This window comes from Rhodamnia argentea, chromosome 10 (assembly GCF_020921035.1).
Source record: "Rhodamnia argentea isolate NSW1041297 chromosome 10, ASM2092103v1, whole genome shotgun sequence".
NCBI lineage: Eukaryota > Viridiplantae > Streptophyta > Magnoliopsida > Myrtales > Myrtaceae > Rhodamnia > Rhodamnia argentea.
Window position 1 is genome coordinate 20969490 of NC_063159.1, and position 143335 is coordinate 21112824.

General features: G+C 39.0%; 8 protein-coding genes and 1 pseudogene across 14 annotated transcripts in view; 8 read left to right on the plus strand and 1 right to left on the minus strand.

Annotated features, from left to right (window-relative positions):
• The first annotated feature begins 10109 nt into the window (after window positions 1-10109).
• Window positions 10110-15575, plus strand: LOC115742306 (protein kinase G11A). Of its 2 annotated transcripts, none has more exons than XM_030676522.2 (3): window positions 10110-10282; window positions 10977-13153; window positions 13848-15575. In XM_030676522.2, exons 2-3 carry the CDS (start codon window positions 11145-11147, stop codon window positions 14689-14691), a joined length of 2853 nt encoding a protein of 950 aa, XP_030532382.1. In that variant the 5' UTR covers window positions 10110-10282; window positions 10977-11144; the 3' UTR covers window positions 14692-15575. The 2 variants fall into 2 exon arrangements, with proteins under 2 accessions (XP_030532382.1, XP_030532383.1); XM_030676523.2 differs by lacking the exon at window positions 10110-10282 and adding an exon at window positions 10789-10831.
• Window positions 15576-19661: 4086 nt separating this feature from the next.
• LOC115742309 (protein BUD31 homolog 2) lies at window positions 19662-22880 on the plus strand. Of its 2 annotated transcripts, none has more exons than XM_030676529.2 (4): window positions 19662-19795; window positions 21341-21442; window positions 21651-21838; window positions 22420-22880. In XM_030676529.2, exons 2-4 carry the CDS (start codon window positions 21349-21351, stop codon window positions 22573-22575), a joined length of 438 nt encoding a protein of 145 aa, XP_030532389.1. In that variant the 5' UTR covers window positions 19662-19795; window positions 21341-21348; the 3' UTR covers window positions 22576-22880. The 2 variants fall into 2 exon arrangements, with proteins under 2 accessions (XP_030532389.1, XP_048142026.1); XM_048286069.1 differs by lacking the exon at window positions 19662-19795 and adding an exon at window positions 19957-19981.
• Window positions 22881-33684: 10804 nt separating this feature from the next.
• LOC115742304 (pleiotropic drug resistance protein 2) lies at window positions 33685-41634 on the plus strand. Its single transcript, XM_030676521.2, has 20 exons — window positions 33685-34528; window positions 34623-34743; window positions 35032-35120; window positions 35320-35404; window positions 35498-35788; window positions 35879-35969; window positions 36099-36999; window positions 37135-37295; window positions 37420-37523; window positions 37620-37785; window positions 37879-37965; window positions 38187-38323; window positions 38574-38906; window positions 39041-39331; window positions 39421-39504; window positions 39611-39744; window positions 39851-40078; window positions 40238-40409; window positions 40527-40781; window positions 41129-41634. Exons 1-20 carry the CDS (start codon window positions 34149-34151, stop codon window positions 41396-41398), a joined length of 4380 nt encoding a protein of 1459 aa, XP_030532381.1. The 5' UTR covers window positions 33685-34148; the 3' UTR covers window positions 41399-41634.
• Window positions 41635-44434: 2800 nt separating this feature from the next.
• Window positions 44435-48780, plus strand: LOC115742344 (tyrosine-protein phosphatase RLPH2-like). Its single transcript, XM_030676572.2, has 5 exons — window positions 44435-44458; window positions 46156-46798; window positions 47377-47444; window positions 47590-47769; window positions 47989-48780. Exons 1-5 carry the CDS (start codon window positions 44435-44437, stop codon window positions 48160-48162), a joined length of 1089 nt encoding a protein of 362 aa, XP_030532432.2. The 3' UTR covers window positions 48163-48780.
• Window positions 48781-49863: 1083 nt separating this feature from the next.
• On the plus strand, window positions 49864-51977 carry LOC115742190 (annotated as a pseudogene).
• A 3518-nt stretch (window positions 51978-55495) lies between these two features.
• Window positions 55496-76824, plus strand: LOC115742277 (1,4-alpha-glucan-branching enzyme 1, chloroplastic/amyloplastic-like). Of its 3 annotated transcripts, none has more exons than XM_048270981.1 (22): window positions 55496-55768; window positions 56997-57094; window positions 59002-59258; window positions 60207-60305; window positions 60655-60697; window positions 61222-61281; window positions 62011-62091; window positions 62980-63096; window positions 65211-65294; window positions 65818-65939; window positions 66087-66206; window positions 66850-66979; window positions 67190-67300; window positions 68943-69071; window positions 70369-70472; window positions 72815-72959; window positions 73393-73540; window positions 73661-73728; window positions 74824-74901; window positions 75749-75904; window positions 76210-76284; window positions 76410-76824. In XM_048270981.1, exons 1-22 carry the CDS (start codon window positions 55636-55638, stop codon window positions 76527-76529), a joined length of 2478 nt encoding a protein of 825 aa, XP_048126938.1. In that variant the 5' UTR covers window positions 55496-55635; the 3' UTR covers window positions 76530-76824. The 3 variants fall into 3 exon arrangements, with proteins under 3 accessions (XP_048126938.1, XP_030532328.1, XP_048126939.1); XM_030676468.2 differs by having other exon boundaries at window positions 55498-55768; window positions 56940-57094; XM_048270982.1 differs by having other exon boundaries at window positions 55630-55768; window positions 56945-57094.
• A 668-nt stretch (window positions 76825-77492) lies between these two features.
• LOC115742278 (growth-regulating factor 3) lies at window positions 77493-80065 on the minus strand. Its single transcript, XM_030676469.2, has 4 exons — window positions 79466-80065; window positions 79021-79215; window positions 78566-78908; window positions 77493-78157 (listed from the first exon to the last, which is right to left on the minus strand). Exons 1-4 carry the CDS (start codon window positions 79755-79757, stop codon window positions 77683-77685), a joined length of 1305 nt encoding a protein of 434 aa, XP_030532329.1. The 5' UTR covers window positions 79758-80065; the 3' UTR covers window positions 77493-77682.
• Window positions 80066-88478: 8413 nt separating this feature from the next.
• On the plus strand, window positions 88479-112121 carry LOC115742340 (probable DNA double-strand break repair Rad50 ATPase). Of its 2 annotated transcripts, XM_048271689.1 has the most exons (5): window positions 88479-88516; window positions 110314-110680; window positions 111358-111468; window positions 111574-111654; window positions 111771-112121. In XM_048271689.1, exons 2-5 carry the CDS (start codon window positions 110423-110425, stop codon window positions 111852-111854), a joined length of 534 nt encoding a protein of 177 aa, XP_048127646.1. In that variant the 5' UTR covers window positions 88479-88516; window positions 110314-110422; the 3' UTR covers window positions 111855-112121. The 2 variants fall into 2 exon arrangements, with proteins under 2 accessions (XP_048127646.1, XP_030532429.1); XM_030676569.2 differs by lacking the exon at window positions 88479-88516 and having other exon boundaries at window positions 110200-110680; window positions 111780-112121.
• Window positions 112122-140829: 28708 nt separating this feature from the next.
• LOC115742345 overlaps window positions 140830-143335 on the plus strand; it is a 4347-nt gene continuing 1841 nt past the window's right edge. The window contains exons 1-3 of one of the 2 annotated variants that reach the window (XM_030676573.2): window positions 140830-141027; window positions 141067-141839; window positions 142732-142936. In XM_030676573.2, coding sequence (XP_030532433.1) covers window positions 140862-141027; window positions 141067-141839; window positions 142732-142936 — 1144 coding nt within the window. In that variant the 5' untranslated portion in view covers window positions 140830-140861. Of the gene's footprint in view, window positions 141840-142731; window positions 142937-143335 lie in introns of both variants that reach the window. The other variant, XM_030676574.2, reaches the window with a different exon arrangement.

Below are 143335 nucleotides of genomic sequence, written 5' to 3' on the forward strand. Positions count from 1 at the left end.
CGAGACTTGTTATAGGACGGACTAAAGCGAATAATACTTCGAATGAGTTAAATCTAGGGCGTTACAATTTCTTTGCGACAATACCGAGATCGAGTTTTGCCATGTAAATTCCTAAGCCCGTCTTGTCGTGTGCCGGTCCCTACATGTGGAAAATGACGGTCCTCTCTGAAAAACAGATGCTTCCAAATGTGGCCTAATGCTGTTGAGCAGCGCAGGCATACAGAATCTGTGGATCCCGAGCACAGATTCGGACAACCTAGTGTTGGGAAGACGACACGGTTCTCGCGGGCGCGCGCGACAGAATCACGGGCAGCATTCGGGACTCGGGGCCATATTACTTTCCTAATTCATGCCAAAGAGAAGATCAAAAACGATACATAGTCCCTCCCCCGACCGGGAAAGAAGTCGCGAAAACCGCTTCTTTTTTCGGTGACTCGGGGTCGCATCGGGCTTTTCGACCGCCTCGTCTAGTCCCCCACCGGACCGCGGAGGGGACGGGGACTTCGTCGCGGAGGATGCAGGAGAAGAATCCAAGAAGAGAGGAACGGACGGATGGATGGATGGATGGATGGTAGGGGCGTGGGGTGTGTCGGAGTGTAGAGATGCATTGGGGGGGGATGGGCCCGACGGGGCGTAAGCAAATTCGGCGGCCGTCGAAGCGTCCAAACCAAGGGACAGAGGCCATAATAGCCAGACGAGGGGACACATTTCAAAATTATTGATGAGGATGAGTTCGATCTTGAATGAGCCTCGGGAAAGAATCGGAAGCTTTGCGATGGTGTTTTTTTAGCTTTCGATTCATATTTTGCCGAACCTCTTCTCTTCATATTTTTGCTCAACTTCCCTAGTTCCTTCCCTTTGACTTTTTACGTTTACGTTATCGTGTTATCGTTCCTATTCACCTCTCCCCTCTTGGTTGCTTTACTGGCATTTAAATCCAATGGGAATAATTGTCGAACGAACAACCAATTTAACCCTAAACATTTTGACAATTTATCATTTTAATCATAAACCAACCTTTAAATTATGTTAATTTAGTCTTAAAACTTTTTAAATTTGAACAATTTAGTCATTATGTTTTTTTTTTTTGTCTATCATATCTCTAACTATCCTCCTTATAACTTTTATTTTGCCTCTTTACAGAAGGCGGGAGTCGAACCCCGCATCTCTGATACTAGGGTCCCCACTCCCAATTCATTTACCAACAAGGCCGCATATCTATTTTTTTTTTTTTTTTACATGACTATGATGATTAATTCTTAAATATTTACTCATTTTCAGCAAAAAAAAAGAAGAAGAAAAAGACAAGTCTATACACGATCAAAGTTTTAGGCTCCGAGAGAGACCTTAAAGTACAACTGACAGTTTGGTCCCGTCCGATATTGAGGAATGGAACTCATAAAACTTCATTGGTAACGAGGGGGAGAGAAAATTCTATGGTCCAGTTCGCTGATCTACGGACCGATTCCACGTGTAATTTGGATTGTTGGACCAAAAAAAAAAAAAAAAATCAACCGTCGTATGATTTTAAAGCACAGTAGGTCACCAGCCTCTTTGGAAAGTTACTGACTAGTTATTATAAGACTGTCAATATTACCATGGATCGCAAAAAAAAAAAAAAAAAAATTATGGCATGTGAGAGTAATTACTCACTAATAAGGCCATCAGGTCTGCGAATTCCGAGGATTCGTCCTTTTCATGAAAAATTGAACGATTTAAAAAATATTTTTTTTAAATATAATCACTTGTATCTCTTATAAAAATGAATAAATGAGAAGCATTTCTTTTGTTCGCGAAAATATTTGAATACAAATTGTTGTTATCAAGAAAATTATTTTTTTCATCGACAAACGTGAATATTTTGCTCAAATTGTTCGATTTTCGCGAAGCAAATAGAGTCCAAAGTTAGGAACATCGAGATAAGTAAATTATATATCACCTCTAAGTGAGACTAACCTCACGATAGTTTTAGTAGGTTTTTTTTTTTTTTTTGTGGTCGAAACGGTAGTTTTAGTTAAATTACATTAAACTTAAGAAAATAACTGCTAAAGAATCTCTTCTTCTTTTTTTGTAACTTTTTTTGCCTGCCGGACCTTTGAAGGATCTAACGAGGGGAAGTGGGCTTGGAAGGTGAGAAATTGGGTGTGATTTTGATGCTTCGAGGCCACGAAACAATCTTTCTGCGGGTCACGTCACTACTTCTAAGAAGAAACCGGGACAATTCATGCCGATCCCTAATCAGATTTGCCTCGTCTATTATGCCCACAAGGACTGCATTTCCTCTTTCAGCACACTGTGCAACGGGAGCGAGCAAAAGAATCGGACGAGATCGGGAAATCGGCCGATTATGAACGGTTCTCGTTATGGCCGGTCCAGTTTTCGATTTTCATGTGCGAATCCACCCATTAGGACCACCCAAATCAAACCCGTTATAAACTCCTACATTTCCAAATCCTGATTACCATATGCGTTTTTTCTAGTTTCTTCATCGCTCAAGCAAATGTCCTGCAATTTCAACTTGGTTAAGTGAGTCATCACCTCCTGCACCGAGCTTCCAAGTTGGGCACCTTCCAACCTTCGCCCGGTAGTTCAGGTGACGATTTGCAGTCTCCAACGCCTCTGTACTAGCACTGTCTCGCCACCGTAGCACTCGAGCTCTTTTTTTTTAGTAAAGCTCAATAAGATTTGAACTCAAGAACTCCTACTCTGATATTATGTGAAATTTTATATGGCTGCTTTCAATTGTTTTAAAGGCTTAAGTTGTTAGGTGAAGGCACGGTTTGATATTCAATTATTCTATCTTTTTTTTTTAAGATTCTAATGTGAACCGAATGCAATAATTTTGTATTTTAAATTTACGGCATAAAGATAGCTTTAAGTGTCAATATTTGTATGCAATGCTCACTTTGGTGTAGTTTTTTTTATCACTAAGGTGTCAAATAAAAGAAAAAAATGATCATTTCAAGGCCAACAGCAAGAAATTTCGACGACCTCGCTTAAATAATCATTTTAACAAAAATGGACATTTAAGTGATCCGAAAAATAATTACTTTAGTGTAAAATCGGAGAAAAAAAGATCACTTTAATGCCAATGACAAGAAATTCTACCAACTTCACCGGAGTCGACACTTAAATGATCATTTTTTCAAAAAAAATTGGCACTTAAATTATCCAAAAAAACTGGCACCAAAGTAAGCATCTACACAAATATTCATTTTGTCTTAAATGTACATATTTATACATCATTCGCAGCTATATTTTCTAAATCTACTCCTACACTTAAGGTAGCAAAAGATTAAATAGACACCTTATGAGATAAACATGCCATGATGGCATATGATCACGTTAAGATCATGCTAAGACTCCTCCTTAAGTTGGCGTGCGTAGGTTACGAACTCCCAATTTGGAAAGTAACCGCATGCACTAATGTCGACCTAGTAATTTGAACTTATGACTTCCTACTCTGATACCATATATTGAAAGTACGCAGCAGAAATTTGATACTTTTGTTTGGGAAGATCGTCGAGAGAGAACCTAAATTCAAGTCCGTCAATATATCTAGCTGACCCACTTTCACTTAAATGTTCAATTCAACTGTTCTAAAAATTTAAACCGATGAGTTAAACGAAGATGTGATTTGACATTAAATTATTCTGTCAAAATCGAGTCGTTTTATCACTCGGTTATGTCCTCGGGTCGTGAAAAAGCATAGCGTTATTAGGTAAGGCGGGTGCACAGGTTGATTTACAAAATGACCGGCGAAATGACGTGGCGAAATTCTAGATAGAAATATCTCTCACTTCAATTGATTTTCTTCTTTGCCAAAACGAATTTTCGTCCAACTTAAAGCGTCGACATGCACCACGAAAATATCTGAATCACGTGACATCGCCTGTCGCCACCACCGACGTCTCCCCAGGTCGGGCACGTGGCAGAAGCTTCAATAATCGAAGCCTTCACGTTTCAAAATCGACACATCAACATCCCCTCCAAAGTTCAGGTCAATCCACGACCCGTATCCGTATCCGTATCCGTATCCGTTGCCGTCGTCAGAGTCGGTCCGAAACCATATTATATTAGACGGAAGGAAGGTCAGCCCAAAAAAACAATAAAAATTGACGAGGTATGGTCGCACGACTCCCCATTCCCCCCCAATCCACGTCCCGCGACTAGAATCGCCTTGCATCTGGGCCCCCGGGCAATTTATAATTTATGTTTTGGCCCCCGCACTTTTGAGCCATTTGATTGCATTTTAGGCATATGAACTGTCGAATTCTCTCTTTTGTTGGGGTCCTCCCTGATTTTTTATTTATTTATATGGCCGCCCCTTTTCGTGATTTTTTTTTTAAAACGAAGTCAAATTTGGGGTACGTGATCGCTGGCCCATCAATTGGACAAATTTTTTTTTTTTTGAAAGGGTACAAGGTTGGGTCCTTGATGGTGGTTCCCCATGATGGCCACGTTCTTTATGATGACAACGTGAAGTGCCAAAAAGCAAGGGAAAATTCCAGGGGGGGACCGCCGCGTTCTCGACGACCCTCCCACCTCATCGCTGGCGATGCAAAAGACCTTCAAGCGCCACCTCACGGCCGCCGCGTGCTCGTTTTTGTACCATTAATGTGGGGTACTTTTGGTGCTTCTAATCAGGAGCTACAAGCTCGAGGGTGGGCGGAACATGGCGGTCCAATCTAGAAGTCGGTTGACTTGAGATGAATGCTGCTCTTCAGCTCTTTTGAGAAAACGCGTCGAGTTTGCAATGCATTCTCAAATTTTCTTTAAAATCCACACTTTTCCAGTTTCGTAAATAGACGGAATTTGATTATTACTCCTCGGGAAAAATATTTTTTTTCTATTTTTTTGGTTGGGGCCCAAAGTCGCTAAAATGGACGGTAGTCACAGGGCAAATCCAATTTCTTCTAATACAATCAACATTCAACTGATGCAGTTGAGGATGGGTGGGGTTTGGTAAATGTGTCATGATGCTGGGCAGCAAATGCTTGTCACCTTCTCCATTCTCTGACTTTTTCGTACGAAGTTAAAGTGAGGTCCAATGCATTTTCCATAGACACTGTTGCTTGTGAATTCAATGCATTTTCATGGCAATTTTCTGCTTGATGGAAAGTTTCCCTTTTGTGTCTATAGTTAATTATAGGGTTAATACTATGAAAAACTTCATATTTATACATTTATAATAAATTTGCTTTTAACTATTTTTTTATCACGAAAAATCCTCAATTGGTAAAGTTATGATAAATTTAGCCCAAATTATTTTTTTGATCACGTAAAACTCTAAATTGGTACATACGTGACAAATTTACTCTAAACTATTTTTTTAACCATCAGAAACCCTAAACTGGTATACCTCTGACAAATTTACCTCAAATTGATACACTTGTGACAAATTTCTTGTTCGTTAGTTTCTGTTAAACTAAGTTAATATCACGAAAAAACCCCAAATTTGAAACACATGTGATAAACAAAGAGTAAAAACCCCAAATGAGTACACCCGTCAACTGTCGTGTGTCATCTAATCTAGCAATTTGATATTAAAATTTAATGGAAACTAACGAAAGGTAAATTTGTCATAAATGTCCAAATTTTTCATGGTAGGCCTTACTTTTATTCTCCCATGAGTGAAAAGCAAGTTTAGCTCCATTTTTTTATATTCCGTAGAAGCGTTGTTCGTCTCCAGAAGATGAAATCCATCTGATTCACATGTTATTCTCTAGAAACATTTTTATGATCAATCTGGTTGGTTGCGGTTTATAAATTGATCTGGCATTGCGCAAGTTGCTTGTTGTCGATTCTTGCTGTGCTTTTTTGGGGGCCCACCATACTTTTTTTTGTGTCTGGATACCCTAGTTTTTTTTTTTTTTTTTTTTATCGAGTGGATTACTAGGATACATCTAGTTTATTAGATGTCTGCACTCACAATCCTTTTTTTTAACCCAAAAAAAAAAAAGCCTTTTTCAATGGAAAAATTGACCAAAAAATTCTAAACTTTTTAATTTTCCCAACTAAGTCGTAAACATTTTCATGATTTGCCAATGTAGTCATTCCAACCAATTTTGACAAAAAATCATTGACTTGAAATTTTCTTTTTTTTTTCCATATTTTATTTTATTCTTTCTTTTCTTTTCTTCCTTTACCAAATATTCTGCCAGCAGGGTTGCCAATGCCTTGGCGATGGTCAACGAGGGTTGTTGAGTAGCCGAGAATTCAACGAAAAAGGAAATAAAGAATGAAAGAATTTTTAAAAAAAAATTAATATAAAAGAAAAGGCTATGTACGTCAGCATCGGTCTTGCCATGTAAGACAACTGGTGCCGATTGGGTATCCACATAAGTAATTTCCGAGCGAAATTGGTCAAGGGAACTACTTTGGCAAATTGTCAAAATGTCTAGTGCTAAATTGAGAAAATGTGAAAGTGTAAGTGTGAATTGGCCATCGTATATTAGACTCTCGACTCTCTCGACAGTTATCCAATTTCCAAACACAGTAAAATAAATAAGTTCGACTCAATTATCTTCTCGTCACGTCCAACCTTCTTTTATAATCGAAGTTGTTACGTGGGCAAAGTCTTACCTACTTTTAGTTGATCTAGCGTGGTGCTGTTCCCTCGAAATCCATTCCTTTTAGCCATTAATTCAAAATATGATAATTAGCCACGATTCTCTGTTAGGTTGGCCGTGATAGTTACTCTATAGCTAATAGTAGCACTAAATTAAGCCTAATACCCTAAAAATCATTCCACTTTAACTTTAGTATTTAAACTTTAACCAATGAGAGGATAGCATTATACATTTTTTTTAATTATGTCTAAATCGAACCTGTACCAAAAATTCAGAGACCACGCATTAAACAAGTTAAAAGTGACAGGAACGACATTGCACATCGGGCTAAAATTCAGAGACGATATTGCGGATCACATTTTTTGAGTTTTGATAGGTTAATTTTATCCTTCCATGAGTAAAAATCAAGTTTAGCTCGATTCTTATCCTCCGTAAAAGTGTTGTTGATCTTCAAAAGATGAATCTATCTGATTCACATGTCATAGCCTGTAAACATCTCATGATCAATCTGGTTTCGATTTACAGAATTGATCTCGCCTTGCGCAAACTTTTTTTTTTTCTTTGTCGATTCTTGTTGTACTTATTTGGGGTCCGTCACAATTGAGCTATCGAACTAGGATATGTCGAGTGGGTTAAGATGTATGCAATTTCAGTCCCCTTTTCAAAAGGAAAAAAATTGACACAGAAATCATTTTCACACACAGCCAATTTTGATTTCAAATTAGCGACATGATTTTCATTTTTATTTTTCCCTCATTTTCTTTCTTTTCTTTCTTTCTTCATTTATTTTTTTTATTTTTTTCCTTTATCAAATATCCGGTCTGCGAGGTCGTCGGGGCCTTGACGATAGCTCGTGAGGTGAGATTCGCCGGTCGGCTGAAAATCGAACCCCCAAAAAAAAAAAGAGAAAGAAAGAAAGAAAGAAAGAAAACAGCGAAAATAAAATAAGAAAAAGGAATTATCCACGTTATCGCCGAAAAGACTAAATTGGTAAAACTGGAAAGCATAAGAATGAATTAGCCGTTATACACTAGACTTAAATATTTTCTAAATAATTTTTCAATTTTCAAAACATAGCAAGATAAATACGTTCCGACTCAATTATCTTCGCATTGAACCTTCTCTTATGGGAGGACAAACATCCCTCCCACGGGGAGAAAAGAATGCGACATGCCACGCTTATTAAATTAAGCCCGTATTGGACCAAAAAAAAAAAAACTTAACCCTGAGATTTTTTATTTTTATAATTGAAGTTGTTACGTAGGCAAAGTCTTACCTACTTGTCGTCGATCTAGTGTGGTGCCCACCCCATATTTACAAAAAAAAAAAAATATATCTTGATTTTTCCGTGCTATTATTTCGTTGAAATCCATAACTTTTGCCCATTAATGCAAGACATGATAATTAGGCGGCGATTCTCTGTTCGGTTGGCTGTGATCGTTACACTATCATTGCAATTTGCAATCGCAAAGGGGTGATAGTAGCTAATAGGAGCAAATAAGTCTCGTACCCTAAAAAACTTGGATTAATATTGCAAAAAATTCTAAATTAATATACCAGCAATGAGTTTATTCCAAAAAAAAAAAAAATTATCGCAAAAAATCTTAAACTGATTCACCAGTGACAAATTTGCCTTGAACTATTTTTTCGGCTACCAAAAACTCCAGACCGGTACATTTTGTTACAAATTTACCCTCAAACTAATTATTTCGACCATCAAAAATCCAAAATTGATACACATGTGACAAATAGAACCTTCCGTTAGTTTCCGTGGAATTGGATTAAAGCCACGAAAAATCTCAAATTGATACACATTTGACAAATAGAAGGTAAAAAAACTTAAACGTGTACATCCGACGATCATTACGTGTCAACTAACTCAACAATTTGACGATAAAATTTAAGGTAAATTAACGGATTGTAAATTTGTCACATACGTACCGGTTTAGGATAAATTTATCCCATATGTACAGGTTTAGCGTTTTTGGTTGTCGAAAAATAATTTTGAGTAAATTTGTCACAAGTGTATCGACTTGAAGTTTTTAATGGTATTAATTCAAAAAAAAAAATAATTTGAGATCCGATCTCTAAACTTAAATTAATGAAATGACAATATTTTTATATTTTTATTAAAAATGTATACTCGTTACAAAAAAAATTCGGAGGCCGCATTGAATAAATTAAAAATTTCAGGGGCGACATTGCACATTGAGCTAAAGTCACATTGAACAAATTAAAAGCTTCAAGGGCGACATTATATATTGAGCTAAAGTTTACACATCGAATAAAATTCAAAATTCCGTGATCACGAGTTGACGGATTATTTGTGTTATTTTTCCTTTTTCAAATAATTAACCCCCCCGCAGACTCAATTTCAAGAGCGTGAAAGAAAGGAAGAAAGAAATCGAGTAAAGTAGCTAAGGCGGGTAATATTAGGCGAGCGGTTGTCGCTAGCGTGCGCCTAAGTTTGGACACATTTAAATAATTAAGCAATAATGACTGGGATTTGACTCAAATTATGAGCACCACATCACCTCACCTCCGTCTAGAACGGCGATTTCTGATGGTAACATCTTAAAAAAAAATAAAAGATGCTTCCTTCATTTACCATCCATCCATCAGTCAGTCATATCAAAAAATATTATTTAAAAAAAATAAAAGAAATTTCACTTTCAAAAAGATTCGTCTCATCGTACGACGCGAGATCCAAAATACCTCCAATTTCCGATAAAATATAAAGTGGTCGCAGATGAAATGCCCATCGGGAGCCCTAAAGCAAATTAAGAATTCCATAAATAAAATAAAAAAATATAAATTACTTTTCACCAAAATTTTAATTTTCTTCCACACCCAAAAAAAAAAAAAAAGGGAAAAAAAAATTGCCTCGAAAAGTAATGAAGATTGTCAATTCGATTTATGCTTTTATTTTCGAAGAGAAGCATCGATCGAACGAAAATATCGAGATCATTTCAACAGAGAAAGGAGAAATTACGACGCTTGTTTTCATTGCCGAGGTCGTTACTATTAAAAAAAAGAGAGAAGAAGAAATTACGACGCTCGCTTCCTTAACTCCAAAATAAGGCTCGAGATCCCGGGGAATTACTCAATTCTCTCGGTCGCGAAAATAAAAACCCGGCCGGGGGCCGGGGGAGCTTGAAAATTGAAAAAGGGGGTTGTTTGATGGTCACTTTCAGTCTCGTCGCGTACCGCAACTTTCGGAAAATATTTAAAAAAAAACGGAAAAAAAAACTTAAAAATGTATTTATTTATTTTTTTAAATTTTTTTTTGATACCCATCTTAGTCGCTGTCGTTTATTTATTATTAAATTTCCCAGTCAGGGGGTTGTTTTTATTTTTAAAAGCTTCTCTATCCTGTCCTGACCTTTTTCGCAGACGCGGTGGGCCCCGCCACCTTCAAAATAATCAGAGCCCCAACTCCCCCCCCAAGTCATGGCAGAAAAAGCAGAGAGAGAGACACACACACACCCAACTCTCTCTCTCTCTCTCTCATTTCTTCTTCTTCTTCTTGGCAAGCCCCACCGACCTCGTCCGCCTAGGGTTTTCGGCTCCTCGCTTCTCTCCTCGGCTTTTCCGGCAATGCGGCTCCCCGTCGCCGACTCCCTCAGGCGCGGCCTCGATCCGATCTCGGCGCTCCCGGTGTGCTCCAGCGTACGCGTTCTCTGACTTCGGGCTCGTCGCGGGGACTCGCGGTACACAGCTCTTTCCAAGTTTTGTTTTGTTTCAGCTCCTCCTCTTTTTTTTTTTTTTTTTCCTTCTTCTTCGTGTTCTTCTTCTTCCCTTTCTGGTCTGTCGTCGTTGAGCTGATCCTGCCTGCATGTTAGAAATCTGCGACTCGATTGCTTTCGCCTTCCATTTTCTCCTTCATTTTTCCTCTGTTTTTCTTTTTTTTTTTTTGCCTTTTTTTAGTAGTTGCGTTTGGGTATCTCCCAAGGCTTGATCTTTGACTCGGTATCAGTGAGTCGCGCCTTGCTGGTCTTTGCTTCTCTCGGCGTCGCAGAATTTTTTTTTCTCTTTTTTTTTTTGGGTTGGAATTTCCGGGCTTCACCTTTTAAGCTGGATATGACAGCTCTCTTCTGCTTCTGATGCGGTAGAGCGTCGTACGGTTAAGTTTTATGCCGTAAAGCACGAATCTTTCCTTATGGGGATGCGTAGTGTGATAGCCGAACAACGAATCGGGGGCTCGTTACCATCTTGCTTGCAAATCGAACTACACAAATGGCAGATTTGTGAAATTTCAAGTGTTACAAGTCCGCATGGGCTCCCTAGTTCTTGATTCCCCGTTTGCTTTAATTCAGTAGCTATAGGTTGGGCGATTAAATTTTTTTTTGCCTACTCGTGTTATTCAATTTTGGTTGTCTCAATGTTGGGGATTGTGTGTTGCAGGGGTTTGAAATCTTGAAGAGGAAAAGAAGGCTGTGAAACCCTCTGACATTTCTTCTGTTAAAAGCTTTGCATTTCAAGGGAACTTCATCGGAAAGACTGCCAAAGTTGTCCGTGATTGACCTTCTGGGTCTACTGAGAGGATTCAGTTCCATAAGAGTATCCTTCGAGATGGGTTCGCTTTCCAGGACTTGCGAAATTTCTGAGGTAATGGATGAGCCAACTTCTGTTCGGCATTCTAGAGGAACTTCTGGATTTAGTAGGGATGATAAAAATGGGAAACTGGCCATGCTCGAACTAGGATCCAGGGATTCTCTAGAAGATGATATTAATCAGCTCTTCGAATCATTTAATCTTAGAAGTTCCTCACGGTGTATGAGTCCTGCAAACGAGCTGGGCTCAAGTCCTCTTAGGAAGAATGCTTTGAAAAAGCCTATCACCGTAGGAGTGCCTCGGTCACCTGGATTTGGTCATTCTGAGCCTGTGTCGATAAAGCAAGCTTTGAGAGATGTTTGTTTGTCAAAGGCATCAGAAATGGCTGCCATGAAACGATTGTCAAAGCGTCCATCAACTTCAGGAGTCTCTGAGGCTGGAAGGATTAAGACATTATACAATACCAAAATTGTCGAAGTCGGTGACTTGGGACCTTCCTCACAGGAAAGGAAGGGGAGCATGGTGGAAATATCTTGGGTGCCCGAAGAGGGCAGCTCAAACTATTATGGAAAGGTGTCTCAGCATGTTTGGATGCCCGAAACATCAAATCGCAATGCTCAATCTTCACTCCAACATGTGGTTGGTGTAATTCCTCATGGCATTGGCAGTATGGAGCCTATACTAAGTACAAACGAGGTACTTTCCGGAACAAAGAGAAATGAAAATCAATCTCGAATTGCTGAATCCGTGGATACATATGGTCATTCGGCGTCAGCTTCTTTCACAAGCTCTTTAAAGGATGTATCCAGGGATGTTCAAGTGCCCACGTTAAAATCGTCCAATCAGACACCTCATTCCCCTCAATCAATTGCTCCAACATTGCCTAAAGGTTCTGCTAGTAATCTAATGCAAAGGGATGCTGTCAGTAGGTCAAATAAGGTTGGAACTGAAATATTGAAGGTGGAGGCGTCCCATGAGGAGGAGTGCACGCTGGAATCAACATCTTCTCAAAATTCTCCTGCTCCAGGGGGTCGAAATTTTGAGCTACAGGATGATGTCGCCATCTCAGCCAAAGAAGGTAACAAAGCTTCACCATCAAAACCGGGACGTAAAGGAAGAGTTCAGATTTCGCCTTCATCATCTGGTTCAGTTAATGGAAAGAGAGTTGGCAGATTAGCTAGGAGTACACCTCGCGCTGGCAAACCTGTCATAAGAAGTAAAAGCATTGCCAAAAGGAAGTCTAAGTTGGGTGGTTCTGCTGTTGGCAACACCGAAACACAGGCCGAAACCAACAAACACACAGTTCCCAGTACAGATCACCTAATTTGTCAGAGATGTCAGTGTTCTTTGGTGGGTTCAAATAATGAATCTTATCAAACTCATGCATCCGCCGAGGGCCCCAATTCAAGATCTGGAGCAACTATAACAAACATTGCACTGAGTGTGAGCAGGCCAGAATTCATTCCTGGCATTCCCAATGGCAGCAAAACAGATGTGTTAAAAGAAAAAAAGACCCTGAGGCTGAGAGATAAGGGCGAGTTTTCTCAAAGTTCAAAAAGCAGCATGGGTGACTTAAGCAGCAGTACCACAAGCACGAGTGATGAGAGCAATCTCAGCAGGTCTAGTTGCAGCAACAGGCCTCACATGTCAAAGGATGTCAGATGGGAAGCCATCCGTCATGTACGTAGACAACATGGAGCCTTGGGGTTGAAGCATTTCAATCTTTTAAAGAAGCTTGGTTGTGGAGACATTGGCACTGTTTATCTGGCAGAATTAATTGGTACGAGTTGCTTGTTCGCCATAAAGGTGATGGATAATGAGTTTCTGGCAAGAAGGAAAAAAATGCCTAGGGCTCAAACGGAGAGAGAAATATTGAGAATCCTGGATCACCCATTTCTTCCAACTTTATACACTCAATTCACATCAGATAATTTATCATGTCTAGTTATGGAGTATTGTCCAGGTGGAGATTTGCATGTCCTTAGGCAAAAACAGCCAGGAAGGCATTTTCTTGAACCAGCAGCTAGGTGGGTATCTCTTGAAGCATTTATGATTGCTCTACCAATTTACTTCGCTTGAATTATTTTCCCTACTCTTTGTCTACAAATAGCACACATCGTCAATTTTTCATTTATTCTAAAGTGGACATACACAATATTTACTGACTTCAAGTTGTGAATGACCTTCTGTTTCTTTGGATAGTTATAAATATGTCACTAGTTCTATTTACATTGACAATAGTCTGTCTAGATGACTACCCGCATTCCTTTGAATTGAGTCATATCCTAACTAGGATGTACCTGTTTTAATTTTCTCATTAATATGCATTGTGGTGGCCAGTGTCTCGATCTTGATCTTCATCTGTGAATTCAACCTGCTACCACTGATTTGATGCCTAGTGGCCAATTCCTGTCTTATATTTGCAGTAATTGTTTTCCCACGTGCATAGATAGCTCCAAATAAAATTGACTCCTTATTGAGATTTGTATTCCTGTTTTATGCCAAATCACTTTTGAAGAGGTTTAATATATAACTAAGCCTCACCTATCTGTGGGAGCTGCATTATTAGCTACCATTTCTTTCCCCCTTGAATTGATTTATGAGGTCACGTTGTCCATCCCATTGATAAGAGATGGCATTGGATAGGATGCATACCCCACATCAGTCTTATATTTTGCTTAATTATTGAGCATGTGTTTCCGTCTTTTCTGGGATTCGCAGGTTCTACGTTGCTGAAGTCCTTCTAGCCTTGGAGTATCTGCACATGCTTGGAATTGTGTACCGTGACTTGAAACCAGAGAATATTCTTGTCCGTGAAGATGGCCATATTATGCTTACGGATTTCGACTTGTCCCTTAGATGCACTGTCAGTCCAACTCTCCTTCAATCATCCTCCATTGCTGAACCTGCTAAGGTTTCTGGTCCATGTACAGCATCAAGTTGCATTGAGCCTTTCTGTGTGGAACCGGCTTGTCGAGTTCCTTGCTTCAGCCCAAGGATCTCACCTGCTACGGCTAAGACACGGAGGGCAAAAGCTGACATTGAAAGCCATGTTAGATCATTGCCACAGCTCGTAGCTGAGCCTACTGACGCAAGATCCAATTCTTTTGTCGGGACCCACGAGTACTTGGCCCCGGAAATCATCAAAGGGGAGGGTCATGGAGCTGCAGTGGATTGGTGGACGTTTGGAATTTTTCTCTACGAGCTTCTTTATGGTAAAACACCCTTCAAAGGTCCGGCGAATGAAGAAACCCTAGCAAACGTGGTTTTACAGAGCCTCAAGTTCCCAGAAATCCCATTTGTGAGCTTCCAAGCTCAAGACCTCATGAAAGGATTGTTGGTAAAGGAGCCCGAGAATCGTTTGGGATCGGAGAAGGGGGCTGCTGAAATTAAGCAGCATCCCTTTTTCGAGGGCTTGAATTGGGCTCTAATTCGTTGTGCTGTTCCACCAGAATTACCGGAGTCATTTGAATATGGAGTTAAAGATATGGGGGCTCAGGAGATGAAGAGCAAGTACCTAGATTGTAAAGCTACGGCAGAGCATTTGGAGTTCGAGTTGTTTTAGTGCTAAAAACTCTGGTCTGGGTTAGGCAGAGCATTCAAACTCCTTTTGAACTTCCTGCTCCCAAAAGCTCGAGCTTTCTTCAGCTCTTGTAACTAATGTGTAGCAGATGACGTAAATTGGGTCACAGATGTTGGAATGATGTAAGCTTTAAAGCGTGGAATCTCGAGGAGAGTTTAGTCGATAATTGCTCTTATTCCTTTGGTGTAAAATATTTCGGGAAGCAGCTATCCTCCCTGCTTGGTGGGGTGTTTCTGCGCTTACAGTTCGCTCGTCTTATGGCTTTTTACCCCCTGGACTCCATCTAGTGGCTTTCCATCCAAGCTTTTGGTCATTTAGAAATGCAGAGACAAGCAGAGTTCAACACATGACAGGGAAGGGAAAGTTCAAAATAGGCACAAACCCATGCTATTTGCTTTTGGTCCTACTCCATCTTGTTCAAGCCAAGATTGCTAAGTGGACATTGCTGGAGTTGCACAAATCATTCTTCTTGCTGTCATCCTTTTCTTGCCAACTGCCCATCAGTAGGTGCACTGGTTGGTTTCTCCACAGGCATGTGGGACTTCACACCAAGTCATTATCACTGTCCAAGCACAGTTCACCCCTTCGACTCATAGCTCGTGGTTTGGCTTGCCCAGTCTTTCTTGTAAATCCACAAATCCCGAAGCTATCGTCTCGTCCGATCAAAACCTACAGCTCCGGGGGTGTTTATTGAGTGTCCGGATCGCAGTACCTTTCGCTTTTTCCTGCTAATGACAGTACTCTTGGGCGATAATACCGATTGCATTGCTACAATTATGTAGTAGTAGAGGAAATGTGCAACTTAATTAACTTTTTTTCCAGTGCAATCTACTGAATCTAGGCTGTTTGGATTGGCCATTTCTGGATTGGGACTTTGACATAAGCACCATTCGTATGCGAAGTTACCGAGTCAAAAGTCTTCCCTTCCCTAGGCTAGGATGCATTGCTAAAATTCAAATCTTGAACCGTTGCAGGAGTTGGCACCAAACATTTCTTAGGTAGACTGGAAACCTAAAATTTTAAGTGTTAGGGAAGAATCAATGGATCAAATCACCTGGAGATCAAATGGTCTAGTGGAACCAAAAATCTAGGTTCGGGAATTCGGTTATGCATGGAGAATGGTTAAAACTTCTGTGTTGCTTTTTCGTCAATCAAATAGTCTTTGAAGAAATATGCAATGCATACACAAAAGTTCAAACAAACAACGGAACAAATTCAATCCATGTCACCCGAGCATTCAAGTGACGAGCATGGGACTGCCACACGTGGCTTGCTGCAGTAACTTGAGCAGGCACCACGTGGAGTCATGTGGAGTTTTTGTTTGTGAAGAATGGTATATATTTGGGTTAATATAACGAAAAGCTCCAAATTGATACGCATGTAATAAATTTACTGCAAACTATTTTTTTATCACAAAAACCCACAAATTGGCATGTCTATAATCAATTTACCACATATTATTTTTTTTACTACAATAAACTCCAAACTGGTACACATGTGACAAATTTACCGCAAACTATTTTTTTACCACAAAAACCCTCAAAATGATCGCCTATAACAAATTTACCGAATTTTTTTTATTACAATAAACTCCAAACAAGTATACAAGTGATAAATTTATCCTAAACTATTTCTTTGCCACGGAAAATCTCAAACTAATATACCTGTGACAAATTTACTTCAAACTAAATTTTTTTTACTACCAAAAACTCCAAACTCGTACACATGTAACAAATTTACCCTTAGTTAGGGAAGAATCAATGGATCGAATTAGCTGGAGATCAAATGGTCTAGCGAAACTAAAAATCTAGGTTCGAGAATTCAGTAATGCGTGGAGAAGGGTTACACCTCACGTGTCGTCTTTCATCATCACATAGTCTTTTAAGAAATATGCAATGCATACACAAAAATTCAAACAAACAACAAAATGAATCTAATCCATGTCAATCGAGCCTTCAAGTAATGGGCATGGGACTACCACACGTGGCTTGCCGCAATAACTTGAGCGGGCGCCATGTGAAGTCATGTGCATTTTTATTTGTGAAGAATCATACATATTTGGGTTAATATCACGAAAAATTCCAAACGAGTACACATGCGACAAATTTATCCAAACTATTTTTTTATAACAAAAATCTCAAACGGTATGTTTGTAATAAATTTACCTCAAATGATTTTTTCATCACAATAAACTCAAAACTAACGCATGCAACAAATTTACCCCAAATTATTTTTTTGATTACAAAAAATCTCAAATTGGTACGCTTGTGACAAATTTATCTCAAACTAATTTTTGACTACAATAAACTCCAAACAGGTACACATGCGATAAATTTACCCAAAACTATCTTTTTTATCATAAAAAATCCCTAACTGGTATACTTGTGACAAATTTACTCCAAACCAAATTTTGTTGACCACCAAAAACTCCAAACCGACACACATATGACAAATATACCCTATGTTAGGGAAGAATCAATGGATCTAATCACCTGAAGATCAAATGGTCTAGTAGAACCAAAAATCTGGGTTTGTGAATTCGGTTATGCGTGGAGAAGGGTTAAAACTCCCCGTGTCGCCTTTTCATCATGAAATAGTCTTTTAAGAAATATGCAATGCATACACAAAAATTCAAACAAACAGCAGAACGAATCCAATCCATGTCAACTAAGCATTCAAGTGACAAGCATGGGATTGCCACGTGTGGCTTGCCGCAGTAACTTGAGCGGGCGCCACGTGAAGTCATGTGTATTTTTTGTTTGTGAAGAATGATATATATTTGGATTAATATCATGAAAACTCCAAACCGGTACATATATGACAAATTTATTCCAAACTATTTTATGATCACAAAAAACTCCCAAATTAGTATGCATGTGACAAATTTTCCCAAACCTATTTTTTTTTTATCACAATAAACTCCAAATTGGTATACATGCGATAAATTTATCCCAAACTATTTTTTTGACCACAAAAAACCCAATTGGTACTTGTGATAAATTTACTCCAAATTATTTTTTTGACAACAATAAACTCCAAACAGGCACTCGTGCAATAAATTTACCCAAAATTATTTTTTTACCACAAAAATTCCAAACTAGTACACTTATGACAAATTTACCCTAAACTAAATTTTTTGACCACCAAAAACTCAAAATCGGTATACATGTGATAAATTTAACATTCGCTAGGGAAGAGTCAATGGATCAAATCTTCCAGAGATCAAATGGTCTAGTGGAACCAAAAATCTAGGTTCGAGAATTCCGTTATGCATGGAGAAGGGCTAAAACTCCCGTGTCGCCTTTTCGTCATCAACTAGTCTTTTAAGAAATATGCAATGCATACACAAAAATTCAAACAAATAATGTAACGAATCCAATCCATGTCAACCAAGCATTCAAGTGACGGGGATGGAACTACCACATGTGGCTTGCTATAGTAACTCGAGCGGGCGCCACGGGGAGTCATGTGAATTTTTTGTTTGTGAAAAATGATATATATGTGGGTTAATACTATGAAAAACTCCAAACTAGTATACATGTGATAAATTTACTCCAAACTATTTTTTTTCAACAAATTCTAAACTGGTATACTTGTGACAAATTTAACTCAAACTATTTTTTTTATCACAATAAACTCTAAACCGGTACACATGCGACAACTTTACCCAAACTATTTTTTTAACCACAAAAAAATCCCAAACTGGAATGCCCGTGATAAATTTATTTGAAATTATTTTTTTGATTACAATAAACTCCAAACAGGTACACATGCGATAAATTTACTCTAAACTATTTTTTTACCACGAAAAATCCCAAACTGGTATACTTGTGATAAATTTATCATATACTAAATTTTTTGTCTACCAAAAATTTCAAATTGGTACACATATGAAAAATTTACCATTCGGTAGTTTCCATTAAATCAGATTAATACCACGAAAATCCCCGGATCGATACAGCTGCGACAAACGAAGGATAAAAACTCCAAACTAGCATATTCGTCAACTATTACGTGTCATCCCACTCAATAATTCGATGATAAAATTTAATGAAAAGCTAACATATGGTAAATTTATCACAAGTGTATTAGTTTGGGGTAAATTTGTTACATGTGTACAAGTTTGGAGTTTATTATGATAAAAAATTTTTTTTTTGGGACTTTATCCAAAAAAAAAAAAATATAGTTTGCAGTTTTTTAAGTTTTGACCGAACTCTCTCATATGAGATGTAACCGACTTTGAGTCTTGTGTTCATGGTGGAAAGCCCACAACATGAACTTTACAAATATGTGGTTCGGTTTCACGAAGGGTGTTGGCATCGCGGATTTTCGCGAAATGGGCTAAGCAAATGGTCGAGGTAAAGAGCTGCGTTATCTTTTCTTTTGAGAAAATTTCGATTGAAGTGATTCATGAAGTATTGGAAAGTTTAGGACTAAACCCATATAACCTTATCACCTAATCTATGAAAGTCGCATTTTGCCCAACGCTCGTTGAGATCGGGCAACCGCCGTAAAAAGCCATGATATCGACCGATCCAATTTAGGCGAATCAGGTATTGTTGGAAAGCTCTCATAGAACACGACTCAATCGTATCCCTCCATCATGATTCGAACTGTCCCGATTCCCGATCAAAATTCAGCGCAACTTTGGTACCAAATTGGGTGTGTAATGACACAGCATACAGGTAAAAATCAAATTATTTCGGGGCCACATTGGCGGGATCTTTTCTTGCAATGCTAACACCACCATTTTTCCTCCTGATGAAATACTTTCCAAAAGTTCTTAATATTTTTTTTTTTTTTGGTCGAACCAAAAGTTAAACTGAGCGACATATAAAGCATCATAGGAGAGAGGAGGAGGGGGTAAAAAGGAAAAAATGCAATTCCGCACGTGCGCGAGTGGCCGCTTGTTTTATAAAACCGAGAGCCGAGATATAAAGGAGTTAGGAAGGAGAAACTCGAACTTTCAACGCTTCTCCTACCTCTCGCTCCAGTAAAAGCAGTTTCTCTTCTCTTCCTCTCCCCGCACTTTGCCCCCTCGCCGGCTGCAAATCTCCTTCCGGCTGCAAATCTCTCTCTTAACGAGGTACCCTCTCTCTCTCTCTCTCTCTCTCTCTCTCTCGCTCGCGGCTGGTGTATCTGGCTCGCCGACGAGCTTTTGCCGGGAAGTTTCCTTCTCGATTTGCTCTTTAGATGAGGTTCCCATCTGCTCGTTCACGCATTTTCTGGTCGTACAGTTGACGTCCCACTTTTTCCCCCCCCTCGACTTGGGGTAGAACGTAGAAGTCGCGCTTCTGCGGCTATCTTATCGCTAGGGTTTTTTTTCTCTCTCCTTTTTGTTCTATGTGGTTTAGGGCTTGTATGCGGCCCCGCGGAAAATTGGGTTATTTGACCTCGATTCGTCGCATCGCTCGATTTCTAAGTGGCGATTGTCGGTGGTGAAAGAAGCAATTATGGGATTCGGTTCTTTATGGATAGATGATGCGTCGACGTGCTGATGCTGCTGATTTCTTGATTCTGTGTTGAGAGTGTTCCGTATTCGGTCTCTGTTGGTTGTTTGTCTTTGGACGCGATGTTGTCTCTTCGGAGTCCTTTAGCAGCGTCTTTTGGAGGACCGCTTTGGTCCATGTGGTGGTGGAAATTGGGTTGAAGCGTCAATGATGGAGAATTCTCTGCTGTTCCTTTCGCTGGGCTCCATTTATTCTCGTGCATCGCTTGCAATGTGCTTTAGCCATTTATGCTCATCGAGATTTCCAGTTTAATCAGCAAAACCAATATTTGGTTTCAATAGTTGATGGAATCGTGATAGTAGTAAAGTAAAGGACAACCCCATCTATGTAATCAGATGTGCTTTTGCCAGTTGAAGGGCCGCAAGGTGCAAATGGGGAACAGTTTCAATGACTATCATCAATAGAGCTCCAATTTTTTTGTCCCCGGATGATACGCTTTTAGACCGCAGCTTTCACAATCTAATTTCAGTGCTATTCCTTTACTTACTGGATGCATCCTAGGATCTTTTTTCTTTGCTTTTTTTGCTTTGCCCATAAAAAGATGTATGCCGCGTTGCTTACAGTTTGAATGGAAAATAAATTCTGCTAGAGGAGGATTGCAATGGAAATTACTGTAAACACATCCACTTTAGCTGTCTGCTCATTCTTCGTGCTGCTATCATTGTCCTTGCGGTTTTCTGAAATGCTTTAGTATGAATGCTTTCACAAAATCTTCCCCAGAAGACAATTCATTTCAGTGTTTTGAAAATAGGCATGTTAAAGAAGAGTTTTGAGGAAATTGCTAGTTAAAAAGACAACACCTCTTCTGCTGTGTTACATCTCTCTCTCTCTCTCTCTCGTGCCACATATGGATAGACGCACATGATCATGCACAGAACCCAAATTTGAGAGAAAAAATGTTGGGATTGCTTTGAACTTGATAATTGTTGATTGTGATGTTGCTCCTACGATCTTTTCATTCAGTACACAGTGGAAAGAATGTGGAATGAGTTCAGTTTTTCCTACATAAAGGACTGATATGTGGAAGCTCCTAGGAACTTTGTGTTAGTCAATCTAGGTGTGACACAGAAGGAAGTTGAGAGGATGAATCCACTAATCTTTTACTTTTGCATTTGATGCAGGTATCAGTATGCCCAAAGTGAAGACCAACCGTGTCAAATACCCAGAAGGATGGGAACTGATAGAACCTACACTTCGTGAATTACAAGCAAAGATGAGAGAAGGTTTGTTGTTCTTTATTTCTCTTGGTCTCCTTTATATTACTCATAAGAGAAGGTTGGTAATTTTAAGTCAATGACAGAGAATGTTGATATTTCTATTGCAACTTAAGTTATTTGATGTTGTGATCTTCACTTCTTCTCTCTTTGACGGTAGTCTTGTATGGTTTCTTGTGAAGCTGATATGTTTATGCTGATTTATGTGTCATGGCAGCTGAAAATGACCCTCATGATGGAAAGAGAAAATGCGAGGCTCTGTGGCCTATTTTCAAGATTGCTCATCAGAAAAGCCGATACATATACGATCTGTATTATCGGAGGAAAGAAATCTCAAAGGAACTGTACGAGTTCTGCTTGGACCAAGGTTACGCAGATAAAAACCTGATTGCTAAATGGAAGAAGGTTGGTCTTTCTTCATCTCATGCTGATGTGGTTGGTGTTTTCTGGTCGTGATTTTTTGGTTTGAAGTGTGTAGTCATTTGTTGAACATTCTCTTTTGTCAAGTCTTTTGTTGCATGCATTTGGTGATTGTTGAGGACCTGGTTTATATGTTTAGAAACTGATAGCTTAGTCTTATGTATCTGCAAATGATGAATTACTAATTATAGGCGATGAGCTTGCGATGTGCCTTGAGATGATATGATTGGGAAAACAGTGTCATGAAAGAAAGAGGTGAACAGGAGATAAGAGAGAAATTTCAACTAAATATCAGAATAATCTTTCTTTCCTGTATTGCTCTCTATCGCATTTGCTTATTTGGGAAATGCGTCAATTGTATTCCATGGTGAAGGAAGCATTCTGGATTTAAACATTGTCCCATCTCATAAATTGTTTCTTAACAGAAATATATGGCGTCCTCTTCTCTTTCTTCTGGAGTTCCCGTAATTGAGTGCATTCCACATGATGATGTGCATTATTCTCATGTCAATCACTCAATTTTCTGTTTATATCTCTTAATTCCATATCCTTTAATTGCTGTGCAGCCTGGTTATGAGCGGCTCTGCTGCTTACGGTGCATCCAGCCTCGGGACCACAATTTTGCCACCACATGCGTGTGTCGAGTGCCCAAGCATTTGAGGGAGGAGAAGGTGATAGAGTGCGGCCATTGCGGTTGCAGGGGTTGCGCGAGTGGAGATTGATTACTCACCTCTAATGTGCGCAATACATATCGAATTTGTTTCTGCATGCTCTTGGGGGACAGGCTGGGAGTCATTAGGCTTTCCAGAGTTTTATGTTTATCTCCGGGAAGCTCTCCGGTGAATGGAGTGTTGTATGTTTAGCATTTGACAGGGAAGACTGATCGACGGACCTGAGATAAACTCAATTGACTTTGTCCTGCTTATCTACTCCCTCCTTCCAATTCGCAGAATATCAATTCTTCTAGGAAGTGTTTTTTTATAAGAAAGCAATGAAATCTATATTGTAATCTTGCTTGCGATTGGTTTTTTTTTTTTTTTTGGGGGGGAGAGGGGGGTGGGATTCAAACTCGCGATTGGTTCACTTTGTTCATTTCTTCCCGACGAGTTAATTGAGCTTCTTAACCGGAAGAAATGAATAAAGTGAAGGGCATAACTTGGGAATTCAGCCGAGACTATCTCCAGGCCCAGGAGTGCGTACCCATGAAGCTTTTAGCATTTGCTTTCGGCTTATATTTTCCTTCATCTTTGGTCGAAGTCGTTAAATTACTCCTGAGTGATTGGCTACAGATTAAATGTAGATGATGTTTATGTTCATACGCCGCTAATCCAGAAATTTATTGGGGAGTTTCCTTCATCCCTTTTGGTTCTTCAGCCAAGCATGAAGGATTAATCGATTGAAGGTAAACACATGGCCTCCTTCCAAGTATGGCTGGTTTGTGTTGATTCCTTAGCGTTGGGCCAGAAGCCTGTTTCGCAAGTGCTTTTATGCCACAAGCGGAGGAAAGTCACTTGTTTTGCTGGTGCTAACATACGTTGGTTGGGACCTCTCAGGACACGCTATTAATTCAATCAGGTCTCTTTAGTTTTGCGGTCGTCTTTTCGCCGTGCCAAGAGGCCTTTGGGTTCCCTAGGAAAACCGCCCTCATCCGGACTAAGAACTCACGTCCCGTGAATCTGCAGCCGAGGCTGCGATTTCGTCCCGCGCCTTCCCTTTTCGTCCCTCCACGACAGGAGAAAGCACATCCCCAATTCCCTTAGACAGTGATGCAACAAGTCAAAAGGGTATTGCTACTAAGTAAAAGCATGAAGTCCAAAATGAAGTCCACGGCACAGGGAAACTACCACTAGAAGAAAGTCCTGAATCGGAGACGAAACTGATCCAGTTGGAAAGGAGAAATCAACTCTGGAAAACAACACCCTTTCGTTCTCCGTCTTGTGGAGAACAGAAAGAAGCGCGAAGAAGACAAAGGAGAAAGTACGAGGAAAGTTTCCTGGCCTCCTCCACTCAACTTCATCATCTTCATCCCCCGCAAGCACCCAAGGAACAGACCGAAAGAGACCCCCATTTCCACAACTTGACTCGCGCTCAGAGTCAGCACTCCACTAGCTGCAATTTGAGTATTTTCTCTTCTTTTTCCTTTTGAAGCTTCATTATGTCGAATCAATCGTTGACTTCTATGCAGCTGAATTCCCAGAACAGATATTAGTTATAAAGGGATTCACTTTTTCTTTTGCCCAAACCCGATCACAACGTGAATAATGGGGAGGTTCAAGTTCCAACTAGGTAAACCACTTTGTTTTTTCTTTCTTTCCTTGTAACTTCCTTGGCCTACTCTCCAACTTGGCCATTACCATTTTTATTTTATTCTATGTCTGTACATATACATGGGCGGCGGACTCCACATATGCATTTCTTATTTTAACGTGCTGGTGCTCCAACGCATGCACTTCTAATTACCAATCGTATCTTTTTCTTCTTCGATGGCAATGAATACCCTCTATTGTCCATTTTGCTTTACGTCTAAGAGATCTCGAGATTCGGACGAGATCTCGAGATTCGGACGAGATCTCGGATGAAGCAGTTTAAGAACTTATTTAGTTCCTCTTGGTCATTGCTTGACACGCTAAAAGTTTGGTATTGATTTTGAGTTGTCACCTCTCTTTTCTGTTTTCAGATTGTGCAATGCTTCTTTTTTTCGGTCGAAATGTAATGCTTCATGTCAGGCTGTTCTATGGCACAGTGTAAAATCAGGAAATAAACTGTTCACCTTATTCGTGTGCCATGGTCGGTGTGACAGAAGATTTTACTGTAAATTAAGTGATGAATCTTAGATTACAACCTATTACAACCACAACAGAGTAATAGGAAAATTGTCCAATAAGTCGTGAACCTATTGTATTTTGACCAATTCGGTTCTAAATCTTTCAATTTTGTCAATTGAGTCCTAAACCTTTTGACACTTTGCCAATTGAGTTTATTCGGCCAATTTTAGCCGAAAATCACTTATGCAGACTCTAGATGCCTTACTTGGCACAAGTGGCGCCGACTTAGACATAATATATATATTCAAATTTGTGAGTTTTCTTTTTGTTTTTCCCTTGTTTTTTTTCTTTTCTTTGTTTCTTTCCCCTTTTTTCTACCTAGCCCGACGAGGGCTTCATGGCTCTCGTTTGTGGTCGGCGAGGGTGGGCAATAGAAAAAATGAAAAAGAAAAAAGAAAAGAAAAAATTCAATTTTTCTAAAAAAATTATCCACGATAGTACCGACCTTCATACGTGGCACCATCGGCATCCAAATTATCGATTTCTGGTTAAAATTGGCCCGATAGACTCTCAATTGATAAAGTGTCAAAAGGTTTATAATCAAATTGGCACAATTGAAAAGTTTAAAACTAAATTGACCAAAGTGCAATAGATTTATGACTTCTTGGACAATTTTTCCACCGAATAACTCGAATACTCTCGGTATTTTTTAGGCTCCAATTACACCCGATAATCTCACGTTATATAGCCCCACAATTTCTTGCAAGATAATATTTTGATCTCTCGAAAGAATATACGATTGCTACCACAATAATTTCTCGAATTGAACACAAACTTTATGGACGTGATTCATTGAAAAATTCTCCACTTTGCACGAAACTGGAAGCCTTGCCCATCAACCACGGGGCACCTGCAGCACATCGAAATATGTCAGCAGCCCGAGAGGCATTCCAAAAAATCTGAAATTCTCACTTTCGCCCGATCACGGCTTCCTCCCATGTATGATTCGGATCAAATTTCATTCACAGGCTCAAATCCGAGACGTAATTTTTGAATACGAAAGGCAAACCCTTTTGAGTTTGTATCGAGTAAGCCTTATTAAGGGGAAAACCCGAATTTCCATACAGCGATCAAGCGATAATTCGGATTTAACTTTCTCAAAATCGTTGGGAAGGCGAAGATTTGAATTTAGCATACGCCTTAAGTTTTTCGCCGCCATATCGGTTTAAATATAAAATAAATCCGAATTGAGTCAACGGCTATCTTTGTCACCTTTGCTGGATGAAATAATGAGTAGTTGGTGTAAAGTGCTGGCCGCCAAACTCTGTGCACATAACATATCCTCGATTTCCATGTTCATCTTAGCTGGTTTTTCAAAGATGGATGGCCGCAGATAAATTTTTTTATATTCAAGACGTGAATACTTTAGCCAAAATGCGAAATATTTTTTTATTCCCAAAAATACTTTTAGGGATTAATTAATTAATTAATTAATTTATTTATGTAACATATATATATATATATATATATATATATATATATATATATATATATATATATATATCTCGCAGACAAACGTGGTCCCTAGCCACCATTCATTAACACTAGCGGTGGAAAGGATTCTGAAATGGAGTCAATCTGTGGCGGACCCTTGTCTCGAGTCCCACTCCCTGTCGAACCAAATTGCGGACATCACTTGATTAATTAACGGAAGCATTATTAGCTAACACTCGTGGGTGGTGGACCAGATTTTCAAACAGGGGTCAAGTTTTGACTCCCCCACAAAAAAAAAAAAAAAACAGGGATCAAGTTAATCAGGCAATTAAATTCCCTCTCTCTCTCTCTCTCTCATTGAGTTTGTCCGTCTGAGACTAGATTGTCTCGGCCAAACTCCACTTAGTTCGGGGGCAACCCCATTAGATAAGCTCGTTCGGCCGTCCTGTCTGTGGCGAAGGGGAAAAATTATCCGAAAAGTCCTAAATCTATTGTACGATGGTCAATTCAGTCTTAAAACCTTTCGATTGTGTCAATTTAATCTTAAATTTTTTGACGATTTGCTAATTTAGTCCCGAAACTTCTAATTGTGTCAATTTAGTACTAAATCTTTTAAAATTTGGGCTAATTTAGTCCTAAATATTTTGAAATTTTGTCAATTTAGTCCTAAAACTATATTGATAGAAATGACTACATTGGCAAATTGTCAAAAAATTTATGACTAAGTCGATAAATCGTCAAAATATTTTGGACTAAATTGACACAATTGGAAGGTTTATGACCGAATTAGCAAATGTCCAAATTTTTTTACGACTACATTTGCACAATTGAAAGATTTAAGACTGAATTGACCGCCGTACGATAAGTTTAGGAATTTTTTAGACAATCATCTCATGCGTGACGCGATAAGCTAAGTCTATCAAAATATCGGACCCACGATTTCCTTTCCTAATCCACGATTTCCTTTCCTAATCAAGGATCAATGGCATTGTTTTCTCTTACTAAGATCCGAATTTTTCGACTGTCGACATTCGAAATTCAAATCTTATGGCATTATTATGTATATGGTTAAAAATTTTGGATGGGAGCGAGGGAGTTTAAAAAGTGGCTGGTGGAGACAGGGCGTTTGTTAATAAGTTCGCTCTCGTAAATTGTCGAAACGTGGATCGCGCTCGTCCCTTCCTTTGGCTTTCTTGGTACCCACGTCAAGAAACAGTAACGATCGGCCCCACCACCAGAGCATCAACGATCGTTGAAATCTGAAAGCGGGATTCGCGATTGGTCGGGTTCGAAGGTCCCCTCCTCCCACATTCCTTTCTTTTACCTTACTTTTCTCGAACGCTTTGGCTGTCCATTTGCTTCTAGAAAGAACAAAAGAATCCGCAAGTAAAACGGGTTCACAGAAAGAAAAAAAAACAAAAAAGCATCGGACAAACCTGCCTTTCGATGCACATGCCGGAGTTGGAGGCCTCCCCGTTACATTACGATAGGCAAATGGTATCTGGTTGGATCCATAGTACCTCATCAGTATGTCACGTGTTGTACGCGTTATATAGAAGATCTTTGAAGCCGATAAGCTGGGTTAAGTACATGGTACTGTTGTTGTCCGACCCAACAAGGCCTCATCGGGTAGCTAGATTCGAGGGTCCGAAAGCTTCCTGGCTTAGGACGAGCCCACATGACGCTTCATGAGCCGGAACACGAGGCCATTCTTCCCTCGGTTGGTAGTTTCCAAAGGCATTATGGCAAATTGCGTCCCTTTAATCAAACACCGCACTCATGTTGGCTTAGACGTCCAATTCCTAGAACAAGGTATGTAGATAACTTTGGTACAACTACTGTTCTTATGGAGAGGGAGGCGGCTCGACTGGATCTACTATTATGGATAGGGAAATGCGTACACAAGTAGGTATACATCTCTGTTGTTTCTTGACATTTATCGAACAATGAAAAGGATATTAGGAATCATATCTTATATTTATTCTATCCGATTTTATCATATCCAATAAAAATATATAGACGGTCAAACGCCAACAAAGACCGGATATGAAATGACGTTCTTCCAATCTAAAACGATGGACTCCTTCAACAAATCGAAAAGACCAGACACGAAACTCCTAGTTCTATATACGAAGAGTACACGCCTAATGAAGTTCTAGATGAAGACGAGCTCGCTGAATTCTAGATGATTGATGATCTCAGAACCTTTGAACTAATGGCCCTTGTAAGATTTTCTATCAATCCCTGTCAGAAGAAGCATCATTGGCAAGCCCCAACGAAAGCGCCGTACCATGTTATGCTGACCCGGACATGTTAACGCATAAAGATCCGCCAAAACGAATCGTAGAGATACATAATCATCGGGAAACGCGTGAACGGCACTAGCACGTCTCGACACATCGCGTGTACATGATCGAGTTGACGAAAACGAGAAGAGGGATTCGGGAGAAGAAAGCGACCCTGTCTTGCCAATTGCGCCTACACATGAAGAGAGACTGCACTTGTGTCTTGGAAGTCAGTGTTCGAGGATGTCATCAGTTTGTAGGAACATCAAACAATAATTTCTGCCTGGATATTATAGGCGTTGCTTAATATGGTAACACACACTACTGTCATTTATTCTTGACTATGGTTATTAATTAATCACCAGTGTGAGGAATATACTTCTCCCAACGGTTTATCTCCTTCTTTCGAGAAATTTTCTCATTTTTCAAACACCTTGATCCCACGCCATATTAAAGATGACTGGTGACTCGATTGAAATGAACCAAAAAAGCGATCCACATTCAAATGCACAACACATAAACGTCTCTTTTGAGGGGCTCGACTACGTAGAATAGGTGGATGCTACTAGAACAGGGCACCGGCCGGAAGCATGGTAGCGAATTAGTGTCGCAATGGACTAAGTGCTATATTATGGAAGGCACTCTCTTTGACTAATTTGGACAATGCGAGACATAGTCAAAGCCACACATAGCAAAGTGCAGAGGATTCGTTGTATCAATTGTCGCGACCTGCTTTTCCCTTTTTCAAAAGGTCCAGTGGATTTAGAGGTATTGTCATCGGTCCATGGCGCGGACTCTCCCAAGTCTTACCTTGCGTGATATTGAATTGCGTTTTCATGATTAGCGACCTAAATCATTACTAAGAGTCGTCGCCAGCAACTTGGGGTCGGCTAGAAATCAATCAAGACTTGGGAATGTCGTCTCGATTCCTACGCAACTTGAGCATATGAGTTCGGGGACTTGTTTACGCTAATTATCTAACCAACGCACTTTCGGTACTTAACCGATCGATCTTTTTTAAGGTGACCACATATTCTACTTATCATTCAAATCCTACAAGTGTTTAACCAATGCTAGATGATCCATCCATAATGCTTTTCTGTAATTTTTGGGCAATTACCAGCTTAATCCTTAACCTAACACTAGGAAAGCGATTAACAAAAATTTTATCGAAATGTAGTAGCGTAAATAAACAATCAAGGCATGGAAAGTAGCTAACTAGTTATTGAAATGTAGACATGCAAGCCAATCAATATTAGATACAATCCCCAATAATCGAAACCGAGACATGATCACGTGTACATAAATAAGACTGGGCTAGACATCAGTCGATCACCATCGCCAAACAAGGAGCCTAATAATGCTGATTAGGCTAAAAAGGCATTAAAAATTATTTTCCAATTTTTCTATTTTTTGGAATTTTTTAGAATTTTTTATTTTTAAAATATTTTTTTTTATTTTAAATAAAACAAAGCCATGCCGTTTCTGGCCTGCTACACTGAACCAAAATGATATCGCACTAGGGGGCCCAAAAGGACGCTACATCACAGCAATTGTGAGCACTAAAAGCTGTGTGAATTATTAGGCGTAATTAGGGGATGAGAAAGACATGAAACATTTGAATGACTCGAGTGTAGTTATCATTTGAGCTACAGTGGAATTGTAATGACCCTAGGACATTTCCCCTTATCACCCTATTTATTTATTTTTTTAAATGTTTTCCTTATTTTCTGCCAACTTTTATTTCTAATGATGGGCGTATTGAAATAGCAGAGATAACAACCTTCATACAACACACATTATCTTATATATGCATCAATATATCTTACAATCATTGTATAACCTCCCATTTATTACTCTATAAATAAAATACGAAAGAGGTTAACTACTTACTGTCATACTCTATCTCTCTTAGCTACTATCATCCACATCTCAAGACTCCATATCGATAACTTCACTATGTTACATATGTATATAGGTGGACTGGCCAAACAAAAGAGCTTGTGGTGGGTCAATCAATTTCCTAAAAAAATAAAGGGATGAGCGAGCAGCCCAGTAAATGAAATTACTAGGCCTAAGGCGGGAATGTCGACTTTATACTTAACAAAACTATCTCGTGATCTATTGCAAACATAAACATGAACCTTTATTTGTAAATCATTAAATGCGTGGAATCCACCATATAACTTTTGTTCAAATGCCATGAACATATCAATCCATGCAAGTCACATCAAACAGTCATTCCTGGCTTGCCAAATTTATTTTATGCCTATCCAGGCCATAAAAATTTGCCTATCCAGGGCCATAGTTAGTAAGTCGTATTCCGAGAACCCTCACTTGTGGGTTCAATGTCACCAAAAGGTGAACGTCTCGCATAATCACCTTCATGAGAATGACGGCTCAATATACCCACAATACGAACACTTAAGACTTTAAGGGAACGTTTGCATATCCGGGCCATAATAATTGCCTATCCAAGCCATACGTCGTTCCTCGGATGATCTGCATAAACACATTCTTGCATGCACATGCATGAAATCATTTTAATGCAAGAAAATATTTTCGTGGCTTAATGCAATAATACACTTATCGCACACAAAATGCACACAATTCATGTCAATCTAATGCAATACTTCGTTTAAGTAATAAACGGACGTTACTGCATTAGTTCTAGTAATCTCATTTACCTTTCACCGGATTATCGTATTTCACTGCGATTAACGAACGAAACCCAAACTAAGCCAAAGGAAGAGGCGGCGGCGGCGTGATGGTGGCGTGACAGCTTGAGGCGAAGGTGTCTTGAGGCGACCGTATCGGTGGCATGAGGTGAGGGAGAGAGAGAGAGAGTCGGCGGTAAAGAGAGAGAAAAGAAGTGGAAAATAATGGGTTTTTGTTGTTCTAAAATGGGCGATCATCATCCTTTTTATAGCCTAAAGTTTTTATTTTTTATGCCATTAATACACATGCTTCTTGTTCGATTCTTATTGGACCACCTAGAAAGCCTATTATTCAATATGTCATCATATTTTTAGAGTAGCCACTTATCTCCATTTTATTGGACCACCTTGCATCTTATAGGTCATCCTAGTATAGATTAGCCATTTATCGAAATCCTATTAGTCCATCTTAAACCTTAGGTATCTTAGATTAGTCACTTATCGGTATTCTATTGGTCCACTTGTTTAAGCTATTAATCCTGGGTTTCCGGAGTAGCTATGTATCTTCATTTGATTGGTCCATTTGTATGGTTATTGTTGAACCTTATCTTAACATTTAATGCTTGAAAATGACATTGATCTTATTCTTTCATTAAATACTTGAAAATGACATTGATCTTATCGTATTATTAAATGCTTGAAAATGACATTGATCCTATATTTTAGAAAATTGACTTACCATTGACTTAATATCAATTCAAGAACTATTTCTTCATATTATATTTTGTAATACAATTTTTTGGAAAATTTTCCAAATAAGTTAAATAATAGCTTTCTTAAGAATTTTGTAAATAACTTTCTTGAGAAGTTATGGAGTAACCACTTATAAAAAATTCCTTAAATAACGATCGAGAGAATTTCTTTTACTCTCTAATTATTTCTAATGTAGGGAAAATTCGGGATGTTATAGGAATTTTATGCTACTCTTCCCGTGGATGCATGTCACATCGACCGAATCGTTATTATCCGATCGCCTGTTTCCGCAGTAGTCCACGAAAATAATTTATTGTCAATAATGAAAATATTTTTGATTGATTATTTCAAGTTATATGAGTTATATTTTCATGAAAATCATTCATTTCTGGTGAAACAAACGGAATCTGAGGTTGGAGTAGTGTGAAAACGGCCTATGCCCAGTGACACGCGGCAAAGACCCCCAAAAAAAAAGGAGGAGATTAATTTTTTTGGTCCTTAGGTGATCAGAAATATCTTAGGCCAAAGATGACGTCACACCTTGGTGCCGACCCCAAGTAAATGGAGATGTCCCGCCGCACCGCAATTCCTGTTGGCCGTGAGCTTCTAGAAGGAGGCAAAGTACAGCTGGGATTGGGATCCCCTGCGACTCAACGTAGGGCGCCACCCAACCAAATCACCCTCCCTTTTTCCAGGTGTCCAATTATTTTCCATCGTTTACCAAGCTCAAATGGAAAAAGCATCTAATTGCAATCAACCGCATAGATCAATCTTTATCGTCCCAAAAAAAAAAAAAAATACAAGAGTTTGGTAATTGACTTATGAGGAAATCGCGAAATTCATTGTCGAGAATTTCTCTGGCATTATCGCGTCTCGTCTAGATTGATGTCATTTCCATAAGATGGACGATACGTATGATTAATGTTTCTAAACAAGAAAAATCGGTACATTCAAGCAAAAAGTCACTTGCGACTTTGAGTGCATCCGACTCAATCAGCAAACATGGATTAAAGCAACTTTATCATATTCCCTCCACATATCCTCAGATCAATACCGCTAATCCGCATCATAGGCTTACTTTATAAAAAACCTAAATGACGAACCCAATTTATTTTTCCTTCTTTTTCTTGGTTTTGAATGAGGAAAAGGGACAAAATCCGAGTGTTGTAATTATCCGTAAAAACTCGATCCGACACAATCTCCGATCACAATTTACATCGCGGAATTAAGAGACCCGATTCGATAATCAATCTGCAAAAATGGAATCATTTCTATAAAAGTAAGGAAACAAATTTGATGGTTGGAACATAGTAATCCAATTGTTGTCCCATTTGAGAAAAAACGAGGACGTCACACACAACACACGTCGTTAATTAATTACCAAACCGGATCGACAAACACAATCGAAAGATGGAAACGGACAAGACGCACGTGGTTCCGAGTTTGCCCCGAGCTCGTTGTTTATTGAGAGGGCAAAGAGCAATCATCCAGTGAAGATTGAAGCTTCACGGTTCAAAACTCTGACATGCCGACCACCACACACACCACCATCACCTCGCTCAGCTCCAAGAAATTGACCTGATGCTCCGTGATTTGTCAGGAAAAACAAAGCGTGCAGATCACTCTCGATTTCTCACTCTCTGTCCACCCAATTTATACTTTATCTTCACCCTCTCTCCTCCACTTCCTCAACTACCATCGCTCCCTCGTCAGCAGAATTTCCTCCCCTGACAAGCTCTGCGCAAGGTGCTCTGAGTTAGTTCTCGTTGCGACCTGCGTGTGTTTGCTCGAAAAGGGTCTTCCCAGAAAGCATGAATTTAGTCGCTTGAGAGGAGTTCGCATTGTTGTCGACACTCTCGTTCACTTCCTGAACCACCATCTCTCCCTCGTCAGCAGAATTTTCTCCCCTGGCGAGCTCTGCGCAAGGTGCTCTGAGTTAGTTCTCGTTGCGACCTGCGTCTGTTTTGCTCGAAAAGGCTCTTCCCAGAAAGCATGAATTTAGTCGCTTGAGAGGAGTTCGCATTGTTGTCGACACTCTCGGATCAAGACTCGATGCTCTGCGGAGCGTTCTGGATACGTGATACAGCGAGGAAGATAGAGGGGCTTGGAGAGGTTTGGACTCTTCGTTCAGAGAAGGATCAGCGAAAGCTGTCGAGCTTCAATAAACGTATAGTTTTTACTGAATCATAGATAAAAGAAAGAAAGATCCGTCACCCACAGCACAAGCAAAGTTGATAATTTTTGTGCATCTTCTTCATTCACTTGGCCATTTGTCCGTGGATCAGTTAGGCGGCTTCGGCGATTCCTGGTTTTGCGTCGGTGAGTTTTTCGTGATCCGGCCATGGCGTCGGCGCTGGCGGGCGATGATCTGGCTAGATCCACGAGCAGCCGGCGTAGCTGGGCCTCTGGCAGCCACCGGAGCTGGGCCTCCACGAGCTTCCGGGAGGCGTGGAACGCCCCGCACGATGTGTTCGCGCGGAGCGGCAGGCAGGATGACGAGGAGGAGCTCCGGTGGGCCGCCCTCGAGCGGCTGCCAACGTATGACCGCCTCCGGAAAGGCATGCTGAGGCAAGTACTCGACACTGGGAGGGTGGTCCAGCATGAAGTGGATGTGACCAACCTTGGAATGCAGGACAAGAAGCAGTTGATGGAGAGCATACTCAAGGTCGCCGAAGATGACAATGAGAGGTTCTTGAGGAGATTGAGAGACAGGACTGATAGGTCAGCTAATTGTTTTTTCGGGTTGATCACATATGAATTTTACTCGGTGTTGTTCTGTTCGTGCGTTTCGGGATTTGATTCGGGGATGACACAGGGTCGGGATCGAGATTCCGAAGATCGAAGTTCGGTACGAGCATTTATCTGTGGAAGGAGATGTGTACGTTGGAAGCAGAGCCCTTCCTAGCCTTCTCAATGCCACTCTGAACACAATAGAGGTACTCAGCTTTAATCAATCTACAAGTTTCAAATTTTGTGATTTCATGATCTGGTGGTAGTTGATGGAGTTGGCAATGATTTCACATAGAGATGGCTTCTGGAACTTTTGAAGTTAACCTTGTGCATTTGCTCCTGATACTTCAGCATCTTCAGGATGAGTTTTTACATTCGACTGAACTGTCGTTTGCCTGGTTTAGTGCTGTAGTCATCATGTGCTGATTAGAGATATTCGATTAGATATATTCGAACTAACCGATAACTCTTTCGCATCTTGTGTGTGGCAACAGAGTGTTCTCGGACTTATTCAGCTAGCCCCGTCAAAGAAGAGGAAAATTCAGATACTTAAGGACGTGAATGGATTAGTCAGGCCTTCGAGGTATTTTCATCTTAAATGGTCTCTTGGGTCCAGGAACTGGTTGAATATGCCTCAAGTCTACACTAACTAGAATACGAAATTCTGTGTTCTTTTCTTATTCGGTCATTAGGTAAATCATGTTATGTCTTGGCTCATTCTTTTGTCCTGTTTCGATTTCAATGCCTTGCGATCGATCCTCAATTGACGATGCTAATCGCAGGATGACCCTACTTTTGGGTCCACCAGGAGCCGGGAAGACAACATTGCTGCTGGCACTTGCTGGGAAACTAGACAGCGATCTGAGGGTGCCATTTCTGATTTCTGTCCCATACGGTTAGCGTAGGATTCCAACAAATACTATCCTTTTTGTGATATCCATTTGTTTAAACTTTTGACAGGTAACTGGAAAAGTCACCTACTGTGGTCACGAGCTGAGCGAATTCGTGCCTCAGAGGACGTGCGCTTATATCAGCCAACATGATCTTCACTATGGAGAAATGACAGTTAGAGAGACGTTGGACTTCTCCGGTCGCTGTTTGGGTGTGGGGACAAGGTACGAGATGCTTGCAGAACTCTCCAGACGAGAAAGGGAAGCCGGAATCAAACCCGATCCCGAAATCGACGCTTTTATGAAGGCCACAGCTGTGTCGGGTCAAGAGACAAGCTTGGTCACTGATTATGTACTCAAGGTTGGTTCTCTCGAAGTCTCTTTTCATAGTTGATTCCTTCTTTGTAGGAGTTGCTTCATGAAAACCAACCTCGCAAGCTACATCTTGCAGATTCTTGGATTGGATATCTGTGCAGACATTATGGTCGGAGATGAGATGCGAAGGGGCATTTCAGGTGGACAGAAAAAGCGTCTTACGACCGGTATGACCTGGGAGCTTCTGTCCCATTTTATAGAACAGTTCTCCGTTTATCAAGTTTCTGTAGGACTTGTTAGTTTAAGCTGGTGATTAATAACCTTTGAGGTTCATATTAGGCTTTGATTACTTGCAGGAGAGATGTTAGTAGGACCAGCGAAGGCACTTTTCATGGACGAAATATCCACAGGGTTGGACAGTTCCACTACTTTTCAAATTTGCAAATTCATGAGGCAGATGGTTCATATAATGGATGTCACCATGATCATCTCACTGCTTCAGCCGGCACCTGAGACTTACGATCTCTTCGACGACATTATCCTTCTCTCGGAGGGTCAAGTCGTCTACCAAGGTCCCCGAGAGAACGTCCTCGAGTTTTCTGAGTACATGGGATTCAAGTGCCCGGAAAGGAAAGGAGTTGCCGACTTCTTGCAAGAAGTGACATCTAAGAAAGATCAAGAACAGTATTGGTTCAAGAAGAACCAACCTTACCGATATGTTTCTGTAGATGATTTCGTGCATGGGTTCAATTCTTTTCGCATTGGCCAACAACTCTCATCCGATCTTGGAGTTCCTTATGACAAATCAAAAACTCACCCAGCTGCACTAGTCAAACAAAAGTATGGGATTTCAAATATGGAGCTGTTCAAGGCATGCTTTGCTAGAGAATGGCTACTAATGAAGCGAAACTCCTTTGTTTACATATTCAAGACCACCCAGATCACTATCATGTCGCTTATTGCTCTGACGGTGTTCCTTAGGACTGAAATGCCGGTAGGGACCGTGGAAGATGGAGGGAAGTTTTTCGGGGCACTTTTCTTCAGCTTGATCAATGTCATGTTCAATGGAATGGCGGAACTTGCAATGACCGTTTTCAGGCTTCCTGTGTTCTATAAGCAGAGGGATTTCTTATTTTACCCTTCTTGGGCTTTCGGCTTGCCTATCTGGGTCCTCCGAATTCCATTGTCATTCATGGAATCGGGGATATGGATCATCTTAACATACTACACCATCGGTTTCGCTCCTAGTGCCAGCAGGTACGTGGAAATTCGTTATTGGGTTCTCCATTGTACATAGACTAATGTTTCTCGGAATATCTAGTCATAATTTTTGGGCACTGTGCTTGATAAGAAGGAAAAGTCTAGGAAACTCATCAATCTCACTCTTATCAGGTTCTTCAAGCAATTCTTGGCATTCTTTGGCATCCATCAGATGGCACTGTCCCTCTTCCGGTTCATTGCTGCACTTGGGCGAACCCAGGTTGTCGCAAGTACCCTGGGAACTTTCACCTTGCTGATGGTTTTCGTTCTTGGGGGGTTTATTGTTTCCAAAAGTAAGTACAAGTTGCGTCATACTTTTGCCGACCACGTCTACTTGTTGGTGGAAGCATTTGTTTCAGGGCTGCTACAGTAATGTTCGATTTGATGAGGACATGTTTCTTTTTCTTGCATGTACAGACGACATCGAGCCATGGATGATATGGGGATATTACATTTCTCCTATGATGTATGGGCAGAATGCTATAGTGATGAATGAATTCCTCGACAAAAGATGGAGCAAGGTAAACTCTGTTTTTTTCTTTCGCCATTCAGCTGTCCTTCATAATACACAGTCAATGCATTATGTTGAAACCTGATTGCCGCGGTACGAACTGCAGCCTAACTTGGATCGTAGAATTAATGAGCCCACGGTTGGAAGAGTGCTTCTGAAGTCTCGAGGCTTCTTTGTGGAAGAGTATTGGTATTGGATCTGCGTCGGAGCCCTGTTTGGGTTTTCACTCCTCTTCAACATCTTGTTTATTGCAGCATTGACTTGGTTAAATCGTAAGTCGGATAAATTAGAACATCAGTGCTAATCAGAGTCTAATACACAAGTAATATAGTATCTTGACACTCCCCGCATGGAATCGCTTGCAGCTTTGGGAGATGCAAAAGCAGTTGTCCTGGATGAACAGGCAGATAAGAAGAAAAGGAAGTCATTGTCTTCTCAACTTGCCAAAGACGGTTTGCAACATTTTCAAGTTTCATTAGTTGCTCAATGCTTTTCTTCTTTAGGCTGATAAACTTGCTAGACTCTCTGGTCACGATCGTATAGCTGATGGAGCGATTTCCCGAGAAAACTAGGGGCCAGGGATTTTCTTCAATTGACTGCCAAAATAAGTTGCCTGACTAGTTGTCGAGAAAAAGAGTTTCCTGATCTCTGACATTTGCCATGAAAATCCCAGGAATCGACTTGCAAGTCAGAAGTTCTTCAGAAATCGTTATCACTTCGGAGAATATACAGAGAAGAGGGATGGTTCTGCCATTCCAACCCCTTTCTCTTGCATTCAACCATGTGAACTACTATGTGGATATGCCTGCGGTGAGTCCCTTAATCCTGAACAATCTATTCTTTTCTTGGAAGCAGTAACTTCTTCCTAAAAGTAACCATGATCTCGTGCGAATCCGTTGTACTACAAATGATCGTTCATTGTGGTTTTTTTTTTCTTTTGTCTGGTGTTGCTCTTGTCCGATTTTACTTAACCTGCGATTTTGCTGGACTGAACTTTTGTGTTCTTAACAGCATAAGGCAAAAGAGTAGGGATAATAGCTAATACGTTTCGTGATACCAGGAAATGAAGAGTCGAGGAGTCGAGGAAGACCGTCTCCAACTGTTGAGAGATGTCAGTGGCGCTTTCAGGCCAGGGGTACTCACAGCACTGGTCGGGGTTAGTGGTGCTGGAAAGACAACCCTCATGGATGTCCTAGCCGGAAGGAAGACGGGTGGTTACACAGAAGGAAGTATTAGCATCTCTGGATACCCTAAAAACCAATCGACGTTTGCTCGGGTCAGTGGTTACTGTGAACAGAACGACATTCACTCGCCTAATGTCACTGTCTACGAATCCCTCCTATACTCAGCCTGGCTTCGACTTTCTTCCGACATTAAGAATAAAACTCGCAAGGTAGGGAACATTTGTCTCTCGACCTGCCCAACCTTTGTTGGGGCCTAGTTCACATTCTCTCCTGTGGAAAAACTGGAAATCAGATGGTTTAGTGATCTCTCTGTTTTGGTCTTGTGCTTCTAATTTCATAACAGATGTTTGTGGAAGAAGTTATGGATTTGGTTGAGCTCAACCCCATCAGGGACGCGCTTGTCGGGCTTCCTGGCATTGATGGCCTTTCGACTGAGCAAAGAAAGAGGCTGACAATAGCTGTAGAGTTGGTGGCCAATCCATCTATTATCTTCATGGACGAACCAACCTCCGGCCTCGATGCTAGAGCAGCTGCCATCGTGATGCGTACAGTCAGGAACACGGTGGATACAGGGAGGACTGTTGTTTGCACGATTCACCAGCCGAGCATCGACATTTTTGAAGCTTTTGATGAGGTTTGATTGCTTATCCTTCGATGTTATTATCTCTGTTGTTTGAAATGCCTTGCTCTTGAGCAATTGAATCAGAAATGTGACTATTGCAGTTGCTACTGATGAAAAGAGGCGGGCGGGTCATTTATGCTGGACCTCTTGGTCGCCTTTCCCACAAGCTCATAGAATACTTTGAGGTGAGCTTTTCTTGTTTCCAAAACACCTAGCATCTACCTGGTCGCCACTTTCCCTCGGAATCTGGAGGTTATTCTTGAATTCTGCTAAACATGTGCATTACACCAGGCTGTCCCAGGGGTCCCGAAGATCAGGGATGGTTACAATCCGGCCACTTGGATGCTTGAAGTGAGTGCTCCAACAGTTGAGGCTCAGCTTGATGTCGACTTCGCAGATATTTACGCAAACACTGATCTTTATAAGTAAGTTCCTTGAAGATTTAAGTTTCAAACGAGTAATTGAAAATGGTGTTGCTCGCTAAGGCCAGCGTCAATTTAACAATTGTGTTTTCTTTTGCATCAATTCCAGGAGGAACCAAGAACTGATCAAAGAGCTTAGTACCCCGGCTCCGGGCTCTAAAAACCTCCATTTCCCGACCAAGTACTCACAACCTTTCCTCACTCAGTGCAAGGCTTGTTTCTGGAAACAGCACTGGTCTTACTGGAGAAATCCTCAGTACAACGCCATCCGGTTCTTCATGACCATAGTCATCGGCATTTTGTTTGGGTTGATATTCTGGAATAAAGGAGAGCAGACGTATGTTCGGAGTTCTCTCATCTTATGTGTTTTGCTAAGTAAAAAATTCTTCAAAGTGATACGAACAGAAATACATATCACATCATTAGATGATAGAAATGCAGGTCAATTCATTATACGGGCATTTTCAAACTTTGGCTGAGACTAATCTCTTGACAGGACCAAGCAACAAGACCTGATGAATCTTTTGGGAGCCATGTATGCAGCTGTGCTTTTCCTTGGGGCCACGAATGCTTCTGCTGTGCAGTCCATTGTCGCCATTGAGAGGACGGTCTTCTACCGTGAACGAGCAGCCGGAATGTACTCTCCACTGCCATACGCATTTGCTCAGGTACGAACACAGCAATTAGCATGGCCAAGTCCTCATTGAAGCATAAAAGGGTGGAAGAATACAATTACCACCCCAATGATGTGAAGGCTGAAGAATATAAGATGATTTTTTTTGCAGGTGGCCATTGAGACAATTTATGTAGCGATTCAGACATTTGTCTACACTCTTCTCCTTTACTCGATGATTGGGTTCGAGTGGAAGGCGGGGAAGTTCTTGTGGTTCTATTACTACATACTGATGTGCTTCATCTACTTCACAATGTATGGGATGATGGTTGTAGCGTTGACGCCCGGCCACCAGATTGCTGCCATCGTGATGTCCTTCTTCCTGAGCTTCTGGAACTTGTTCTCTGGCTTCCTTATCCCTAGGACGGTATGTCATCTTCCACTCAGTAATTTGGCGCATTGCATATGTCCTTAAGGCATTTTCAGTAGCTCGCTTTCGTTAAGTTCTACCTTGTCAAATTAAAGTACAAAGTTTTTGTACAAAACATATTTGTTCTTGGTCTTGATGGCATAATCAATCCTGTCAAACGACAGCAGCTTTCGGAACAAAACATCACAATCTGAAGCTTATTCCACATTCAAGCTTTCTTTCTCTGCTGTAGAATCTTTGGCACATGGAAAGAGAAACACACTTTAGACTTCAGTAATCAATATCATCAGCTACATGAGAATTGTGTGTTGATCAATCTTTCTGTTCCATTTTGACGGATGCAGCAAATTCCAATATGGTGGAGGTGGTATTACTGGGCTTCACCAGTGGCGTGGACGCTGTATGGTCTTGTCACCTCCCAAGTGGGCGACAAGAGTGGCAATCTCGAAATACCAGGCGGCGTTGACATGCCACTGAAGCAGTTCCTGAAGCAAGGACTGGGATTCGACTACGACTTCCTCCCCGCCGTCGCGGTTGCTCACATCGGCTGGGTCCTGCTCTTCTTCTTTGTCTTCGCATACGGCATCAAGTTCCTCAATTTCCAGAGGAGATAAACCGACGGCAACTGTCCGGCTAGTTTTTGAAACATTACACGTAGGTCCATCATGTAAATTAAGGATGATAGGTGACTAAAGAGTTTGCCTCCTCCTGGTTTCTTCACTTTTTGGTTAAGTTTTGCTCCTGTAACATCAACCATTCTTTGTTGCCGCTGCTACATAACGTCTGTTCTTGTAAAATTGCAAGAGACAAATAGTTTGTTTGAAATGCAAAGGAGCGGTGTGGTTCTCTTACTTCACATTCCTTGCATCATGAAATTTTGCAGACCAAGCAATGTAGATGGCGAGGCATCGCAGCTTGTACGAATCGAGGGACTCGTACCTAGGACGACACTTAGCGCCATAACAAAGGTCGAAGAGGCCTTTCGACGAAGTACATCCAAAATGTCCGATCGAGAATCAAACTGGAGAGAGGTTAAGTATCGGCCGATGGACATGCTTTTGGCCAAAAATAAAAAATAAAAAGAGAGCAACGTGATCTAATGACTCCTGCTTGAGATCTCATTCAACGAGGAAACTTGTGTTTGCCAAACAGAGAAGCTATCTAGCAAATCTCTGCAATTAGCAAAGCCATCAGGAAAGATATTATAGAGTCAAAGCTCAAAAAAAAAAAAAAAAACATTGTCATAAATAATCTACCTACAATTATTTTTTTAACTTACTAACGTGTCAGCGAAATAAGTGAACTTAATTTGATAACCATTATGCTTATCTGGTTTTCTATTTTTCTTTTCCCCGGAATACGATTGGAAAATAAATCCGATTGGTAAAATAATTTTTATTTTGCTATTTTTGGGTCAAATTTTTTGTCCGTAATTAGATTTGGAATAGAAATGAGAAGTAGAAATTTTTCACTTTTCTATTTCTAAAACAGAAGCAGAAATAAGAATTTTTCTCATCCTCACTCCTTTTCCACCTGCGGTCTCCTTTACTCTCGCATCCCCTGTTCACGGGCCTCGCATGCGGTCTCCCTCTCTCTCACGTCCTTAGCCATTGGTTGCCGGTCTAAGCCCGACGGACGGCCACCGTAGAAATTTCATGATGTTATCAAACGAATTTCTATTTCGAGAACGGAAATTTTGTATCGTTATCAAATGCGTTTTCTCGCTCAGAAACTCGTCCAGGGGATAAAAATAGAAAGAGTATATATTTATGGTCAGAAATAGCTCACGGGAACAAAATGATTATCATTGGCGCCCTCTTTACCAACCAAATTTAGTTTAGCAAGTAATAGTTGACTGACTTAGCAACTTTTATTTGATTATATCAACATCATTTACTGTTGCCATAATTTAAACTTTTGTCGTCGGAGCTTACCAATGTGTAAAAGCTACTAACTTATATACAGATTTACCAATTGTAGTTTGACTATTTTACCAACTTATCTCCGATTGAGTCTTAACTTCAGTTGTACAAATCTTATTCGAGTTTCTTACCGACTTGTATTTGTCAATTTTTCTAAGAAATTATCGACTCTTTCCGAAATTACCTACTATTCCAATAATTTGCCAACATGTATTCGTAGAGTCTAAGTGAATGATTCTTATATGAAATTACCAACCCTTATTTGATTCGGCTACCGACGCTTATTTGATTGTTTCGACATTACAAACATTTACTATAATTACCAGCATTTGTTTGTACAGCTTATCGATTTGTTAAAGCCATAAAATGTTTTATATGAAATCGTCAACCTTTTCTTTTTGAATCCACGTACCAGTTTTTGATATATGTAATTCAAAAGTGCAACTATTTCAGTAATTTTCGCATTATTATCTGCGGAGCTTAACAAATGGGTTAATGTGACCAACTTTTATATGCAGATAGCAACATTTTTTGAATTATCGACAATCTTAATAATGTATCAACATTTTTTCGTAGAGCTTAAGTTGCCAAATCTTTTATCTGATTGTATACTTTTATTTGGGATTATTATCATAAAAAGTACCCCAAATCGATACACTTATAATAAATTTAAATCAAACTAATTTTTTTACTATCAAGCACCTCAAACTGGTGCATCTTTGACAAATTTACCATTCCTTAGTTTTCGTTAAATTTCTGCCATCAAATTACGGAGTTAGATGACACGTGACCGTTGACGGGTGTATCGGTTTGGAGTTTTTATCCTCCATTTGTCACATGTGTATCGGTTTGAGGATTTTCGTAGTATTAACCAAATTTAACCAAAACTAATAGAGAGGAAATTTGTCATATGTTTATCAGTTTATGATTTTTAGTGGTAAAAAAATTAGTTTGAAATAGATTTGTCACAAGTATACCAGTTAGTTACCACTTTTCAATAATTTGCTAAATTGTATATGCACAGTCTACCAGTATGTTCAAGTAGCCAAATATTATGTGAATTACCATCACTTCTTTGAGCCCAAGTACTATACTTTATTAGATTATTTCAAAAGTACCAACTGTCCCAATAGTTTACAGACAAATAATTTGTAGAGCTTACTAGCGAATAGAAGTGACTAACTTCCACACGAAATTTCTAACAAGTTCCATAATTAACGATTAATCTAATATAACCGATTGAGATTCATTTGTGGAGTTCAAGTAAACATCTCTTTTATCAAATTATAATCTTTTATTTGAGTCGGTTATCAAGATATATTAGATTATTTCCAAATTACCATTGTATTTTACCAACACTTTTGTTTGTGCAGCTTACCTACTAATAAAGCTACTAACTCTTATACGAAATTAATGACTCTTGTTTGATTTCACTTGCCAACATTCCGCTTATCTTACCAACATTGTTTGGGATCTTATAAATTGAGAAGAGGTGACAGAAAAATGTCATATTTTGTTCATTAACAAGTGAAAGGTATGTTTATAGACTTTACATGATCACTATATAAAGTAACAAAATCTTAAGTACAATCAATCACGACCAATCAAGAAAAATATATAGAATCACAAACTATCCTCTCTCTCTCTCTCATATATATATAAACATCCAAGGAAATATATAAAATCGCAAAATATTCCAAATATATCTCTAACAATGATTATTCCGCTATGAGGACGCACTCCCATGTTCCGGTAGCTACCGCAACCATAATGACTCCAATCTCGTATTAGCAAGAGAGAATTGAGAAATTTCTGTATATTTTGATGTGTATGTAGAGAAGAGTACATGAACCTATTTATATGTTTACATTCTTATTTACTGAAATCAAATTACATATGTATAGTCAAAGAGATATCGAAAATCAAAGGGAATATCTCTTTCATCCCCTCAAACTCAAAGTGCATAGAAAATGTCAACTTGAGTTTGAATACAAGTCTGAACAGCATCTAGACCTAGCAGATGAGGCAATGTTTGACGGTTGCTTATGGCAAGACTTTCAAATCTAGCTGATCTGAGGGCGATGAGTCTTGTGGTAGTGTTGACTTCTCAAAACGATACACAGAATTTTGAGAATCGGAGGGGAAACAACAATTGGCCGATGTTGCTAGCTCGCGAAATAGTAATTGAGTGATACAGTCTATACGATCGGGGTTGTAGCATCTAACGGTTTATAGACTGGCTTGGGAAAATAATTACTAAGCGATGCGGTCTATGTGGCTAGCATCAAAATGAAAGCCACCTCCGTGAAAAAGGTTCAAATCGGTGACATGATCAATGTGGTCAGCGTCGAAACATGATCATGGTGCAATGGATTCGAATAAGTGCTTCCTCATATGAGACTTGTGCGCACTAAGTGAACACTGTCGAGCGACGAGGATGGGTTTATTTGGGTGTGCCCTGGGGTATAATGTGCACCCGGGGCACTTGAGTTTCCCTAGGAACGATGGCTCTACACTAAATGGCAATACGATGTTGATTAACAAGTCAACATAATCTTTCCCCTATGATTATTAATCAAATTCTAAAATGCACGTTATTATTGTGCCAAAATAAATGCGAACATGGTACTCCACGTAAAAAAAATTACATGTGACGTGGCGATATCCCTTATTATTGCCCCTTTGAATATTAGTCAAATTCTAAGGTACCCTCTTCTTATTATTTTTTAATATAACGAAAAATTCCAAACTAGTATATCTATGACAAATTTATCCCAAACTATTTTTGTAATCGCCAAAACCCCAAATTAGTATACATGTGACAAATTTATGCCAAACTATTTTTTTGGCCATCAAAAATTATAAACCGATATATCTATAACAAATTTACCCCAAATTGGTATATATACGATAAATTTACCCTCCTTTCCATCAATTTGTTAATTTAGATGGCATGCGACAGTTGACGGGTACGCCAATTTGGGGCTTTTACCCTCTATTTGTCATAGATGTATCAATTTGAGATTTTTCATGGTATTCACCCGATTTAACAGAAACCAAAAAATGTTAAATTTGTCACATGTATATTAATTTGTGATTTTTTATGATAAAAAATTTAGTTTTGGATAAATTTATCATATGTGTATCGGTTTGAGATTTTTTGTGGTAAAAAAATAATTTGGAGTAAATTTATCACATATGTAGTTTGAAAGTTTTTGTAGCCAAAAAAATAATTTGATATGAATTTATTATAAATGTATTAGTTTGGAAATTTTCGTGATATTAATTTTTTTTCCAACTCTTCTTATTTCAAAAGAGCCCTACATTTTGTGTGGTGTATCACTGTATCGTACTTGAAATTTCCGAAAAAAGACAAAAGTGCTTCCTAACGGGATTTCGTAACCGCCAACAAACCCAACCCCGCACACCACCCCCCCCCGTTTCACAAGGTGTCTCCATCTCTCTCGTCGTCGCCAAATTCAGTTTTGCAATCTGCTTCTGCTGCTGCTGCCTGCCACTCAACCGAGTCCTCGATCGCCAGCGGAAACCTGAACACAATGAGCACTCCCGACCCGAACCCGAGCCCGGCCGCGGCCTCGCCGCGAACCGTCATCTGCGTCGGCGACGTCCACGGCTACTACACCAAGCTCCGCGCCCTCTGGGCCAACCTCGAGTCCTCCATCCCGCCCCACGACTTCCGCACCGCCCTCGTCGTCTTCCTGGGCGACTACTGCGACCGCGGCCCGGACGCCCGCCGCGTCATCGACTTCCTCCTCTCCCTCCCCTCCGCCTACCCCAACCAGACCCACGTCTTCCTCGCGGGCAACCACGACTTCGCCTTCGCCGCCTTCGTCGGCGCCGTCCACGGCGACGCCGAGGCGTTCAGGGAAGGGTGGAAGGTGTTCGAGTCGTACGAGGAGAGCGAGGGATGGTACAGAGGCGAGGGGTACGAGAAGATGCACTTGCAGGCGAGGAGGTGGGCCGGGAAGATCAAGGCCAGGTTCAACGAGGCCAAGGGGTTGGAGTACAAGGGCTCCGTCTTTGACGCCGTCCCGACTTTCGAATCGTATGGCGTGGCTCATGGATCTGCAGGTATGAGTTCAGGGTGTCGGGATGGGGATTGGGATTGTGATTTTCGATGTGGACTATCAGTCATGCTTGATTCATGCTGAAAATGGATATCTTGTCCGGTTCATTTGATTCGGTATGCAGCTGGTTGTCTTTGTTGGGTTTATTGAATCGTTAAAATAGATGGATTCGAGATGCTTTAGTTGGATTGCTGGAGTGATTTGTGCTTCTTGACTGCTGCTGGTTGGGAAATGGACCTAATGGTGTTCGCTGTTTGATTTGTAAATAAATGCTTGTTGCCGTTCAAATGCTGAAAGAGAAAGTTGTTTGGGCTTCTTGTATCGTGATTGTGAAACTCAGGTGTTGCTCGATTCAGTTCTTAGTAGTTCATATCAGTTAGAATCAGTATGCAGCTGGCCATGGATGTTGTGTTTAGTGCATTATTAAGGTAGACCAATTTCAGTTGCTTTATTTGCACTCTGTGTCCTGGTTTTGCGGTTAGGGACTAGCAAGGGTGATCTGTGTTGCTTCATGGTAATGAGGCCATGGTTTTCTTCATTTGATTGTTAGAATACCAACGACTAAGTTGGTTTTCTTGGCAGATTTGGTTAAGGCAGTTCCAGAAGAACATAAAAAGTTTCTTGCTGATATGGTTTTGGTCCATGAAGAGGTCTGGATCAATCTATTCTGTTTTCTCTGCTTCTGTAGAACTACTAGGACTAATAACTGGGTTTTCCTTTTCCTTGTCACGAGTTTCTTACTGTGCAAAATATTAGTGTTGAAAACCAAAATTTAAGTGCTCTTTCTTCGGACAGGATGATGTTTGTATAACAACTCCGGAAGGAACTAAGCACTGTAGATTAATCGCTGTCCATGCTGGGCTAGAGAAAGGAAAAGATGTTGGAGAGCAACTGAGATCGCTGAAAGCCAAGGACACTTGGATGGCAAAGATAGAGGCTATCGCTGGAAGGAAAAATGTCTTGGACATTCCAGAGGTGATGAATTTTATTACATATGATAAAGCATTCTAGCAGATCATTCTGGGTTAAAGAAGTAGAACTCTAGCAAGCCTTGTCATTTGGAAATTTTGTTCCTTAAGATGCATTTTCTTCAGAGTGCAGAGTAGAAATTTGCTTTCACTGGCTGAAGGTTGTTTGAGGTTGATAAAAGTGGTGTGTCATTTTGTCTGAAGCTTGGTTTGTAATCTTCTTTAGGAGCTAATCGAACCTCCAACGATTGTGGTGAGTGGTCATCATGGAAAGCTTCACATTCAAGGTCTTAGACTAATAATCGACGAAGGCGGTGGGTATCCGGATAAACCTGTGGCGGCTGTTGTGCTCCCTTCACTGAAGATCATACGCGACACTGACGTTCTTCCAACGGAGTAATGGAATTTACAATAAATGGTTTGCATAATTATTGAGGATGATTAGGTATAGCAAGTAATATATAAACAATAAATCTCTTCTTGAAGATGAGCACGAGATGGTATCTTTCTTTGATTGTAATCTTTTACATCTATTTTGTAACTAGTCACACTTGGGACAGCTTAAATCTTTTATTGCGTTAATCTCTATTCTAGTGAATAGCATCGATGCTTCCACAGATTCTTCTTATTTAGAAGATGAACTGACTTAGGAGGACAAAATTCCAGAATTTTCTGCGATGTTCGCGCACATTCGGGTCTTTCAGTCAGCTAGGTAGCCGAGGAGGTGCTACTTTTACTTTCAGTACATAAAACCAATATCCAAGTAGAACAAGGTGGTGCTTTCAGCGATAAATCTAGGATCTGACTTCATATGGGGTGTTGCTGTGCTTCTCTTTAAGCAAATAGTAGTACCATTTGACTGTTCCTTCTCAGTTCGGTAGTTTTGGTATATGATGGCTACTGACTTGGATTTGGTTCCTCTGGCGGCACTTGGTAGTACTGCATTCGGGACGGGTTTTTGTTCCATTCTGAGGCAAAATAAGGTTGATATGGAATTTCCCTGCCACTACTCATCTAATTCATGGCGCACTTTCTTCCATGAATCTTGCTATTGATCCAAGTTAACGAGCTGACTGTAGAGCGCGTGGGGCGTGTGTCGGCGTTTGTTAATAAGACATAGCATATTTTCCTTTCTATTTGGGTCATGTGATCAAGACCTTGTGACCATAACAGTTATTTTGAGTTTGGCGTTGATGAATTCTAGTGATGCTACTCATTTTGTTTTATGATTATGAAGTAGCAAATGGATTCTTTTAATAACCGTTCATGAAAGGGGGAATTGTTGCCCATTTAGGGCCCTATCCGCTGCATTCAAATGGCTTTTGTGTTGGGAGTCCCCCTAGAAGGGTTAGAATGGCAATTCCAATTCAATCTCCTCTAAAAGATAAAATAAAAAGTCGATCCCCTTAGGTATTGAGCAGCGCAACATAGGTCATGGAAAGGTTTAAATCCCATCTTCGCAGCATTTCTCTGACAAAAGAAAAATGGGTCTGGCTGTCCGGGACTTGAACTCAAAACTAGTCGGATGCGAATTTACTGATCAATAAGAATGATGCCAGTCATTTGGTGGAAGCTGCGGGTTCGAGCCTCCTCAGTTCAATCAGTTGGTAGAAAGACCCGAGCAACGGTCTACTTCGACAAAAAGGCACCTGTGCCCGAAAGCCGTTTCAACTTGCGACGAAGCACATCTCGCCTGAAGTTGCTAAATCAGGTAGACACGCGGTCAAATTGATGTGAGCTTTCACCAATGCCCGTATCCTGATCACCATACATCATCATTTATATAGGCATAATACCATCTCTATCTCCGTTCTTGCCCCCGCTGGCTTCTTCGCACCGTCTTCAACCCGTGACGACGGAATCAGACAACTAAGCTGTAGCTGCGTTGCATTTGACAATGGCAATGGCGCACGATATGACTGCAAAGAGCTATGTTTATTCAAAGACTCTCATGCAAAGACTACGACGAAAACCATCTCGCGGGCTTGCGTTGAATATTATTGACATCGAAGTGGGAGTTGGACCGTGCATCTCGCTTAATACTATCTAAAGTTGAAAATCATGGTGCAGCAGTCGTGCTGGTCGACGGCAAACCCCAAAAACAATGAACACTCCCGACCCGAAGCCGGCCACGGCCTCGCTACGAACCGTCATATGCGCCAGCGACGTCACGGCTACTTCACCGAGCTCCGCGCCCTCTGGGCCATCCTCGAGTCCTCCGTCCCCGCCCCGCGACTTCGGCACTGCCCTCGTCGTCTTCCTAGGCGACTACTGCGACCACGGCACTGACACCCACCGTGTCATCGACTTCCTCCTTTCCCTCCCCTCTGCCTACCCCCACCAGACCCACGTCTTCCTCGCCTGCAACAACGACATCGGCTTCGCCGCCTTCGTCGAGGCCGTCCCTGGCAATGCCGAGGCGTTCAGGGAAGGGTGGAAGGCCTACGAGTCGCGCGAGGAGAGCGAGGGCTGGTACGGAGGCGAGGGGGTTACGAGAACATGCACTTGCGGGGGAGGAGGTGGGGGGGAAGATGAAGGACAGGTTCAACAAGGCCAAAGCGAAGGAGTACAAGGGCTCGATCTTTAACGCCACCCCGACTTTCGAATCGTATGGCGTGGCTTGTGGATCTGCAGGTGGTGATTAGAGTGTGGAGTTTCAGTGACGCTTGGTTCAGGCTGAAAATCTTATATTTTGTGCTGTTCATTTGATTCAGTATGTAACTGGGTTGTCTCTGTTGTGTTCAAAGCATCTTTTAGAATCACTTGATTTCAGTTGTTTTAGCTTGGATTCCATGTGGGGATCGGTTGGCTTTCTCGACAGATTTGGTTAAGGCGGTTCCGGAGGAGCATAAACAGTTTCTTGCTGGTATGGTTTTGGTTCATGAAGAGGTCAGGATCGATCGATTTCGTTTGCTCTGCTTCTGCAGAATTGCAAGGATATATAATCGCTGTGTTCTGCTTACTGTACTTAACATTAGCATCAAGAACCGAAATTGAGGTGCTCTTTCTTCGGACAGGATGATGTCTGCATAGCTACTCCGGAAGGAATCAAACGCTGTAGACTGATTGCTGTCCATGCCAGGTTAGAGAGTGGAAAAGACATCGGAGAGCAACTGCGATCGCTCAAGGCCAAGGACCCTCGGATCGCGTATATACAGGCTATCCGCGGAAAGAAAAATGTCCAGGACATTCCCGAGGTGGTGATGAATTCTTCCAAGCGGCCTTTTCGTTAAGAAATTCCGTCCTGAAGATGCATGTTCTTCAAATTTCTGAGTAGAAATTTGGTTTGACAGGCTGCCGAAGTGTGTTTGAGGTTGCTGTAAGTGGGTCTGATGCTTGGTTTGTGATCTTGTTCAGGAGCTAATCGGAACTCCGATGATGGTGGTGAGTGGTCATCATGGAGAGCTTCACATTCAAGGTCTTAGATTGATAATCGAAGAAGGTGACGGGTCTCTGGATAAACCCATGGCGGCCATTGCGCTCCCTTCGCTGAAGATCATATGCGATACTAACTTTTTTTCCGACAGAGCAATGAAAATGACTGTAATATCAATAATTCTGGCCAAAAGGAAGAATTTTCAAATGATTAGCTTCGAGAGTATCCCTTCAATCTTTTAGAAAGTTCTGGAGATGGGACAAATTCGTGTCTTCTTGGTGAAATTGTATGGTATCGTACTGGGATCGTGTTAAATTCAGGTCCGATTCGAACATGACGGGTCCATTATTCCTATAACTATGGCGAAACCCATAAGTGTTTAACACATTTAATATAGGAATTCTTTAAGTACGACTCTGCAGAATGTGTTTAACCATGTGTAAACACGTCTAAATGCATCAACACTGACGTGTTGAGCCGACACGATAACATGTCGATCTCTGTAAATAGACAGTGCTGCAAAAATGTGTTTTAGATTCGTATTAGTATGTCTAAACGTTTATACAATATGTTTTCGCCATTCGAGTGTAAAAGGAACGGCCCATTTAGGATAATTTCACATCGTTAGTGCCCCTGAGAAAAGAACGGGTCTAATTTTGTCGGTGGGGTCTATTGTCGGTCGCGTCGTGTCGGGCTAGAAAGATGTCTCGGTTGGGGATGGGCCCCGGCCACTGGAGAGGGAGGAAAATATCTTTTGTCTTTGATATTTTCAGGCTGAGGGCTCCGCCATTCGTTGCTGTCGTTTCGTCCTTGTTCTTGTCCAGGTCCAACGCCTTTAGGGATCTTTTTCAGTCGTGGGAGCATATTCCTGGATGCTGATTAGTGCGCAAGCAAATGAAATTTAGGAGGAAACAGAGCATCTCCAGTTTGTTTTCTTTTTGGCTGTCAGAAAAGGAAATTTGAATGACGGCGGAAATAATTTCTTCTGAACATAAAAAAAAAACTCTCCTTAAAATAATTAAAGGGACCGTTAAAAAAAAATGTCTCCATCGTGAAAAGTTTAAGACGTCTACTTTTTTATTTTTTATCAGTAAAAATAGAGAAAGAAAAGCAACTAGCGATAGCTAGTGTTCTTCTCCGAAATTTACTTTGAAATAATGACTTCTGCTACGGAATGTTTGAATTGAGGCACGTCTATTTTGCCCGTGACTCGAAAATTTGAGGTTGGCAAACTTGTTCCATTGATTTTGTCTCTCTCTATGTCCGGTCTCATTCTTGTAATTTGTGCCCAATTTTTAGGAGGTTTGATCAAACTTGTCCAGTTTTTATGATGGATAAAACAAAATTGTAGAGTATGTTAGTCTTTTCTCGACGGTAAGGCTAGTGATTGAACATGATTAACCTTTGTCATGTAACGTGATTTAGTCTTCCCTATCCACTTGTTAAAGGGCAGTGCCTTTTTACTTAAGCAAGAGCTCTGGCCATACATGAATTTTCCTTTGCTATGTTAAAAAGTCCTAGTTGTAATGTTGGAAAAGACCTCTCTATGATTAAATCCTAACTTCCAAAAAATCTATCCACGAGGCATATTGAGATTAGGCTACATAACATGAGCCCGTTTGGAGGTTCGCGCCTCTTAAATCGGACTCTCAACCTCTTTACCATAAGGCCTACTACCTTGGTAGTCTCAAAGGTGATTATTTGAAAGATTGTTGTTTTATGGTCTGAGTTTATGCACGTTTTAGCTCAAAACAAACTAAAATTTGCACTAAGCACAAATAGGAAAATGAACATTCGTCTTAACCAAAAATTGGGATCGGTCTTTAACAAGTCCTTGTCAAGAACTCATAAGTAGATTAGCTCTATACAGCCACACGATTAGGAGAATCACGAATAGAATGACGATAGTCACGTGGGAGTCTGCAATTAAGCTTGTTCTACTATTGATCTAGGCCTCAAAAACTTATCGAGAGCGCGTTTGTTTCGTGAAAAAATTTTAAAAAAAATTGGAAAACCGTTTCTTAAAAGTAGCCTCTCGCATTGTTTACAAAATAAATGAATAAAAAGTATTTCAACTGTCTCCGAAAGTGTTTAGACGCAAATTATTCTTAATAATACTCTTCACCGACTAATTATTGTAAGCGGCACAAGCGTTTATTTTCGAAAAAAGTATTTTTTTTAAATAACTTGTTTTTCCAAAACGGAGGTTAATTCACTTCAGGCTAACCGTCTCTCGTGTATTATTATTATTACAAACTCCAGATTTGGACAAAGTTTCTTCTATTGAGGTGGCCAGGCGGTGGCGCTGATGATGTTGAGATCCCACTATCATTGTTCCAGTCAGCCACCCCAAAAAAAGAAGGTGGGGGGCCCTTTTCCATTTCCTCCATGTCAACTTGCGTTATACGTGAAACGACAGGATAAGGGAAAAAGGCGGGTTTTTTTTCAATTTAATTTTTTTTAAAATAAATATTTACAAAATTATTTTTTAAAAAAAAGTATTTACGAATTTGGGCCTCACTCGGCAGTTAGGTTGCCGAGCAGGGCCTTTTTTTTTTTAATTTCATTTTTTTAAGTGTTTTAATTATTTATATTTATAATATTTAGTTTATTTCGTATTTTTTTAACATGTTTATATTTATTTTATTTATAATTTTTTTCTTGTGAAGCTTATCTTTATAACATAATTAGCAATAATTAATGTGAAAATTTATTAAGATCTATAATTAATAAATAATGTTGTAATTATGTAATTAATTTAAAATATTCATAAAATAAAATGTAATATAGCTATGGGAATATATTGGAAACCGCAGTAATAGATAGATGGGAAACCGCAGCAAAAGAATTAAAAGCTGCATGGAAAGATTAAAAACCGCAGCAAAAGAGTGAGAACGAGTAAAGAAAGGGGAAAACTTTGGAAGAGCATATCTCATCGCTCGGGCGTCCGTTTGGGATGAATTTTTTTTTTATTTCACGTAATTTTTTGAGACGAATCCATTGCAATTGCTGTAGGTGGTTTGGCCAGGTTTTTTTTCCCAAAAAACGCCGTTTTCCTTGTCAATTTTGCATTTTCTCCATCCGGTGCCACTTCTCGATATCAAACGAACCCCCATTTCCCTCTTTCCCCAAACAATTGTCAAGAGTATTTTGTGGGGGTTTTTTCCAAAATTTCAGCCGACCGAATTTGTTTGGGGAAAGAGGGAAATGGGGGTTCGTTCGATATCGAGAAGTGGCACCGGAGGGAGAAAAAGCAAAATTGAAAGGGAAAACGGCGTTTTTTGGGGAAAAAAACCTGGCCAAACCGCCTACGGCTGTTTGCAATGGATTCGTCTTGAAAAATTACGTGAAATCAAAAAAAAAAAAAAATCGTCCCAAACGGACGCCCGAACGATGAGATATGTTCTTCCAAAGTTTTCCCATTTCTTTACTCGTTCCCACTTTTTTGTCGCGGTTTTTAATCTTTCAATGCGGTTTTTAATTCTTTTGTTGCGGTTTCCCATTTATCTATTAATGTGGTTTCCAACATATTCCCTAGCCTATATTACATTTTATTTTATGAATATTTTAAATTAATTACATAATTACAACATTATTTATTAATTATAGATCTTAATAAATTTATAAATAAAATAACTATAAACATGTTAAAAAATACGAAATAAACTAAATATTATAAATATAAATAATTAAAACATTTAAAAAAATAAAATTATAAATAAAAAAAAGAAGCCCCGCTTGGCGGTTGGTCTGCTAAGCGGGCCTTGCTCGGCAACCCAACCGTCGAGCGAGGCCCAAATCCGTAAATATTTTTTTTTTAAAAATAATTTTGTAAATATTTATTTTAAAAAAATTAAATTGGAAAAAAACCCGAAAAAGGCAGCCCAAAAGTGAAAAGTCTCAGGGAAAAAAAGTCCTAATATAAATGAAATTGAAAAATGCGAAAAAGATGGAAATTCCGTCTCGGAATGTCAACCACACATGGGGACTCCACGCCACCCCGACCCTGATCCCCTCGCCACGTGGCGCCTCGCCCTCGCTAGCATCCTCATCGGCGAGACCGGAAAGAAAAATAGATCGGGAAAGATCAACGGTGCAGAGAGATCCTTGACCCCGCGGGTGGGTCCCAATCACCGCCATCCCCCGTGCTCTTCCTTAATTTAAAAAAAAAACGTAGGATTAGTCCCATATTGATGACGAGATTAAGGGCACCAATCTCCATGCAGCACCCGACTGCACACGTATTTCTGCTTCTGCTCTTTGCTACTTCTCTCCTCCTTGTCGCTTAGCCATTCTCAGTCTCTCTGGTAAAAACGAATAAAAATCGTCTCTTTTCCCGTTTTCTTTTTCTTGGGTGTTCGCGTCTCGCTGGAGTCTTCTCTAAGCTCTATCTCTCTTCGGTTTCTAGATCTGTTCTCTGTCTGCGCGCGCGCGCGCGCTCTGGGTTGCTTCGTCTTTGCGTCTGTCTGTCACGAGAGGATTAGAGCGGAGGTCGACATGGTGTATACGCTCTCGGGGATTCGATTCCCCTGTGCACCGTCCGTGTGTAAGTCCTCTCCCTCCGGCTTCAATGGCGATCGCAGGAGCTCCGGCGTCTCGCTCTTGCTGAACAACAAGGCCTCGCTCTCACGTACTCTCTCTCTTTCTCTCTCTCTCTCTCTCTCTCTCTCTCTCTCTCTCTCTCTCTCTCTCTCTCGCTGGCGCGCGCTGTTGAGTTGTGCGCTTGGTTCGATGGTTCTTGGCTTTGCTGTTTCGGGATCGCCTTTTCCTTGTGTTTCTTTTAGGGTGGAATGATAAAAGCTACTCGCTTGCTTTAGAAGTGATTTTGGGTATGAATGTTATTGCAATCCGCCGAAGTCCATCGAGCATGTTGGACTTGTTGGCGGGCGATTGATTGCTTCAGTCGCGGCAATGCGGTGTTCAGTTGAATGCGGTTTGAGGGAAGTGAAAAGATTGTACATCTGATCGAAGGCTTAACCACCCCTGCTCTGCCTGGTTAATTTGCAATGCATACGTGTTTTGCGGGGTCATGCGCTGTCTCTAGCTCGAAGCTTTTTTGTTCCTCGATGATTTTGTATCATCAGCTGTGGAAGTAATTTTTTGTATCATTGGTTGGTTAATGTCTCTTTCTGTCCTTAGTGCTGAGTGGCATGCCTTTGTTCTGATTTTCCTATGTTGCCACGTTGAGAAATATCACCCTGTTCTTACATTTCATCGTCATTGTCAGAGAGCTTAGCATATGGGTAGTTTCGATCTTGGGTGGTTTTATTCGAGCTCAACTTGGCTCGAGTGATCTGTCCTGGAGAACCATCGCTTGAAATTTCTTTAGATGCAATTTTAGAGTTCAACCTCATATATTTACTGGACCATAGTCTGCAGACATGGACTCTTTGTCTGCACATATTGGGAATGGGAGACTTACATAGTCCCCATGAATAGGATTGAACAGGATCCCTTCGAAGTACGTTGTTGGTGCTCTGAAAAGAAAAGGAAAAAGTTTGGCCAAAGAATGTAATGAGAAAAAGTCAAGCTAGACAACTAAGAATGCATGCTTGAGCTTCCTCATGATATGTGGATTTTGATTGTATGGTGGTTATATATAATGATGAAGATTCTTGAGCCTAGTTCCCCACCAATGGTGCTTCTTGACCTTATGGGGCCTGTATTCATAGATTACTAGATTTCTAATTGTAAAGGCTGATTCTCTTATCACTACCGTTTCCCAAAGATAGTCGTCCATCCATGAGTGATGACCAGTTTCCTTACCTTACGTATGAAGCTAACCTGGTGCCTATTTGTAGGGAAGATATTCGCTGGAAAGTCTTCTTATGATTCTGACACCTCATCCTTATCCTTAGCTGCATCTGAGAGAGTCCTCGTTCCCGGTGGCTACAGTGATGTCCCTACTTCATCAACAGATCAAGTTGAAACTTCAGGAGCTGTTGCTGATTCCCAGGTTCGTGATCAACATGCTAGTCCAGTTTGAATGTATTGGTAATCGGAGCCTCGTTTGAGTGACATTGTTGGAATGTCATTCTTCTTCTGTCTCATATTACATTATTTTGTGGTGATAATGTGGTAGTAAGTTGGCACTTATAAAGAACTATATGAGATGATCATCATTACTACAAGGCCAAATTTGGAGGGTTCATATTGAGATATAGAGGGAGACCATGAAAAAGAAAAAAGTTGTTGGAAAGATGAGTTACGCTGTCTGGAAGATTGCCCTATCAAGCTGAATGCAATAGGACGAATGAGTGGAGAAACACTTTAATAGCATGGTTCCTCCTATTTTTGAGCAACTTCGTGCTTTCCATGACATTCCTCTCAAAAGATATGCATAATCTAAACAAATTTTGCCAAAAAAAGGTTGTTAGAAAGATGAGTTACGCTGTCTGAAAGATTTTCCCTATCAAACTGAATGCAACATGACGAATGAGTGGAGAAACTCATCTTCCTGACAACTTTTTTTGGCTAAATTTGTTTTGATTAGTCGAGTATTTGTTGCCTATTGATCAATATAGAGTCTAGACTACTTAATTCTTAAGACTTCACATGTTGGCTCAGCTATCTAAGATTTCTATGCACATTAATTTTCTGCTCTAGACCACTACCATTTGAATGCCTTTTTTTTTTTGGCCATGCATCTGAATCCATGTGGATATTAGAAATGTGTTAAACAACAAAAGAGAGGTGACGCCCTCTACCATTTCAAAGTTAAAAAAAAAAAATCATAGTTTCTTACTTACTAAAAGTTCCATTTTTATCTCTCTGTATGAACTGAGTTTTTGTCATGCATAGTGAACTTGCTGTCGCTCCTGCAAGCTATACATGTGTCTTGGTGCAGGTTTGTGTCTACAGGCATAGGTGGGTGCATGTGACAGGCGTAGTTGTATAGATGTGGTCGTGTTCATTCTCTCATGTAACTGCATGAGCAAGACTGTGTGTCTGTCGTCCATCCATGGTTGTGTCTCCTCTCTGGATTTGTGTATGTGACTGTGTTGGGGGTGGGTGTGGGGTTGGGTGGGTTTCTTTTCTTTTCTTCTTTTTCTTTTCTTTGTTTGGGGGGAGGGGGCATGTGCGCTCATTGCATTTTTTAGGAGCTACAGCATACTCTGCTGTTTAGGGAAAACTGATAATATGGTTTTTCAGAGTTTTTACCTGTCACGATTAGTAATGAAGGTTGATCCTTAATTATGTTCTTTCGCTAGAGGAATATTAGTTTAACTGGTGTTTGACATCAATGTAATGTCAGTTGTCATTGTACAACAGAAAAAAGCCTTTCCCACCAGGTTGATTTTATGGAACTTTATATGTACATGTTCTAGGTTCCGTGTGAAATTTTCAGCAAGCTCCCAAACTTGAGATCTTTCCTTTTACACTCCTTTTTACATCCTTTTAGGCTTTTCTTAACCCCTTTTAACCTACATCTCCCTCCTAGAGTCACATCTTCTCATAACAACAGCCAAAGGCTGCTATTCCATGTGGCAGATTATGTGATCAGAAAGTTCTTTACAGTGGAACTACTGCACTGTTTATAGGCTCACAATCAAAATTACTACAGATACGCACATAGCTTTTGCCCTATGTTTATGGGCTCACAATTGAGATTGCATGAATTTTCATGAAAGAATTCTGTAATTATGGATTTATAGATTGTAATCTGTGATGCCAGCTGAACCATCATGCTTATTTCTCTTGCAAACATGGCTAGTGACCACTTTATCTTATACTCTTTATGACATCCAAAACCAAAAATAACCTCAATATCTCAGTCTCTGATTGTGCTCATACTAAAATTAAATTTTGGAGTTGATTTGGAGTTGTTTCACTGGCCTTACTCCCCTCTATACAATTCTTTAGATGATTCATGATTCCAATGATTTGACCATGGAAGCTGAAGAGGAGATTGAGGTGAAAGAGAAGCAAGATTCGGTTTCTTCGTCAGTTATAGGCGATGGAGATGCTTCTGACGAAGAGGAATCTGCTCCCTTGCAAGATACTGCAGTAATTGAGAAAGAGGAAGTAAAGAAAAGGACATTCCCTCCGCCTGGCTCTGGCCAAAGAATATATGAAATAGACTCACTTTTGATGCGTTATCGTGAGCATCTTGACTACCGGTGAGGTGCTCTGGCTCTCTACCTATGATAATGTAACACGCAATGTCCTAATCCTAAAGTATGCATTTACATTTTAATTTTTGTTGAATTGAAGTTGATTAAAAAGTTTAGTGTGAAATCAAGTTTCAAGTTGCACTCGGTAAGTTATCTCCCATTAATTGTTCCATGAGGGTAATTGTGGATATTCATTACCCCCTTCATCCACATTTTCCTATGAGTGGTATTTTTGGACTTTTCTGTGCTGGTTACCAACTAGCTGTAACCCTTCCGAATCGGTTCTCTTTCTTTCAAGCCTGTAATTGTAATTTGTAACAGACATGATTTTCCATGCAGAAGTCATGTAGATGGAAGAAAGTAAAAGTAGAGAGAAATATAGGAAGAAAAGAAGTAAGAGGCAGGCGATACACCTAACAAAAACTTCAATAGATAGGATGTATGAAGAGCAATTAAAGATTCAAAAATAATTTCAATGTTCATAAAAAAAAAATGAAAATTGTTTTCAGCGAATATGCACCTGTTAAATCTATCACAGCATCTTCATAATTGACTTGGGATAGAGAGCAGGATAACTTGTTTTATTAGGACATGTTATTCCTTCAATGCTCTGTGTGTTTTAGCTGTCAATGCTCATGATGAATGGATCTTTACCGGAGAGAGTAACAGCTTACACTGTGCGCTCACAGGAACGTTTTAATCTTGTGATTACAATTACTTCTGGGGAAAATCAGTGTTTGTCTCCAAGATAAGGGGAGTTCATGACTTTTTTGTCTTATGAAGCTCATTTCTTACGTCAAAAGAGAGTACTCGAGGAAAGAAACAAATTACTTGCAGATATTGCAGTCTTCACTCATGAATTCCACAGTACATAAATATTTGGTTATGATTCAGGTTAATTTCATAGTAAGCACTCTTCTCTCAGTTCTAAATTTTACATTTCACAAATTTCAGTTTTGGACAATATAAAAAAATGCGCGAAGCAATTGACAAATATGAAGGTGGACTGGAGGCATTCTCTCGGGGTTATGAAAAGTTTGGCTTCACTCGCAGGTCTGAGTTTTTTTGTTTTAGTAAATTATGTTTTGCATATGCAGCCCGCTGGCATTTTGATACCTGGATTCACCAAATGTCCCCCTTTTTTCTTCATGACCCTTTGTGGCTTCTGAACTATAGATGTAATAGAGCATAAACGAATTATTGAGCCAATATGAAGTTTTAAAGAGTAATATGTTGCACGCATATTTATAGACTTGTTATCTGTGCAATAGGTAAGCATTTATATTATTCACAGCATTCATGTTGTCCGTGATTATACATGTGTGCTTAAAATATATGCACATACAAATTTGGCTACAAGAGGATCTGGAAGTAATTTGACATGGTCTATAAAATTTTTCAGTGCTGATGGCATAACATATAGGGAGTGGGCACCTGGAGCGAAGGTATATTTCTGCTTTTCCCTTCTCTTCCCAGTTCTTTAATGAACTATAATGAATAGTGAACTACATACTATCTACAACACAATCAAGGCATAGCTATGCATTATATCTGTATCAATGTTAAAAGTTCCAAATTGCAGCTCCATACTTATTGTTGTAGGACGTCAAGATGCCCTCTCCCCATCAAGACTAACCGAAATATTCTAAAAAGACCAAGTTCAACTTCCTTTTCTCTGTAGAAATACTTAAACCTTTATATGGCTTGAATTCCCTCAACACCAAACCTCGAGTCAACCATTGTTTTTTCTGCTGTCAATGAATGCTCCTTCTGCTTGGATTTGTGGCTGCACTTTAATTGTGTTCATCCATGGTGTTTTCAGTTTCAATGAATGCTCCCTCTTATTGATCTTAAACATGCACTTTGTGTGTTTTTGATTTTTTTCCTCATCAAAATGCTTTGGCTGGAATATTTATAGCTTTTTTTGCTGTAATTCTGCTGAAGCATGCTGATTCTGTATATGTTTCAGTGGGCAGCATTGATTGGAGATTTTAACAATTGGAATCCAAACGCAGATGTTATGACTCGGGTATGCTCTTTTGGCTTTTCTTGTTGCATTATCATATGTTGTGGATGTGAAGTGTTTTCTCTCTCAGTTGATTGGTGAATAAGGATTGCTCTGTCAAATTTAAGTGAGAATGAGGATGTTAAAGAGTCTTACAGATCTTCTCATGCTGCAATGAGAATGACTCCATGTATCACATCGTCTGTTTTGTGTCTGTGCTTCCTTTGTGATATGTTATGTGTAGCTTCTTCATGTTCTTGAGGACGGTGGTTTTCAATGCAGAAAAGATGGAGGCAAAGCTTTTGAGTAGCTGAAGCCTTTTACTTGATGATATGTAGGAAGCACAGTAGATCTCTTGGTGTTAATGTATTAGGGGATGCATCGCCATGTCTGTCTGATAACATGTGCATGAGAAAGACAAATTGTCTTTTGGATTCTTTTGTGAGAATCTATGAACTTCAAATCTCCTTTTGTTTAGATACTATCTTGGTTTCACAACAATGGTTTTCTTGCGACAATGAAAATATATTCTTGCTAGTAATGAATGATTTATTTCATGGATTCACTGTGTTGTATTGTTTGAAGTAGAGATGATCTGATAGATGAGTGATATAGGTCATTTCGCTTTGTTAAGATGTTCATGTAAGACTTGATGGTACAATATCTTATTTGTAATATAGTATATTTATTTTTCAATGTTATGTTAATAGTCATCTAAACTGATGCTTATATGCATTACCAATTTCCAAACAGAATGAATTTGGCGTCTGGGAGATCTTTTTGCCTAACAATGCAGATGGTTCCCCAGCAATTCCTCATGGTTCTCGAGTAAAGGTAGTCTCCTTTTGCATGAACTCTTTATCTGCCTTCATCAAGTTGGTGATTCATGAAGAGTGGCATAACCCTATTTCCTGGAAATGTATATCCTGAAATAATCAAGTCTCAGCAGCAAATGCCATATAATCGGATTTTCTACCTTTAAAAGAGATACGAGGATAGAACAGTCTTGTGAAAAGGATTTCTATATGGATCATGCAGCAAATTTAAATTAATCTTATGAATCTGTGAACAACAATCTCTTGCTTCACCCAATCCTCTCAGTATAATTTGTAATATAGGAACTCAGGATGTGCACTTTGTTTATAGGATATTATTGTTGATCTTTAAGGGATACTCTTCCTTAGGAGTTATGTGGTATACACAAATTTTAAAGGGTAGTTTCAGGCTGTGAAGGAACGATCTGAATGGGCTCGTATGCTATCTGAAGATTATATTCCACTCATATGAAATAAGTAGGGCCAGTCCTAGAGGAATTGTTTAATGTAGGATTGATATGCTGGTTGAATAAGAGAGCATAGCTTAGAATACAAGTTATTGTTCCACATAGACTTGGTGATTCTTCAAGCATCATAAATGAATATTTGGTGATTCTTTAAGGCTGTGAGCAACTCCATGAGACAAATGTGTTATACAGTACCACTTTATTTAAATAGGAACAGAAGAACAAAATCAACTTTTTGCGTCAGATTGTCCTTTTGGAAGCATGAGGCCATTCTTGTATTGTTTCATCTCCTGAATAGCCTATTTGGTCAAGAACGAATAATAATGAATTAAAGCTGATTTTTTTTTGTAGTTTTACAGTACATATTTAGCTCAATGCAAAATATAGATTCTCCATCAAAGTACATTCTGGTAATTATTATTTGTTTAATGGAGATGTAGATTCGTATGGATACACCGTCTGGCCTTAAAGATTCAATTCCTGCTTGGATCAAGTTCTCTGTACAAGCTCCCGGTGAAATTCCATATGATGGGATATACTATGATCCCCCAGATGAGGTATGTCATATAATTTTTCACTACTCATATGAGGAGGGTTCTCTTTCATTGGTGGGAATGTTATTTACTTTTGTTAGTGCATTTATTCATTTATTGAAGTAATATATGCAAAGCAAGGAATGAATGGCCTCTTCTCCGAGTCTTTTGGTAATCATTGTCTTCTATTTGCAGAATAACTATTAGAATTTGAGTATTCTACTACATTGCGTGACATAGTTAGCATCATTTAGTAACTTCTCACGTCTTTTTTTCTTCTTTCTGCAGAAAAATAGTCAATATTAGCACGTCTATCCTGTAAATGTGATGTATCTTGCGATGAATTAGCTCTTTTTAGACCAAATTACACTGTTAACCAATCTAGCTTTCCAGTGAGGCTCCGTTTGTTTCGAAGAAAATGTGATGTTTTTGAAAAATTGTTTCCAAAAAGTCAAGTTCTAGGAAAATGACAATATTTTACTGTATTTTTTTGAGACCTGAAAATGAACCAGAAAATTTTTCCCTTGTTTGGTAAGGAAACTATAAGTTAATTTTCCACGTTGTCGATTGGCCGGAAAATTGCGTATGAGGATGCCGGCCATCCTAAGTGGTACGGGTGGACATTGGCCATCTTACGTGATACAATACAGCCTGACGTTAACGTGAATAATTTTGTAATATTTTATAAAAAAATCAGAGTTTTTAAATATTTTATAAAAATATTTTAATATTTTTTTGGTTCTTTTTCTTTGTCCTTCTTCGTTCTTCCTCCACCATGACCGGCTGGCAGCGGCCATATTTGAGCCTCGTGCCTTTGGTGAGCCTTTGGCTCGTCGACTCGTGTCTGTGACTTGCCGGCTGTCGCCAAGGCTCGGCGACCGGCGGAGGATGAAGGAAAAAGGAAATTAAAGAAATTAAAATTTTGAAAAAAATTAGAAATTTCAGCCTCGATGGATTCAGGCATGGCCCGAGCATAGTTTTTTTGTCCAAGAAGCTTTTGTCCAACCCTGGAAAATGAATTTTTTTTTTGTTTTTGGTAAAGGCCTGGAAAATGAAGTTTTTAAAGAGGAAATCATATTCCTGAATTTAAGCTTAGTTACGAAAATGTTTTCCTAACTAAGCTTAAATTCAGGAAAACATTTTCCAAATTGACTAGGAAAACATTTTCTGTTGACTCATTTTCCTAAGTGATCCAATTGCCAGAAAATGTTTTCTGCGAAACAAACAGAACCTAAGTGAATGTCTTTTCTCTTCCGGGGCTCTAATATTGTTTTCTTTCATATAGATAAGTATTCTGGGGTTGATGCAGATAACATATGTTAGCCAGTCTTTGGATCATCCCATGTTACTATCTCTGAAAACCAGGGACCACTCTTGACCTACTGGTTGTTAAATAAGTAGCAGGGACAGCATACTTAGGTTGCAAGAGTACAATAGCTCGCCTACACACGACCTGAGTCTGACGGTGTGTCCGATTCATCTCTGGCTGGAACATATTGCAAAATTTAATCCTGAACTGAAGCTCTATTCACTAGTGTAATCTTTGCTTCTCATTTTGCAGATTATTCATTGTCATATCATTCTGCCGTGGGAATTTCCACACCCAAAAGAGCTAGTTCAGGGACTTAATTTTTCATCTTTAGATTTTTAGTGGAAAGTTGTCTGCTTCATGTTAAAAATCTTTAGACAGGCTGTGATGAGATAATCATACAATCTTTCATAAAGATCTATTCCCAAGAGCACTTGAGGTTTTCGGGTCTGAGATGATTGAGGAATACTTTGTGTTGCTCACTGAATTTACTTTTTAGTTATACTTTCTTCCATCCCATTCTGTAGGCTCTGTCAAATAGCATATTCTACCTTTTACCTCCCTTATTATCTATTGTTGGGGGGATGGGAACATCTGTATTTCTTGAATACATGAAAGGTCATGTGAATGGGATAATTGTTGTGAATCTGGAGGCTACTAGAAATGCAAAATCGATCATGCTGGATACGCGTCTCTCGATATAAACAAAAATAATGCAAGATTCAGAACAATGTATTCGGTTGATGTGATCCTGTACTTGCAAAGCCAAGTCATTACTAGTTTGTGTTTATCTGCAGAGGTAACAGTAAATTTGTAATTATCTTTACAGATGAAGTATGTTTTCAAGCACCCCGGACCAAAGAGGCCGAATTCACTTAGGATCTATGAATCACATGTTGGAATGAGCAGCACGGTGAATATCTCTTTCTTGAGCCTAGAGTGCCTTTTTTTTTGTTGCTGATTTGTACTTTTTTCTCCTCATGACTAGCATAGTGGCGTTGTAACAATTTCCATGTAACGTCATTGCTCTTGGCATTATGCATTCAAAAATAGATCAGGCTGGGAATGATGCAACTATAGTTAATTGGTGCATCCTTCGTACAATTGTTTTGTTGTGCCTATGGCTTATGGACTTAAGAGTAAACTTATGCATGGTAATTGCTTCCAGTGGCTTTATTCTTTGTAGCAAACAATGTCTTGTTTGGTTTCTTATTAAGAAAATCCATGTAGCCTTGTTTCTATTATAGCATACCAATTTTCTTAAACTTCAAAGATTTTTCCTGTTTCTTCTTTAAGAATACAATTCAATGTCGCGCATATCTAGCGATGAAGAATGATCTCAATCCTTCTAGGGTTCTTTCTTGTTGTCCATATCAAGACCTTTCTCTTTGCCTTTACTGCTCTTCACTGTTGATCAGTTCTGTGGCTTGATGCAGGAGCCAGTAATTAATACTTATGCCAACTTCAGAGATGAAGTTCTTCCTCGTATTAAAAGACTTGGTTACAATGCAGTTCAGATCATGGCGATTCAAGAACATTCATATTATGCAAGTTTTGGGTAAATTGCTTATCCCCTGGAATTTTCCATATATATTCTTATTCCATGGTTAATTTCTGAATGAAATCTACTGTGCAGCACATAACTGGCAGGTTGCCAATCATCTTTCATTTTTGTTCACTGTAATTCCAACCGTTTATGTTGTAGGTATCATGTCACAAACTTCTTTGCTCCTAGCAGCCGTTTTGGAACCCCTGATGATCTCAAATCTCTAATAGATAAAGCCCATGAGCTGGATCTCCTTGTTCTCATGGACATTGTCCACAGGTATCTTGTGAATTTTGGTTTCATTGCGTTGGGTAGGATGATTTTTCATTTAGAATTTCAGAATTGTGATTTATGATCTGGACGGTACACTAACGAGATAATTTAAGAAGCTTCATTATTTTTGCAAGTCAAATTTAAAACAAGACGAAACATGAAGCATGCAAGTTTCTGAAAAAAAATGTGTGGTTGTGATTACTAGGTGAATCTGTCTCAATAACTGTGCAATTTGATTAGACTGTACTGGGTGCAATTTCATTTCTGCACTTATATTTCTAAGTAATGTTGAAGTCCATCAGATTTTCATCTGTATGAAATGAATAGGCTGATAGCGATTGCAGTAGTTTAATCTTTGTGGTTTTAGATAGGAGAGAGTGGTAAATTGACCTTTGTCGTTGAGTACAAGACAAATCTGTACATTGTCGACACCCTTACCATTGCAAGTGAATCTGCTCTACAGTAATGATGTTGTCATTTCTGAATGCACTTGTCTTTGCGACATCAGTCTCTACATTATCCTCTTTTGTATCATCTGCCAGTTGTCTGTCTCTATCTCATCTTATAAAATTGAGTCGTTTTACTTTGTGATATACTTTAATACTTCTCCTTTTATACTATCTCTGATTACTCGTTTTATTGCCTACAGCCATGCATCAAATAATGTGTTAGATGGGTTGAACATGTTTGATGGAACAGATAGTCACTATTTCCACTCTGGGTCACAAGGTTATCATTGGATGTGGGATTCTCGCCTTTTCAATTATGGAAGCTGGGAGGTATGTTCCCCTGTGCGACCTTGTAGCGAATTAGTATTACTTGTAACTAAATTTGTACAAACTGGATTTCACTGACTCTGGCATGTTTTGTGTCTATTCTTCTCCCTTCTCCTCCCCTCTTCCCTCACCCGTCTTCCTATGCCTCACGGGTGACATCTTGCTAGAAGAAGAGATCTTGCACTTAATAACATTAAATCCTTTTTGATCTAGGTATTGAGGTATCTCCTTTCAAATGCAAGATGGTGGCTTGAGGAATACAGATTTGATGGTTTTAGGTTTGACGGCGTGACATCAATGATGTATACTCACCATGGTTTGCAGGTAACATCCTGATTTTACAGTAATCGATTTAGGCACTCTGTTGAGTAATCATATTAATTACGTACAGGCGCTGTGTGAAAATTTTAACCCAAAATCAAACATTAGGTGAAGAAAAGCTATATGCACGAAAGGCTAGATGAAACTGCATATTCGCGTGATGTTATATGTGCTTTAAGAATATGCAAGCTACTTGCATTCTACAGCGCAACATAAAGCTTTTAATCTAGTTTGAAGTTTTAAGGCTACTCTCTTTTTCACTGAGCATTTCCTGTATGGTTCCTCGGAGAAGTTGTGGTGTTGACAGGAGAGCCATCGAGTTGAGTTGAGCCACTTTACCTTCAGGCAAGCTTGACTCTACTCAAAACCTCTTGCTCAAAGCTCGAATTGAGCTCAATGAAGTATCAATAACTGTGCTGAAGTACGACTAACTTGAGTCTTACAATGTAAAAGTGGAGTTGCAAAATGCTTTCGATGCATTTATCAAACAATCTCCTATCAAAGTTACCTTTAAATCTGTTTCTTCCGTCTTTTATACCCTCCAGAATTTCGAAAACAAAGTATATCAGGCAGTCCAATATTGGCTGAGAAAAGATAGTACCAATGCCGAATGACGAATCTTCTTTCCTTTTTGCTTTATGAGTGGGCCAACTGTTTGGATCGTAATGCTATAATATCAATTGATAGATATTGACAGAGTTCTAGCTAAACAAATTCTACATGTCAACACTTGAACAATTTGAGAGGTTTTAGGTATTAGAAAATTTCTAATGCAACCAGAAAAAATGCAAAAGCCAGAAGTAAATAAAATAAGTCACTCTAAAAGGACCCACGAGATGAATGGAAACTTAAGACATCCCCACTTTTAAGTGATTACCAAAGGTTGGACTTTTATGTGATTGTTGATTTCCAACTTGCACCACTTTGCCTAAGTTATTCTGCATCTAGGCAATGTTTGTGGGTATGACATTGGTGTGGGTGTGGGTGTGGGTGTGGGTGTGGGTGTGGGTGTGGGCGTGGGTGTGGGCGTGGTTGTGGGCATGGGACAGTTCATCTCAAGCTGGAAACTTGGTTATTGCAAAAATACTGCAAGCCTAAATCACCATGGAGTTACTTAGCCAAACTTAGAATTAAAAAAGTTAATACAAGTTAGCTTGATCAGAAATGGCTTTAGATTTTCCATTGTGAGGAAGCCATAAGAGGAATCCAATCTTGGGTCTACGAAGGACTCACTGTTTAACCAAAAATATGAAAAGGTGATAGCATTGGTTGTATACCGCCTGCCTCACTACCATAGGAAAAATAAATCAGGAAAAGTCACCTGGAAAATATTTTCTCCATTTCTCGATGATACATTCACTTTAGAAGGTTAAGCATGGCTGAAACTCGAACTTATGAAGGTTCAGGCCAATTTTCTTAAGTGGGCTGCATTTGAACCTCAGCTGTAAATCAACTATAACAAGCTTGATGCTAATGTTTCCTTCTATGGTTTCATTGAAATCATTTTCCATTTGCTGAAATGTATCTTGCATATTTGCCCTTGTATTTTAACTTTGATGTGATGTAACAGTTTATTTTTGCCATTCAGTTCACCCTTACTTCCTTGTAGTGAAGCACAATATCCTAATGATTTGGGATTTTCCAGGTTGGATTTACTGGAAATTACAATGAGTACTTTGGATTTGCCACTGATGTGGATGCTGTGGTTTATCTGATGCTTGCGAATGATCTCATTCATGGGCTTTTCCCCGAGGCTATTACTATTGGAGAAGATGTATGTATTCTCTCTTGCTCTACAATTTTCTTTTCCTCAACTGACACTTTTCCGGCTTTGCAAGCAAAGCAGCATGAAATCATTGTTGTTGACTATTTGGATTCTGATTCACATAGGCATTATTGTCTGATCCATGCACCCTGGGGACTTGGACGATTTGTATATGTTACATTCTCGTTCCCTTTATAGTATCTTCTTTTCTTTTAGTTGCTGTTGGATCAAAACTGCCATTTAATTGTGGTACCTATTATGCATCCATAATGCGGAACCCCCTATTTTACATGCATTGCCTCTAGGAATTAACTGGTTAAAAGAGTGAAGAACATAAAAAATGGTATAATGTTTACCATCAATTTGATAGCTCTAGGTCAGTGCAAATCCTTCTATCATTCTAGCATGGTTGCAAACCCACTGTAGCTTATGTATCTCACTAGTGAAATTTAGTTCGTTAAGAAAGTGCAAAACTTATAGTAATTGGATTCAGCTGGTGAAAGCTTCTTAGCGATCTAATTGCCTGACTAAAGTATTATCTCCTACTGTTTATCATATGCAAACCACATACGATGTTTTTGTTGTTGAATTTGACTGTGGAATCTATTCCAAGTACTGGTTTTACCTCCCTCAAGATATGCTAATGTACGATGTTGGGACCATCCTCCGGCTGGTGTCTTCTCTTGAGATGGTGAGACAATGTGAGAAACTGTCTTAACACGCCAGAAACAAATGTCTCTGGCAGCTTGAATGACTGATTGTCAAAAGACATTGATATGGAAGAACAAGTACATTATATATGGCTGTTGTTGGCAGTTCTTCAGATACTGTTGCTATGTATTGGGCATGTTAATCCTAATTCCTAAAGAGTAGAACCTTCTCTAGAGGTGCTTAGAGGATTGAGAATGACGCATTAAATAATTAGCTTAAGAAATTCTCTTCAGAACCTTCTCAAGATGGATATTAAGGATGATGAAACTTGACCTCTTTGAATTTACAGACTGAAACCCTGCTAGTGTTAAGATACACAAAAAAGTAATAATAATAATAACACTAATAATTGCATGAAGTTAGATGTATGGAATATTAGTTGCACTTTAAGAGTTTTGCATCCAAGTTTAACATTGAAAAACTCTTCAAAGTGGTGATTTTACATTGTTTCTTAGCAACTCTGTAGCCTGATCTATACTGGAATGCCACTGTGAGAAACTATTTTCAGCTTTTACTTGGCTTTGGTTAGTTGGTTGGTCAATGAAGCACTGAGTTGCTGAATTTTAAACTCATCTTTGGTTGACTGTCCTTACAGGTCAGTGGAATGCCAACTTTTTGCATTCCTGTCCAGGATGGGGGTGTGGGATTCGATTATCGCTTGCATATGGCAATAGCTGATAAATGGATTGAAATTCTCAAGTATGTTGCTATCTTCTTTTCGAACCTATAATTGCATTTGCACACAATAATGCACATGTAGACGCTAAAGTTATTTGCATGAGTATCTAGTGCATCCATCGAAAGTGGAAAAATTTTGACAAGATGATAGTCGAATTTGCTTGACAAATATGTAGGGGGTAATGGTCTATAGTGAAAGTTAAAGTCAGTCTCTCAGATAAATTTCTTTTTCATGGCGTAGAGTTCGCATATCCTTACAAGGAAGCAAATGAAAGTATCTGAAGTAGAACAGGACATAATGCATAACACAGAAGAATATTAACCAAGGAATCACTGTAGTTTTTGTACTATAGATGGTCAGTTGACTGCCAAACGTTTATTCATGCCCATTCTTTAGTCCTTAATGAGGATGATATCGATCCGAAAACTTTTGGATTCATCTGACCTGAGGGAGAAATAAGTGGGGGTAAACTTCTTCATTAACGGTGATCCTAGTAGGACAATTGGTGAAGAACAAAATACCATGGTGGTTTGTATCTTACAAAACATTAAGAGTCTGTCCGAAACATCTCAAGGTCAAGATATTAACCAAGGAATCACTGTAGTTTTGTACTATAGAGGGTCAGTTGACTGCCAGACCTTTATTCATGTCCCATTCTTTAATTCTTAATGAGGATGATATTGATCCAAAAACTATTGGACTCATCTGACATGAGGGAGAAATAAATGGGGGTGAACTTTTCCATTATCAGTGATCCTAGTGGAATGTTTGGTGAATAAGAACAAAATATTCCACATTCCTCTCCATGGTGGTTTGTATCTTACAAAACATTAAGAATCTGTCTGATACATCTCGAGGTCAAGATAAAGTGAGTGAAGGGAAAAATGACATGAGCACGTATTCTGAGTGTTTTCTTTAGGCCTAATTCCCTTAAAAAAACCCCCATCTTCAGATTCAGTCCCAATTCTGCCGTGAACTTTTTTTGTCTCAAGAAAAACCACAAATTTTCAATGTATCTTCAAATCTACCCAATGGTCTTGTCCCAACTTGACGTTGCATTTCCATGTTGATAAAAACATCCACATTAGCAAAGTAATGGCCGATAGTTACGGACCAACGTGACATTTCCACTCAATAAATAAATTCTCCAAAATGAAACCGTTCTAGGATCCGAAAACTATGGATGACTAACGGCGATATTCGGATAGAGGGCTAATGGAGCAAATTTGAGATTAGAGTAAAAATTGGTTATTTTTTCTTAGAGCAAAAAAGATTAGGGTAGATTTGGGATTGGAACTAAAGTTTAGTTTTTTTTTTTTTGGACAAAAAAAGTCGGGGGTTGATTTGGAGCTGAACCTAAAGTTGAGAGTTTTTTCTGATACAAAAAAAAAAGTTCGGGATAGATTTTTTTTTTTTTTTGGTCGAAGGGGTAGATTTGAGACTTGACCTAAAGTTGGGGTTTTTTTAGGGAATTTGGCTGTATTCTTTATGGGACTGAAAAATGATAAGGACATGGATCGTGCTGTTCTAACTGCTGGCGTATTTCTGCCACAGTGACCAATAAAAATGTCCTCGTGGAATCTGCCCGTTTGGCTCTCCCCTGCCCTATTCACAACAAGGGGTTTTTTCTATTTCTCTTTTTTTTATTGTGATTGAGTGAGAGAGGAATGGTGACTTTCTCCCTAGCCCTGCCCTACATACTTTATTCTTTGTTGTTTTCCTTGTTTTTATATTCTAAACAAGTTATACCTAGTGTTTTGTGATTATACTTTATTACTATCATAAGGTTTACTCATTTCAAGAATGTCCTGAAGGCTAAACTTTTTTGTCCGCTTTGAGAAAATTTTGTCAAAATGGTTACTTTTTCTTAGATTTTTGTCACCAATATTACTTAATAATTCATTTCAAGAATGTCATCTAAGCTTTTTTTTTATACGATATAATCTCTACAAGAAGTTAGATTTAATATACTTCTGTGAAAAATGTTAGTGAGGCAAATTGGGGTAGGGTGTTTTGGGGGTGTTGGTGGTGGGCTTTGGTGGGGTGGGGCTGCGTGGGGAACACAGATCCTGGCTGCGGCCCGCTCCATTGCTATATTTGTGTGCTATCGTAGTCAATTCATGTCATCATTTACGTGCAGTTTTTTCCGTCTGTTCTGTTTTGGATAACACTGACATCCTTTACCTGTTTATGATTTTTTTTATTACCAGCACCACATTCCCTATTGTATGTTGCAGCTGGATGATGAATGTTCTTTCCTTGTTTGAATGGCCTGATTAACAAATTGGTACTGAATGAAATGCATAACAGGAGTAAGAATTCTCGTCTTTGCTTCAGTCTTCTGATCAACAACTTCTTACAGAAAGAGAGATGAAGACTGGAGAATGGGTGAAATTATTGACACGCTTACCAACAGAAGGTGGTTGGAAAAGTGTGTTGCCTATGCAGAGAGTCATGATCAAGCTTTGGTTGGTGATAAAACCATTGCTTTCTGGTTGATGGACAAGGTTAGACAAAATTTTATCTAAGTTAACGTACATTTGCACTGGCGACAGGTCTACAACGCCTGCTTCTTCTGCTTGGGCATTAAAATTCCTACATAATACTTTTCATTTAATTTCTAAATGGTCGAGTGATACTTATTCCGTCAAGTGTTCTGATTCAACCTGATCTCATGTAAGTTATGTGGTGCTTAGAAACATTTACATATTGAATGTTGCCACCTATGCTTCTGCTGCAAGTTCAGAGGGATTGGGTGCTGAATATGTTTGTATAATTGTGCAAATGATTTGTGCTTAAAATTACTTCTTTTGGATGCTAATTAGATGCTTCTCACGAACATCGTTTTTCATTATATTGGAAACTTGAATGTACATGATTGACTGATGAATGAACATGTACATCTTCTGATGATTCTTCATTCTCACGGTTTCTTTCCAGGATATGTACGATTTCATGGCACTGGATAGACCATCAACTCCTGTTATAGATCGTGGAATAGCGTTACACAAGATGATCAGGCTCACTACTATGGGATTAGGGGGGGAGGGATATTTAAATTTCATGGGAAATGAATTTGGACATCCTGGTGAGTTGTCTTTCTGTCATATTTTGAGAATTATGTTCAAGGATGCTCTTTCTAATTGATGCCTGCTATACCTCTCAATGGTTCTGCAATAACAAGGGCTCGTTTCTTTTTCTTGAGTAGAATGGATCGACTTTCCAAGGGAAGGGAACGGTTTCAGTTATGATAAATGCCGGCGAAGATTTGATCTTGTAGGTTTCTTATCAGCCTCCAAACCAATATTGCCATGCTTATCAAGAATATATCTATTGGCAATTTCATGTAGAACAGCTTGTTATTCAACTCCAGTCATATTGTAGACTACAGAATAGAAGTAAGCCAAGGGTAACTGGCGCCTGGTTTTCTGTTCTTTTATTTTTTTTTGGTGGTTGGAAAGTCTTGCTGCAATTTCTACACTTCATATGTCAGCATCATTACTTTATGTCATGCAGGTAACTCGACAAGCTTTTTTTAATGTCCAGAGAAGATTCTAAAAATACCAATGTTCTAGTTCACCTCTCTTGTTAGATCCTGTCTACCATCGTATGTCTAGCATCTTTATACAAACTCAAGTCAACTCCCCTGGTTATAATTCTTCCCTGGCCCCACTATTCCCTTTCTCTTTTTTGGATTGGAGAGCGGGCAAGGCCTCCAAGCTTTGAAGCCAAGCTATTCGACCTTCTTTAACACGATCCTGTAGTTCAGCTCTCTTGTTAGATCCTGTCTACCAGCATATGTCTAGCATCTTTAAACTTGTCTTCTTCACTCTTTAGAGTCCGAACGAACTGTATCAGCTCCATATGACTGCTTGATATGGACATGGATGCCCAATCATTTTACATTGCCCTTCTGTTTCTTGTCAGTGTTCCGTCACAAAATTGTGCATGAAGGTCTTATATACTTCAATGGGCAACATAGCAAAGGAGAGAGGATTAACTTTGTGCAAGTACAGGAGAACCCTTATAGAAGGCAAACACTATCTGAAAAAAGAAATCATGAATGTTCTAGAGAAGCTAGTTTATTTACTGCACTCTAGTCTGTACTAGCTTCATGGAGTCAGTTCTGCATACTGATTATCACATTTCCATCGAAAGTCCAAGCTTGCTATAGATTTGGGAACTTTCAAGCTACTATCAATTGGAGCATTTTGAACTTGCAAACTGTAATTCCTGATCTACTAGGTGGCATAAGCACTTTCCTTTTCTGTTATTGTAGTTTTATTCTTCTTTTGTTGACTAACGTATGGCCGTTGTTATTACTCCTTGTTTTGCTGTTATTCTTGCAAACTGATGTTCCTACTTGTGTAGGGAGATGCTGATTATCTAAAATACCGGGGACTGCAAGAATTTGATAAGACGATGCAGCATGTCGAAGAAGCTTATGGCGTGAGTTTTTAATGTTTAGATTATTCCATTACTCTTGTGAGGTTCTATATTCTGTAGAAGTGCTGCAATCTCACAATTTACATTTTGGATATCATTGGGATTATGTGAGAAATGAGTAGAGAAATAGCCTATGGGGTATGGAGGATAGCATATGATTTGGAGGAACTTGAGCATTTCTGTTTGCGAAGACACCGCTAGTTTCTAGGTAGATTATGTTATTGTTGAAGAGATGATTAGATACCACTCTAGCTTCATTCCTCAGGCTCCTCTGAAAGAAATATTCACCTCAGTGACCTTGTACATCAAATTCTCACCTGAACCTATTTGTGGAGTTCCATGAAGAATGTTGATCTTTCAACAGTCGGAGAAGGCCGATGTTGGATTAAATAATGTCTTTATGCAATTTTTCTGCCTGAGCAATTATCATTTGATGAGAGAATATCACTGTTAGGCACCAAGGGGTGCCAACCTAGTAACAGAAAGAGCTCAATTGGAATGTTAATCTTTCAATGGTCAGAGTTGGCCTATCTCGGATTAAACATTGGCTTTATGCAATTTGTCTTCCCTAGCATGTTTGTTTTTCATTTGATAAAGAGAATTTTACTGTTAGGCACCAAGGGGGTGGCTACTTGGTAATGGAAACAGCTCAATACATCCAATTACCAAAAGTATAAAACTTTAAACCAGTTTTGCCCGTTTTAGGTGGTTCTATTTTCATAAGGACAATGCCCTTGTTGTGGAGTATACTTCCACTTTCTAGGCTTTTGTTTGTGATCCTTCAATATTTTCTTTTTGTCTGGACATCTATCTAGAAAATACGACGAACACTGATTTTGATGTGCTGCAGTTCATGACTTCTGAGCATCGATACATATCCAGGAAAGATGAAGGAGACAGGATCATTGTCTTTGAAAGGGGAAACCTTGTGTTTGTCTTTAATTTTCATTGGAATAATAGCTACACGGACTACCGTGTAGGCTGCTTGAAGCCTGGAAAGTATGAGGTACTTCCTTGTAAATCTTCTATGGCAGTTCCAACACATGCTCACATGCTAAATCTCTGCTTGCATGTTGGTGATTTCACCGGTACTATTAGGCAGTCTTGTCCTGCCTGTACCTGTGATTTTATGTCTTAATTTTCTATATAGATACCTCAGATTGTTCTAAAAGATCAAGCAGAAGGAATATCGCCAGTTTATTTTTTTCATTGCTCCTCCTTTTTCTTCCCCCTTGTTAAACTGGAGTTTGGATCCTCCCCTTTGGATAAGTTCGCTTGAGTGTGCCTAAACTCTATTGTTTCTTCATTCAGATCGTCTTAAATTCAGATGATGCCTTGTTTGGAGGGTATACTAGGATTGAGCCCTCCGCGGAGTTCTTCACCTTTGTAAGATTTTCACTCAGCCTCTGCACCACAGCTTTCTTTTTGTTTTTGTTCTTTTTCTCTCTTTTCCCCTCAGGAGCTCATTAATCTGAATTAAGCAATCTGAGTTTCTGGTCTGTCGAATGCAGGAAGGGTGGTATGATGACCGACCCAGGTCCTTCCTGGTGTATGCGCCTTCCAGGACCGCTGTAGTCTACGCCCTCGCAGAGGCTGAGCAACTACCTGTCAAAGACTCGGCCGAATCTTGAAATGCTTCAGTCTGACGTACTACTGACGTGTACATGGGCCAGTCCCATGCAAAGTGCACCCGGGCAAAAAGAGATGCAGGAGCCCTTGGAGTCATGGCGTCACAGGTCCACCATCCCAGAGACGAGGAAACTAGACGACCGCTGAATGGACTGTGATATATTTTTCGAGCTTATGCACGGCATCGTCGACAGACATCCTTTTTGTAAAGTATGTGGGAAGTATTTAGTGCAAAAGCAGATGACCAGTGCTTGATATACGCAAGGGATTTGTTTATGGGATAGAGATTAATTATGTACGAGTTATGTCGATCCAGAAGCTCTGCAGTGGAGTCATCTCTCTCCCTCTCTCCCTCTCTCTCAACTTTTTCTGTGAGAATGGAGTCGAAAGGGCTTGTTTGGTAATAATTATATTCTCGGGATATGTTTCTGAGCTACTTATTCATTTTCAGGAACAGAAAATTATCAAATAAATTTATGTTCTTTATGTGTTTTCATGAACGAGAAAGAACGGGAATTAGAGAAATATGAACCTCAAACCTACAGACCCTTAGTGCCCTTAGTGTGATAGCCACGGGAATGATCCTCCCAAAGCTGAGTTGTCTCTTCGGAATTAACGTAGTTCAACTTGAAAATTAACTCGTTCCGTTCACTCTCCAAGACCGGCATGGGAGCGGCGAAATGTACCTTCTACGGTACCGGCTCTATATGCAATCTTGGCAAACAAGGACCTTCCCTGATGATCTTCACGTCATTCCCATGCTTAATGAATCATGCAATTAAATATTTGACCCTTGCAACCATGGTTTGATAAATGCAGCATTAGAGTGAGTTTAATCTTTTGCCATCCGTGGTACAGTTTGTGAATGTGAAATCTCTGGAGAAGGAAAGGCAAGCTTCAGAGAAATCTCATCAATTGGCACACACACACACCGTTTCTTGTTTTCTCGATAAAACACTTGGGGGTTAAAGGAAAGATCAGATCAGATAACGTGGCGTAGGACCACAGAAGGCACACACCCAATTTACAGAGTATCATCTGAATGAAGTGAGCAGGGAAGAGTAACCAAACGAAACCAGCAAAGAAAGATTGGGACACCATTGTCTGTTGGTCGCCCCCTCCCCCACCTATTTAAGACCACCTATGACCCCAAAATTAGGTGCTAACGTAGCTGGCTTCCGAGGCTGAGGCCAAACCGCGGGGCACCTGCTGATGCAGGACGCTCGTGGGGGACGACGAATGGCTCGTGGACGACCTCAGCGCCTCCGCCAACGGACCCCCCATCGAGGCCACCTGGTTCGGGGACCAGCCGGTGCCCCAATTCCCAAGTTGAGGCGGGTCCCTCTCGGCGGCGCTCCTACCGTTCGCGCTGGGCTCGTCGCTGCCATGGCCCGTGGACAGCTTCAGCGACACGTCGGAGGAGGGGTTCCCGGGGATGGAGATGGACAGGAGGCAGGTGGATGAGCTCATCGGGCTGGCGTTGCTCGAGGAGTTGTCGGAATCCTGGAGCGATCTCGGCCAGTCGTCGAAGAAGTGCCTCAATATATGCCCGTCGGATCTGCCGCTGCCACCGTTCACCTCGCTCCGGGATTCAAAGAGGTGCTGCTCGTCACCCTTGGGCTCGGAGTAACTGTTGAAAACAGGAAAGCGCAGAGGCACATGAAAGAACAGAGACAAAAAGCAAGTATTAAGCAAAGAATAAGATTGAACACGATGCAACCCAAGCAAATCTTCGTGGGGTCCAACACTTTAAAAAAGAAATCGTTGGGGTCAGTTAATGCAGAATCCACGAGCTCTTTCCCAGATTTGGGACCTACCGAGTCAAATATCATCTGACATGAGCAGAGACCCCATTCAGTTACCACCAAATCCAGAGCCGTTCTGTTTTGTTACATCAATGACCACATGAAGAATGCCCCACCAATTTTACCAAGCAATGTATGCTTAGTCATAACTATTGTTCTTCTCTAAGCCAAGCATGCCAATAATTAGTACGTTCTCTCTAATTATTTAGTGCAATGGATGTGGGAAAGTTTACCTTTGGAAGAGATCGATGGAGGGCGAAGGCCCAGAGAGCGAGAAATGGCCGCCCCCGGCCACTGCCGCTAGAGGGGCAGCGGCGACCACGGGATCAGCAGATTTGTGATTACTCCCACCAAAGCCCCCGGCAGCGCCACCATGGGCAGCGGCGGCGGCGGCGGCAGGCGTGGGGATTTCCACAGGCTTTCTTGAACGGTTACGGCCGCGATGCATGTGGCGCTCGCAGTACTTCTGGCCGGGCACCACGTCCCTCGAGCACCGCCACTTCTTGCCATCGGTGCGTCGGCACCTCCCAGGCTCGGGATCCATGGAGGCTCTGCCCCAATACCCTGCCTGCAACACTGGCGAGAAACACATAAAAAATATATATATGAAACGCATGGAAAAAAAAAAAGACCAGGCTCGTTGATGAAGTGTTTAAAAAAAGTAAGAAAAATAAAATTAAAAACTTACAAGCAGGTTGATATTGAGGGTAATGTTGCAGATGGCCAAGAGGATGGTGGAGGAAACAAGGGGCCTGAAGGAGGCTCTTCTTGATCGGCTGGAGCAGCTCGGCTGGGACGGCGGCTCCAGCTAGCATGAACCTGTAGATCAGAGCCTGAAGTTCCAGCTCCTGCCGCTGAGCCCAGCTGAAATAGCTTCCCATCCCTGCTCAAAAGAAACAAATTTCACTGATTTCTTGGTTCAAATGACCCACCAAGAAAGCCAAAAAACCCAAAACCAGATCAACATAAAACTCGATCAAGCAGGAACCAAGAACAGATCCAATCAAAGCTTGAAACTTTATTGCACCAACACATCTTTTTATTTCTGCTCTTTCTCATTTTGTTATATCTGGGGGTCAGGAAGAGAGAGAGAGAGAGAGAGAGCGGGACAAGGAGAGGGACAAGAAGCTCACTGGGGAAGGATCTGGGGACAGCAGGAGCAGAATCTGGGAACGCTGCTGCTGTCATGTTGCTGCTGAGTTTATCGGGAACAAACAGAGAGAGAGTGGAGGAGGAGGAGGAGGAGGAGGCAGCAGCTAGAGATTGCATTGGTTGCGATTGCGATTGCGATTGCGATTGGGATTGCGGGTGATGGGGTCCGTCAAGAACGAGCCTTGGCAACTTCGCAGAGGGTGCTTCTGATGCTGCTGGTGGTGGCTCTGACCCGTCCTGCTGCCTCCTCCATTGCTTCAGTTGCAAGTCCATGGAGAGAGAGAGAGAGATAGATAGAGATTGGTCAGGGTTTGCTTTTTTAACTGGGTTCTGTTTGTTTGTTTTTGTTGGGTTTTAATAGCTCAAAAGCTCTTGGTCCTGTTTGGTGAGTTGGTATGCGAGTGGAGCAGTAGTATAGAGGGGGAAAAGGTGCAAGTAAAAAGGCTTTTGCAGTGGCACTGGCTTCTGCTTCTGTAGCTTCTTTTATTTCTCAAGCAGCAACGTCCCACACACAGGAGAGAGACAGGGAGAGGGAAGGGGGATGGTATCTGACATGAAAAAGCCTGCAAAGTTCTGTTTCTCTTCTCTCTTTTCTTTTCTTTTGAAGGGCTAGTGGGAGAAGGGGAGCTAGGGCACTTGAGAAAAAGACACTCTCAGACAAGACAGTTGAGAGAAACACAAAAAAGAAAAAGAAAAAAACAACCTTAAAGACAACCCCCAGCCAAGAGAGAGAGAGAGAGAGAGAGAGACGACAAATTTAACGAGTAGATTAGTTTGAGACAGAACAAGAAACAACCTGCAGAGTTACACTCTCTCTCTCTAGCGTCTTTCTCTCTCTAGATTTGCATTGGGTTTGGGGGAGAGGCAGAGGACGGTGGAGGAGGCTCGAGCTGACACAGCCACAGTTCTATTTCAGCTGGCAACTCAGGCTTTATCATTCTCTTTTTCTGGTTCTTTTTCATTTTTTTCAGCTGGTTACCATCACCGGGAAGAGTCCAGACATCGCATTTATGTATCGGCGAAGGCACCCAAAGATTTGTATTTGTTTTTTTTTTCCTTCTCTCTTTTTGGTTGCTGGATCTCGAATTCCTGAACCGTACTGCTGCGAGAGAACATGTGCATGGAAAATACGAAGAACCCATTCGTGCTCTTTTGCTCCATTTTTTTGGGTCCGAAACCGAGTTTTTAAGACCCTGTGGCCAGGAAAATAATGGCCACTTCTGCTTAACCAGTGAGTGTTTCGGTTTTGAGCATGCATACATGCAGTGCCTGCCAAAAAGGAAACAAAGTTTGAGCCTCGCTGCTTTCGGAGGCCGAAAGGAAAGGGGCACTCAACGTGACCATGCATTTGAGTACTAAAATTTTCAACCTCGCTTGTTTGAATTTGAAAACCCATGCATGCGTTCTAACGAGCTCTTCAGTTTGTTTTTTCGACGGAAAATTTGTGTAGCCTTCTTTTTGTATTAATTTTTTGCCTTTCTCTTAGCCAATCGGCCGTGGGTTGCTCTCGAGAATAGCGTAGATTTTCCATCTCACAAATACTAATAGAGTTAACGAAAATTGATCGATTGCATTTTTACAAAGTGTTTAAAGACTTAAATGACAAAACGAAAGTATACTTGTGTGCATTTTTGTTACAAGTTTTAGACTACCGTTGGACGGATGACACTTTTCAAGTGAATCGACTAGGTTAAATTAATCCTAAGAACCGGCTAAGGCCAATTTGGTTCAGATTAATGCTCTAAAACGTCGATTCTACTTGGGAGTCACTCTATTTGATTGGCTTTCATCTAATTTGATATATGGAGAGAGAGAGAGAGAGAGAGAGAGAGAGAGAGAGAGAGAGAGAGATTTGTTCCTACGAGGACCAAGGAGCTTTTAAATGCTTCATCCACTCTCATAGGAAAAGCTAAAGCGTTAATTACAGCACTTTTGGAGTAGAATTTTTGTTCCAGAAGTACTTCTAGAGTAGAAATCCGTTTGGTAATATATCTTCATTTTTTACTTTTAGAGCAACCATTTGAAAAAGTAAAAAAAAAAAAAAAAAATACTTCTCTCCAGAAGTAGAAAAATCAACTTCTGGCCAAAAGTTGATTTCTAGAACGGAAGTGTTGCCATGCGCTTGTGCCAATTGATCCTAAAATAAGTTTGCAATGTCTTATGAACGAGGAAAAAAAAACTAATGACTCTGCTCTCGAGTTCATTTTATTTGGCTCAAAACCAGCTAGTTCGATTCCAAATGGTTTCGCTTTCAGAAATCTGGAACCACTCCCAACTGGATAAGTTTTGAGTTCTTAGTCTGTTAGTCATGAGACTTCGAATTTAACAGCCATTGCCGTGAAAGAGAAAAGATTGAGCTTGTGTGAGGGTTGACTAGGGGTTTAAAAGTTGAAGACATCTTAAATAAGTGAAGAGGAAGAAGAACTCCGTTGATTTTAGTCAAAGGCCTCGACTCTCTGGAGACGCTGAAAATATGCAAGGAGAGAGAGAGAGAAAGAGAGCATTTTTAAAAATGCAAAAAGAAAAAGGAAAATCACATACATAACCCTTGTTAGCATGAACAAATTTTGAAAAATCACCATTGCCCCATACTTAAAATCAATTAAAAAAAATCAACTTACAAAATGTAACAAGTTATTAGAATCTGACTTTTGCTACACAAATTTAAAGAAGGAGATGCTGAAAATTTCCCATTTAAGTTAGATCCACTGACTCTCTAAAGGGCTCATACGGAAAAGAATATGTTCTTCATAGTGGAAATTTTTCCAAGAACAAATCTAAAAAGTACATAAGGGAATATTGAGTCGACAAAAGCAAGATAATCACATATTCCCGGACAGCATCCAAGTCAAGTAGATATTGGGTCGAACGTGATTCTATCACGTGACTCCATCATGTGCAAGTTCCACACAATTTTTTTTTCTTTTTTAATGTTACTCTTAAACATACTCAATTAAGGTGAATTTCGAGAACTTTGAATATTTGCGTGACTTGGGATTCTAAAAGATTATAACCATCAAAAGTAAATTGTATGATTAAACTAATTAGTTGCATGCATCGAGAAATTGTCCATATTATACTGAGCAATGTTATATATTAAGGATCGCTATGTGATTTTTCTAATAGATGTATAAAATAATCGGTATGAGAATTTTCCATCTTAGAGTGACTATGGCAACCATGCACATACATTGTGGTTGGAACCTTACTCAATTCATGTAGATGAGATGGTTTGTGCACATTTGTGGGATTGGTCGAGCTCAAGATTCAAATATCCCTATGTTAAAAAAAGGAAGGGAGATGGGCACGGGATGACTGTAGCGGCGCTCTTTGTCCACACCCAAATCATTCGGAGATTTACCTCGCCCTTCACCTCATACTCCACCTGGGGTGGAGCAGCTAGGCGCGGATGGTAACACTTCTAAAGTAGATTTTTCTACTTCAAAAGTGATTTTGAAGCAAAAATTTATTTAATAACATAACTTCTAAAGCAAAAATCTGTTTAGTCATGCAACTTCTTTTATCTACTTCAGAAGCAAAAGAAAAATTACTTCTCTCCATAAGTTAAAATCAAAAAGAGAAAATCCGCCTCCAGTGATTGCGGTCCGCCGTCAGCCTCCTCCCGCCGTTAAATAAAAAAATATTTTTTAAAAAATAAAAAATCTTAAAAAACTATTTCTTAAAAAAATAAAAAATTATAAGTTATCACTAAATTTGTGTTGCATGAAAGTGTTTTAGCATTATCATTTTTTAACAAATTATAAGAAATAAATGTTTCATGATTTGGTTAAATGGCATCCCAAAATGACACAATCATGGCAAAATGGACCGAACAATTGACCCAAATTGGTTAAATGGCATCCCACAAATATTTTAAAGTGGACCAAGCAATCCCACAAGGACACAATTATACTATTGTTGTTATCGTCTTTGAACTTCTCAAGTTATATGTCAATTATCTCACATTATGGAAAGCAAGGAAATTTGTTGTTGAGAAGGCAAACTACATATATATTTCTATTTATCGATATTCTTCACACCCTTTAAAGCACTATGCAGGGTTTGTGAATGTCATTTTCAGATGTACTCACTTAGAATTTCTTCTTAGGTTCTCAACAAGTACTGGACCAAATTGCTGAAAATGATTGATGCTAAGTAATTGAAACTCTCGCGTTTCTTTCAATTTCTTCTTGCTTTTTTCTTGGATAGGTACATCCATTCAAATTTTGACAAAATGCCAACTATTATCACCTGTGTAACATTATTCATCGAAACCTTGGAGTTTTCTTAACTTTGCAAATTTCTTCAGAGAACTACCAGAATGTCTTGGTGGTGGCTATACTTGTGCTGGGTAGAGGCATTGCCTAAGGTTCGATAAGGGCCCTTGGAAATATCCAAGCACTTCCAAGGTCATATAGTAATATTTTCTGCATTTGATTGAGAACTTAAAGATACCTTTCTTTTGTCAATTTGTCGAATTGATGGATTTGATGGGGAAATTTATATGCAATATATGTATATATGGTTCTTAAAGGTGAAGCACAATGTTCTAGGCAAATTGTGAACATTTCCAGCTACGACGGCAGAATTGTTGCTTGTCCTAAACCAATTCATTTCATGGTATGGTTTATTGAATGTATCACGATGCACCCCGAACTAGAAAGGGTTTAGGCATGAAGAAGGTTTACACACTATGCCATTTGCGATATAAACAACGCTAAAGGCACGGGTGAGAAAGCACTGGAACTACCCCGTGCTTTTATCATGGATATATCAGCTCGGCCATCATATTCATTAGTAGAATTTTCCCCATAAAATTGGTCTACATTTGCATAAAATAATGAAATGATAAAGTATACATAAATCCGTCAATATTTGTATTTCATTTTTCTCGAATAACATGCATTTTAGGTTATGATCAATATTTTTTCGTAAAAGATTTTGTGTTAGTCATGTTCCAGAAGTAGAAATTTTCAATTTTTACTAAACGAATTTATGTTCCAGAAGCATAAATTTTGTCATGTTATCAAACGTCTTTCTCTGATTAGAAATTAACTTCTAGAGGAGAGTAGAAAAATCAACTTTTGTTCAGAAGTTAATTTCCGAAGCAGAAGTGTTGTCATGTGTGCCCAACACCCACCTTGTCACGCCATTTCATACCTTTTGTTATTTTTTAGTTGGGTAATTATACCTTCCTATTCATATTTGCATTGTTGCTTACATATTATTCAAATAATTTGAGGAATTTTCTATTATAATTCCCATTTTAATTGACCTTACATTAAATGACTTATACCATCATCACTTATGTTCCTAATAACCATCTAAAAATATAAAGTAAATCAATAGATTATTATAGAGTACACGTATACGTTAAACTAAGTTAACTTGTAAAAAATATATACATATTTCTAAAATTATGGTCAGAAGGACGGGAATAATACCAGCCTCGCCTTGCCTTACCTCATAACCCGCCAACACCTTTTTCTGATTAGAGAAAATATGCCATATTCGGAGTGTTGCGAAGTGCGAAATCCTACCTCTCCATTCCTATTATTCGACGACCGAAATCAGAGTGTTTTTTTTTTTTTTTGCTTATGGCTAGATTAAAGTTGTTTTGGGAATTTTTCCTTACTAACTATGTATGTAATGTAAATTCTTCCTTTCTATATACGGACACTACATAGATTAAGGGAGCGCATGGCAACACTTCCGCTTCAAAAATCAACTTATGGTCAAAAGATGATTTTTCTACTTATGGAATAAGTAATTTTGTTTTACTTCTTTAAGTGGCTTAAATACAGCAAAAAATATTTTAAAAGTGGAAAAATAAAGTTGCGTAATCAAACGTATTTTTGCTCTAAAAGTTACATTATCAAATGAATTTTTACTCTAAAAATACTTCTAAAATAGAAATTTTGTTCCAAAATTATTATCGCGAATACTTTATCATATCATATCAAATCATATCCTCAGAACAAGTAACTGTGTTTGGACAGGAGGTTGCGGATTGAGTAAGTGCCCACGCACGCACAGTAATACAGGGAAGCCCCAAGTCGACAGGCACGCACCATCTGTTCGCCAACGTATTTACCGAAAGGCCACTCACTCACTCTTTCTTTTTACAAAGATCTTCCGGGAGTGGAGAGAAGAAAGACAAAGGAAGCAAGTCGCGATGAACAGAGCGACAAGAGAAGTGGAAGCGCAGGGAGGATCAGACATTTCCATCAAAGTGTGTCAGAAGACTCAGAACTTTGTGCAGAGGCCCAAACAACAGGTGGGTTACTCCATTTACTCCAAATATATATATATATATATATATATATATATATATATATATATATATATATCAGACTCATATTTATGACATATTCATCCACGTTTACTTCCGAGTCAAATGACACTTGACAGGAAATTCATCTAAGTTTCGAATGTATTTATTGTATATTTATCAGTTTAGGATTTTTAATAATTTTAAAATTAGTTTTGAATAAAATTATTATGACCCAAAAGTTAATTTGAATAAATTTATTATATATGTACTAATTTAAAATTTTTTATGATATTATCTTTTTCGAAACGCGTGATGTAGTGCAAGAATGATGAGGAGGAGGAAGAGGAGGAGGAGGAGCTATAGCTAACCAGAGCAGACGACATGACTTGACTATTCGGTTCTCTGCCTGCCCAGCTCACTTTTCCTTACGCTTTGCCTCTCCCATCATCATTTGGATAATTAGACTCCCACTATGTGTATTTCTACTAGTCATAACTTAGGGCAAAGCAAATCTTTTTACTTTTTGCTAACGTTTAGAATCTTATTCGAATTTATACTGTAGTAGTTTGTGGCGTTTCAATTAAAATAAGTAAAAAATATATTCGATTTGTCTAAGTAAAAAGTTGAATATATAAATCTATCTACTTTATTTTTTCAGCCGGTGTAAGCCGTATCATCGTACGTATGCCTAAGCAATAAGCGCGATATCCACCGGATAATTTCATCCAGTTAAAAATGTGGAAAATTTTATCTAATTTCGACATTTTTTTAAGAAGTTTCTTCTCTTTATCTCTAGCTAGAGATACGAGCCAATAAAAGCTTTACTATTTCTTGTTTTCTTTAATTTTCCAATTTATGGATTAATTTGGCTTGTTTATTCGATTCATTAAAAGCTAAAAAAGCGATTTTTATCCCCCCCCAACAAAACATCAAACAATGTTCAAGTTCAAAGAAATATATGGAAAAAAAAGTCATAGCTGACTCTACTTGTCAATACTTATACATTGTGAAAATTTGAATGTTCTGAAAAAAAATTCAGAGCGCGTGAGCTATCGATTTGAGTTAATAAAAAAAGTCCCGCACCTATCCGAAGGCAGGACTTTTTTGTGAGCTAACCCTTTAATGGTCATGTCAAAGACATCACACATTTTAAGGCTGGAGGATCTAAATAATTATTTTATTGATTCGAATAAGTCATTTAAATTTGAAGAAGTTGAAATGCAAAGAGACGCCGCAAATCAGTTGCGTGTAAACATGTAAGACATATTTAAACATCCATTGAAAATATGTCGAACAAAAAATATGTCACAATCACTTTATAAATCAGTTTTTCTATATTTAAGCTATTCGACTTAATAAGGTAAACCTACGATGAGAAATATCTGAATTATAAGCCCTTTCAAAGACTTCAAAAAAAGGAAAAAAAAGTAATCGGAAATTAAAGTTTAGTATATTAATAATTGGAAATATCTAATGCGAAAATTGCTATTCATATTCAACGGAAGTGAGAATTATTAGACAAAAGTCTAATATGAGATTATCAAGCTTTCTAAGTGCTGTCGCAATTTTCCTTTTGCAAAAGTCAATTTCTGTCTTTTGCTGTCGTGCCCACTAGTGAAGAGCCCCAGCTCCCCAATATCCGACACAAGTTCGGTCTCCCCAAATACCGAAATTTACCTTATCCTATATGTACTTTCTCGTGATAACAATGTGTAAAATTGTGCCATGCACCAGATTGGATTTCGTAATTTTGTAAAATAAAAAAAAAAAAAAATGCTTTACCATTTATTATAGCATGGTTCGACAAAGGCACTTGCGACTTGTGAGCGTGACTTTAATACATATTATCCACATTTGATTCTCGCGACGTTAATGACGAAAATCAAATATCAATTTAGACAAAGGTAGCTTCCAGTGCTTTAAATTTTCTCTTGCAATCATCCATCAGTCCGAACCACTAGTAAGCGCATGATATGCGTGGGAAGAGTGGATTCTTGCATTTTTCAGGAATTTAATCGAAAAAGTAGACATCTCACTCGAATTTCGACTCGCATGGTACGGAATGGTAAAATTATTGAGTTAGGATTGCATAAGACGCCCATTCATTATTCACCCGCATGGAAAGTACGGACAAGCAAACCACCAACTTTTAATCCCCCAGGCCGTAAAAGGAGATACTCCCACCAATGCCCGAGATTCTCTCGATCCAAACTTTCTAATTTGACCCATTTTCTTGAGCTATAAACCTACCAAAAAAAAAAAGTTAATACCACGAAAAATTTAAACTAATATATTTAAGATAAATTTATCTCAAACTAAAATTTGAATCTCCAAAAAATCCTCCAAACCGATGCACGCATGACACATTTATCCTCAATTAGCTTCTTTTAAATTTTACGGTGAAATTATTGAACTGTATTACACATGACATTAACTCAATCAACGCGACAAGCCCACATGAAAATCTATAACCCTTTATTTTTTTTAATTGGCCATAATTTGACAATAAATAGGACTCGGTTTCTCTCTCCCTCATAGCATGAAAATCCTATGATCATCTTCCCCTTTAGCGTCATCTTTGAATTCGTGGTTAGGGATCAAAACTCGTTCAAGAGCACCTTCATCTCCGGTAATCTTCGCGCCTTCAATTTTTATTTCCGGGTTTGTTCGGCGAACTTGTCTAAAAAACGAAATTAGGATGTTCAATAGCTTCAACTAGGGAAGAGAGAGAGAGAGAGAGAGAGAGAGAGAGAGAGACATTTTTGTTTTCAAATTAGGACTAATTGAAAAAATGAAGAGAGAGTCGTAGAATTCCACGCGTACTTGCCACGTCAACCAAATTCTACTGCTAAGCAATTTCACAATAATTTCGAGAGAAGTCGATGCGGGCATTAGTTTATGGTTTTTAGCAATTCCAAAATTTAAAATTTAGAAAAGGTCAATTTAGGATTTTTGGCAATTCAAAAATTAATTTGAAGTAAACTTATTATAAGTATATTAATTTGAAAGTTTTTGGTGATGCATTAAAAAAAAAAAAAAGAGGAGGAGGAGAAGAAGAAGATAAAACCACGTGCATCTTTTCGTTTAAAATTTAGGAAAAAGGCGCAACTTGCAAAAGCCGAAAGGGACAAAGTGGGGAAGGCCTACCATAAGGCAAAAGGCAAAAAGAAAAAGGCCCTCAAAAGCATCAAGAACCAAAACCCCAGAGAGACGTATGGATCTCGGATCAAATGATGCTCGTACGGATGGGGAAGTGGGTGGGGGCCCACCTTGGCAAAAGTACACGTCAGCTGTTTCGTCTTTTTCCTCGGCAGATTAATGAAGAAGATTATATTAAAAAGAAAAAGAAAAAGAAAAATAGGAAAGAAGAGGAAGCGAGAGTCACATGTCCGAGTGAGACCACCACCACACACGTCAACTGACAAGATGCAGTGGAGGGTGTCAGTGTCAGTAGAAGATGGTCAGAAGCGGACAGGTCTGTCACGTGGGCCCCCCCTCCTCCCACGCCGGCACGCGATGCGCTAATCCCCCGCGCACACTCACTCACGTGCCTTCACGTGACTCCTCTTCTCGAGGTTTGTCCTCTCTTTCTCTTTCGTGGCGAGACTCGCTTTGAGCACTCGGACTATTCTTTAGTCACACACGACCATCTCGAGATTTAAATCTGTTGCCATTATATCAATTAGGATTTAAGTCTTTTTTTTTTATCAAATAAGTCATAAATATTTTATATTTGTATCAATTCAGTCTACTCAACCAATTTTCATCGAAAATCGCTGATATAAATAACTTTAAATGATATTTTAACATATTTTCGAATTTATTTTATTTTTCATTTCTTTCTCTTTCTTTTTTCTTTCTTTCCTTTCTTTCTTCCTCTCTTTGATCTCCGATGTTCGGCGATAGGCTAGATCTAGGCGAGGCTTGACCTCGCCGTCGCCGGGTGAGGTCGAGCCCGGCCGAACCTCTCCTTTGGCTAGACAGATCTTTGTTTGAGATTTGCGAAGGAGCTTGAGGGTAATGGCGCAGGGCTACCTTGGGGTCTCGCGACCAATGGCACCACTTGCATAGGGTTGCACGACCCCGACGACCATTGCCCAGGCTGTTGCCGACACTCTAACTCTAGATTTAGGTCAACCGAGGTCGCATGACCTCGACATCGTCTGGCTTGGATTGCAATCTCAATGGTGCCCACCTAGGGTCATGCGACCTCGGTTGCTTTTGCCTAGGTTGTCCATCAACGCTCAATCTCCATATATATGTTGCTTGAGGTTTGTGCAACCTCGGTGTTGACTCGATTGGCATAGCACGACCATGGTGGCGCTCACCTAGGTTGTCCTTCAACGTTTCATCTCCAAATTTGGGTCGCCTGAGGTCGCGCGACCTCGATGTTACCTCACTTGGGGACCTCGATGTTACCTCACTTGGGGTTTGAGATTTTGCCTTCGCCTTGCCTAGGTACACGTGACATCAGGGATAGGCCGTTGCTTAAGACGTCAAGGGTTGCCTGAGCTCATCTTTGGTTCCTTAAAAAAAAAAAATAGCACTAAAGTCCTTTATAAGGTTTTGGGCAAATGCTCTCCCAAATACACCCGAAGACGTTTGACATGGGAAGTGTTAGAGTAAGCCCCTTATTTTCAAGTCTATCATTGGGTCGCGATACCGAAGGGATTGAGCTTAGGTGCATGGACAGGCTATATTGACACGATTAGAGTCAAGGACTTAGCCATGCGTACCAAGTTCATGAATTAAGCCCAGTGCGTGGGAGTCATTATGGCTCGAAAATTCAATTTGAAAAGGTGACTACCCACGCATTTCAAAATTGCATTCATGCATCTTTGACATGTCCCACTTGATCATTTGACACATATCAAATCAATTTACTACATATTGAACGGTTATTTCGCAAATGCATGCCGCATTTGATTGCCACGTCACAATCTATCATATTTAATCGCCACATCATTCGCATATTCTACACTCACAATATATTTGAGTCATATGCTAAAGTCATAGCTAATTGTCACGTTATTCGTGGATGTCATATTTGTTGGGGTTATTCCACATCGATTGTGGAATGACTTGGTGGTCGGTTTATAAGTGTGACGAAAAAAAGTCTTATCATTTGAGCTAGCTCTTGGAATGAGAAAAACCTAATAACACCTAACATCGGATATCGGAATGAGCTTTGAGGTTAGAGTTTTCTTGTTGAAGAGAGATAAAAAAAAAATCGAATCTTGGGAAGATGTCGGCTGGTCAATCGCGAATTGAAGTAGAGAAGTTTCAAGGAAAGGGTTTCAAGTTATGAAAGTTGAAGATGGAGGCTTTGCTCGTGGACAATAGAGATTTGTGGCCTGTGATCGAAAAAGATAAATCTAAGGTGAAAACCAAAGAGAAGGTAGAGGAGGAGAAGATTGCGTCCGCATCCATTCAATTGAAGGAGTGGATCAATAGAGATCGTAAAGCGCGAAGCTTGAACCGACTATGTCTTGTTGATAACGTCCCGATGAACGTGACCTCTAAGAAGACGGCAAACAACCTCTGGATGAAGCCGGGAAGCCTTTATCAGAGCAAGTCGCTCGTGAACGGGTTGTTTTTTCGGAAGCGACTGTACAACCTTCGGATAAGTGGAGGTGATTCCTTTTCTGCACACTTAAATGAGTTTAATATTATTTGCGGGCAACTTGCATTTATCGATGTTAATCTAAATGAGGAAGATAAAGTATGTACTTTGTTGTGTTCTCCGCCGAATTCATGAGAACATATAATTATTTCAATTGGCATTGGTGTTAGTGCATCATCCTTTAAGAACGTTGAATTTGCGTTATTGTTTGAGGAGATGAGAAGAGCAGGTTACGATAATGCAAAGAATGTGGCTCTTTTCGTAAGAGAAAAGAACAGTGAACGATCCAAATCCAAATTTGATGTCGGGAATAAGTTTTGAGAAGATATAAAAGCCAAGGTCGATTAGAAATAGAGTGTTGGAAGTGCCGAAAAGCTGGATACTTAAAAAAAGATTGTAGAACCAAAAGTGTAAGTCCAGAGAAGCGAAAGGAGGCACCATCATCTAGTACAAGAAAGGATGATGACAACAAGACGGGAGATATGTATGTCATTTACAACTCTCAAGCTAACCGTAGTGCATGGATAATTGATATTAGAGAGTCTTTCCATGTGACACCTCATAGAGATTGGTTCTTATGTTATGAGCTACATCGGGGAGGTATAGTGTGGATGTGAGATGATACGATGTTTGATATTGTTGGTTGAAGACGAACGAGAGACAAAGCAAAGAGCGGAGTAGCACCATAATGGGTAATTCCTAGATCCTTAGGTTGGAACCCGCTTCCTCCCCTCACTATTACAAATATCACCATTTTTGTTCAATAAGATACCAAAGTGGATGATTGACTGAAATTAAAAAGCAGGATAAAAAGGAAAAAGATCTAATCATGGTTCCATTCAATATTCCATTCGTGGTTGCATCTATTCACGATCGAGCATGAATGTCCAGTAGTTTTCATTGTATACTCCCTCGGTTTGTCGGACGATAAGATCTTTGAGATTGACCAGCCAGAGTGAGGAGGGAATCAATCTTGAATAACCATTCAATTAGCATTACATCCGCAGACTGGAATCATTAACCGATCATGAACTTCCCTTTCTGAATAATCGGTAAGATAGAATTGCCCTACGATTGATGGTAAGACCTCGAAGAACTTTCTCAAGCGACCTAACTGCGTTGTCGAGGGAGATCTTTCAAGATCGTATCTGAAGATGTAAACAAAACAATCATGAAGTCAATGAGATGAACCCCTCTCTAGACTCTAAAGAATAGCTTTGAGTTTCTTGGACGAGTTGTTCCTATCCGTTAAATACATACGTCAGCAACGGTGCACTCTTTAAGGCGAGCCAAATTTGTCGAAAGGTAAAGTGGAAGATGAATGATGGGACAGTAAAATATCTTCCGGTTGTGATGCATATTCCTAATCTTACTAGGAATCTTATTTTTGTGGAAACTATGGCATATAGTGGTATTACTTTCACGAGCGACACATACTCGTGCAAGTTATCCAATGGATCTATGGTGATTGCCAGAGGCAAACGGGATGAAAAAAATGTGGAAATTACTAAGAAGCACAGTGATCGGTGGTGAGAGCTATATAATGGAGCAAGTGGAAGAAAATCCTGCTATGTTGCATCATCGTGGATTGGGTCATATTGGTGAGAAGGGTTGGTGACCCTTACTTCAAAGAAGATGATGGATGGAATCCCAAGTTGTTCTATGGGTTTTATATTTTGTGAACATTGTCTAAACAAGAAATAGAATCGGATATCTTTTGAATTCATAGGAGCGATAGTGAAAGAGATTCTGGATTCAATCCACATTAACATCTTTGGTTCTATACCGGTAGCATCGTTTGGAAAATCAATATATTATGTTTCTTTTGTTGATGATTTTTTTTTCCGGATATGTGTGGATATATTTCTTGTAGAGGGAAGATGATGTGCTTGAAAAATTTCGCAAGTTCAAAGCTTTGATGGAAAGTCAGTTTGATAGAAAGATTACAATTTTATGGATCGACAACGAAGAGAATTCTATTCAATGAAATTTAATCAATTCTATGTGACCAGTGGCATTGTAAGGATGAAAACAACGTCATGTTTACCTCAAGAGAATGGCATGGGAAAGAGGCTTAATCTATCTCTCATGAAGAAGACGATGAGTATGTTGAGTTGTGCGAGCTTATCAACTGAATTTTAGGCAGAAGCAGTGGCTATTGCATGCTACCCGAAGAACAAGTCTCCTCCAGTAGCTTTGAAGGGTCATACTCTGTATGAGGTACTGTTCGGGAAAAAAGCCGGATATATCCCGTATTAGAGTGTTTGGTTGTGAAACCTATGTGCATGTGCTAAAGGAAAAAGAGGAACACGTTTGAGAGAAAGTCGGAGAAGTGTATCTTTATAGGGTACAAGGAAGATATGAAAGGGTATAAACTATGGAGTCTTAATACTAAACATATTATCTACGGTAGGGATGTGGTATTTAGAGAATTTATGATAAACCAGATTGTTTTACATGGTCCTAAAGAACCACAGATGGTTGAGTTTTTTTGTTTTTTGTTTTGGTTAAGTTAGATGTTGGTTTGAAGGAAAAGACAGAAGCTATACAAGCCGAGACAGAAAATTCAGATTCTGAAGCTAATGAACCTAATGTGGAGGATGATATAGTAAATTCTAACACCGAGTTTGAAGTTGAAGGACCACCCGAATTGGTCTTGAAGAGGTCCACATGGTTGCAAAGAGCACCTAAGAGATATACTTTATTCGTCAGTAATGAAAATTGTGCTCTAACTGTTATAGGTGATGATCCAATTACTATAAAGGAAGCAAGAAGCAAGGAAGATACCAAATAGGGGAGAAAGCCATGAAAGATGAGATGGACTCGCTTGATAAAATCAGAACGTAGAGTTTGATGAAATTACCTACAAATCGAAAGGCAACTAGTTGCACGGGGGTATTTAAGAAGAAAATATTTGCAAATAGAAACATAGAATGATACAAAGCTCAGTTGGTTATTGAGGGATATTTGCAGATAGAGTGAGTCGATTATAGTGAGATTTTTTCTCTTGTTGCTAAATTAAATTCCATAAGACTTGTCTTATCTGTAGTAGTTGCATACAATCTAAAGGTAAAGCAACTTTATGTAAAAACGATATTCATCCATGGAGACTTGGAGGAGGATATTTACACGAACCAACGAGAATGGTTTGAGGTAAAGGGAAAAAAAGATTTTGTTTGCAAACCGAACGAGTCTTTGTATGGTCCGAAACAATCTCCAAGAATGTAGTACTAGAAGTTTGACTCGTATGCCTTGAAGCTTGGCTTTGTTTGTTATGATGCTGATCATTGTGTCTATGTGAAGAGGTTAGATGATAATTTTGTTATCTTAACCTTATATATTAATGATATGCTCCTATTTGGGAATAATACGAGAATGATTATTGCCGTGAAAGGACTGCTGGCAAAACAGTTTGAGGTGAAAGATCTATGCCCAACAAACTTCATCTTGAGCATGTAGATAAAAATGGAGCGTGAGAATGAAAAGTTGTGGCTAAGTCAGAAGAAATATGTTGAAAGTGTGTTGAAAGTGTGTTGAAAAAGTTCGACACGACAAATGTAAATCAATGAAGCTCTCATGTCTACAAGTTTCAAATTATTAGCGCTCTAGTATCCCAAGACTAAAGAGGAAGCTGAAAAGATGGCAGCAGTTCCATATGCAAGCATAGTAGGGAGCTTGATGTATGCCATAGAGCGTATTCGTCCAGATATTGCTCAAGTAGTGGGAGTACCGAGCAGATATATGTCCAATTCGGAGAAAGAGCGTTGGATTGCAGCAAAGCGAGTGCTTTGTCATCTTCACGATATATCCGACTTTGAGTTATGTTATGAAGGCATAAAAGCTCAAAGGGATAGCAAGCGTTGGAATTAAAGTGTTTTGTTGATGCTAATTGGGGAGGTGTTTTGTTGATGCTAATTGGGGAGGTGACATTGATAGTAAGAAGTCGACCAACGGATATGTTATTTTCTTATTCGGTGAAGTTGTGAATTGGATGAGCAAGAGCCGGAGCATTGTTGCTTTATATACTACTGAGGGCGAGTACATTGCTCTCATTCATGCTGCTAAGGAAGTGATATGGATGCGCAGGCCGTGTAAAGAGCTTGGTTTTGCACAAGGAGGAGTGAAGACTGGGTGTGATAGCCAGAGTTCTATATTCTTGGCTAAAAATTCTGAATTTCATGCTAGAACATATCACATCAACATACAATATTACTTCATTCGAGAGAAAGTAGAAGAGAAATTTGTAGTGCTGGAGAAAGTTGACACACAAGTGAATAGTGCAGATTTTTTTGACTAAGATAGTGCGTGTAGAAAAGTTTGAATGGTGTACAACCGTGTTGGCTTCGAAGAAGCATGTGAAGTATTTCCCAAGAGGGAGAATGTGATGTATGGTTCATACTCCTCATCGACGGGAAGGCATGTGGGTAGGGATCTAGGGGAGCCGTCTCGGCGGGAGTTTCAAGGGGACATCACCCTATGGACACTAGATGGTTTTTATAGTTTGAGCTCATATTTTTTCATTGGTAGTTTGTGCTTAGGCTTATGAGTATCTACTTTTTTATATGATCTTTTTCACTTGTAATTGAGTGATGTAGCGAGAGATGCGATGTGTTAATTATAGTGAAATCCTTTGCTGGACGTAACCCTAGTTCAAGGGTGAACCAAGATAAATCTTTTGTCGATTTTTCTTTCTCGCTTTACTCTTTACTTTGATTTGATTGTGCGTCGAATTTTCAATTTGTTTGCGTGTCGGATCCTAACATTACACGGCTCGATATGTGAGGGGGAGATTGCTCGGGCTATCCTACAATGGTTGTGGGGGGCCGATGGTCGGTTTATAAGTATGAAAGAAATACTCATCATTTGAGCTATCTTTTAAAATGAGAGAGGTCCAAGACTATAGTATTCAATTGTTGCGTCATTCTTTTATAATGTGTTCAATAGTGAAAATACAACTGCTGTCGGAGCAATCCATAAGATATTCTTTTTGTTATAAACTTTTCAGCCTCTTTCCCTCTCTCTTGTTGACCCAACCACCTGCAATTAGCCACTTGGTCGATCATTTTCCGCTAGCCTTACATGATGGAAGAAGGAAGACTCCACATATAACCGTTTGGTTCGGAGCCCATAGGAAAAGCTTATTTTTTCAGCTTATGATTTCATAGATAAGGTGGAGTTTTGAAGCCACGCAAATCATAATTCAAGTTACGAAAACTCACGTTTAGAATCGAGCCATATTTTCGTCCATTTTTGACTGAAAAGAAACTCCCTCCAATCAATAGACATAACACATAAATGTTCTTAGTTGATTTTGCATGTGAGCGATGTCCATCACTTAGAATCGAGCCATATTTTCCGTCATTTAAGCCACCGATTAGAAACATGGTTGCTTCTTTTACCGTTCTTTATTTACAAGACGCTGAATTCGCTATGTCACGTAATGGTGAATGCCTATCAAACATGACGAATGTGTTTTCTACGTGGGTTATTCCAAGCGAAACGCGACAATTATTGTTTATTAAAAACTAATTCACTACATTAACTGACCAAAAGAGTTCTTTTCTCACATCTTAAGTGGGTGTGCTTTGCGATGAACGGCACCTTGGTACAACATAGGAAAGCCCGATACTCACTTGAATTCTTCTTGGTGTTATTTAAACTGAAACCAGAATATCGCTCGGTTTGTTTCCCAGGGCGAAAGGGCTTTGGGCATGTCTCACTTTACAAGCCCGGTCCGGCCCGGACCATCAATCCCAACAGTGTTATCATATGATTGGATCATGAGATTGGAAAGCATTGGATCGTCAGCCCAATGTCGTAGAACTTGTCCTAGAGAAGGGCGAGCCGGATCATTGGACCTCACCTCTTAGAGATTAGCCGAAACGAGTTATAAGGGTGTGTTTATTCAAGTGAAAGAATTATCAGTAAATTAGTTTTTCATATGAATTGATGAAAATGATTAGTACAAAACCATTTACTGTCAGTGAAAATATGCATGCTTAAAGTGAGAAAAGATGAATTCCCTCATGTGAAAATAAGAAAATATTTTCCATGGAAATTTTCTTTTTGTCACGAAGCTTTTTTTTTTTTCCGAAACAAACACACCTTAAATGGTACTTAACCGGCCTATTGAAGCGGAACTTGAAAGTCGATCCAAGTAGCGTCATTATTTTTATAGACATTTGTCCTTAGAACGGTTGTCAGTCACTTTTGAAGCAACAGGTCGAAAGCGGTTAGATGTGCCTATGACGAGATCTAGAGGGATGATCGAGCTAATGTTCATGACTTCTGTTAAAGACCAACGCAGAAACTACAACGAAATTAAAATTGATAAGAATAAACGATCACACAGATTTACGTGGAAAACTCTTGCGGAAAAATTTGAGGATTATAAAAGGTGGCTCAAAAGGCTAAAGTCTTTATCTGTCTCTACTTCTTAACCTAATAATTCGAAAAAAAATAATATTTACACTGCTCCCTAGCTTTAACGTTCGCCCAAGCCCGTAAAGAATTCAACTCGGTTTAAGAAGAATCGAATGGTTAGGCCTCCCACGGAAGCTGGCACTTTTTTCCTGCCTCTCCCGCTGTAGATCATTCCGAGATCTGCGAAGCATCGCGTACGTTGAATTCGACCTCTCATTGCTTGTGTACTCGATCGAATCCAAAGAGAAGAGTCAACAGAGAGTCTGGCTAGGCTGAGCCATGTCCTTATCAGAAAGCCAGTCTTGGCTGAGTTTTTGGCCTATTTGTGGTGTTCATGTCGTTGGACATGGCGCTGGAAACATGCTGCTCCTGATTCGGGTCCTGAGTTTCTGACTCTCTCTGTCTGCCGTGTCCGAAATGGCCGGTGTCTTATGCCTCGTGTTTCTCTAGTTTTGTCATGTGCTGGTGCTTGTCGTGGAGGTAGTACATGCTTGTGTTTAGGCCAAATGCACAGTGACAAATTCATTGTCGATTGGGTTTTATGTGATAGAGAGCACGCTATGTAGAGGGCTTTGGATAAAAACTGGATCCGTGACGACCGACGAGTAGGACTGTCAAAATGGGTCACAATCTCATTTTTTTATTCAAGGTCTATTATAAATTCACTTTTTAACCCATTTAAAATTCAAAGAAGACCGATCGAACCAATCTTCGTTCTCCTCTTTCTCTATCCCTCGTTGATTTCACCCATCGTGACTTGCGAGCTCTCTCCCTTCTCTTTGATCCCAATTGATCAGCACTGCCGCTTGCACCACCTATCTTCGGTGGCCCTCCGGGCAACTGAACTCATTTATCTTGGCGTCATTGGCCTCCCTGCATTTTGGTTGAATCTAGTTTCGTGACTCTCCGAATGTCATTTCATTGCCGGAGAATTTTTCGAGTATGTTTCTTAAGGAAAAATTGTCCAAAAAGTTCTGAATCTACTGAACTTCTACCAATTCAGTCGTAAACGTTTTAAAAGTTTATCTGCAGTGCCGTAGTTTGACAAGTCTTGGTTGGGCTCTTGTTCCAGGAATAGGTTTGTTGAAAGTAGACACATTGCGCGCATAAGTTGAGTTAATCAAGCAAATGCATTTTCATAGTGGCCTCAGCTCTTTCTCGCGGATCACTATGTAACTTCTATTTCCGAGACAAATTGAGAGAATAAAACATTCTACTTTGCAAATTTCTTTTTTTTGCTCGGTGTTTATTTGTTACGTATCGTTAAGAATGCTTTCAACTCATTAAATTTACTAAAAATCGAACGTGCTCTTCAGTTGTCTGCAGAAATTGTCAAAGTCTTTTTCAGGAATGAAGTTCAATTTAAAAGGAAACTCATGCGTTATGGCTGGATTTCAAGTGCTTAGCCTTCGGTATTTGAAATTGCTAGTTAAGGGAGGGTTATCAGCTGTAAGATGCGGAGGTAGGTGCGTGAAAATGCCGACATTCGACAACTCGATTAGAGCATGGTGGCGACCCTCGCTGGCCCACCTTGGAAAAAAAAAAAGAAAAAAAGAAAAAGTCTATATAAAAAAATTAAGAATTTTCTTTAAGAAATTGAAATACTTATTTACGTCATCGCCAACCATGCCACGTAGGACGACTAATATCCACATGGGTGATTTCCTGCCAAAATTGATTGGAAGGTCTATCTTGGTAAATCATTATAAAATTTAGGACTAAATTAGTAAAAATTAAAAAGTTTAGGACCTTAATTAACCATCGTATAAAAAAGTTTACATTTTTTTGGATAGTTTTCCCGATATATGGAGGAACATGGCCCTTGAAATAATATATTCTACCAAAGTCCTTAAGCTATTGCACTTGCGTCGATTCGGTTCTAAACCTCTTAATTTGACCAATTTAGTCATAAACCTCTTGATAATTTGCCAATGTAGTTCATCCGGTCAATTTTGGTTGAAAATTGATAACGTGATCACTACTCGGTTGAGTTCGATGGAAATTAAATTCAACCATGAGGCAAAGGCTTTAATTTTTTTATATTGTCTAATTCAAAGTTGGAGTGCAACTGTGATTGCAGTGAACGGTTCATTTGGTAATAAAAAATTTGAGCTTCAAGCAATTCGAGATTTGATTCTTAGCGAGTATATTCGCATAAGAGAGAAGAGTGAATCTTCAGGTGCTACCTTAAATACCGAAGGCAAAGGGAGAAGCAATCAACAATGGTGAAACTAGAGCCGTGGCGGATCGAATTCTAAAGGGAGAAGCAAATCAAGACCTCGTGGTGAAATAATTTACTAGACTTGTGAAAAGAAGGGTCATCTAAGATAAGATTATAGAGCCCCAAAGAAGAAATTTTAATATCGTGATCAAAATCAAGAAGAAGAGAAATCAGTGAATGCAATTCTTGAAGAGACGGTTGATAATGATGCTTTAATTTTTAGCGTTGACTGTCTGATTGAGTCTTGGATTCTAGAATCAGGTGCATTGTTTCACTCTACTTTGTGCAAAGAATTAATGCATAATTTTGTTAATAGAAAATTTAGAAAGGTTTATCTTGCTGATAATAAACTTTTGAATTTTATGGGAAAGGGTGATATTTATATTAAAACTACTAACAAATATCAATGAAAGTTGCATGATGTCATATATGTTCTAGGACTTAAGAGAAATCTCATCTCATTAAGTCAATTAGACAGCACAAGATATAGAACTATTTTGGGGATAGCTCTTGGAAAATAGTTAAAGGTGCTTTGGTTGTAGCACAGGGAACAAAGTCAAGAACATTGCATATGACTGAAAGCAGTAGAGAAACAGCAGCAGTTACCAAGTTGAACGCGGATTCTAAATTGTGGCATTGCAGGCTTGGACACCGAGCGAAAAGGGGATGAAGTTGTTAGCATCTAAGAGAAAACTACCTGATTTGAAGTCCATAGATATTGGTCTATGTGAAGATTGCATTCTGGGTAAGCAGAAACATGTCGATTTTTTAAAGATTGAGAGAGAACCAAAGAAAGGAAAATTAGAGTTGGTGCATATAGATGTTTGGGGGTCAGCCCCTACACATTCCCTTGGAGGCTCGCGCTATTATGTGACGTTTATTGACGTCTCCACTAGAAAGGTATGGGTTTATTTTTTGAAAAATAATTTTAACGTGTTTGCTAGAGATGAAAAACTGAAGTAGAGAATGAGACCGGCTTAAAGATTAAATGTCTAAGGTCCGATAATGGTGGTGAGTATGATAGCAAGGAGTTCAAGCGGTTTTGTACAGGGAACATAATCAAAATGACAAGAACTGTTCTCAATAGACCACAACAAAACGAAGTTGCTAAGAGGATGAATAGAACTTTGAATGAGCATGCAAGAAGTATGAGGATGCATGCGGGGTTACTCAAGATGTTTTTTGCGCGGACACAATTAACACAACATTATATTAGATCAACAGAGGACTTTCGGTTCCACTTGATTTCAAGCCACCGGAAGAAGAATGGAGTGGAAAAAACATGAATTTCTCGCATCTAAAAGTTATTGGTTGTGTTTCGTATGTCCACATAGATTCTAAAAATAGAGATAAGCTTGATGCAAAAACTAAAAAATGTTTTTTCATTGGATATGGTTCTGATAATTTTGGTTATCAATTTTGGGATGAGCAAAATAGAAAAATAATAAGAACTGCTGATGTTACATTAAATGAAAACTTGTTATAAATCGACAGAGCTGTGGTAGAATCTAGTGTGAAGAAGCAAATGGTGGAGACTAGAGAGATTGAATTGGAAGGACTTTCTAAGAGTGTTATGGTTAGAAATCCTGAAATTGTAGTCGTAGACTCTAATGAAAAATCGGAACAAGAATCATACACTCCCGAGTCCACTTTGAGAAGATCTAGTAGAACATCTAAACCTATACAGAGGTTTTCTCCATCATTGAATTATTTGCTTTTAACTAACGTTGGCGAACTAGAAAATTTTTCGGAAGTAGTGCGGGTTAAAGATTATGTTAAGTGGGAGTTAGCAACGCAGGATGAGTTGGATTTACTCAAGAATAATAGAACTTGGGTGTTAACTCGGTTACCCGATGGGAAGAAGGCATTGTAGAACAAGTGGGTTTACTCGATCAACGAAGGTCTTGAGGGCAGCAAGGGGTACAAAGCAAGGTTAGTAGTAAAAGGTTTTCAGCAAACAAAAGGTATTGACTATATAGAGATTTTCTCTCCGGTTGTGAAATTGACTACCAGTATGCTAGTATTGGGTATTGTTGCTACCGAGAATTTACATATGGAGCAGTTAGATGTAAAGACTGCATTCCTCCATGGTAACTTAGATGAGGACATACATACATACATACATACATACATACATACATACATACATGGTACAACTAGAAGGTTTTCGGGTTTATGGAAAAGAAAATTGTGTTTGCAAGTTGAAGAAAAGTCTATATATTCCTTGAAATAGGCTCCTAGACAGTGGTACAAGAAATTTGACACATTTATATGTGCTAACGGGTTCACCAGAAGTGAGATGGATCATTTATATTACTTCAAGAAATTTGATGACTGCTATAGTATTTTGTTATTGTATGTGGATGATATGCTCATTACAGGATCTAGCATGAGGGAAATCAATATATTGAAACAACAATTGTCAAAAGAGTTTGAGATGAAGGACTTGGGTGCAACAAATCATATTATTGGGATGAGGATCACGCGGGATAAATCCAAGGGAGTTTTAAAGTTATCTTAAGAAAAGTACATCGAAAAGGTGCTAGACAAATTTGAAGTTTAGAATGCAAAGTCCAGAAGTACTCCTTTGGGAAGTCACTTCAAGCTCTTGAAGAAGCAATCACCAAAGATAGACCGGGAGCGAGAATATATAGATAAGGTGCCATATGCTTCAATTGTAGCTCGCACAATGGGAGTTATGAGCAGATACATTACTAATCCAGGAATAAAGCATTGAAAAGCAGTAAAGTGATTATTAAGATACCCGAGAGGCATTTTAGATATGTCTTTATGTTTTGCAAAACATGATATAACTTTATAAGGCTTTGTCGATGCAAATCTTGGTTGTGACTTGGATAATAGGAAGAGCACCTTGGGTTATGTTTTTACTTTTGGTGGCATTGCAATCATTTGGATGTCTAGACTTCAAACATGTGTGTCTCTCTCAACCACTAAAGTAGTGTATGTTGTTATATCTAAAGCTGGTAAGGAGATGATTTGGTTGAAAAAATTTTCGACGGATATAGGCAAGAGCGGGATAGCAATGTTCTTTTCAAAGGATGTTAGAGTGCTATTTGTCTTGCAAAGAATTCTATATTTCATTCAAGGACAAAGTACATTGAGTTGAAGTATCATCATATTCGTAAGCTGATAGATGATGGGACATTGTCATTGAAGAAGATTTTTGGTGCAGAAAATCCATCAAACATGTTAACAAAGGTTGTCACCATTGAGAAACCGAGGCTGTGTATTACCTTAGTTGGCCTCCATGGATAGTGATGAGGGGGGCCAATGCACTAAGACAATTCTAGTTACAAAGAGGATTGAAGACTATGAATGATTATTGCTATTTTGAAGATCAGCCTTCAAGCGGGAGATTGATGGATTTGTGGAGTCTAATAGAAAAAAGAAAAGAAAAGCAATATTAAGTGTAGAAGTTTTACATGGCATAGTTGTAATTATTAAGCGCAGAGCTTTTATAGGGCATGTAATTTACATCACAACTATGTATGCCCTAAACTCTTGTTATATATTGGGGCAATATCTTTTGCATTTGTAACGTTGAAGCCTATAACGCCGATACTAATACTGATAGTGAGGATTGCCTAGTGCGGCCTCGTGATTTTTTCCTTTTCTGATTTAGAAGGGGTTTTTTACGTAAAAAGTTCTCTTGTCTTCTTTTATGTGTTTCTTTTCTCTTCAAAGATTTGCATTCCTAACGGGAGAGAGAAAGTTTAGCTCAAATCTTCCCCTTCATAGAGATAGAAGAAAGGAGGCGAGAGGGAGAGAGGAAAGTTTTGGGCTGCTAGGGTTTTTGGTGGGAGGACGAGTTTTCCAAAATACCATCGAAAGGCCCACTTTTGCACCTAATTCTCTATACTTTTTGGTTGGATAAAATAATTGAAAGTGAGTTCCTTGAAGCCACGTATAGTAAATTATAATTAAAAAAAATCATGCAGTAGTGGTACCGCAAATGGGTTTCTCTCTTGCTCATTCCCATAAACCTCCAAAGGCAATGACCCTACTTGCGTTGTCAAGAAAACTTCACTTGGCTGTCATGTATCGTCGTATATACCGAGTCCTAGAGCACCCCAACATGCTCCCCGCAGGATTGGGAATCAGATTCAGACAGGTGGGGATCAAGATGAAATCATCCATACTATTGCTCTGCTGACGAATTATCTTTCTAAATGGTTTATGTTGGGACCACAAGACATCGCATAATGCAATTCAATTGCTTGGCATGGAATCATATGATTGATCTAATCGATGAAAGCAGAGTTTGGTCATTTATCAATAGAATTATCGCCAATATGAAGGATCGGCAACTCAAAGGAAACGACAAAAAGTGTAGTTGAGAATTTCGAATTCAAACATCGAAGAAGTAACCATCAACATAGACAGATAAAACATCCGTTAATATGAAGTCAAAGAAACCATCAAGTTTGTAGAGTCAATATAGCTTAACCATTCGGTAACCGTTTGTAACCTCTGTTTATAACCTCCGGTGGTAATTGTCGGTTGTAGGCGTTAAATATCCACATCGCACTCTTTGGAGGCACCTCACAAACAAATAAACAAACACGTTATCTTTCAATTCATGTATAGTCGTTACAATTTTCAGACTCGCGTTATCGACAAAATTGTAGCTTGTTTCTTAGCTGTAGTTTCCGGATCCGCGTCGTCGACTAAATTTTGACGTGTATCTTTGTTGTATATCTGATGTGTCTCATTGTTGATTAAATTTCAACATTGCATTTTTACGTTATCAGGCTTTCTCATCGATTAAATTCTGGCACACTTTGTGTATGTCCAGTTCCGTTTGAAGTGAAATTATCGATTCTCTTGTCTACCTGTGATATTTCCTAACCGGAGTCGAAACAGGACATGTCTCCTTTTAATAAAAGTCAAAGACCGGCTTTTGATGAAAAATATTTTGTTGCGCAATCAATTGCCGACGAAACAGGGGTCATTGGAAGTTGACTGTTATCACCTCAGACTAGGTTTAGTAGAATGACGAACGTCCGAAGGGTGCGAAACTCGAGAGAGTAGACAAAGCTTGTAGGTCGAAGTCCGAGATGTATAAAAAATAAAATCCTGAATACGGGTAAGGTGGCCATAATGAAATTCGGAACATCTAAACGTGACATAACCGCAATGACCAATTGCTTCAAACGTCTTAAATTCACAGAGAAGACATCTCACGAAACGTTGGATGCTCGACTACTCCCATGCCGGGAACATGAGTGCAACAGAAATGGGATAAAGCGTTGTGCAGATGGGTGGATTCTGTGACAGTGCAAATTTTTTTTTTTTTGTTGCAAAAATAAATTCAAAAAAGAAAAGAAAAAAGAAGCAGAAAAGTCATGGGAGGGCCACACAACATGTCTATTCTCTACGGGCAATCGACGGTTATTTTCCACACGCATGCTGACAGAGAGCCTTGATCCTAGTACTCTCGCTCTCTCGAATGTGAACACCATCGAGCAACCACGACCGTAGTCGATTGCCTCGACCACAACCATGCCCACATATTCGAAAATGGCACCGTGGATACAATGTACGTGTTAGTTATGTTAGAGAAGTTTCATATTAGAGAATTGATGTGGTGTGAAGCAGTTAATATATCATAATTAACTAATATATTCATAGGCTTAAGCTTCTAAGTGAAGTTAAATTTAACTGGATGTGTTAACGGACTTGGACTTGGGCTTTCTTTTGGCCATTTTCCAAGGTGTAGGTATTGGGATTCTACTGCGCGCTCTTAACAACTACAACTTTAAACTCTAAGACACCATTTTCATTGATTATCCATATATATCTTAGTCTTTTCATTGTTTAGTTATTTAAAGAGATACAAGCGACTGTTTTTAGATAAATATTTTCCAAAACAAACGGAACTCAAAAACGATATTCGAGCTTCTACCTAGTGATCTTGAGAAGTCAGGTACTTAATTGGAAAAGAAAAAGGCAGGTACTTATAGGGTGATAATCCCTGAATTAGATGGTCATTAGTAAGTGCTTAGGGTATGCCATGCTAATGATATCTATGCTTTACCCTAAGAACAAGAATTAGTGGACCCACCAAGAAGATTCTTAGGGCCATCTTAGATTCGATTGATGATCAGAAACCACTCAAGTTTAGGTAGTTCTTGCCGGGGTTTGCTTGAACTGTCGAACGTGTCAAATGGTCCCCCTCACAACCCGCAAAAAGCCATAACCATTATCAAGTGATCACATCGTTCCAAAGGGCAATTAGAATATGTCCTTGAAGCACCCATTGGCTCAATAATTGCAATGTGAGTTTCAACATATAAGATTTAGAGCCGAAAATTTATGATGTGAAAAGGCGCCAATGATTGATAAAAGGAGAATGCGTGAGCTCGGTTAAAGTTTGGTCAAATTTGTCAAAAGGTTAGATAAGATCTCAATTTCAGGCTGATCTCTAGAATACTAAATCACTTTGTAATGCCTTTGCTACCACGGCTCTCTTTTGGATTTTATGTATATGTTTGGGCAGTGTGGTGAGACGGTCAGGTGACCCTTTCTGTCCACTCCACGCACCAAACGTCGAAGTTAAGCACCCTCTCTTCAGACAAGAGAACGTGTGTCGATTTTACAGATATATCCTTTGCCCTTACTATGTATTACGAAATGAACAATTGAATTTTTATGCTGAGAAAATTGAACAAACTATGAACTCGTGAGACAGGAAAAAAACAGAAGAAGAGGAGATCAAAGTTGACCTTTTTTTTTTTTTTATCCACCGATCGGTGGCCGAGTTGGTTTGAGTTCGGTTCCTTTCACGAGAGGTCCTGGGTTCAAAACTCCTCGGCGCCGGTGTCTTACGTGGGGGGTCGTGGTGGTGCGCTCCTGCGCTAGCCCCTCCCGAGGACTAGTCGTACTTCACCGTTGTGTTGAGCGAAACTCGCCGGTCGCGCGGAACCTCGGTCATAAACAAAAAAAAAAAAGTCAACGTTTTTTTTCCCTTTTCCTCTCTCTTTCTTGAATACTTTGTTATTATTGAGGTGACAATGATTTGTGATATATTGAAACCTAACGTTACATCATCTTTAGAATATTGTCCGCCAAATCGAATGGAGAATCATATATTATTATACAAAGGGTAGAGTAGTTTGTATTTTATGGGTAACTGCTTCCCTTCTCTTTTCCTAATCTCGAGCTCATTTGTTTTGCAAAAATGGGTAATTTAAAAAATATTTTTGAATAAATCAGCACTTATGGTTGAGCATGGTAACACTTCTAAAAGTGAATTTATGCTCCATAAGTGCTTCTCGAGTTCTGGAGCAGAAATATGTTTGATAATGTAACTTTTGAAGCAGAAATCCATTTGGTAAAAAATTTTATATCTAAATGAAATTTCTACTTTTGAAGTAAATTTTCATTTCTGAAGTTGTTTTTCCCCCAATTTGAGAAGTTAAAGAAAAATTGCTTCTCAATCCAAGAAGTACTTCTCGCCTTATCCTCTTTTCATTACACCTTCATCCTCTTTTCGGTCACGTCCCCCTTCGCCGACCTCGGCGGCCGCCCACTGTCGCCCGCTACCACGACCACGACCACCCACCGCCCCCCCTACGGACCACCGCTAGCCTCCCATCATCGCCCACGACCATTGTTAAGCGCTAACCATCACCCGCCACGGACCTCTGTCTGTCGCCGTCCACCGCCACTTGCGACCGCTGCTGCCGAGTCGCCATCTTCAGCCGCAAGAGTAAAAGATACATAATAATTTTTATTTTTAAAAAGTAATTTTTTTACTAAAGAAATTTAAAATGTTTAAAAATGAAGTAGAAATTTTTCGGCCGCCGACAATAATTTTTTATAGAAAATTTTGTGTTAATAATATTTCAGAAGCAGAAATTTTCAACTGTTACCAAACGAATTTCTCCGATAAAAAATCAACTTTTGGAGCAAAAATAGAAAAATCAACTTCTGCTTCTGAGTAGAAGTAGAAAAATTAACTTTTGGCAAAAAATTAATTTCCGAAACAGAAGTATTCTCATATGTGCTGTATGTGCCTGAAAGATGACCTATTTGACGTACGTTTTGTTCTTTGTCTTCCTAAGGCCAGATTGGATTCCAAGTCGTGATATGTCCTATACTTACAAAATTTCATAAGTTCTAGAAAGATTGTCTGAATTAGAACCTAAGATACTAGAGATCGCGGGAGTTGACACAGCCCACCAAACTCCCCCTAATCGACAAGGAAACTGACGAAATACAAAATAGAAGGAGCATGCTTTTCTCTGCCAAGTCGATAGCGACTCACATCCAATCTCCTTTTAACACATGGTATTCACATTATAAAAATTATATTAAGGCCAAAGAAATTGAACTTCAAATTATTTGGAAGAGTACGATTCTTGGCGGAGATCAATTATACTCAATATTGGAGAAAAAATTGACAGGGGAGCATTGATTGGATTTAATCTTTAATGGCAGTAAAAATTCCATTGATTGATACGTTTTAATTTGTGCATTCAATTTGCATATTGTAATTTCGATGGGCAGAGATTAAAGTGGTCGTCTCGCTCGTCGCAGGTGGGAGCCGTTCTTGTCGGAGTTGGTGGAAGTCGCGCGTCTGCCAAGCTTAAAGAAATCGCAAATTGGGCAGGTGCACTGGAACTCTAAATTATTCTCTTGGAAAGGGAAAAGGTTGCAATTTCATATTTGTTCGCGGAGACGAAGAAGCTCGTTGACATTGCTTTTTTGACATGGCAAGTACCAAGAACTAAAATTGGTGCTAAACCTTTCGTTTGACCACGCTACTTAGATTACAATTATGTTGTGATCACTTAAATACTGGTTTAACTCGAGTTGACTCAATAAATGATTTTGTTTTGATAAGTTAGCAATTGAAACGCGTTGTGTTTTCGAATGAGCCAACATACCAAAACATTAAAAAAAATTAACCCACTTTAAGAAATCGCGATTAGACCTGTTAAAATGGGGGCATAACCCATTTCTCAAACTAAATATGATGGGTTGAGTTTTTATATGGGTTAATTATATTTAATAAATGAGTCATAATGATTTTAAATATCATATGAGTATTAAATGCGTCATAAATATGTCATAAATAAGTTTATAATTTATTTAGACCCAACCTACCTCTACGGCTCTCTTTTCATTCTCCTCGCCCTCGTTCTCCCAACACTCTCACCTTAGACTGTATAAGAGTTTTCCTAAATTGATTAAACATGAAAGTGTTATAGGAATACCTGTCGAATCAAGCATAAGTTACTAAATGGGTTAAAACAGATTAAATGTGTCTATTTAGATCGTACCATTTTCAATCCGATCCAAATCTAATATGATCCACCTGCTTGACGGGTCTACTCGCCATATACCATGTAAATGAGGCCGTTGAAAGTATATTCAAGAGCTTTTGCTTCTTATACGTGTTGGACAGTGACTAGTACATCATACCAACAATTATTCGCAATGGACCTTCTTACGAGGTTAACACGTTCCCATCATTATCCACTGTTCACGATCAAGACACTTGGCATATATGACCTTAATGGTAAAACCCGTGAAACTAGTTGCGAGTCCTGTATATGTCAAGCCATTGCTTCGGCTGCCAAGAAAGTGCTAGGCCAATGCACCAATCTTAAATAGCATCCTGATCTTAATGACACGTGACCACGGCGCTATTCGTTACATTACCATCGGAAGAATCACGAGATTCGACTTTGAGAAGGCAAGTCAAGCGCGATGTAACAATGCACGAGAATGTCATGCAAAATTTCATTTTCAAGCATGGTAACTTCGGCTTTTGATGCCTTCCAGTGATTGTATATAATCTAGAAGAATTACCCTAAGTGTTGGCAAAGACGTGATTTGCCCAATATTGACGGAAACTACCCTCATCCAATGGGCCAAATTGAAAGAAAAACTCCCAAAATTGGAAAAGTCAGCAAAACAACAGCCCCCACCCCCCAAAAAATAAAAAGTCAATCTTGGGTTCTTGAACCTGATTATGGAGACCAAGCAGCCCCCAAAATTAACCAAGAACTCTCCAGTACTTCACGGAGAATTCGCACAACAGCATGGGGGCAAATGTGTCATTTCAACTACCACTCCTTTCACATTTTCCTCCCCTCTCATTCTTTTTTTCCTCCAAAGATAAGGTGGGTTCGTTCACATCCACATTTTCTATAAAACTTTCGAGCCAGCCTGGTTTTCCCACACCCATTTTGCGGCCGGCGAGAATCAGAGACTCCTCCCACACACACACGAGCTACACATTTCGAGATCGAGAGAGAGAGTGACAGAGAAAAGACAGAAGAAGGTGGTAATAATAGCTAGAGAGAGAGAGAGAGAACATAGAGGGAGAAGCAGGGGTTCCGCGCAGCAAGAGGCTCGCAGAGATAATGTCAATGGAGGCATCGGAGCAGCAGCCGCCGTCGCAGCCCCGGCAACAGCTGGCGCACCACCTGTCGGGGAGCCTGAGCTTCAGCAGCAACCTGTCCATTTCCGGCGAGGACGAGGAGATGTCGAGATCGGCTCTGTCCAACTTCAGGGCCAAGGAGGAGGAGATCGAGAGGAAGAAGCTGGAGGTCAGGGATAAGGTCATGTCGCATCTGGGTCGCGTCGAGGAGGAGACCAAGAGGCTCGCCATGATTCGTGAGGTCAGTGCACAAAAAGAAGTTTTTTTTTTTTTATACAAAAGATTTCTGGGGTTTTTTCATTTTTATCCTCTGTAGTTTTCTGCAGAATTAGCTCGATCTTAGATTCGAGCTAGACACTTCTGGAAGGATGAAGACTTGGGTTTGTTTTTCTAATAAAAAAGATCTGGCTTTTTTATTGCGAATTGTTGGATTAGGATGAACTGAAATGTAGATTTCCACAAATTTCTCATTGCTTCTCTTATTTTTCCTTTTCCCCCATCTCCTTTTGGTTAGGAAATTTCTTTAATTCAGCATAATGATGCTGTTTTTTACTTTTGTGTGTGTGTGTGTGTGTTTGTTGAAACCAAGGAAGCTTCTCTCTTTTTTTGTTTTTTCACCTTTTGGGGCTCTGTTTAGTGTCATTTTTTCCCCTTTTGGGCAATGTATTTCCCAGTCTCATGTGGAATTAACACCAAGAGATATACATGGTTCGAGTTAGACATTACAGAAATTGATTTAGGAATGGGGAATGTGAAGATCCTTTCGCATCTCTGGCCTCCAAGTCCCCTTGTCCCTCTAAATCTGGGTTTAATGAATATAGTCCTGGCTAGAAGCAGTAGGCAAAATTAGAGTCTTTTTATTGGTGCTGGGATAAATCTAACATTCCTGTGGCTAAAATGGATTGGCAATATAACCAGGAACTTGAGGCATTGTCAGATCCAATGAGAAAGGAAGTTGCACTTGTCCGAAAGAAGATCGATGCAGTAAATAAGGAATTAAAACCACTGGGACACACCTGCCAGAAGAAGGTGATTCTCTCTCTGCCCATCCGCATGCGGTTGTTTCTGTGAAACCGCACATTCTTGCATTCAATCCATTGTCTGGATCCAAAAAATTGTCCTGATTTGTGCCAGGAGAGAGAGTACAAGGAAGCCCTTGAGGCCTTCAATGAAAAGAATAAGGAGAAAGTGCAGCTCGTTAACAAACTAATGGAGGTTAGTCCTGCGCTTAAATCTTTATGGATTGACACTGTAAAATATGTGAAAAGCAGAGCTCTTCCCAATATTTGTCTGCCTGAGAGAATGTTTGTTTTCCTTTTGGGCAATTTCATTTTGTTCAGCTGGTGGGCGAAAGTGAGAAGTCGAGGATGAAGAAGCTGGAGGAGCTGGCTAAGAGCATAGAAACCCTACAATGAGAGATAGCCTTGACGTTGATGACTGATTGATTAGGTCTCTTTTGTGATGATATGTATGTAAAGTGGTGTTTACCTTCCAATCACTAGATGGGTGCTTCCGGGTTTGTTGTTTTCTTGAATTTTCTGATGTCTTTGCTTGCTTTTTCTCTCATTAGCATTTGATGTGTGTACAATTTAACTAATTTAGGAAGGGAATAACCCCCCCAAAACAGAACACAGATGGGTAAGAACTAAACTGTCCATCAACTCTGCAGTGTCTTGTTCTTCGTGCTGAGCTTGGCTTGTATCTCTGTGAGGTAGCCATTCTTGACCATCTGTCATATTTATGTGTTTGTGTACTTGGAGGATGAATTCAATGCAGGGTCTTCTTCCTTCTGGTCCGGAAGTGTAAGGAGCCAAATTGGGCAAAGCTATCAGTAAAAGGATCCACAAAAATAGCCAAATGCTTAATCTCTGCAATATAGAGATAGGAAATTGCAATTCTGGCGTATCTGATGATGGTCAGGATAATTTAGTGCAGCTGCTCATGATTACCTAGAGGCTAAGAGCATTTGGTGGCAAACCCAAATCAGAATCTCTTGGGTAAAAGTTGTGGGTCAGAAAAAGGTCTTGTATAGATTATTGTAAACTAAAGCGTGAAAAATGAGTAATCTTTGAAGAAGGCAACCTCGCAAAGTTCCAACTCGGAACCCATGAAGCACTATAGATTTTACTGCAGAAGAACACATTGGAAGCAATAAAGAAGCAACGATTCCTCGTGCCGATTGTCATGGGGAATGATTGCGCCAAAAGTGAATGTTAAAAAAATACGTTGTTCTTGAGGAAACTGTAAAGAGAAAGACGTCGACGCGATGGCCTGTCAAGACTCCTTTGAACTTTCCTTCGGTTTGAGGGAAGAGGAGGAGAAGCACTTCTCGGTGCAGAGTGGCTCATGTGCAGTCGGCCCCTCCTGCTTGCACAAATTCTGAAATATCATGATAAGCGAGCGGCCGTGTGGATCACGTCAATACAAGATGATTGTCCGATGACAGTGTAGGTATGGTGTGACTGGACCCGCCAAACGAGCTGATGAGATTGGCTTAAAAAATGGCTCTCCAAATAGATTCATTTAACCTATTTATGATTAATTTATTATAATGTAAGTTTAATGATTCATACCTAATTTGATCTCTATCCAACAAATATTTGACTCGATCTACGTCCCTAAAACACTTTCATATTTAAACCAATTTAGAAAAAATTATATCCAAATTGATGTCGGTGTAGAGTGAGTGAGCACGGAAGAGAATAAAAAGAGAATCATAAAGATGGGTTTGGTATAAGTAACCTGTAAATTCATTTATTAAATATAAGTAATCAATACAACAAGTCAGCTCATCAAATATGAGTTAAGAAATGAGTTTATGACATATTTTGACAGGTCTAGCTGCGATTGCCAGCAACACATGCACACATAAACGTTTGTAATGTATGTGGCAAAAAAAAAAAAAACAAATTAAAAGGACTATCAAAGTAAAGAGTATTTATGTTCGCATGAACCTTGCCTCAACTAATTTTATAAATGCAGGCGGACCGCTTCACCCACTTTAGCGAAGTCAGCTCCGCCCTTGCGAGATAACAGATGCATGCTTCGAGGTAAACCCATCGTGATTTGAACAAGAGGTTTTTCGTATCCAAACTTAGCAGTCATCGCTTGAACAATCTCGTAAGGGGTTGACAAATTGTAATTTTAGAAACTATGCTTATAGGATAACATCATCACTAAGTTGACCCTTTTAAAATTTATTCGGTATAGTTTATGATTGACATTGAGATTGGTACAAAATATTGAAGTAGTTGGACAAATTGAGGTTGAAATTTGAAAAGATGCACTCTTCCTACAGCTTTGTGTCCTTAGAATGGTAGTGGTGGTTGTGTTCAAGTTTTTCTCCTTTAGAAAGACAGAGTTAACTACGGCACAAATAGTGTTGAATCGTCGCAATCTTGTAGTAATGAACTCTCAACAACCTTAGCTCCTCAAAGAAAGAAGAAAAGTAAGTCTCAACGACCTTAATTGCTCAAGATTCCCCTGAGCAGATATCCAAATATCTAATGGAGAAAGACTTGAATAAAATGTCCAAGAATGATCTTCCTACCTAAACCATTAAGTCGTCACTAGAAAAAGTTTTGCATAGGCTTATTTTTATAGGTAGTGTTGGCCAAGAGTGATCTTCAAACAAGTGCGGTATAGTTGGTGTTCTTTAGAGAGACGGGTCTTGTCTACTGGTATTGATAATTTAAGGGTGAGTTTCAAAAGAAAAATTGCACTTTTGATCAATTTAACCCGAAATCTTTCAAATCGATTAAATTTTTTGGTCCAAATTCAAATACGTCAATTGAGCCCTAAACTTTTGACCAAAAAAAAAAAAGAGTCATTAACCTTTTGACATTTTGCCAATTAAGTCTATCCGACTAATTTTAACTAGAAATCGCTGACTTGGACGCCGTTGGTGCCACATACAATAGCCGACATTGACGTGGATGTAAATTAAATTTGATTTTTTTTCATTTTTTCCTTTCTTTCTTTTTTTTCCTATCAAGTCCAGTGAGGGCCAGCCGACCTTCCCCGGGCTTGGCAGAAAAAAGGATAAAGAAAGAAGCAAAAAAAAAAAAAAAAAAAAGTAAGAAGTAAATAAAATACATAAATTTTAAAAAATATTATTAAAATTGTCCGCGTCAGCATCTATCGTGCCACTTAGGATGTCCGATGTCAACATTAACGATTTTAGTTTAAAATTAGCCGAGTAGACTCAATTGGCATAATTTTAAGGTTTAGGATTGAATTGACCAAAGTACAATAGATTTATAACTTTTTTTAAACGATTTTCCCTGATTAATTGAGATAGATAAGAATCCTCTTATTCTCGAAGTACGTAAAACTTAATTATTTGTAAATTTTTGAGGTTTGACTGTATAGCAGTTGTTCTATTGAGATCTATATTACTGCCATAATATTTTATGCTCCGTGCATATCAGAATTGACAAGTTGATGGCCATTTCAAGAGTTGCGTCCGGTGTTTCCTATTTCTTGTACAAATTCAAATAACTAGAGAAGGAGGCGAATTTCCATTTCATATGATAACGACGTTAATAACATGACGAGCAAGTGAAAAAAAGGTTGCTTCCTCAGCGCAAGCTTGAACCAGAAGCCCTCGATTCATGCAATTTAGGAAAAAGCCTTGAAGTGCAACAATTGATGCCAAAATTAAATGGAGCATAGATTGGAAAGAAACAAAAAGTGCTTTTTCCTTTGCGTAAGATTTGATGAATATCGAACAAGAATCATTCTTTCTTGTCGACGAAGGGAAGGATAGGAACCCAATGGGAAGACAAAAAGCAAGCACGGACAACATAACTAAATCAAATGTCCTTCGACCAAAAAAAAAAACACAAGCAAAAATAGAAAGTCCGAAAACACTAAATGATAGTACATAGTTTTTCGATTGTTTTTTAAGAGTAAGCTAATTCAAATCTAAATAGGATATACATTGTTTCTCTTTTAGTTTGGTTTGGTATTGAAAAAGCAAAACCTAAAAATTCAACATCAAAGAATAAGGGGCATATGGCACAAAATGGTCCCTAAATTTTGGACCGATATGCAATGTGGTTCTTAAACTTTAAATTTATTTCATGTGGTCCCCGAACTCCAGCCCAATGTGCAATGTCATCCCCGAACTTTTGGTACATGTTCAATTTAGCCATTGGACTATATAAAAATCTTTAATGTCGTCCCTAAACTTGAATTAATTGAAGGGTAATATTGATCATTTTCATATAGTTCAAGAACTAAATTGAATATGTACCAAAAGTTTAGAGTCCACATTGAACAAATTAAAAGTTCAAGGACGATATTGCATATTGGGGTAAAGTTCAGAGTTCACATTGAATAAATTAAAAGTTTAGGGTAAAGCCTGTTTGATTTAGATCGGGAAAATCGAAGTTTAAGGGCTATTTTTTTTTTTTTTTTATAACCGAGGTTTTGCACGTGCAATGGACTATTCCTCGGGATGGTAGGGGTATGAGCACCAATACCATCGGTTAAGTCCCTCAAGACGCGGTCGGGGAGATCGAACCCGAGACATTATCGGTTTAACTGTCTAAGGCTCGGAGATTTCACCAACTCAGCCAACGCCTCATTGGCGGTTTAAGGACTATTTGTACCATTATTTCCCAAAAACATGTGATAATTTTCCAAAAAAGTCCTAAAACTATTGTACGACAATCAATTCGGTCCTAAACCTTTTGATGATTTGCCAATGCAGTCCTTTTGGCTAATTTCGACTAGATATCACTAACGTAGCGGTTCAATCAACATTGATTTTCTTACGTGGCATGATCGGCGCTGATATGTTGATTTTTACAAGTTTTTTTTTTTTTTGAAATTTTCTGTTTTTTTCTTTGCTTCCCTTTGTCTTTTTTCTTTTTTTCCCTCCTTGGCCATAGCTAGTGAGGGCTGAGATGCCCTCCTAAGCCACGGGCAAGGCTGACCATCGCAAGACTTGTCTTTTTTCTTTTTTCCCTAGTTTCATCCACCAGTCGATGCCTTAGCCATATCTAGTGAGAGCTGGGATGCCCCCATGAGCCATAGGCAAGGCCGACCATCCCTAGAACCCGCGAGGGCGTTCCGCCCTTGTTGGCAGTCGGCGACCTTCGCCTATGATCACCAAGGCCCGGTGACCAACGGATGGAAATAGGGGAAAAAGAAAAAGGAGAAAGGAAATAAAAAATGAAAAAAATTAAAAAATTTAAGGAAATTGCGAATGTCGTTCACATCGGCGTCGGTTGTGTTACGTAAGACGGTTGTTGTCTACTTCTTAAAATTGGCCAAAATGACTATATTGACAAATTGTCAAGGGTTAGTTTAGCAAAATTAAAATATTATAAATGAATATGCCGCACAATAGATTTATGACTTTTTTTTTGACAAATTTCACGAAAAACATTCGGGTTCGTGAGCCATTCCTTTTCTAAAATTGAAGCATAGCGCAAAACATGGTTTTGCAAATTGTCATTTTTGGCCACACTTTCTCATTTTGGAGAAACTAATATGCGTGTTTTTGCTATAAGATTTTTATATTATTAAGCTTCTAGATCAGTATACTGTGGCTTCACACCAATTCAACAATTCGATAATATTAATATTTTTAATCTGAGTCATTCCTTCCAACTAAATGTTCCAATGGATTAGTCATGAATCTAAATAAAATCTATCGATTTTTAGTGGCTCAATATCAATGTTGGGAATCAATGGTCAAGGCACAAGATTGATCCACACAATACACGCGAGGCCTAACAATAGCCCAGGGGAGGCATCAAAAGTGAGGTGGCTTCCACGGCATAGCAAATTTCATAGTTTCGACCGACGTGATGCTCAAACATTTCTAAGGATTTTTACACAATTCATACGAGTCAAAACCTCCGGAACGAGTATTTCAATGATCTTGTAGGGTGAATCTACAGTCGAGTAATAGTGTCACTCCACAAATTCTCTCCATATGACGTGTGGCATGGAGCGCTACGCATTTCACTTCCACTTATGACATTGAAAAATCTAATCAAGTATAGCCTGGAGTTGCATTGAGTATGAATAGGATTGATTCTAGAGGTGACATTGCACGTCGAAGAGGTGACTCGAAAGAATAATTCTCTTTCAAGCATACACGGAGAAAATTCAAAGGACGTGATGCTATTTCGAGAGACCAGTTCTGGTCCCCATCATTCACAACTTTTTTATTTTTATTTTTATTCCATAAATAAATATGAGGGGGGATAAAAAGACATTTATGAATCTCTGCTTCGCACTATGGAACATTAAAAGTTAAAACTAGTGTAAGAACATGGTATAATTCGACTTCTTTCTCCTTTATTTCCCCTCTTTGTCGTTCCACCTATGTTTAAAAAGAAAAATGAAGGTAAAAAGAAGAAGCGGCCTTGGTCACACTTTTGATAGATAAAAGCTTAAAGAGGAGATGTTTTTTTTTTTTTTTTTCAGAAAATTCCTTTTTATCTCACATTGTAGATGAGATATCTTTAAAGTAGAGACTTTAAAGTTTATACTTTAACTCACAACTTTTCCCTTTGAATAAAGAGGGATGGCATCTTATCTAAATCTTTTAAGATCACTGCATCCATACTCAGGCGCTATACTAAAATAAAATTTAAAAAAAAGGAGAAAATATTGGCTGTTAAAAAATCACATTATATACGGAGAATTCCAAAAATTTCGAGAAAATTCCCACCGAAAGTCCTAAACTTTTCCTAGAGATAAGACACCTATACCCTTTTTGTCATCTCACCGATATCCCAAAATTGTACTAGTGATTCAAATTACCATCCGTCACAGTTCCGTCCATAATGGCCCTGAAAATCCAATGAGCCGGACCGAAATCTAACAAAATGTATTTTTGGGTCATCAATACAAGTTTGAGGTATTGGCGAGACGAAAAAAGGTGTGGGAATAGGTGTCTCCCTGGGAAATGTTTAGGGTTTTCGGTGGGATCATACAAAAATTTTCTCCATTACCAAAAATCAAATACAAGCTCAGATTGTAGGCATGTTCGTGAGAGTAGGCAAGAAGAGGAACATAAAAATGTGATTTGACGAGGAGAGGAAGCAGGCCGAATTGGACAGGGCGATTGGCCCGGTTCAGAATGAAGCCAAAGAAGTAAGTTCGTTGGCCCAATTCCTTTTGCCCATGTGGGCCTTTTAAAGCCCATGGACAGGTTTTTTTAAGTTTTAATTTGATCCTTTTGCCTAGATTATGTTTCTCCTGGTGGGAATTCTCATATGATCTCTACACCATGGTAATACACGAAGGATTATTATTCGGTCTCCTACCGGCGCAAGATCTATTTCCACGTCTCGCGCCAAGATCCGGTCATCTAAGAAGGTGTAAATGCATTTCTAGAACGATCGAGTTTCAATTGCACGAATGATCGGATCTTGACACCGCATATGGATTTTCACAACGATGGACAAATTAAGTACATATAATAGTTACTGCATACATTGATTGAAATTTTGACCTGGATTGACCCCTTCAACACTTAAGTCTACATAGAGGAGAAGCTAAGAACAAAGGTCTTAGATTTTATCTCGAACGGTCGCAGGGGTTCATAGTTGAGGTTGCTTGCTCTTTAGGTTGGTCCGTTCCTTTGGGAGAGAGATTATCCGCTAATTTAGGGTCGAGGAAAACAAATAGTTAGACCTAAAGAGAAAGGAATTTTTCATATGAAGTGAACATATCTACTCTATTTATAACGAAATTTCCTTGTATCTATAAAGTAAATTACCAAAAAACAGTTTAAAAATTCTAAGGTAAGTGCACTAAAAGTTCAAAAACTTGTTATGAACGTGTAATTGAGTTCTAAAACTTTCGATAATTGAATCAAATCCTAAAAATTGTTACAAAAGTGCAATCAAGTCCTAAAATTTATCACGGAAGTTCAACAAGTCCAAGAACTTTCAGAAGTGCAATCAATGGAATGACTTGCTTGGACTAGTTTGATAAGTTTTAGGACTTAATTGTATTTTTTGAAAATTTTAGGACTCAATTGCATTTAGGAGACAAGTTTTAGGACTTAATTGTAACTTTTTAAAATTTTAGGACTAAATTGCACTTTTATAATAAGTTTGGGGATTTTCAATGCACTTATCCCAAAATTCTATAAGTCCAAGTCGTATCTTGTCTCCTTCTAGTAAAAGAAGAAAGAAACTCTAAGCATAATCAACTCGTCAAATAATTTGGTAAAGCGGTGAGCAATCAAATCACTTCCACCTAATAATTAGCCAATTTCCACTTTGCAAATAGGATGTTAAATAGACACAAGGATTTGTCGTTTACCAAGTGACGTATCATTCTCTTCCACGATGTTTCCTCCCCCTGACAATGCTCGAGTTAATCTGAAGATTGGTACTAATTAAAAAGTTTAATTCTTTTTGTCGCGAGGAAGGTTCAGTGAACCAGTCTGCTACACCTACAATGTGATTATTGGATGATGGAGAGATTTAGAAAATCACTCGATTGGATCCGCACAAACATGCAGTGACATGATCACCATCCTTAAACAAACTGGTTGGTCCACTCATTAGTCGGATCCTAATTTAGATAAAACACCATTTTTCTTTTTCTTTTTTTGGTTTTTTGCAAGGAGAACCTGTTTTGATTGTTGAGGTTACTACTAAAATAAAGAATTGGGAATGAGTACAACGAGGCCAAAATGAGTTTCCTCATATGAATGCTCATGAGGTGTGTACAGAATATATTGTACTTGGACTATAAACTATACACCGCATACTAATGCACAACCATCTTCCTTAAGTAGCAATAGAATATTATGGTTATTACTATATGGGAAAACGACAAAAATGATTCCTTGAATTTTGATTCAATGTGGAATCTTATTCCATAATTTTTAATTTGTTCCATGTAGACCCCGAACTCTTGATAGTTGTTCGATGTAGTTCTATTGTTTGCTAACAACAAATCATGTATTATTTAACGACGTGGATTATTGGGTAGTGAGTTGGATTTTTAAAGGTGAAGTCACAACATGTCAATCTTTCTATCCACCTACTTTAGAGAAGGAAAAAAGAAAAATAGGGCTTTAACATGTCCATCATTTATTGATGATGTTATAAATATTTCCCAATTTAATATGAAATATTGCTTGGATAATTCGCATGGAACCTTTTTTTTCTTTGTTGTTATCCACCGTTCAAACTTAATGGATTAAGAAACATATTAACAAATTCCATCAACTTAAATAAATGGAAAGACGAAGTTGAACACTAGATTGAACATTTATTAATAGTTCAAGGACCACATTGAGTAAATTAAAAATTTAGGGATGACATTGACATTGCACCAACTTTCGGGGACCATTTGCGTCAATTTCGCTCACTATATTGCATGATATTTAATGAAATGTAAGGTCGACTTTGAACCATATAGCGTTTTCTTACAAGGAGAAAATTGGAGGTCCCTTCCTAATATAACATCACTTAAGAGAATTAAAATTTTATACAGATCGGGAAAATTACCAAAAAAATCATAAACGACCAGTGTGGTTATTCGTATTTCATTTTCGTTTGCCAAACCAAACCCTATGTTTGCACTAAGTTACTTACGGAATCTCAAATTGTTTCCAAGAAAACTTTGTTCGAATTGTATGTGCTAAGCAAAGTGCAAAAACCAACTTCCAATTACAATTGTGCCAATTCAATCCTAATTTTTTTTTTTTGCCAATTGAGTTATAAATCTTTTTACATTTATACCAATTCAATTCATCTGACTAATTTTAACCGACCGGTGCTGATGTGGCAATTTTTAATAATATTCTAAATATTTTCATATTATTTATTTCCTTTTTTCTTTTCTTTCTTTTTATCTTCTTTTTCTTCCTCTGGTAGCCGGATCGAAGACCAGCCGGAGGCGAGAGTCAACAATGTCACCTTGTCATCGCTGGGCGAGCGCTAGATCTAAGTGAGGTTGACCTCACCATTGCTGGGCGAGGCTTGATCTCGCCGTCGTTGGGCAAGCTTGGCCTCGCTAGTGGTCGACAAGGTTGCTTTTGGCCAGCATCGATTCGAGCATTGGTTGGAGGAAGAAGGAATTGCCACGTCCATGTCGGCTAGCCAAAGTTGATCAAATTGAATTGGAAAATGAAAAATATTTAAAACTCAATCGGCAGAAAAAAAAAGTTTAGGACTGAATTGATACGATTATAATATGTTTAGGGCTTTTTTTGGTAATTTTTCACAAAGAGATCAAAAGGTATCTTCTAACAAAAAAATAATAATTAATTATTCAAGTCAATCAGTATGTGTGACATGGTGAATTGATCCTAGACAGAAAATATGGACCACGCGAACATTCCAACCAAACAATTTTCATGTCGAAGAAAACCTTACGGGCCTAAACTAATCACAGATCAGAGTGCCCGGTCGAAGTCCACAACAGGAGACGGACAACGATCCGACCGCCCCTGACGCGTGGATGCCAGAACGTGCGGAAGTATTCTACGGACCGATTCGCTGCGTTTCTTGTCGTACGTGGAGGGTGCATCGTCCGCCGTAGGATCGCGCATCCGACAAGCCTTCGCATTTCATCTGCTTTTGCCACGATCGCATTTGGAGTTTAGTGGAAGAAAACGCCAAAACGTTGGATGCGTTTTGTGCTGCGGTTCGGGGATTTTTTTTTTAAAAATATGTGGGCGGGGGAACAGTTTCTCTCTAATAGCTAAAGTTTTGCTAAAAAGGCGGTGCGCCTAAATACGACATTCGCAGCACCATCATCGTACAAAGATAGAAACAATACAAACATGTTGCATGAATACAGAAAACTCTTTGTAAATTTCATATCTATTTCTAGATCGGAATAGAAGAGCACCTAAATATAAATTTAACTCTAGATCAAGAGAAAAGACTTGCAAAGGAGATACAAGATGATTACAAAGTCAGTTTCAGATAAATTGAATGCTGAAGGTAGTAGTAGAAGAGCTTCGTAGACTCGAGGAGCGCTCAACTATCTGGAGCATGCATCGGAGTCGGAGCGACCGAGCAGACCCGGCAAGCAAATTCTTCCGAGGCACTTGCGCTTTGATTTTCTGAGTTCGTAGGACAAAACTCTTCACTTTTGTGGACTAAGTCGATGGTTTTGTCCGCAAATCAACGAAGAAGCCGTGAAGATAAGGATATAAAGAGACAAAGAGGCGGAGGGGGATCCCTCTCCCCCATGATGTAGTTACAGGGGCGACGACTTAGGGGAAAGGAAAAGAGGCAAACCCTAGCAGAGAGGAAGAGGATCAATATATCGTATATGAATTAAAAAATGAATTTATGATTAATTTTGACGGGATTATTTGTTCATGAATTTTGACCCAAGGCCTTATTTCAATCCCTCAATGTTAAATTCGTCTTCGTATTTAATTGATGCGCCTTATCCATAATCTAGCTGATTTTGCTATCAAATATTGATGTGGCGATTGTGTGACTATGTTGTGATACCTGGAAAGTTGGAAGCATTTCCACCGTGTGGAAAGTTTAGTGAATTTCGATTGAGAAGTGAAAGTTAAGTATGTATCAATGACCTAATCACACGATCCGCTATTGTTCAATGATCACGACAACAATATTGACTCGAGAGCATTGATTCTTACCATTTCCAATCCTTATATGTTTTTTAAGGATCACATTTTACCTTGAAGTTAGTTTAGGAGAAGTACGATCGTATAGGATGTGGTATTTGGTCACCGGGATGTGGAACCGATTAGGGCATAATAAAACGAGATAAAAAGAAAAAGGTTAATATTCCGGAAAACTCCAAATTGGTTACATGTGACAAATTTACCCCAAAATTATTTTTTATCGTAAAAAATCCCAAATTGATACACTTATGACAAATATATCCTCTATTATTTTTTGTTAAATTTTATCGTCAACTTGCTAATTTAAATGACACGTATTAGTTGATACGTGTATCGGATTGGGATTGTTACCCCTTGTTTGTCATAAGTGTATCAATTTGGGTTTTGCATAGTATTAATCAAATTTAACGGAAACTAAAATAGGGTAAATTTGTCAAATGTGTACCAGTTTAGAATTTTTGATAGTAAAAAAATAATTCGAGATAAATTTATCACATGTGTACCAATTTAGAGTTTTTTATGGTTAGAAAAATGATTTGGGGTAAATTTATCACAGCTATACCAATTTGGAGTTTATTGTGGTAAAAAAATAATTTAAAGTAAATTTACTTCAAGTATAAATTTATGGTTTGTTATGGTAAAAAAAATAGTTTGGGGTAAATTTATCACAAATGTACTAATTTGAGATTTTTCACGGTATTAACCCAAAAGAAAATCTTATGAGCTTTTTTATATCATGTTGTTTGCTTGGTAAATTACCTAATATAAGTCGGTCAGATAAATAACTTGTAGACTTATAAAAATTAGAAAAAAAAACCAAAAACGAATAAACCAAACTTAGATCTATTGTGCGGTTTTCCTTCCTATGATGATTGAAAACGGAAATCTGCCTCTCTTGTGCTCCCAAAAACTTTTGGTCAACGCTCTTTTGCCGACAAAGCTTCTTCTTAACTTTTTTTCTCAAAATTGCCCTTGGTAGCTATCACTTTTTATGACAATATAAATTAGTCGTAAATGTAGCAGGCTGCACTGCATCCTTAAAATAAAAATATCTTTCTATAAATTAACCAAGCTATTTTTCGACGCATATGTCCAAATGACAATAAATAAGGTCCATGATTATGTGGTTGAGAAATAGATTTATGTTTGTGATTAGGTGCTAGTAAATTGGTAATCATTAATACAAACAATTTCATATTCTAACTATTTATCTAAATTAATTTTACCTCGTGTCATGTCGTACTATATTAGCGACACATTTCATATATTTGAACTTTATTTGCTAAAGGTGGGCTCCTTGTCGTATTTTTTTTTTGGTCAAACATCGTAGGAATTGACAACAAGCAAAAATGTTTTAATTTTTGTTGGCGACATCACATTAGCATTTGAGATGACTTTTTTGCCAATTCCTGTTGTTATACTCCTTAGACCTAAGTAAGTCCTAAAACTACTTCGTCTAAACTATGAAACATAAAATTCAAGGGTATTTTCTGGGATGAAGGTGTGACATCCTAATTTCTCGCCTAATTAATTAAATACGATAACGATATTAGAGTCAAAATTACTTGATCTAGAATTGACTAATATCATGTAGTTTTTCAAGGTCGGTAATGTGAGCTTAATTTCTCGGGTGAGAAATAATAAGTAACCATCGTAAGAAGGGGACACCCTAGAATGTTACTTAGCCAATCAAGTATGACCATGGTATAAATTGGACATTGGTTGCTACTAAATCAATTATATCAAGAAGGTAATTAAAGGACTATAGTATAAATTTAACTTCTAAGTAAAACTATCAATAGCATAATACATGATATTAAAATTAATTGGGTATTCTAATAATTAGAGCATGTTAAGTGATTAATAATATGATAATGAAGTTAATATTATATGCTAATAAAAAATGCTAAGTAATTATAGAGAAAACTATAGTCTAATTTAAGGTTTAATGAGCATAGTGTACATAATTAAGATAATGAGGCAAAATGGACATTTCACCCCCCATATACGGCTGAAATCTCTTGAAAAATGTGCCCAAAAATGCACTCAAGTAACTTATTGAATTACCTAAAGGTTACTATTCATGCCACCCACTTGAGTCAATAGGATTTTATGACAAGATGGAAGCTTTACTCAACAATTATTCCTTTATTTTCTCTTGACTTCAACCCCCTTGGCCGAAAATCTCACTCGTTCAAACTCTCTTGATATCAGATTTTCATCTCACACAAAATTCTCTCAAGAAGTTGCAAGAGTTTGAAGTGTTTTTGAAGTTTAAGGCAAATACAACATCTTTTTATTACATTCATATGGTGTAATGTTATTAGATCATGAATTACTTGAGATATGCCATGACAATGGTTCTGCATGTGGTAAATTTGGTGACAATATGAAAGAAATATAACTATATAAGTAGTTTGTAGAAGCTGCCCTGGATTTGAGTATATTCTAACCTTTGACTTTTACTATTTTCATACCATCTTTTGTGAACTTCAAATGACTGAAATCAAAACATGAAAGATGAATCTACCATCCTAAGCTATAATATATATTAATTTAAGAATTTTTGGAGTTCATCTGGTCGGCCAAAAGGTCTTGCTTGCTCACGATTTTGGTCTGTGCTTAATTTGAGACTATTTTGACCTTCTTCTTTTTCACTATTTTTATACAATCTTTTGTGAGCTTCAAATAACTAAAGTCAAAGCACGAAAATCGATTTATCATCCTAAATTACAACATATATTAATTTGAGAAGTTTTGGAACACATACGGTCAACCTTTTTATTTTACACTTTTACTGATTTGCATGTGTCAATCCGAGTTTGATTTTACCATTGGTATTAATTATTTTTGTATCTCTTTCTATGGGTTCCTAATGCCTTAACACAAGACATGAAAGTTGAAGCTAGCATATAAAACTATAACATCTATTAATTTGAGAATTTTTAGAACATTTTAAGTTGGGGTTATGATCATTCCTTTAGCTAACTTTGTTATGTGTCTAAGACTGGAGTTTGGCATTATTTTCATAAATTAATGTGATTTATGCACAAGGAATCAAACTTCAAAATTGTCACGAAAGTTGTAGAATAGGGTCTTACCTATAACATATAAAATTTGGTAATTTTTGTAGTTGATTTGCTTAGGTGAAAGTGAAAATTTTCATTAGTGTGCAAATCTATTTCTGAGTAAGTCACGAAATTTAAATAAAATCCCTTAATCTGTGGGTCTAATGCTCAAGAGCTTCACACGAAAATTGATCACCATTATAGGAACTACCATTCTATGAAAGCTTGGAATTTTATGAATTTAATTAGTAATTTAACCATAGTTAATCGTCGAGTCTAAATCTGCTCCGATGTCAGATTTGTGTTGAGTTAATTCCTTGTATAACGGAATGTTCCTATGATTGCTGGATAGTGATAATTTGATTTTATGTGGAATGATCAGGTGGCATATATATAATGACATGTGAGCATTGAACATGGAGTCAAAAAGATGTAAAGAATTTCCCATCGGATGGAGTTCTGATGGAGCTCCAGGTGTTTGGGATGCCCTAGTGTGTGTAAGGAAAACCCCTACTGTGTGATCAAGGAAGTCTCGGGAATTGATATGCTCAATGAGTGTTCTTAGAAACACCATGCGCGGATGTCGGGTGGAATCCGTGGGTCTTGGCAGGTGAGAGAGAGTAGTGCCATGTGTGGTGGTCTGATGGAGTCCGTGGGTCTTGACAAGTGGAAATGCGAAATATGAACTAAAATAAAGCTTAAAGATGAATCATCTGCACTTACCCGAGTGCATAGTATATTCTTGTGGTGAGAATTTCATTCCTATTACGAATGAATATGTGGTTAATATGATCCTTCTGATTGACAATTGAAATATTATAAACTTACGTATTGAGTTAATAAATAAAAAGAAAGAATGTTATTTGACTTGACCCATTGAAAAAATATGTTTTAAATAAATTGGCATTGGATAGCATTTGAATCATATATTATAATATTTATTTGTTGTATTTGTTGGGCGATGGCTCACCCTTGTTGTTATTTTCAAACCCTTAGTGATATGGCAGCTATGCCTGCTACTCCGATAACTCGACATGACACCCCTATGAATTTTGAGGCTTCTGTATACAACTTTACGGACCGCGCTTTTCCCGATATAGAGTTTGTGGGGGTTAGGTCTACTCTTCAGGTCGATATAGGTCCGAGGATGGAACGGATCCCGTACCCCTTTTCGTCGGTCTATACTCGATATGACGAATGTTTGGTTGGCCCAATTCCGTTCTCCTAGGATGACGACACTAATGGCAATAGCGAGTGACAAAGGTGGGGTTTGGGGATGGTGACGGTAGGCTAGAAGAAGAGCGCGAATATGAAGAAGATGTGGAGGATTATGCGGTAGTTGCGTATGTATGTAGTATGTTACTTGGTTATGGCTGGGGTATGAATTGGTTTGTGTTTTGATACCTTAGTAAATGGAGTGTTATGACTAATATGAATTCTTTTTCGTTTGTGCTAATTAATTGAAATCATAATATAATGGAAGCATGACTAGTATGGCTGGTTCGTCACGGAAGGGAAGAAAAACATTTTTCTCTCAAGTTAAGAGGTACCCTAAGCATAGTATCATTTTATCGACGACATCACATTAGCATTTGAGATAACTTTTTTGCCAATTCCTGTTGTTATATTTCCCTGCCCAACCTAAAGGAGTATACTGATTAGTTTAGCTTTGGGCAAATGTCCTTGGAAAAATATAAATACCTTTGGCTAAAGGAGATTTTCGAAATAGAAGTAATATTTGGTAAAGTGTATTTAAAAACACATTGAAAAGTAACTTTGACGTAAATGTCGTTTAGTAGAACTACTCTTTGTAAAGGACTTTTACTAATTTTTTATTTGCCGCCGGTAGCTAGATCCGGCTGTCGGTGATCTAGCCTATAGCCAACTACTAGAGGCATGACCTAGGTGAGGCTGGTGGTGGCTCGTCGATCGCTGCTCGTGGAGTCTTCACTGGTGGTCGAGTCCTTCGCCGACAAAATTAGTGTTTTTGAGGGAATTTTCGAAATTATGAAAGTTGAGCAAGGGTAAAATTAAAATAAAAAAAATTATAGTTGCATTCCGAAAATGCAGCTTTCCAAAGAATCTCCAAACCTACTTGGGCAAATGTATCAGCAACTACATTTCATGTGAAATGCATTGCATTTGTCCAAAGATGAGCAAAAAAGAACAAAATGTTATTTGCATTTGACCAAAGGACTTTAGAACCCAAAGCCCTTCCAAATGTTGAACCAAGCAACTTATTTTTAGGTAAACTGCATATGTATCGGCATCTAAACCCTGCTCGGTGTAATTATCCCCTTACACAGCCAATGTACCAAATAAAAGCTCATTATGTCTATATTAAGATGGATGTATTATGAATATTCAATGGGTGATGTGGCCTCTTGAATAAATTTCCAATGGCTTCAACCTTGTTATCATTTATTACTTTATTCTTACTTCTTACCTAACCAAATTGCACTATTTTTCTATTTATAAAGAAAATATATATGAGATGAAGAGTATTTGAATAGTTGAAAGACTATCTTGCCTCTTGAGGATTTTATAAAATTTTTGATGATTTTTCCCAAAAGGAAGGATGGTAACTGGATCATTTGTCGATTTGAATAGGTTAATTTGTTGATGTGGTCTTCAAAAAAATATAACTTGGTTTTCTTTTTTCTAAATTTGAAAGTTAGAAAGTGTACTATCATATTTCGATTTTGTAATATCATATCGTATAAATCACATTTTGTTTAAGAGGTGTTTATATGTTTTATTGTACTTCTTCTTTCTTAGGGTTTAATCTCTTTCAGAATATATCTATCTCTTTATCTCAAAACTTCTTCGTTGATTTTGTGGATGACGCGATTAGCATCCTCCACAGAAGTGGAGTGTTGTGTCCTATGAGCTTTGAAAATCGAAGCATCAACGCTTTGGAAAACTCTGCTCGCTTGCTCTAGCTTCGGGCGCTTGCTCCAATTAATCGAGCGCTTCACAAGTCTCCAATACTTCTTTATTGCCTTCAACAGTTGGCTTATTTGAAGGTGATTTTGCGACCAACTAATATCTCCTTTTGCAGCTCTTTTCTCCTGTTCGAGTGCTAGATTGAGAATTGAGTGTTATTATATTTCAATCTAGACATAGATATGACATTTACAAGGCATTTTCTGTAATTTTAAATCTTGTTTGTATTGTTGTTGTCTTTATATGGTGATAGTGTTGGGAACATCAATTAAGCCGTAACTAATGGAGAGGAAAATCTCGGGGTGTGTTCATAACTGATGATGAATGCGAGAATCTGTGATCGACCGTCGGTTGTGCTTTGATGCTCTATTTTTTATCTTGAAGTAATGTACCTTTCCTTTTATATGAAACAAAAATTTTTCTGTCGACAAAAAAATATATCTATATTTTACTGTACTAGTATATTGGAATTTCATGCTGGTGGAAGCTCGAAGCCCACCTTCGTGCATCGACAACATTCGATTGGCAAACAGGGAATTCTGCGATCGTGGACCCTATAATCAATGGTTATGTAGCTGGAGTAATCATTAGAGGGAATTCAATTCCACCTTTTTTTTTGGGTCGAAGAATTCAATTGCACGTTAAAACATACGAAAAGATCACTTTTATTGTTGTGATGCCAGCGAACATAAATTAAAGTTGGTTTTGCCTAATAAAAAAAGGGACCAAAATATTCACTTAAAAAATTTGCTCCAATTGCTTTTTGAAAGGCAAAAATGGGTACGGCCCCAATAATCTGTTCTTGCGTAAAGCTTTTAATTAATGTGGAATTAATGCACGCCCGGCAATTATAGGGACCATCGAGCATTTCAAAATCCCAAGATAACCATACCGCACTCTTTCGCAATTATGGAGACCACTTGGAGAGCCCGAGAAAGACTAAAATTACTTGAATTTAATCATGATCTTAAATATTTTTCTGCTTGCACTTAATGATGAAATAAAAGAGCTGACCCCCACAATCTCATTATCACAATAGTAATCAGAATTGGGGTTCCCTATTCTGACAATATTTAAGTGTGCGGGCTTCAAGTTTCATCCGACTTTTTCTTTTATTAAAAGTGAGTGAAAATGTTGGTGGAGAGAAACTATTTTTTGCTTTTTTATCGGGAGAAAGATTTTCATTTCACTTGAAAGAGATGTACATAACTTCAAGATAAGTATGCAAATCAAACAAAGTGAGTAAATCTTAAAAGATAAATCAACTTGGTATAGCCTAAATAGATTCGCTCATTGCACAAAGATGGGTCTGTCAAAACATTAAAGCACAATCGACGACCGATCATCAAATTTCGCAACATCAATGATGAGCACACGTCGTGATTTTCTTCTTCAGCAATTATGGCTTTGCCAAAAGGTAGTGCACGCCTAAAATCGGCGTCCCAAGCACCATCATTGAATAGAAACAATAACTCCAACAGGTTGAAAGAGCATAGAAACGCATTGTAAATCCCAAATCTATTTCTAAATCGGAATAGAAGAGCATCCAAACATGTCAATTGATCACAACATCACTTTCAGATAAGCCAACTGCTAAAATAGTAGAAGATCGAGCTCAACTATATGGAGCAAGTACCGAAGCCAGAGCAAGCGAGAAGATCCGGAATAGAAGATTTTGGGGGCGCTCACGCTTTGAATTTCTGAGCGCGCTGGACAAAACTCTCAATGTGGAGAAAGTCGATGGGGCCGTCCACGAAATCAATGAAGAGTCTTGAAGCAAATGAGGATAGAGAGAGATAGGGAAAGAAAGAGAGGGGGGAGTGGCTCTCCCTCAGAAAAGTCGTTGTAGAAGGAGGTGGGTTAGGTGGCGATTTAGCGAGGAGAAGAAACCCTACAGTGGTGTAGTGTTAGACCAACGGAGAGAAACTACTTAGAGAGCATATAAATTTGTAGAAAAGCTATTGAGAAACTTCGTTGGGAATAGGATGAATAATAGAATCAGACTTTGAGGCATGATAGCATTTTCTTTAAGGAATTATTTGCCCAACTACATTGCTAATGGTTACCGGCAAAGATACTTTAGGATACAATAGAGTTTCAATGAAGATTTTTTGATAGCAATTCTAATAATTCTCCAAGAACTCTCTAGGAAACAATTAGGAGAGAAGGTTGTATCTCCTTTGAAAAGAAACGAAAATCTGAAATTGAAGAAGTGAAGCACTGAAAAAAACGAACATAAAGCTGAATATATAATGAGAATATAACACACCTTTTCGTGTTTGAAAAATAGTTCATTCTCATGCATCTTTTCGTGTTCGAAAATAATTCGTTCAATCACACCTTTTCATTGTTCGAAAATAGTTTTTTCTTGTCTAAAAGTTGCCACTTTTCATATCTAAAAAAACCGTTGAATTCAGTCGCAATTCTTCATATCCGAAAGATTGCAACCTTTCGAAGGTTGTAAGAAATTAATAAACAAATTTAAATTAAGAATTATCAATAAAAATTAACTTCAACTCCTATGTGAATAGTCGCACTGTTTCGGTAGAGTTCAATAGTTAATTATTATTATGATTTCAAAAAATAAAAAAATAATTGCTGAATAGTGCCAATTTCGAACCGCGCAAGCGTGCAATGTATGTCTAATAATCGCGCAATCACAAGCGCACCTACAAGTGGGTATAGTGGAGTCTAACCCACTTGCCCATTTCTTTATTTTGAAAGACCATAATATCCTTCTAACTAATAAAGAGACTTACACTTTTCTTTCCATTCGAGATTGGAAAAGGCAACTTTTTGTTTGTTTTGCAAACAAACTTCAACAAAAGCAACGTGAGAAACTTTAACATCCTCTCTCACGTACAAGTTGGATTAGGAAGGATGCGTTGAATTTTATGAACCAAGGAGCCGCATATGTGAAATAAATTTTGGGAAAATCCTACTCATACCGATAGATGGAGAAAGAGTACATGAATACAAAAAGCATGTAAGGAAGGGATGTTGGATACTAATTTCGAGCATGGACTGTTAAAGTTTTAAATTGATTCATTCTCTTCTAAAAGAGAAGCAGATCATAAGAGGTCGTCGATAAACAAAACTGATTTGAAGCAAAACGGATATATCATGAGAAGTTTTTAATGGTGACCGGCAAATGCAACTTAAAGCGCTTTATATAAGCATACTTTAACTTTTTGGCCAAGATTTTTATAAGGGGCTCAGATCGTTCACTAATAAAAGTTAACATTTAATTAAGTAATCAATTACTAGTTGACCTTCAATTATTGTCATTCTCACCATTTCATTTTATAAAGGACCAGCCTAGCAAAAAGACAGAGAAATCACTGGCAGAATTATTTTTTTACCAACTTCAAAGGTGCTCTTACTTGCACATCAAAATTGTAGCTCCAGCTGTAAAGTGATCTCTTCAGTGGACCGCACTTCTTGTCCTATAACAAGCAAACAGTGACGAATTTTTGTTTTTTAAAAAGTTAGGTAAACGTCTGTCCTAAGAAGCAATTACTAGATTACCTAAAAAGGTAAAAATAAAATAAAATTTGTTAATTAAATTGATTTGTTAAATGATCCAACACAGTTTGTAAGTTGACATTCAAGTAAGTATGCATTACATGCTTGGGGACTCTTGCTGATCAACTTATTTACATAGACTATTGTAAGCTTGTAATTGGTTAAGAAAGTTAACAATCTCTCACGAATTCGTAAATCCTCTGCTGAATATAAGGTGAATCAATATAAACTTTGTGTCTCGATTTTTCTATCTCGTTTTACGTTGTTCTTATATGCTGAATCCTAATACTATTTCATTGTATTTTTTTTTTTTTTTGAATGGCTATTCAATTTGCTTAATTGATAGGAAAGGTTAGGTTATGATTGCCAAGCCCCATGAGCAGTAGAGGTATGCTGCTAGCTACTCAACAGAAGGAACCTTCAAATAACTACAAATGACTTAGCCCTAGTTCCTGCAGAAGCAACCGCAGGGATGTAAGAAGATGACAGGAGAAATTAATGTTCGTATAATGTCTGGTTCTGTGGTCTCGCGTCTCTGTGACTCCTTGGGTTTAGTCAAACTTCCTGAGATGCCTATTTTGTGCAGTCCAGGTCTCTGGTCTTCCTAAACGCTTCAGCGCATGCACCGACAGAGGTAATCTGTTCCATTAAATGTCTTTTCGCCATGGCCAGATTCACTTCGTCATTTCATGCAAGGTTGGCCCCAGACAACTCGAGGGATGTTTCCGATGAACACATTTAAATCGTTCCTTCCCGCTTTCTCTATCTCCACCGTGATGCTACTGCGCAGATGATTTGAATTTCGATCGTGGCGATGCCAACGAAACTTCCATTACCAGTTTCCCGACGCCGGTTTATAAATCCGGGGGTGGCAGAGCATACGGATTCTGCATAGTTAGCTGATTTGGAGCTTGTGATATCGTCTTGCGAACTAATTTGGTAATCTAATCCTTCATGTAGCGTAGCATGTACAATGGCCGTTTTGATACCGAGAGACGATATGTTGCCTATGGTCTATTTGTTGACAAATTTTTTTGTTCTGAACATAATATTAGTTCATGCAAATCTTTGTTAACCCCGATACGATCTCCGGATGATGAGCAAGAGGTCCTTGGTCAAATTTATAAAAGCTCATTGACAGAAGAATCAGCATGCAAAGAGTAAAAGTAGGTGTATTTCATTTTATGTTACTTGAAGATGTTCAAGTGAACAACATGGAAAGCTTCCCTCCACCAGTCAGCCGGCAATCGAAGCTATATTGTTGGGGAGAGAGGGTTTTGGAGATTAAGCTTAAGCTTTATGAAGGGGTTTCATTTTGATTTTGTTGATCCATCTTATTATTGAGATAATAAATCAAAATAAATCAAAGTTTCATTTATTCCCATTCGCTTGTTTCCAACAACAAATATTGATAATAATTGTTGTCAGCGATGTAAATGGTGCTGGAAATGTAAATTATGGTGAAAATAAAGATGAAAGACGGGTTCATGGATAGATTGTCAATCCTTTGTAGAGATTACAATCCAAGCACTCATACCTATGGTAAATAGTTACATAAACGGATACTAAGAACAAAATGTGCAGTACATAATTCACAATCCTTCACTACAAATGATCACATGTGAGATTGTTGTTGGGAGCGTGCAGCAGAAGTCCGATACCTTTGCATGGAGAGATCCCGAAGAGGGAGCCTAAGTCCGAGCTCGTTAACATATTTAGTTAAACCCACCTTCGCTCAAAAGCTTAAGCCAATGAGTTATGGGCTAACTAAAAAATATTAACCGCTCCACACCACATCAATTATCTGATGTGGGATTTCTCTAACACAATTTACATTTGCATCTTAACAATCTTTCCCTCACGTGTGAGCTCCAAGTGTTAGGCTTGCTCCCCCTTAATCAAGTATCCTTCCACACCAACTTATCTCAAGTTGAATCTCCATCAATGCCTATCGAGCCACATTACTACACCACAACGCCCACCGGACTAGAAACGGCGTTGGCCACCGGATTCCTTCCTTGAGATATTCACCAAACACCGATACATATTAAGAGTGGGCCACCAATCAACCATTGGCTCCGATACCATTTATTAGGAGCGCGCAGCAAACGTTCGATACCTTTGCCTGGGGAGATCGATAAGAGAGAGCCCAAGTCCGAGCCCGTTAACATATCTAGTTGAACCCATCTTCACTCAAAAGCTTAAGCTAGTGAGTTATGGGCCAACTAAGATATATTAACCGCTCCACACCACATCAATTATCCGATGTGGGATTTCTCTAACACAACTCACACGCGCATCCTAACAATTGTTGCTCCACTACTTGACAGTTACATTGTCTCAACTTCCATGACAGTTACATGGTGTGCATCTCTTTGGTTGACTAAGTTGGTATTCATTTGTTGGCCCTTTCACTCCAATACTTAGCCATTTTCACTGATATTTCCATCGATTAAAATTGGTTTTCCTGTCGACTAATTATTCCTATCACATTAGCGAGTTTCCGCCTCTACCATCCTCATAACTGGTCTCTGCCGATTAAGTTGTCGATGGAATACTTTGTCATTTTTTTGTATCAATGCGTGCATAACAAGTTGTCTCATGGTACTCGAGAAAAAAAATCTTACTTTTAATGAGAAACTTTAGAACAATTTTTACCCATCTCTCACGGAGAACAAAAAAATCATTACATTCACATTTCTATTGTTTACGAAATTGTAATTATTTGCATCATTCGTCAGACTAAGTTTTTAAAGGTGAACGGAGGAAGGTGTTTCCACCGTCAAAAGAGATATGACAATAAATAAACTGTTTCGTTTGGCAAGTCTCTCAACAGCATAGGAGTACATAGAAAGTGAGTAGTTAATTTTTCGAGTCAGGTACTTGCTTTTTGCTGCTCATGTCACATGCCTTTACTTATACTTTTTGGTCTTTTCTGCTTTTAAATTCTTCTACTTTTCATAAATTTTAGGACTGTCATAAAACTTTTGGGTCTATTAGAGTGTGGTTTACACTTTTCATCAATAGGAAAATATGGAAATCTCCCAGTGAGCGAGCGGGGATCCGAGTGTCTCAAGGAGGCAACGTCCCTTGGACAACATAAAGCTTTTATAGTTAGAGTCCATATTTATTTAGTGGTAATTTGGGCTTTGTCCCATAAATAACTACTACTATATATACTCTTTTTTGCTTGTAATTGAGTGATGTAGTGAGAGGTGCGATGTGCTAATTATAGTGGAATCATTTGCTGAACGTAGCTTTAATTTAAAGGTGATACAAGATAAATCTTGTGTCGATTTTTCTTTTTCGCTTTTACGTTTTATTTCATTGTGATTGTGTACCTAATCCTAACAGGATCAAGGCATTGAATATAGTTTGTTGTTTTGATGGCATATCTTGAGGAAAGTATAAAAAATCCATAAACCTATTACATTGATGCCAATTCAATACAAAACTTTTCAATTATACCAATTAAGTTATTAATGACTTGCAATATAGTCCATTCGGCCAACTTTAGCGAAAATCACCGACATGGCCATAGCCGACGTAGTCAATTTTTAAAGGGTTAATACTACAAAAAACCCTAAACTGGTACACTTGTGATAAATTTACTCTAAATTATTTTTTTAACCATCAAAAACTCTAAACTTGTACACTTGTGACAAATTTACCCAAAACCGGTATACCTATGATAAATTTACCCTCCGCTAGTTTTCGTTAAATCTAACAATCAAAGTGCTAAGTTGAATGGCATGTCGCAGATCACGGGTGTACCGGTTTGAAATTTTTACCCTTTGTTTATCACATGTTTATCAATTTGAGATTTTTCATGGTATTAATCGAATTTAATGAAGGATAAATTTGTCACATGTGTACCGACTTGGGGTTTTTTTTGGTAAAAAAAAATTAATTTAGAGTAATTTTGTCACAAAAGTACCAACTTAGGGTTTTTTGTGGTAAAAAGAATAGTTTGGAGTAAATTTATAATAGATGTACAAGTTTGGGATTTTTCGTAATAAAAAAAATAGTTTTGAGTAAATTTGTCATAGGTGTACCGGTTTGCGATTTTTCATGATATTAATCTATTTTTAAATTTATTTTTAATTTTTATGAATTGTTTATCATTTTTTTTCTTTTTTCTTTCCCAATTGAGGGTCGGAGAGGTCGCTGGCCGGCCCAGGCAATGGCCTCCGCACCCTCGTCCGGATCTAGGCAAGGGTTGCAAGCCCCTCTTCTATGGCCAGGGAGGATGTTGCGGCCCCTCGCCTAGATCTTGGACAGGGTGTCGGCCCTCGTTTGTGGCCAACGATGGTCTGCAGGCAACCTCGCAAGCTCAAAGTTGTAGAAGAAAACAAAGAAAGAAAGAAAAGAGAAAACAAAACAAAACAAAATAAAATGAAAAATACTAAAAATGTAAAAAGATTAACGTCAGTGTTGATTGTTTCACGTATGCCGGCATCGAGAAACAAGTTTAACTTTTTCTATAGGGATGCTGGTTTAGATGAGGATACTAGGAAAACTAGAATGAGGATGATGCGGTTGGTAAGGTTTAGAGCAATGGACGCCATACATTATCCGCATGCATGTAGTGTTCAGTGAGCTACGATGATCATTTAGACTTTGTCGCTTTCGTATACTTATTGGCTACACTAGGAATTAAGACCGAGGACTTGCTTACCTTTCGAGAGGCAGCGTTAGGATCAAAGGCGCACGAAACATAAGGTATCGACTAGGTTCAGATGAATTGCATGTTCTAGACGTTATCAAGTTCCAAGCTGTTAATAAAAAGCCCAGTCAAATCTTTGAAAAATTCATGTATAGTACAGTTTAAATTTGTCAGTTATGCATTTTCCGGCCGCATAGAAAACTCCGGGTGTTATTTAGAAAAACAAGTTGATAAGCTTCTTGAAAAAGATTTAAGACTTAATCGTATCAGTTGAAAGACTTCGACATGATTTTTCCCGACTAGAATGGGATCATCTATTATACGGTGAAACATAGCTTGATACAATTGCTTATGGGGTTTGAGAATTGGGCGGTGGAGGGGGGATTACCAAAAAAGTCCGAAATCTATTGTATTTGGGTCAATTTAGTCCTAAAACTTTCAATTTAGTCAATTGAGTCCTAAATATTTTGATGATTTGTCAATTTAGTCATTCTGGTCAATGTTTCCATAAATTGCTAATGTGGATACCGACCGTCTAATGTGGCACGATGTTGATGTGGATAATTTTTAAAACAAAATTCTTAATTTTTTAATAATTTTCTTTTTTTTCTTTTTCTTTCTTTCTTTTCCATTTTTTTCTTGTAGGCCCCACGAGGGCACCATTGCCAGCCATTGGACGAGGGCCATGAGGCCCTTGCCCAATGGCAATCTAGGCAAGGGTCGCGACCCTTGCTGGACTTCGTAGAAAAAAAATGAAAATGAAAAAAGAATAAAATCATAAAAAAATCTGAACTTTTTATAAAAAAATTTATAAAAATTACCACCGTTCTTATTACGTGGCATTGTAAGTATTTACATCAGCAATTCCCGATCAAAATTGATTGAAATGAGTAAATTGACAAATCGTCAAATTAAATTAAAAGGTTTATAATTGAATTGATATAAATGTAATAAGTTTATGATATATTTGATAATTTTCCTTAACAGGGATGGAGATAACTTTTTTGCACAGGGAAGAGAAGCGTATCTACATGGAAGTAAACTACAGGGATTTGTCGCTTCAAGCAAGTAAGGACTGACTGATTGTCGCGTCTGAAGTTTCTTGAAAAGAAATGAAAAAAAATTCTTCTGGTTGTTAGTATAAGAGGTCTGGTGTAGTGACCAGTCAACTTTGTCCAAAGGTTGGAAATAGTGCCAATGTCTATTTATATTATTGCGTGTTCACGGCATGTTGGTTGTAGCAAAAGGTATATTTTAGAAATCGATACATAGCAAAAGGTGTACACCTGAAGTGAAAATTTATGATGAAAGATTTGGGACATCTAAAAGGATAACTTGGGTGTGGAGATTCGGAGGATTTGCAACTGTGAAGTACATATGTAAATCTTTGCACAAAAGAAAAGTACACATGTAAATCCGACAAAAAAAAAGTACACATTTGACGGACATACTGATGAATCACATTTCCTTGATGGGAAAATGACTAAAAAGAGTCTTTTTTTCGTCAAAAAATTTAAAAAAAAGTCTTAAATAAATTATATTTGTAGCAATTTAATTCTAAATATTTTAACTGTGCAAATTTAGCTCTAAATCTTTTTATATTATGCCAATTGAGTCTCTTAGGCCAATTTAAGCCTGAAACTTTTGACGTGGATGCGTACGGTCCTACGTGGCACTATTAGCACTTACATAGATAAATTTTAATAATCTGTTTGATCTTTTCTTCACATTATTACTTTTTTTTTGTTTGGAATGAGAATTGGTGAGGGTAAGCCACCCTCGATGGCATTGGGAAGGGCTGCAATGCCCTTACCGGCCACAAGGTGAGGGCTTGCAAGCCCTCGCTTTGGCCGATGAGGCCCGAGCGAGCGTCACTACTCCCTTGCTTGCCAAAGCGAGGGGGCGCGGTTCCTCGGCCGGTTCCGACGAGGGTCATGATGCCTAGATCTTATTAGGGTGTGTGGCCTCGCCCCGAGCTTGCGAGAACCGCGATACCCTCATCAAGTACTAGCAAGGGTTGATCGGCAACCCTTGTCGGTTTTAGTTTAAAAAAAAAAAAGGTAAACAAATCAAAAAAATAAAAATTTATGAAAAAATATCCAAGTCGGCGTTGGCCATGTTGTGTAGAGAGTCCCCGTCAACAATTTTCAACCTAAATTGGTTGAATGAATTCAATTGGTAGAATGTGAAAATGTTTAGGACTTAATTGATACAATTGAAAGATTTAAAATTGAATTGGTACAAGTACAATAAGTTTATAACTTTTTTGATACTTTTCCCTTCATATTTGTTTATGTAAACTTTTCCATCCCTTTTCGAGGAGATTTATATCCCTATTTAGTCTATATTTGGGATTTTTTTTGCTTGTATATTTTCGGGATTTCGCCTTCCTCGAGTTTTGTTGATGAATAAATCTAATTTTGAAGGAGATTAGAGGAGCTTTATGAAGATTTCAATCACGCATGTGTCGGATCTGTTCCCATTCAATCTTTTTGCTCTGCTTGGCAATGGTATTGAAGACGCCAAGCCTAGGAGTGCACCATTGAAAGGCAAAACCATAACAAAAGATGGAGATCTTGCTCTCCACAACCACCTCCCACCGTCGGCCGGCCAATACATTTTTCGGAAGTAGAAATTTTATGTCGTTATCAAACACATTTTTTTGCTCAGAAACTCATCCAGAAACAGAAATAGAAAAAACTATTTCTAGCCGTAAATCTATTTCTAAAACAGAATGGTTATCATTCACCCCTTAATCTTGTTTTGATGATTCCTTTTATTATTTGGAGCACGTTTTATTTTGTTTTAAAGTCGATCGTAATTTATCTTGACTTGTATTTTTTTTTTTGGCCGGAAATCTTGATTTGCGATTGAACTGTGATATTTTACTCATACAGTTGTACCCTAACTCGCTCTTCTGGAAATTAAAAAATTTGGGGATCCACCTGTTATATATTCCCTTCCGAATTCGGCGGGGCATGAGCTTCTTTACCTCATGGACGAATCAGCGTGAACAGAAACGAGACAGGCCATGGACATTGCCGTGCCGGATCCGATTCTCCATTAATCTTGTCCGCTACAGCCCCCGCACGGTCCACTTTAATTAATCCCGCCCTCCCATAATTCTTTACTAATCTCATCTTAATCACCCACCCCGTTTTTTGCCTTGATTTTCCAACCATCAGATTTCGCATTTTCATATATCGATCACAAAATTAATAGATTAATTGAAATGATAATATTTTATTTTTAACATCGAACATGATCAAGGGATGGCTCCCTTCGCAACCACCTACTCCAAAAATCTTTCTTTTTTTTTTTTCCTGCGACTTTAATGCGAAATTTCGAAACATATAATAAAAAATTTAGATGCGTACATATTAATGATGTCACTTAAAAAGTAGTGGGAAAATAAACTTGAATCCCTACCGATGCGCGACAGATTGGTCCCCACAGCCGAACCTCGACTTACTCGAATACTCAATTACCACCATCCATCATGTCAGTTTACTGTGAAATTATTTTACAGATCGACTTAACATTAATTTTTGTCTTTTGAATCATCAACTCTTCTCGTCCCTCTCTCCCCCTCTCTCTCTCCGCCAGCTTTCCTTATATGAATGCAGCTCTTTCGGCTTCGTTCTCTCCTTTTCAGCTCCACCTTTCACCGCAAAGTTGCAACCCAACCACCTCCACCTCCACCTCCACCTCCTCTTTGCTTTCTGGTGCTGAAATTCATACTCCTCCACAAAAGCTTTCAACCAATCTCTCTTCTCTCTCTCTCTCTCTCTCTCTCTCTGCATAATCATTTCTGGGCAGAGTCTCTCTGATTTCGACGACGACGACGATGATGGCTGAGAAGCACCTGCACGAATTGCTCCGAGAAGACCAAGAGCCCTTCCATCTCAAGAGCTACATCTCGGGCAGGCGTAAGGATTGCCTGCTCAAGAGCCCCAAGAAACGAAGACCCATCTCGCAAAACTCAAGCTTTGGCCACAATTTCTGCAAGAACCCATGCTTCTTCGCCTCCTCCCCAGACCCAACAAAATCCCCACTCTTCGATCCCCAGGCTCGAGCCCTGACGGATAAAAATGCCATTTTTCTCCACGTCCCGGCTAAAACAGCCGCTCTGCTTCTTGAAGCTGCTCTCAGAATTCACAACCACAACGAGGACAACCGCAACAGCAAGAACAAGAACAATCCTTCTTCTGCGAAAGCTGCAGGCGTTGGGATGTTCAGCTCGCTACTGAGAAGACTGTCGAAACAGCGGAAGATCAGAGGACAAGCGGAGGAGGAAGCTGGCGATCATGGGTCGAAGCTCTCGGTGAAGGACGTCCTGCGGCCGAGAAGATCTCTCCGTGCCAGCAAAGAAGACGACGACGAAGAGTTCATGGGTTCATTACTAGCAGAAAAACAGGTTGCTTTTGTCGCCAAATCAAGGGTAGGTGCGGAATCTTCTCGGCGTGATGATAATTTATCATCAAGCGAAAGCGAAAGCCCCCGTCCATTTATGCTCCAAAAGAGCCCGCCGTCGGGCCGCCGTACTCCGGAGTGCCGGTCGCCGGCGGCATCGCCTAGTCCCCGTGACCCGAAGGTTTGCGTTCGTTACACCCTATCACATTACTTTAATTTCATTAACATCAATCATATCTCCGTAATTCAGTTGCTTCAGTGTATGAGTTTATAGTTTGAGTCTGTCGGAGTTGACCCCGTGACTCTGCCGATTCATCTGGGTGCGCGCGGGACTCAACTCGCTGTCGGTGACAAAGAATCCTAGGTGTTTGGACTTTTCTATAGAGCAAATCAGAAAAAATTGGAGTGTAGGCCAAATTTTTTTTTTTTTTTTTTTTGGGATTTCGCCCTGCGATTTCAGGACGAAATTGGTGAATAGTCACTTTCCCTGTTTAGCATAAGCGTCGCTTTGGTGGTCGAAAGTGGGAATAATTCTTGCTTGCAATTGAAAAATCGTACTTTAGATCGTGCTTGGCCCATGCAAAACGGCCTTTGAAACCCCCGTTTTGTCTAGAAAAATTGTTTTCTTGAAAACGACAAGTTGGGCTGTCTTTTTCCAAAATTTTATTTATTTTTCTGTCGGAATCCCACCAATACATATCCGACATCCGCTTGCCATAATGCCATCAGGGTTAGTTTTTCTTGATTTAGCATTTTGTCTGAAAAAAAAGAGGTTGATTAGATAAGCATAATTAGAGAGGTATTCAACGTCCGATCCAACCACCACTAATTATTCTGGTCAAGTTGAGGTTGCGATGCCAAATTTGTCTTCTCCATGTCATTTGGGCATGCATGTCTTGCACTGATGGTGGTTTTCCTCTAGCTGAAGAAGAGCAATGACTATGTTTATAGCCTTATTCTCTTGCACTGATGGTGGACCTCATATACAAATTCTAGTTTTTTCCATTACTAGTGTTTCTAATTTGCTGCGAACGAAGAGTAACGCGAACTAATGACAATGTTTGTACAACCAGGACGAGGACAATCGCGAAGCAATGAGCTTGAAGAAATTCGTGTCACGAGAAGCGGTGGAGGAGGAGGAAGAGAAGGAACAGTGCAGTCCGGTGTCGGTGTTGGACCGTTCGTTCAAGGACGATGAGGCGGAGCACACCAACGAGGATTACAATGGCGATGAAGACTGTGCATTCGACTACGAGGGCAGCTACGCCCTCGTACAAAGTACGTATCAAAGCACTGTCTCTCTCTATCTCTCTCACGTACAGTTCTAGTAAATCAGTACTATTTAAATCTTTCCAAGTTTTGTACGTTTCGCGACTTGGTTGTGTGGTCCCCATCCATCAACCTATTCGCGTGGTACGTATGAGCAAATTGAGCGTTCTTTCTGTTTGTTTTTTTATTTTTTTGGATTCATCTGTTTGGGGCCTTTGGCGATGCATTGGCGGTCAATTTCATGTGATCGAGTTGATTTTTCTTTTGGACCGACGAATTGATGTTTGAACGGTAGTATCTGGGGTGGGGTCTGACGAGCGGATCGCTGTACTCTGAAATCCCCTTCACACAAGACTAGACGACGACTATGCACGCATGATTGGACACGAGCACATTGATTCTGTCTCA

Excerpts from the sequence above, each read along its gene's own strand:
- LOC115742340 (XM_048271689.1), top strand. The coding sequence starts at position 110,423 with ATGTCAATGGAGGCATCGGAGCAGCAGCCGCCGTCGCAGCCCCGGCAA. Across the intron at positions 110,681-111,357 it reads GGCTCGCCATGATTCGTGAG|GAACTTGAGGCATTGTCAGA; the intron begins GTCAGTGCACAA and ends CAATATAACCAG. Across the intron at positions 111,655-111,770 it reads TCGTTAACAAACTAATGGAG|TTTGTTCAGCTGGTGGGCGA; the intron begins GTTAGTCCTGCG and ends GGGCAATTTCAT.
- LOC115742309 (XM_030676529.2), top strand. The coding sequence starts at position 21,349 with ATGCCCAAAGTGAAGACCAACCGTGTCAAATACCCAGAAGGATGGGAA. Across the intron at positions 21,443-21,650 it reads ACAAGCAAAGATGAGAGAAG|CTGAAAATGACCCTCATGAT; the intron begins GTTTGTTGTTCT and ends GTGTCATGGCAG. Across the intron at positions 21,839-22,419 it reads TGATTGCTAAATGGAAGAAG|CCTGGTTATGAGCGGCTCTG; the intron begins GTTGGTCTTTCT and ends ATTGCTGTGCAG.
- LOC115742277 (XM_030676468.2), top strand. The coding sequence starts at position 55,636 with ATGGTGTATACGCTCTCGGGGATTCGATTCCCCTGTGCACCGTCCGTG. Across the intron at positions 63,097-65,210 it reads ACTATGATCCCCCAGATGAG|ATGAAGTATGTTTTCAAGCA; the intron begins GTATGTCATATA and ends TTATCTTTACAG. Across the intron at positions 73,541-73,660 it reads AAATGAATTTGGACATCCTG|AATGGATCGACTTTCCAAGG; the intron begins GTGAGTTGTCTT and ends TTTCTTGAGTAG.
- LOC115742304 (XM_030676521.2), top strand. The coding sequence starts at position 34,149 with ATGGCGTCGGCGCTGGCGGGCGATGATCTGGCTAGATCCACGAGCAGC. Across the intron at positions 35,970-36,098 it reads GAAAAAGCGTCTTACGACCG|GAGAGATGTTAGTAGGACCA; the intron begins GTATGACCTGGG and ends GATTACTTGCAG. Across the intron at positions 40,782-41,128 it reads GCTTCCTTATCCCTAGGACG|CAAATTCCAATATGGTGGAG; the intron begins GTATGTCATCTT and ends TGACGGATGCAG.
- LOC115742344 (XM_030676572.2), top strand. The coding sequence starts at position 44,435 with ATGAGGACGCACTCCCATGTTCCG. Across the intron at positions 46,799-47,376 it reads CGTGGCTCATGGATCTGCAG|ATTTGGTTAAGGCAGTTCCA; the intron begins GTATGAGTTCAG and ends TTTTCTTGGCAG. Across the intron at positions 47,770-47,988 it reads ATGTCTTGGACATTCCAGAG|GAGCTAATCGAACCTCCAAC; the intron begins GTGATGAATTTT and ends AATCTTCTTTAG.
- LOC115742306 (XM_030676522.2), top strand. The coding sequence starts at position 11,145 with ATGGGTTCGCTTTCCAGGACTTGCGAAATTTCTGAGGTAATGGATGAG. Across the intron at positions 13,154-13,847 it reads TTTCTTGAACCAGCAGCTAG|GTTCTACGTTGCTGAAGTCC; the intron begins GTGGGTATCTCT and ends TGGGATTCGCAG.
- LOC115742278 (XM_030676469.2), bottom strand. The coding sequence starts at position 79,757 with ATGGACTTGCAACTGAAGCAATGGAGGAGGCAGCAGGACGGGTCAGAG. Across the intron at positions 78,909-79,020 it reads CCCTCAATATCAACCTGCTT|TGTTGCAGGCAGGGTATTGG; the intron begins GTAAGTTTTTAA and ends GTTTCTCGCCAG. Across the intron at positions 78,158-78,565 it reads TCCATCGATCTCTTCCAAAG|TTACTCCGAGCCCAAGGGTG; the intron begins GTAAACTTTCCC and ends TGTTTTCAACAG.